Source organism: Rattus norvegicus, chromosome Y (genome assembly GCF_036323735.1).
Source record: "Rattus norvegicus strain BN/NHsdMcwi chromosome Y, GRCr8, whole genome shotgun sequence".
Classification (NCBI taxonomy): Eukaryota; Metazoa; Chordata; class Mammalia; order Rodentia; family Muridae; genus Rattus; species Rattus norvegicus.
The window spans coordinates 34,730,284-34,874,462 of NC_086040.1; the positions used below are offsets into that span (position 1 = coordinate 34,730,284).

The window sequence follows — 144,179 nt, forward strand, 5'->3', positions numbered from 1 at the left end:
AAAAATAGTAATGAATTATCACAGAATAGAATAACGTACAGTATGTAATAATTGAATGTCAATGGATTTCTGGATTGGATATGGGCATAGAATATAGAAAGTGTACAGTAGTACAAACATTGCTTTTATGATTTGGTCAACCTACTGTGGTACTTGTAATATGTTTTTTTTCAATTATCTAATTTTTGAGAATTAGTTATTAGATGGATTATGTAATATAAAATTCAGGAGTGGGGTACTATACAAAAGAGTATTGTTTCCTATCAATTAAATCTGATATTTTTCTGTATATTTTGACTTCTGCTTATTTTTTGTATTTATTCATTTTATTAATTTCTTTATGTCTCAAATGCTGCCCTCCTTCCTATTTTCCCCCTCAGAGTCCCTTACCTCAACCCCCATCCCTTTCACATTTCTTCTTTTAAAAATACAAAACAACAGTAACTAAGGCATGTTTACTCCCTGAATAGCCATTCATTTGAACATGTATTAGAAAGTCTACAACATTGATAGTGCAGATATCAGAAATAGTTCCTAAAATGATCTTCAAAAATTATATATTCTCCAGTTATCAGCTATCAGCTATCAGGTATCAGCTTGACAAAACTGGAAGAAATCCAGAACATGAATATCCTTGTTCATATATACATAGAGAAAAATGATCAGACAACAAGAAAAACAGATAGCAGCATTCCTGGATTCAACAGAAGAGGACCTCAGTTCCTGTAATATATTCTGCATGAGTTTAGAGACTCTATGAGCTAATACTTGAAAATAAACACCTACAATATCCAACAAAAACTAACCACAAACTGCAACCTTTATAAAAGTTAAACAAATATGTGGAAAGTATAATTTTTCAGCTATGTATGAGTATACTAAGGTATATTATATGTATATTAATAAAATTTAAATTTTATTACTGCAAATTTTTATTACAATTTTTTAAATAAATACATTTAAAGTGACTCAGGTGATTGCTAACTTTTTCTGGCTTTGATTATTATGGATCAATACAATTTTTATTTGACTGTGATTATCACTTTGAATATTCAGGTAAATCAAATGATTTCAACAAGGAACAGCTTAGTACTTTTTGTTGTACTTATGTAAGTGTATTACCTGCTTGTCTACATGTGAGACATATGCATGCCTTCTGCCCAGGAGGTTGAAGAGCATGTGAGATTCCGTGATGCTGAAATTACAGCCACCTGTAAGCTGTAACATGGGAGCTGGGGATTGGCCCTGGGTCCTCTGCAAGTACAGATAGTGCTATTAATCACCGAATCATTTCTTCATATTCAGCAAACGCCATTTTTTTTGTAAATATAGTGCCTAAGCTGCCTGTCTTCTGCATAGACCACTGTTGTCTCAAATGTGATAATTTAATATTAAATTCACAGAATTGCTTCTTACCTTCATATATATATATATATATATATATATATATATATATATATATATATATATTCTCACACAGACAACACATTCACACACACACACACAACTGCATCCTTCCTTCAAGTAGACCTAGTTATTTATATAGTTATTTGTTTATTTATGCACTTTACATACTGCACTCTGGCCCCCTCTAGTTCACACTTCTCACAATCTATCTCCCAGCCCTTTCTCCTCTAAGGAGTTTCAGACACCACAGGGTTATTCTTTCATGATGCATGTCCAGTCTCTGTGATGCTAGTCACATCCTCTGCCACTGAGTCCAGACACATCAGTCTAGATGGATAGGGGTGGGGAGGTTGAGGTCATATACAGAAAGAGGCCTAGACCTGGGGTAAGAATGTTGCCCATGAATCAATGGGTTTTTCCTTACTTGAGACTCACAGCCTCAGTGATATCCACCTGAAGAGCCCTCCTCCTGTAGCCAGAGAGCAACCAAAATGGAGTGATAGAGACACTAACTTTTGACCCAAAATGTATTCTGACCACAGGAAATGCAGGGTCCGTGCATAGAGCAGAGAGTGAGGAATGGTCATCCAATGGTTAGTACAGATTGAGAAGTCCCCCATGTATCAGCACCGATCCTTGACACTATTAATGACACTCTGCTATGCTTGCAGACAGGAGTCTAGTCTCAGAGACTCCACAAATCTGCTCACTCAGTCAGATGCAAAAACCCATTAGTCAAACCACAGTTGGAGCTTGGGGATTCTGATGGAAGAATAGAATGAAAAGGATTATGGCCTCTAAGGACATAGGCACTCCACAGTCTTTGTCTTCATGTGGATACCTAACAACTAGAATTGGAATTTCCCAAAACATATTGTCTGTTGATGGGATATCTGTTTCTTTAAAATTCATTTATTTACTTACTCACTTTACATCCAAAAATCGGTGCTCGGTCTTCATGGGATGGCAACACTCATTTTCGATGGCACCTGTAAAAAGACAAAGCTACACATTTGCTACCTATGTCCTGGGGGCTCAGGTTCTGTCCACTTTCACTCTCTGATTGGTAGTTCAGTCTTTGGCAGATCACAAGAATCACTGTGAGTTGACTCTATTGTTCTTCCTGTGGAGTCCCTCATATCATCTGGGCCTCAATTCTTCACCTGTTTTTCTTTGTTTTTTTTTTTTTAAGATTTCCCAAGCTCCAGCTAGTGTTTGGTCATGAATCTTTACACTTGTTTCTCTCAGCTGTTGGGTGGAGTCACTCAAAGGACAGTTATGCTAGGAATCTGTCTACAATCACGATAGAGTATCTTTAATAGTGTCAGGGATCGGTGCTTGACCACGAGGTAGTTCTCAATCTATGCTAACCATTGGTTGGACGTTCCTTCCATGTCTGTTGTATCTATATTTGTCTCAGAAGATCTTGTAGGCTGTGTTAATTTTGGTTTGAACGTTTTGTGGGTGTGTTTTCTTCCGTGTCACATCATTGGGAGTCATGCCTGGCTACAGAAATGGCAAATTAAGGTTCTGTATCTCTATTGCTAGAGTCACCCCAATAGACACCCTGGGGATTCGCCTTTTACCATTCTCTGGCAATTTCTAGAGATGTGCACCCCACACTTGTGATTTCCATTCCCTTTTCCCTGCAATCACTATACCTAATTCTTCCAAACTCACTATACTTAATTCCTCCAACATACTCCCTTCTCTACCTCCCCTTCTATTCAGTTTCCTCCCTCCCTCCATCCGCCTCAATATCTATTCTGCTGAATGCATTTTAAAGTCAATATTTAGGAAAAAACACTAAGCAAGTATAGGAAGTATTCCATAAGTACTTGTGGTGGAAGTTTAGGCAAGACATGAACATATTTAATTTTATAGAGGCCAAAATTACAACATATATTGTTAGAAGAGACACTGTCTACATTATATTCAACATGAAGGAAAACCATTTATATATTCTTTTAAGTTATGCAAGAGAATCTATTAAAAGTGTTACACACATCACACAACTGTATTACTTTGAAAACTCTCTTTATTGCAAATATTTACACAATGAAAAGTACAAAGGTTTAAACTCATGTGAGTGTACTTTGTTGTAAAGTTAAAGTTTATATATACGGGTTGATGACAACAGCCATCTCAGATTCACAGGGGATAAATACATCAGGGAGTTCTCTATTACCTTACCTGTCTTCTTTCCTTTATTCCTGATGAAGACTCAACTCATCGGCAGCCCCTGCTGTGAGAGATAGATCATAAAATGCCTAACGGTCTACAACCCAGAGTACATCGATAGAAAAGATAAAAGACAACATCTCCAAATAGTATATGCAATCGAAACTTTCTTGTAGTTTTAAAAAAAAATTCAAAGAACAAACCACATCCGAGGTTATAACCACATATTGGAAACGGTAGCTGTAGGATGCATTCAGGGGATTTTAAACATCTGCACCTAAGATCGAAACTGCCTCCGTGAACATGAAGATTTATTCCTTTGGTAAGAAAGTCAGTCTGTCTCTTGACAGTCGTGCAGTCTGTCCTTCACTAGAGTGACGGCCATGCTCTATGAATGTGTACAGATAAACACATACCGGTTTTCACATCTTCAAATAATTTCAAGCAGAACCTGAAAGAGAATATATAATGTTCCAGAGAAAAAAATACAGGAATTTAAATTAGCCAGCATTAATATGTTGTTAAAATTTTCTGCCTACAATATTTTAATAATTTTGACTCTTCCTGCTATGAATGAAAAGATGGTTATGTAATGTCTACCAACCCCCAAAACCTGTAATATTGTGAAAACTGTCTTATTTCTCCATAACTTGGGTCTTTGGTCACCAACCTTCTCATTGCCTATCTAAATTCTGTTCTTCAAATAGATCAGAAGACTATGTGAGGGTGTCACTCTCATGTAGAAGACCAAGGAACTTTCTGTACTTGCATGTATTTGCTCTTGGGAACATGTAAATGAAACTTTCAGTTTCAAGAACTAAAACATGGCCGTCGAATGGGACACACATGGAAAATAATCTTCCTGCCATCAGTGAACATTAGCACACTGGTAACAGCACAGACAATAAAATAATGTAATAATCCTGGAATAGTAATAATAATAATAATAATAATAATAGTAATGATAATAATAATAATATAATGATGATTATTTTAATAATAATAATAATAATAATAATAATAATAATAATAGAATAATCCCCTCAAGGGATCACAGACTAAGTAAAGTAAATATTGAGACATGTTTTTCAAGGGTTATTTTACCCATGAAAGCTATTTTCACTAGGACAGAGTCCTCATACTTGAAAATCACTCAACCTGTCATGACTTCACAGAGAGATTTGAGAATCAGGGTGGTCTTTTCTTAGGACAGGAGAAAGATTTGCCAACTTTCCAAAAAGAAAAGCAAACCAGACAGTCTGTGTGAGGATGGTTAGCTTGTGCATGACTAACACACACACACACACACACACACACACACACACACACATACACACACACACACACATAAACACACATATCCACACACACAAAGACACACAGACACACACACATACACACAGACACACCAAGAGAGACACAGACAGACAAACAGACAGATACACACACACAGATACACACATATACACACACATAAACACACATACACACACATACACACACAGAGACATACACACATACAAACACTCACACGCATAAAAATACACACACAGAGACACAACACAGGAACACACATACACACACATAAACACACATACACACACATACACAGAGATAGACACACACAGATGCAAACACACAAACACTCACACACATAAAAATACACACACACAGACACACAGACAGACACATAGATACACAGACAGACACACAGATACACAGACACACACACAGACAAATAGACACACACACACACACACACACACACACACACACACACACACACACACACACATCTCTGATGTATGCTTCTTAGAGTGTCCAGGTGCAAAAGGATGAAGTGGCCTCTGGAACTATTCGGTCAACAGAATCTTGGTCTGCCTGCAAGTGAGTTGGGGGTTGCTCCAAGGTATTCAGTGTCACAACTCTGTTAGAAGGTATTCAGGGACGCGCTGTGTGCATATATTTTACTCAGGTTGAACAAGGGTACACAAACCTTGAAGAGCGGGAAGGGGTTTTCGGGTGGATTTACATCGATGGAGGCTTAAGGTACCAGAAGGGCTCATTTGCTTGAGCTTTTATAATCTCTGTCCCAGCATCGGTCTTTTATTCAGGGATCTCCATTTGACCTCCTCAGAAACCGACTCCACTGAATGTGCCCCATCCCAAAACCTGAGGTTCCACTTGCTTGATTTCAAAAGATTGAAGGTTCGGACTCTGCGTTCTCTATCAGATTAAATACTCGGGAGGTTGTTCTCTAGACGCCATGAACTAACAAGTGCATCCATTGAGTTTCTGCATTAACCCATATGTCCCCTAATTCTGGCCGGTTCTCTCTGCACAGCGCTATTCCTCCATCTTCCCCACCAACCTTCAGCTCCTGTCTCAGTCGTCCGAACTTCAATCACAGAATCTGTTACAGTTTTCCTTTCAGAGAGGTTGATGCTTTCCCTCTCACCGGCCTTCTCCTTTCCTTTGTCCTCTCTCCATTTGTGGATTGTAGATAGAATATGATTTGCCTCACACCTGATACCATCCATAGGTAAACACGCGCCATGTTTGTGTCTCTAGGTCTCAGCTCGCTCTCGGGCTGTTTTTTTTTTTTTTTGTTTGTTTGTTTTTTTGTTTTTTTGTTTTTGTTTTTGTTTTTGTTTTTTTTTTCTAGTTTCAACTATTTTCCATGAAGCTTCATGATATCATGACCCCATCCCCATGAGGATATGCCCCACTCCCATGATGTCATGCCCCACCTACACGATGTCATGAGCCACACCCATGATGTCACGCCACCATCCCCGTGATGTCAAGCCTGTGCCCCTTGCAAGAATGGTTGTATATATTCACCAGGTAACAGTCTGAATGCTGCACTGTCACCACACTCCTCCAGGCTCCCACCATTTACAGTCCCTCTTTCTATCCTCTCCCCATCTTCTCTGAGAGAGTGGAGTGCCCTTCTGGGTGCACCCTCTCCCCTGGCACATCAAGTCTTTGCAGGGTTAGATTCATCATCTCCCACCAGGTCCTGAAAACGAAGCTCGAGTAGGAGAACAGGATCCAAAGACAGGCGACAGGTTTAGTGAACCCTCGTGAAGACCACTGTGCTCCTCTGCCTCTTTCAGTCCTTTCCTCAGCTCTTTGGTTAGACTCTCTGAGCTCTATCCGATCTTTGGCCGTGCACCTCTGCTTCTGTGTCAGTCGGCTGCTCGGTGGAGCCTTGCAGAGAACAATAATGCTATCCTCCCGTCTGCAAACATGTCAGTGTTTGAGGTTTGCCCGTAGGATAAGTCTCACATCCGGCTACTTATCCTTTGTCCATTCCCTCATTTCTCTTCCATCTCTGTACCTGTGTCTCTTATAGAGAGGGCAATTTCTGTGTCAAAATTTTGGGGGTGGCTTTGTGTCCTTATCCTTCCACTTTTAGTCCTCTGTGGCTATGGAAAGTGACCATTTCGGTATTTGTATCCCCACTGCTCCGAGTCTCAACTAAAGTCACCCTCATACACGCTAGGGTAGCCTCACCAATCCCAGATTGCAGGCAAATCTTAGAGATAGCACCCACCCTGGACAGTCACTGATTTCTCTTTATTCTCTTGGCCCTCTGTCCCTCTTGCTCGTCTCTCTCAAGAAATGATTCTCAAACCCCATTTCCCGTCCCATCCCCTCAGCCACCCATTCCTTTCCTTCCATCTGCCTCCTCTCATTATTTTATTCCTCCTTCTGAGTGAAATTCAATAATTTTTCTTGGGTCTTTCTTCTTGTTTAGCCTCTTTGGTTCCTTAGATCTTAGTGTTTGAATTCTGTACTTTATGGCTAATACCCTCTTTTAAGTGAGTATGTACATGTTATTTTGGGACTCAGTTACCTCATTCAGAACAATACTTTCTCATTCCATCTACTCCACCGCATCTTCACAATGTCCTTATTTTTCATAACTGTGTAGTATTCCATAGTGTAAATGAACCACATTTTCTGTAGCCATTCTTTGGTTGAGGGGCTTCTGGGTTATTTCTATTTTCTGCTCATTATGAAGAAAGCAGTTAGAACGTTATGGAGCACATGTCCTTGCGGTATGGCAGAGGTTTTTTCAGATATAAGGCCAGGAGTAGTATAGCTGGGTCTTTAGGAAAAATATTCCCCATTTTCTCAGAATACACTGGATAGATATGCAAAGTCATTATTTGAATTTGATCTTCCCCCAGCAAATGTTATTTGTATCCTGATATTTATCTGCTTCCTCAAAGGAGGTTGCCCCTGACTAGTCCTCTTTCATGGAATAAGGAGATCGCATATGAACCTTCGGTCCCTTTTAACTGTACTTTAAATGTTAAAGCCTATGACAGTGAGCCAGAGGGGAAAGTTGATACTGGAGTACTGAGGGTGTGGTTACGTAGAGAGTCAGAAGAGGGTAAGAGAGGTATAGTTCATTACTATATAATAATATAATATACTAACATAATATATTAGTATCAATTATATTTTATTATGATATAAATATATAATAATATAATGTATTAATTAAATATGACTATATTATTTATTTTAATAATAATATTCTTTAATATGTTAATATAGTATATTATTAATTATATTATTATAATGATTGTACATATCACTTTAATACATTAATTTATTATAATAATATTTTATATATGTGTATAAATATGTATATATATATATATGTATTTATATACAATATAAATATATATATATATATATATATATATATATATATATATATATATATATATACTGCATGGTATGTAACATCCACAAAGTTAACTCCAGGTGGAGCTCGCACGTTAATGTGAAATGCTGAGGGCAGAATATTTTTATTTTTCAGTTCAGTTTGCTTATATAGTGGATCACTTTGATGGGTTTTCATAGATTGATCCACTCCTGCAGCCTCAGGAGGTAGCCTACATGATGGCACTGAATGGCGGTTTTGATATGCCCTTGGATTTTATTTTTGAGCATTTTACCTAGTATTTTTTCCACCAATGTTGGTAAGGGAAATTCTTCTGAAATTCTTTCTTTCTTGTGTCGTTTGTGATTTATGTGTCAGGGCGAAACTGGTGTCATGGAATCATTTTGGCGTTTTCCTCCTGTTTCTGTTTTTTTGGTGTAGGTTGAGAATTCTTTGAAAACCTGGTAGGAGTCTGCACTCAAACAATCTGGCCCTTGGGCTCTTTCAGTAGGGAAACTTAATTACTGTTTGTGTCTCATTAGGTGTTGTAGAGCTATTTACAGAGTTTATCTTACCTAAATTTACCTGTGGTCAGTGCAATCAGTCTACACAATCATCCACTTTAAAGTGAGAACTAATGATTATGTGACTTTCATCATTGTACATTGATACGGCTCCCTGTTCATTTCTGAATTTGTTATTTGGATGCATGCTCTCTCCTCCTATTACATTATCTGTCTGAGGATTTGTCTGTCGGATTGATGTTCCCAAGGAACCAGCTCTTGTTTTTTTTTTTTTTTTTTTGTTTTGTTTTTGTTTTTGTTTTGTTTTTTTGTTTTTTTTTGATCTTTGTATTCTCTTTGTTTCTGATGGATCACTCTCACCCTGAGTCTGATCATTTCTTGCTGTCTCCTCCTTTAATATGTATTTGCTTCTTTTTATTTTAGAGATCTAGGGTGTGCTGGGAAGTTGCTAGTGTGGGTCTCTCCGGTTTCTTTATAAAAGCACCCTGTGCTGCATATGCAGGTAAGTTTGGAGAAGTTGTGCCTTCATTTTCATTAAATTCTAGGAGCACTTTTTGTTTTTCATCTCTTCCCTGAACTGGTGGATCTTAAGTTGCCAGCTATTGAATTTCAATGAGTTTATAAACTTTTTCTTATTGTTGAAGTCCAGTTTTAATCCATGGTGATCTGAGAAGATCCAATGGTTAGTGCTGTATTTCTGTATCCATTGTGGCTTCTTTAGAGTGGGAGAACATGTTCATTTTAGGATAAGGTTCCATGAGGTACTGAAAAGAGAGTGTGTACTTTTGTGTTTGTGTGAACTATTCTGTAGATATCAGTGAGGTCAATTTTATTGAACCCCGTGTTTGTTAAATCATTTATTTATTTATTTTTTTAATTTCTGTCTCAATGGCCTGCCTTTGGTGAGATGGGACATTGATGTCACCCACTATTAATGTGTGAGGTTCGATGTGATATTTACGCTTTAGCAATATTTCTCTCACCAATATTTCTGCTTTTTGTCTTTGGCCTATATACATCCAGAATTGAGATGTCATTTTGGTGGATTTTTCCTCTGATGCATATGAAGTATCCTTCCCCGTCTCTTTTGATTACTTTTGGTAGAAAGTCTGATTTGATGGATGTTAGAATGGCTACACCATCTTGTTTCTTGTGTCCATTAGGTTGGAAATCTTTTCCAACCCCTTGGTCTGAGGTTGTGTCTATCTTGGTTGCTGGATTGTGTTTCTTGAGTGCAACAGAAGGATAGATCCTGATTTTACATCCATTGTGTTAGCCTGTGTCCTTTTACTGTTGAGTAGAGGACATTAATGCTTAAAGGTATTAATGAGATGTTGCGGGAGCAGGGTTTTTTTTTTTTTTTTTTTTTTTTGCTTGCATGTTTTTTTGGTTTTTGTGTTTTCGATTAGGATGTTTGAGTATGTATGTGAGTATTACATCTGTTCAGTAGGGTGCATGATTTTTTTTGTTTGTATTTTTTTGTTTTTTTTTGGGGGGGAGCTATTGGAGTATGCATGTGAATGTGAGATCCTTTCTGTAGGTTATGCTGTGTAATTATTAATTTCTAGGGGGAGGCAGAGATGTTTCAATTTCTGAAAATCCATCAATATAATTCACTATATAATGAAACTGAAAGAGAAAAATCACATGATAATCTCATTAGATATTTAAAAAGCTTGCAAAAATATTCCAACCCACCTTCATGTTAAAAGGGTGAGAGCAATCAGGGATACGAGTCCTATGCAGAAACATAATAGAGGCAATGGACAGCAGGCCGGTACCCAGCATCAACCTAAATGGAAAGAAATGTAAAGCAATTCCTTTAAAGTCAAGGACAATGTAAGGCTGCACACTCTCCCTAATTAGTATAGTATTTGAAATTATATCTAGGGTAAAAGCATAGTTCAAATTTGAATCTGAAATGGAGTATTGCCAAGGCCTGTGAAGGAGAAATGGCACAGAGCTTTAGAAATCCTGGGGTATGGCCCACTCTTCAGCACAGTCTCGTTGGACCTTGGTGAGTCATGAACCCCACGAGGATTTCAGGCAGAGTGGTGCTCAGTTATTGCACTCATTCTCTCTTAATCTAAGAAGTGCATGAAAATCCTCATGGAGCTTTCTACCACTCAGAGGGCAGTGCCATTGGCATTTGCAATAAGAGTGATACAGGTCTTTTAGCAATTGCCTCTGGGGTAGATCATTGCTTCTATCATTGCCCGAGGAAATGTAGAATGATTAGCGAGGACCACAACCCATTAAAAGCATTTGGAAAAATAAAATTGTTTGTGAAGCTGGCTAAGATCTTTTCCCTACTGACTCTGATATAAAAAACAATGTATGGAACAATTTGTAGTTCGGAAAGGCTGGGATCTTTTAAGGTCAGGGATCAAGAACAATGGCGGCACAGGCTAATGGTGTGACTGTCACAAATGCTGGACTGTTGATGACTGCTTTCTGAACAAGTTTTACCCTCAGCTTCCTGTTAGGATTTAATAAGGTTTGCCAATCACAGATGTGCATTCTGATCATTTAAAGCAGGTATAACATTTTTATACAGATGTTTAGATTTCTGTTTCTAAAAGATTCTTACAAGTATCCTTTTAAGGATAAATAATACAATACTTTAACATTTCTCTGTGAATTCAAATTGCTTACTTATGAAGTTACGTTGACCTTGGGAGCAATTTGTTTTCTTTAGGTGTACTATATAATGTTTGTTCTAATACAGTACTGGGTATCACTTTTTTCATCACTAAGCAAGAGAAGAAAACTAGAATATGATCACATTTGTAATACAATATTCAATAAATTAAAGGTCTATAGGGAAAATACTGCCCGTTGCGAAACAGAGAAAACCTAGAAAATTGAACTGTATGTCACAGGAATAATCCTGGGAGTATAAATATTATCTAGAAGAATCACCTCCACTCCATCTTCCTAAATCTTTTCTACCCGTGACGTGCCCCAGACTAACTTTCACCATTCAGAGCATTTAACCACTAATGAAGAAAAGAGAAGTATCTAACTTTATAGAGAGATGGAGTACGTAAATGTTTCCACTGTGACACAAGAGACTCTCCTGGAAAAGGCACTCTTGAAACTGGTCAATGTAAGGAAAGCTGTTCAGCATGTAGGCCATGGGCGTTCTAAGAGACATTATCATTAGGTCCTCTCTGAAAAATCTCTTGTAACCTAGAGAGCCCTAGCTCCTTTTGTGAGGTCACAAGTGTTGTCCTGATAGCATCTGCCTCTCAGATATTTCTTCAGTACCCCTAGAGCTTACTAATTGGCCTTTAATTCAGAATAAACAGACATTTTTGAAGGGAGAACAAAGAGGATGAAGAAATCAGAGATGTGCAAAGAAAGCTTCCCTTCTGTTTTGGTATCAAAAAGGAAGAATTACCTGGTCCATTTGAGAGCTCAGTGAGTCCGGGGTAGGTGTTTAGTGGGTTTCCTGAAGAGACAGCCTTCATCTCAGCTTTCCACATATGGGAATGAGGACATGGGAGCCTCTCAAAATCATCTGGACTTACCTGTTCTTATGGTTCCTGGAAGTCAGAGAGTTTATATCATTCATTTCTTTATTCCAAAAGCCAAGGGATGGAAAGGGCACAGTTGTTTTCCTGAGAGTGCATGGCCTTTATTCTTTTTGACAAGAAGAAAAGGGACTTAAAGAACACGGGAAGGACAAGTTTTGTAACCCTAGCTCTGTGTAAACTCCTCCATGCTTTAGATTCCTATAGTGCAGTTTGTGCATGACCCTGATATCTGGGATAGAGAAGAGCTTCTATTTGAAACATCATCATCTCAGTCCTTCAACTATTATTTCTATGACTGTCATTACCTGATAGTGACTCATTAGATTTCTGAGTCAATAGCTGTAATTAGCTGGTAGTTTTCTCTTCTTTTATTTCTTATATCTTTTATTTTTTACAAATTTTATTTCTTTTTTTAAAATGTATATTTATATATTTATATTTAAAATATTGTTTCCTTTTAGAATTTCCTCCCGTAAGATCCCTAACAGGTCCCTCTCCACTTCTTCTATAAACCATCCCATTACTGTCCCTTCACATTCCCTTTAAATGCAAGTCAAACCAAGGGAGGACCAAGGGCTTAACCTTCCTTTGGTGCCCAACAAAGCCATCCTCTACTACAAATGCAGTTGGAGCCTTAGGTCTTTCCATTTTCCACCTTTGAATATTGGTCTCGTACCAGAAAGATCTGGTTCATTGGCATTTTTGTTCTTATGGGTTGAAACCCTTTTCAGCTCTTATTATCCTTTCTCAGAATCTACCAACTGGAACTCCATTTCCAGTTTACTGGTTTGCCATTGACATTCACTTTTGTATTTGACATGCTCTAGCTTTGTCTCTCAGGAAATATCTATATCTGTTTCCTGGCAGAATGCATTTCTTAGCTTCATCAATGTTATCCAGTTTTGGTGGTTGAATATATTTATATTCATATATATATATATATATATATATATATATACACATATACATATATATGTATATATGTATATATATGTATAAAGTGTATATATATATATATATATATATATATATATATATATATATATATATACACTTTAGGTGCTTCCTACACCTATTAGGTTAGGTGGAATGATTACATGGATTCTGCACAAATAGGTCAAGAATGTAGAGTTTGCAAATGAGTATATCAAAGAGACTCCCTCCTGTACTTATGAAGGTATTGAGTTGAGGTTTCACTGTTCCTCAAGTCTTTCTTCCCCCTGCCCATGCTCCTGTTTCTTATATATGACATTAAGGAAGAATCATGGCAACACATCTAAAACCTTCAAGTCTGGCCATGGGAACACAGGAAGTAGATAGTGTAGTACAGATATCAAATGTGAATAGAGAAACGAATTGTATACTCCATGTGGTCCTTTGCTTTATTGATGTTGGTAATTTTTGAATAACATAAGGATTTGGGAATTTATAATTGAAGTAGGTACACCATAATTACACTGTTATTCTCAGTCTATAGATGGGACCACTTTGTTTCCAAAATCATAGCAGAGAATGGAATTTGAAAACAGAATTTTTGAGTACATATTCAGGAATATTTATAATGTCCCCTATGAAGGAATGTACAATAGGAAAGTGAAATACAATATTCATTCAACGAAAGTTGTGTAGGTAAAGTACTGGCCTTTATAAAATTAAGAAAACCTAGAAAATTGAACTGTATGTCACAGGAATTGACCTGGGAATAAAAATATTATCCAGAAGAATCTCCTCCACTCCAAGTTCCTAAATAATTTCTATCCATGCCAAGCCCCTGACTCATTTTCTCCATTCAGAAGTCACTAGCTTTAGAGAGATGGAGAACGAAAGTTTCCACTGTGTCACAGGAGACATACCTAAATTGTCACCCTCAAAACTGGTTAATGTAAGGAAAGCTGTTTAGAGTCAGGCTATGGCAGTTCTCAGTGACAATATCATTAGGCTTTCCCTGAAAAATCTCTTGTATCCTTGAGAGCACTAGCTTCTTCTGTGATGTAATAAGTGTTGTCCTGACTGCAAATGCCTCTCAGATATTACTTCAGTACCTATAGGTTTTACTAATTGGCCTCAAATTCAGGGGAAACAGTCATTAGGGTGGGAGAACAAAGACGATGAAGAAATCAGAGATGGGGAGAACGAAGCTGGTCTTCTGTCTTGGTATAAAAGAAGGAAGAAATACATCATCCCTGAGAAATCTCACTGAAGCCTTGGTAGGAGTGGAATATGTAAGTTGAAGAGATAGAATTGATCTGATCCTTCCACACATGGGATCAGGAGCTGGGAGCCTCTCAGAAGAATCTGGACTTCCCTGCTTCTAATGGTTCCTGGAAGTCAGAGAGTTTATATCATTAATTTCTTTCCCCCAAAAGCCAGGTGTTTGGAAGGACACTGTTCTTTTCCTTAGAGCTCATGGATTTTTGTTCTTATTGCCCAGAAGAAAATGGTCCTAAGGAAGAAGTGAAAAATAAGTATACTTTCCTCAGCTCAGAGTAAACTCCTCAAGTATTTGGATACTTATAGAGCAGTAAGTGTCTGATACTGGTATTTGGGAGAGAGAAGTGCTCCAAATTTGATCTTCATCATCTCAATCTTTCCACTAGTATTATTCTGACTATAAATCCCTGACAGGAACCCTTTGGATTACTGACTCAATAGGTCTGATTAGCTGCTAATTATCTTTTGGTTTTTTTTCCTTTTTTTTAGCAAATTTTATACCTTTTTTTTTTTTGGTTCTTTTTTTCGGAGCTGGGGACCGAACCCAGGGCCTTGCGCTTCCTAGGTAAGCGCTCTACCACTGAGCTAAATCCCCAGCCCCTTATATACCTTTTTTAATTGGATATTTCTATATTTACATTTCAAATGTTATTTCCTTTCCCAGTTTCCTGTCCTTAATATTCCTAACTGATCCCCTTATCCTTATCTATAACCTTTACTGTGCTTTGACATTCCCTTGAACTAGGGAGAACCAAGGGCTTCTCCTTCCATTGATGATCAACATCGCCATACTCTGCCACATATGCAGTTGGAGTCACAGGTCTGTACATAAACAGTCATGGAATATTGGTTTAATACCAGAAAGCTCTGGTTAATTGAACTTGTTGTACTTTTGGGGGTTGAAAGCCCATTCAGCTCTTGTAATCCTTTCTCAACATCTACAAACAAGGGGTCTGTATTCAGTTCTCTGGTTTGCCACGAGCAATCACTTCTGTATTTGACATGCTCTAGCTGTGTCTCTCATGAAAGATCTAAAACCATTTATTGGCAGAATGCAATTTTATCTTCATCAATCTTATCTAGTTTTTGTGCCTGATATATATATATATATATATATATATATATATATATATATATATACACATATATATATATACATACATACATATATATATGAATACATACATACATATATATATGTGAATACATACACACACATATATACATATATACATATATACATACATATATATATATATATATATATATATATATATATATATATATATATACTTTTGGTGGATCCTACAACTAGGAATTTTGGTTTAATATTTGGATGGATTCTGCATAACAAGGTGAAGACTATAGGATCCTCAAGTGACAATTGCAAATAGACTCCCTCCTGTTTTTTATAACCTATTGAATTTGAGGTTTCATTGGCCACAAGCCATTCCTATCACTGCCCATCACTCAGAAACTGATGTGTGGCCTGAAGAAAGAATCATGGTAAAACATCCAAAACCCTCAAGCCTATCCCTGGGAACACAAAAAGGTAGATATTAGAGGACTGATATCTAATAGAACTTCAGAACCACATTCTTTACTCCATGTTGTCCTTTGCTTTACTGATGTCTTGTAATTAATGGATAAAATATGGATTTGGTAGTTGATCATTAGAAGTAGGTACACAATATTTCCACTCTTATATTCACTCTATAGCTGAGCCACGTTTGATACCAAATTCATTGCAAAAAATGGAATTTGAAAAATGAAATTTTGAGTACACATGCAGGAACATATATAATGTCCCCTGTCAATGAATTTACAATCAGAAAATATAAAACAATATTCACTCAATTAAAGTTCTGTAGGGAAAATACTGGCACCAGCGAAACAGGGAAAACCCAGGGAATTGAACTTTATGTCACAGGATTTGACCGGAGAATAAAATTAATCTCCAGAAGAATATCTTTCCTTCTGTGTTCCTAGATCTTTTCTACCCATGACGAGCCCCTGACTAACTTTCTTCATTCAGAGCATGTAATCACTAATAAAGCAGAGAGAAGGCTCTAGCTTTAGAGAGATGTAGCATGTAAATGTTTCTACTGTATCACAGGAGACACTACTGGAAAGTGCACAACCAAATCTGGTCAATGCAAGGAAGCTGTTGAGCAGGTAGGCTATGGCAGTTCCATCATCATTAGGCCCTCCTTGAAAATTCTATTGTGTCCTGGAGAGCCGTAGCTTCTTCTGTGATATCACAAGTTTTGTTTTGACAGCAACTACCTCCTTCCATATGTCTATGGTTTAGTAATTGGCATCTAATTCAGAGTAAAGAGCGATTTGGGAGAGAAAACAAATAGGAAGAAGGGATCAGAGATGGGGATGAGGAAGCTGGCCTCTTGTCTTGGTATAAAAGTAAAGAAGAAATAAGTGGTTTTTGGAAAACACCCTGAGCAGATGGCTTTAGTTCTTTTGTTCTTCTATGGGTTAACCGAGCTCTTGGAGAAGTTGGTGAACATCCTAAAGACCTTTTGGCAGATGGTAAAGTTTCTAGACACCCCTTTTTGTATTTCAATGATCCTAGGGATTGTATGACTAAAGGTAATTGTTTCCTAGGATGAGTGCTAGAGCAAGATAGATTTTTAGGTGCTTTAAAAGACATGGAATTTTTCTGATATACTTGGACTAATGGCACAAGGTCTAAATGATTTTTTTTCGATGTGGACTTTCCCTCAGACCTTTGATAATATAAAAAAAAGCGTTTTATATGTTTGAAGTCTAATTTGCACAATGACAAACCACTTTGAGCATGGAGAACACTTTCTGGAGCCCTAGAGAGGAGTGAAGAAATTCTCTGAAACCCTAGGGTAGACGGTGAACATGCCTTTTTTGTAGAAGGAGGAGTTACTTGAGCATCTTGGGACAATATGGAATGTCCAGCAAGTCCTTTCAAAAAATGGCATCTTTGCACAATTCCTTCATATTTTTTGGAAATTCCATGGCCCTTTGGACAGATGGAGAAGGTTAGGACTCACCTGAGGAGAAAATGTAGCTTTTGCTGTCTCTTTGGCTGCAGAAGATGGCACAAGATCCCTTTTGGCAGAAGGGGGATGTTTGAAACTATCTTCTTTAGAGGAAATTTCTCAAAACTACATCAGAAGGATCAAATCTTAACCTTTTTTTTTATAGAAACTGGATGCCTGTGGTTCACTTTGGTAGAGGGAGAATGTCGCCTCTTTATCCCCAGAGTGGACATGTTAAATAAATCTACTTAGGTATATGGGGATAGTTCTAAAACATGCTGTTCAGATGCAGTAGATCCTAAGACATCCTTCTCAGATGAGGAAGGTCTTAATGTACCGTGTATACGTGCAGAATCCTTACTGTGATATCAGAATGGAGAGTATGTATTAGAGCTACCTCTGAAAATGTGACCTCTCCCTGAGCATCATAGACATATTCTAGATATTGTTTTGTAACTGTGTAAGTTCCAAGAGAAATTTCTTCTGCTGGAGAAGTGGAAACCGACTTTCCTATAGAAGTGTCAGGTTCCCTAGCCTGCTTGAGAGGCAAAACAGGCTCCAAAGCCCCTTCAGAAGATGAGGTAAAATCCAGAGCTTTTGAGGTATTTGGCAGATGTTCTGGGTCTGCTTGTGGGTATAAAGAAGGAATGGCAATCCTTTCTGAATATTTGGAAGAGTGTGCAGCATCTTCTGTAGTTGGGGAAGATGGCTGATTTTGAGGAGATAAGGAAGTTCCTATAGCCTACTGTGGAATTTGTGGAGGTCGTATTCATTCTTTTACACTAATGGAATACAAGGAATCCCTTTCATCAGTTGTCGAGGATGCTACAGACTCTGGTGTTCACATTTCATGGTTCACATATGTTTGGGTCCATAAACTTCTCTACAGATGGAATCTGTCCTAGAATATCTTTTGTATATGTGTCACATCCACAAGACATTTCTAAAGATGTGGCTATGGGTAGACCTCCTTTTGTAGAAGTTTCTTGTCCCACAGTCTCTTTATGAGATAGAGTAATACTCAGAGAATACTGCTCAGTTTTGGGAAGTTCTAGCATCTCTGATGTATATGTGGAAAATTTTGGAGCCTCTGCTTTCAGGACAGAACGACTGAGAGTCCCCTGAGGAGGTAGGGGATATTTTATCTTCTCTGCACATTGTATAAATATGGAGTCTGCATGGCTCATTGACAGTGTGTTTTGATAAACTTGGCTTTTTGGGGCCTAATGGGATGTCAGGAGGGTCCCTTCAGTGGTAGAGGATATTTGAATAATTCTCTATTATATAGGGACATTTGAAGTACTGGGGGATATGGTGAGGCTGCTAGAACATATTTTTTATGTGCAGAAGGCACAGGAGTTCCATCGGTGGATTCAGAAATTTCTACCACATCTTGCGTGGGTGTGGAACTCTCAAGAGCCCCTTCTGAAACTGCCAATGGTCCTTGATCTAATGGTGTACATGCAGAAAATTTTGTCTCTTCTTGGGCTGGTATGTGTTTTATGAGGTTCACTTGGGTATTTGTAACTGTATTTTGTATGCCTTGGATCATAAGTGATGATTTAAGCGCATTTTTAATAGTGGAGGACTTTGAATGTCCTCTTGGCTTAATAGGGTAGTTCTGCAATCCGCTTTGTCAGCAGAATCAGGTTTCAAACTCATTTTACCCGAAGCAGATTTCATAAGCACGTTGGTGGAGATAGGGCACATCTTTGACTGTCTTTGTGAATGGACAGAGCTCTCTGCCCTGCTTTGGCAGCTGGCAAAGGTATTAAAGTCTCTTCTGGAGAAGGGGCAGGACTTATTCCACTTGTGGAATATGAGAAATCACTGAGATTACCTTTAAGAGAAGAAGATTTCCAGCCCTTTTTTTTCTGATTGGGCCTGTTGTACCTCCCCTTAACCAGAGGCGTCTTCTCAAACAAAATTTGGAGGAGAACTGGAAAGACTGAGGACCTGTAAGATAGGGAGTGAACATTTGAAATCCTTTGGAAAGTCTGTGGGACAAGAGCTGAACACCCAGAAGAGTGTGCAATACTGAGACCTCAGCGAGGAGATCCTGCTACTTCTTCCCACATGTGCTCAGATCCCTAGCCCAAGAGGAAACTGCATAGTGCCACTGGATACATGAATATAGGAGCAGTCAATCTGCAGGAGCCCTGCAGTCCAAACTGCAGCTGAATCTGAACTTGTCCAAACAGTATTCTACACCCAAATGTCATGAGGGGTGGGGAAGTATTACACTGTCAGAGGGGCAGAAACCCGTGAGAACTCTGCTCAAATTCCTGACTCAAGAAAAAAACACCTAGCTCCATCTGGGCCTCCTGTGCATAGGAACCTAGGAGCAGTAGGGTCAAGACACTTCTGGTTGCAGCCCTTATGGAAAGCTGAAAATCAGCCCAACAAGTGAGTTCAGGCCTGAGAGAAGAGGTGATTCCAACTTTTCTGCTTGAAGCGAGCTCACTGGTTGACTCAGGACATGCAAAGGCAGAACTCCTCTGGGATCAGGCATTTCCAGTTTCTAGCTGGCTCCTGAACCTTGCTGATTCCAGCACAAAGCTCCCTTCTCCTAGAAACTGTGGGAGAGAGAGCTGATCACCCAGGAGTGTGGGCAATACTGAGCATACAATGCACACAGACTACCACTTCTGCCCACAATTACCCACATCTCTGGCCCAAGACAAAATTGCATAGTTTCTCTGGAATAGAGGAGGAGTAAATCTACTGGAGCACCATGTTCCAGACTGTGCCTGGATCGGAACTGATCTTGTCAAACAGCTCCCTGTACCCAAATCATGATGGTGGGGTAACTAGAGCCTCAAAGAAGCAGACACTCCTGGGAAATCAGAGGAGACTACTCTCTGCCCAGATTCCTGACTCAAGAGGAAAACACCTTGTACCATCTGTGCCCCCTCCCCCCACAGAGGGACCTAGGAGAAGTATGGGAAGTTCCTTCTGGTTCCCGCCCACAGGGACAGCTGAAAGTAAGTAGACAGGAGCAACTACATGCCTGAGAGCAGAATACTCTGTTCCCTTAACTGGGTAAAAGAAAACAGGAAAACAGGTCTACAGCAGCCCTGACACACGAGCCTACAGGACGGTCAAGCCACTGTCAGAAAGAGCAAGACAAGCTAATTCCAGAGACCACCTGATGGCCACAGGAAAGCACAGGAACACAAACAACAGAAACCAATACTACTTGGGCTCAACAGAACCCAATTCTCCCATCAAAACAAACACTGGATATCTAAACACACCAGAAAAGGAAGATCTAAATTTAATTTCACATTTATCATGATGATGGAGGATGTTAAGAATAGTAACTCCCTTAAGAAAATGCAGGACAATAGAAAAAACTGAAGTAAACAAATATAATGCAAGAAAGAGGGAACACAAAACTACCTTAAAGAACTACTTGAAAAACAGCATAACAGGAGAAGGAAATAAACAAAACCACCCAGGAGTTAAAAATGGAAATAGAAACAATAAAGTAAGCACAAGGAAGATAACCCTGGAAATGGAAAACCTAGGACAGAGACCAGGAGTCATAGAAGTGAGAATCACCAACAGGATAAAAGACATAGTAGACATAATCTAAGGAGCAGAAGAATCACACAACTGTCAAACATAATGTAAAACTGAAAAGACCTAGCTCAAAACATAAAGGATATCCAGGACAGAATGAGAAGATCAAACCTAGTCTTAACAGGTATAGAAGAAAGTGAAGACTGTCAACATCAAGGGACAGTAATATCTTCCCTAATCTAAAGAAAGAGTTGCCCATAAACATACACAAAGCCTACAGAACTCCAAATAGATTGGACCAGAAAAGGATATTCTCCCATCACATAATAGTCAAAACACCAAATGCACAAAACAAATAAAAATGTTAAAAACTGTAAGGAAAAAGGTCAAGTAATATATAAAGGCAAAGTTATCAGAATTAAATCAGAATTCTTTCCAGATACTATGAAAGTCAGAAGATCATAGACAGATGTCATACAGACACTAAGAGAATAAAAACACCATCCCAGGGTACTGTATCCATCAAAACTCTCAATTAACAAAGACGGAGAATCCAAGATATCCCATGACAAAACGAAATTTACACAATACCTTTCTACATATCTAGTCTTATAAAGGACACTAACTGGCAAGACCGAACACAAGGATTCAAGTAAAACCATAGATAAAGCAAGAAATTAGTCTTTTCACAACAACACATAGAGAAGAGAAGCACACAAACATAAACTAACCTCCAATTATGTAAATAACAGAAAGTGACCATCACTATTCCTTAATATCTCCAACATCAATAGACTCAATTCCTCACTAAAAATACACAGATTGACACACAATATGTAATGAGGACCCAGCATTTTGCACTACAGGAAACACACTTCAGAGACAAAGACAGACACTACATCAGAGTAAAAGGCTGGAAAACAATTTTTCAAGCAAATGATCTGAAGAATATATAAAATCGACTTTCAACCAAAAGTCATCAAAAAGCATAAGGAAGGACACTTCATATTCGTCAAGGGAAAAATCCACCAAGATGAACTCAAAATCATAAATGTCTATGCTCCAAATACAAGGGCTCCTACATACACATAAGAAACCTTACTAAAGATCAAAGCACATATTGCACCGCAAAAAATAATAGTATAAGATTACAACACCCCATTCTCATCACTGGACAGATCACAGAAGCAGAAATTAAACAGAGATATAGACAGACTAGCAGAAGGTATAAACCAAATGGACTTAACAGATATTTACAGAACATTCTATCCTAAAACAGAAAGATAAACCTTCTTCTCACAGCCTCCTGGCACTTTCTCCAACATTAATCATATAATCAGTCAAAAAGCAGGCCTCAAAGCATACAGAAAGATAGAAATAATCCAACGCATCCTATCAGACCACCATGGGCTAAGGCTGTTCTTCAATAAAAATTAGGAAAGAACGCCCACATATACATGGAAGTTGAACAATTTTTTTACTCAATGATAACTTGGTCAAGGAAGAAATAAAGGAAGAAATTAAAGACTTCTTAGAATTCAATTAAAATGAAGGTACAACACACCCAAACTCTTGGAACACAATGAAAGCTGTGCTAAGAGGAAAACTCATAGCTCTGAGTGCCTGCAGAAAGAAACAGGAGAGAGCATACATCAGCAGCTTGACAGCACACCTAAAAGCTCTAGAACAAAAAGAAGCAAATACATGCAGGAGTAGTAGAAGGCAGAAAATAATCAAACTCAGGGCTGTAATCAACCCAGTAGAAAAAAAGGGACCATACAAAGAATCAACAGAACCAATACCCTATTCTCTGAAAAAATCAACAGGATATATTAACCCATAGCTAGACTAAGCAGAGGATACAGAGAGTGTGTCCAAATTAACAAAATCAAATATTAAAAAGGGAGACAGAACAGCAGAATCAGAGGAAATTAAAAAAAATACTGTACTACAAAAGCCTAGGTTCAAAAAACTTGAAAATCTGGAAAAAAAAAGACAATTTTCCAGACAAATACAAGATACCAAACCTAAATCAGGAAAAGATAAACCATTTAAACAACCCATAACTCCCAAAGGAATACAAGCAATCATCAAAACTCTCCCACCCAAAAAGAGTCCAGGATCAGATGGGTTTAGTGCAGAAATCCATCCAAAATTCATTGAAAAATTCATAACAATACTGTCCAAACTATTCCATAAAATTGAAACAGATGGAGTACTACCAAACTGCTTTCATGAAGTCACAATTTCTCTTATAACTAAAACAAAGAAAGACTCAACAAAGAAAGATAACTCAGACCAATTTATCTTATCAATATCAACACAAAAATACTCAATAAAATTCTGGCAAACATATTCATACAACACATTAAACAATCATCTACTATGTTTAAGTAGGATTCATCCCAGGCTTGCAGGGATACTTTAATATACAGAAAATAAACAACATAATTCACTATATAAACTCCAAGATAAAAACCACATGATCCTTTCATTAGATGCTGAGAAAGATTTTGACAAAATTCAACATCACTTCATGAAAAAAGTCCTGGAAAGCACAGGAATTTAAGGCCCACACCTAAACATATACAGCAAATCCGTAACTAACATTAAACTAAGTGGAGAGAAACTTAAAGCAATCACACTGAAATCAGGGACTGAACAAGGGTGCCCACTCTCTCACAACTTATTCAATATAGTTCTAGACATCTTAGTCAGAGCAAGCAGACACTGAAGGAGGTCAAAGGGATATAGATTGGAAAAGAAGAAGTTAAAATAGCACTGTTTGTAGTTGATATGATTGTATACTTAGTGACCTCAAACATTCCACAAGAGAATTACTAAGCCTGATGAACAATTTCAGCAAAGTGGCTGAGTATAAAAATAACTCTGCACAAAGCTAAACAAGCAGAGAAAGAAAGTAGGGATATGACACCCTTCACAATAGCCCCAAATAATATAAAATGTCTTGGGGTGACATTATCCAAGTAAGTAAAAAATATGAGCATATGAGCAGAACCTCAAGTCTCTGAAGAAAGTGAAGGAGATTTCAGAAGATGGAAAGATCTCCCATGTTCATGGACTGGCAGTATTAATACAGTAAAAATGGCCATTATATCAAACGCAACCTACATATTCATTCCAATCCCCATCAAAATTCCAATCCAATTCGTCAAAGATTTAGACAGAACATTCATTAATTCATCTGGAATAAAAAAAAAAACACAGAATAGCTAAAACTGTCCTCAACAATAAAAGGACTTCCATGGGAATCACTATCCCTAAACTCAAGCAGTATTACAGGGCAACAGTGATAAAAAAAAAAAAAAAAAAAAAAAAAAAAAAACTGTATGGCGTTGTGACAGAGGCAGGCAAATAAACCAGTCGAATAGAATTGAAGACCCAGAAATGAACCCCTACAACCATGGTCACTTAATTTTTGAGAAAGAAGTCAAAACCATCCAATGGAAAAAAAGACAGCATTTTCAGCATGTGGTGCTGGTTCAACTGTGGGTCAGTATGTAAAAGAATGCAGATCGATCCATTCTTACTGCCCTGTAGAAAATATAAGTACAACTGGATCAAGGACCTCCACTTCAAACCAGATACACTCCAACAAATAGAAGACAAAGTGTGGAAACATCTCAAACACATGGGCACTGGAGAAAATTTTCTGAACAAAACACCAAAGGCTCATGTTCTAAGATGAAGAATCAACAAATGTGATCTTAAAAAAACTGAAAAACTTCTGTAAGGTACAGGACACTGTTGTTAGAACAAAATGGAAACCAATAGATTGGAAAAAGATCTTTACCAATCCTACAACTGATAGACAGCTTATATCCAAAATATACAAAGAACACATGAAGTGAGACTACAGGGAGACAAATAACCATTTGAAAATGGGGTTCAAAGCAAAACAGAGAATTCACAGCTGAAGAATATCAATTGGCAGAGAAATACCTAAAGAAATATTCAACAACTATAGTCATAAGGGAAATGCAAATCAAAACAACCCTGATATTCCACGTCACACCAGTGAGAATGTCTAAGATCAAAAACTCAGGTGAGAGCAAATGCTGGAGAGGATGTGGAGAAAGAGGAACACTCCTCCATTGTTGGTGGGATTGCAGACTGATATAACCATTCTGGAAATCAGTGTAGAGGTTCCTCAGAAAATTGGACATTGAGTTATCTGAAGACACAGCTACACCTATCTTGGGCATATTCCCAAAAGATGCCCCAATATATAACAAAGACATGAACACCACTATGTTCATAGTAGCCTTATTTATAATAGCCAGAAGCTGAAAGAACCCAGATGACCTTCCACAGAGGAATGAATACAGGAAATATGGCACATCTAACCAATGGAGTGTCATTAAGAGATACATTGAAATGCTAGCACTCTATACAACAGGGTTTTAGAGTCCCTTAGTGAGAGAATGGTCTTTTACAGCAAGGTCTTCATTATCAGACTTTGATTTAACCCATCTACCAATGAAGTGAAATTATCCCAGACATAAAATAGTGCCTCTCCAGAAACAGCTTTTATCCACTAATACGCATCTACTTCTATTTCATAATTGTCATGTTTATATGGGTTTAGGATACAATATGTTCTGATTTATTAATGATATTTAAGTATTATTTGGGGTAATTTTGAAATTTTCAAAGGAACAAACCTATTTTATGATTGTATTCCATACTACTTTTAATTTGATCTTGAAGAATTTCATGAAAACTGAAGTATCAAAAATGTATATCTTCCCATTGAAAATTTGTAACATCAATCATGTGAAACTCCCGCTGAACCTCAGTGGATTGATTTCTCTGAAAGCATTTATAGACTCTCCTACTGCATTATTGCAACTCTACAGAAGCTTCACTCCCATAGTGGCAGTTCCAGATCAGATGTAAACAAACAATTTTCTTTGCCTTGGAAAAGATTTAAAATATTTTCACTAACTTTTTATATGAAACTAGTAAGGATTTTGAGAAAAGGGGGCAGACAGGCCCCAGAAAGTATGTTTTTAAAATTCTTTTCTTAAAATTAGACTTTTTCATGCAATATATTTGAATTATGATTACTCTACCCTCTATTCCCCCCTTCTATTCCTCTCCTGTCATCTGTATCTACATCCTTCTGACTCTCAAAACAAACCATCATCTAAGGGATAAAAATAAAATGAAAGTTAATGAATTGGAGTAGAACAAAACAAGCATATAGAAAAGAGCCAAAACAAGGTTCAAGAATCAGATACAGACACGGAGACCCAGACTTTCATTCACACACTCTGGAATTCCATGGAAACATAAAACCAGGAAAAATATATACACAAAACATACAGAGCAAAAATTAATAGATAAATAAACATAAAACAAAATGAAAAACATTCTGAAGAAAAAGTCCTGACCCATTATGAGACAAGGATCCTCCAAAGATGATGTTCAGTTCCCTTAGTGCTTTATACGCAGTGTACCCTTAAAATTAGTTTGTGTACCCAGTGATATTCCTTGGAGAAAACTAAGTCTTCATTTTCACATGATTATCCAATGGAGATAACTTCCAAATTAGAGATAAGGTGATATGCAGGCCTTGGGTTCTTTCAAGGGCTTATTAATAGGTAAGGAGATCTGTGAGGTGCTGTCCACTGAGCATGATACAATTGTGGCCCTCCAGAACTCAAAATACTTACATCTATCTGAACAGACCCTATATAATATTGACACTGCCTATTCAAAGGAACTAAGTGAAGTGCTGGAGAATAGAGAATGATGTAGCCATGGGTGTCTTACTTCGTGCAAGAAGATTTTAAGAGACTAAAATTTACTATGAGTTGGTGTCTCAAAGTAACACCAGAAATTACACTGTTAACGTCTCACTAACACAACTGCCTAAACAACAGCTGAGGAAGAGAGGGAATGGGGAAGAATGGAAGTTTAGTTCTCTTTCTGTTTAAATTCCTTCTTCCTCTTCTTCTTCTTCTTCTTCTTCTTCTTCTTCTTCTTCTTCTTCTTCTTCTTCTTCTTCTTCTTCTTCTTCTTCTTCTCCTCCTCCTTCTTCTTCATCTTCGTCTCCTCCTCCTCCGTCTCCTCCTCCTTGTCTTCCTCCTGTTCCTCCTCCTTCTTCTTCCTCTTCTGCTTCTTCCTGTTCTCCTTCCTCCTCCTCCTCCTCCTCCTCCTCCTCCTCCTCCCCCTCCTCCTCCTCCTCCTCCTCCTCCTCCTCCTCCTCCTCCTCCTCCTCCTCCTCCTCCTCCTCTTCTTCTTCTTCTTCTTCTTCTTCTTCTTCTTCTTCTTCTTCTTCTTCTTCTTCTTCTTCTTCTTCTTCTTCTTCTTCTCCTTCTCCTCTCCCTCTGGTTTGATGTGTAGGTCCTTGATTCACTTTGACTTAGGCTTTGTACATGGTTATAAAAATGAGATAATTTGCATTCTTCTTCATGCTGATTTCCAGTTGAACCAGAATTATTTTTGGAAAATGCTATGTTTCTGCCTTTGAATGGTTTTTATCTACTTTTCCAAATATCAAATGATAGGTGTGTGGGTTCATTTCTGTGTCTTCACTTCTATTCCACTGGTCTATCCATCTGTGTCTTTACCAATACCATGCAGTATTTATCACTATTGCTCTGTAATACTGCTTGAGTTCAGGGGTGATGATTCCCCCAGAAGTTCTTTTCTTGTGGAGGATAGTTTAATCTCTTCTAGTTTTTTCTTATTCTAAATAAATTTGGAAATTTCTCTTTTTATCTCTATTAAAGAAGTGAGTAGGAATTTTGATGGAGATTGCATTGAATGTGTAAAATTAAATTGAATGGCAAAATGGTCATCTTTACTATATTAATCCTGTCAATCCATGAGCATGTAAGCTCTTTCTATCTTCTGAGATAGTACTCAATTTCTTTCTTCAGATACTTGATCTTTTGTCATACAGATCATTCACTTGCTTGAATAAACTTAAACCAAGATATTTTATATTATTTGGGACTATTGTGAAGTGTGTGATTTCAATATTTTCTTTCTCAGCCTGTTTATCCATTGAGGAGAGGAAGGCTACTGGTATGTTTGAGTTAATTTTATACCCTGACACTTTGATGAAGTTATTTATCAGGTTAAGAAGTTCTCTGGTGGTACTTTTGGGTCACTTAAGTATATACTATCATATCATCTGCAAATGGTGATATTTTGATATCTTCCCTTCCTATTTGTGTCAGTTTGACCCCCTTGTGGTCTGGTTTCTCTGACTATAACATGGAGTCCTGTTTTGAATGAGTAGGGAGAGAGTGGGCAGCCTTGTCTAGTCCCTGATTTTAGTGGGATTGCTTCAAGTTTCTTTCCATTTAGTTTGATGTTAGCTACAGGTTTCCTGTATATTTCTTACACTCTATTTTGATATGAGCCTTCAGCTCGTGATTTTGCCAGGACTTTTATTCGCATGGGTTGTTGAATTTTGTCAAATGCTTTCTCACCATCTAATGAAATGACCTTGTGCTCCTTATCTTTGAGTTTGTTTACATGATGGATTACATTTATGAATTTTCCTATATTAAACCATCCTTCCATCCCTTGGTTCAAGTCTACTTGATCATGATGGATGATTTTTTTGATGTGTTGTAATATTCGGATTGCAAGAATTTTATTGAGAATTTTTTCATCAATATCCCTAAGGGAAATTGGTCTGAAGTCCTCTTTCTGTGCTGAGTCTTTGTGTGGGCTAGGTATAAGAGTAATTGTGGATTCATATAAGGAATGTGGTTGTGCTCCATCTGTTTCAATTTTGTGGAAGAGTTTGGACAGTATTAGTATGAGGTTATCTTCCATTCTCATTTTCCTGCTTTCCCTATACCTAATTCCTGCAAAGGCCACTCCCTTCCCAACCTCCCCTCTCATTCAGTTTCCTCTCTCCCTCCATCCTCCTCAATATCAATTCTGCTAACTGCATTTTAAAGTCAATATTTAGGAAAAAACACTGAGAAAGTATAGGAAGTATCCCATAAGCAATTGTGGTTGATGTTTTGTCAAGATATGAACATATTTAATTTAATAGTTGTCAAAATTCCTACATATACTTTTAGAAGAGACACTGTCTTCATTACCTTCAACATGAAGGAAAAGCATTTATATATTCTTTTAAGTTATACAAGGGCATCTGTTAAATGAGTAACACACATCACACAACTTTATTACTTTGAAAGCTCTCTTTATTGCATATATTTACACAATGAAAAGTACAAAGGCTTAAACTCATGTGAGTGTACTTTGTTTCAAAGTTAAAGTTTAGATATACAGGTTGATGACAACAGCCATCTCAGACTCAGAGGGGTTAAATACATAAGGGCATCATCTATTACCTTACCTTTCTTCTTTCCTTTATTCCTGATGAAGACTCATCTCATTTGCAGCCCCTGCTGTGAGAGATGGATCAGAAAATGCCTGAAAGTCCACAAACCAGAATCCATCTATAGGAAAGAAAAAAGACTACATCTACAAATAGTACATGCAATCAAAACTTGTTTGTAGATCTTAACACTTGAAATAAAATGCAAAAAGAAACCCATTTTCTAGGATATTACAATATACAGGAAATGGTACCTGTAGGAAGCATTCTCAGGGGATTTTAAACTTCTGCACCTAAGAAGGAAACTGCCTCCATGAAGGTGAAGATTTTTTTCTTTGGCAAGAAAGTCAGTCTGTCTCTTGACAGTTGTGCAGTCTGTTCATCACTAGAGCAACGGTGATGCTTTATGAATGTGAACAGATAAACACATACCAGTTTTCACTTCTTCAAATAATTTCAAGAAGAACCTGAAAGAGAATATATAATGTTCCACAGATGAAATATGGGAATTTAAATTAGCCAGCATAAATATGTTGTTAAAATTTCTGCCTTTATTAATTTTGACTATTTCTGCTATGAATAATAAGATGGTTGTGTAATGTCTACCAATCCCCAAAGCCTGAAACATTGTGGAAAACTGTCTTATTTCTCCCCAACTTGGTTTTTGATCACCATACTTTTCATTGCCCATCTAAATTCTCTGTTTCTCATGTAGATCTGAGGACTATGTGAGGGTGTCACTCTCATGTAGAAGACCAAGGAACTTTCTGTACTTGCATGTATTTACTCATGGGAGCATGCAAATAAATCTTTCAGTTCCAAGAACAAAATCGTGGCTGTCCATGACCCACATGAAACAAAATCTTTCTTTCTGCCATCAATGAACTTTAGTACACTGGTAACAACACAGATAACAATATAATGGAATAGTCCTGTAATAATAATATTAGTGATGATGATGATGATGATGAGGATGATGAGGATGATGATGATGATGATGATGATGATGATGATGATAATGATGATGGAAAAATCCCCTCGAGGGATCACGTTATAAGGAAAATAAATATTGAGATGTGGTTTTTTTTTAAGTGATATTGTATCCAGGAAAGCAATTTTCAATAGGACAGACTCCTCTCACATGAAAATCACTCAAACTGTCATGGCTTCACAGAGAGAGTTGAGAACCAGAGTGGTCTTTTAGGACAAGAGAAAGATTCGCCAACATTCTATAAAGAAAAGCAATCCAGACATTCTGTGTGAGGATGGTTAGCTTATGCATGGCTAACACACACAACATATACACAAACACACAAACACACACACAGACACATATGCATGTACACACACACAGATACACAGAGACACACAGAAAGAGACATAGACAGTTAGACAAACAGACATTCACACAGAGAGACTGACAGTCACAGACAAACACACAGACACAGACACACATACACAGACACAAACACACAGACACACACACGTATACACACAAATATACAGAAGCACAGACATAGAGACGATAACCAATATACAGATACACACACAGACACAGACAGACACACACACACACACACACAAACACACTTATGTACACACACACACATACACACACACACACACACTCACACACACACACACTCATCTCTTGTCTCCTACCTAGAGTGTCCAGGTGCATAAAACGTGTGAAAGGATGAAGTGGACCCAGGAAACAGTTAGTCAGCAGAATATTGGTCTGCGTGCAAGTGAATTTTGGTGTCTTCCAAGGATTTCAGTGTCACAGCTCTGTTAGAAGGTATTCAGGGACACGCTATGGTTGTGTGCATATAATTTACTCAGGGTCAAAAGGGCTAAACGAACCTTGGAGAGCAGGAAGGGGTTTTTGTGTGCACTTACATCAGTTGCAGGCTTAAGGTACCAGGAAGTCCTCTATTGCTATATCTTTATAATCTCTGACCCAGCATCGGTCTGTTGTTCAGTGATCTCCATTTTACCTACTCAGAAATCGACTCCACTGAATGTGCCCCATACCCAACCCTGAGGTCCTACTTGCTCGATTTCAAAGGATTGCAGGTTCATGTTCTGCATTCTCTGTCAGAATAAATCCTCAGGAACGTGGCCCTCTAGACATCATGAATTAACCAGTGCTTCCATGGAGTTTCTGCATTAACCCGTATGTCCTCTATTTCTGGCCAGTTCTCTCTACACCCCGCTATCCCTCCATCTTCCCCTCTGAACTTCTGCTCCTGTCCTCAGTCGCACTCACTCACTCACAGAACCTGTTCCAGTTTTTCCTTTCAGATAGGTCGATGCTTTTCTTCTCAAGGTGCCTTCTCCTTTCCTTTGTCCTCTCTGCATTTGTGGATTGTAGATGGAATATGATTTATCTCACAGCCGATACCATGCATAGGTAAACGCCTGCCATGTTTGTGTCTCTAGGTCTCATTTCCCTCTTGGGCTGATTTTTTTTTCTAGTTTCATCTATTTTCTCTTTGGCTTCAGGATATCATGCCTCGACCACTATGATTCCCCCACCCCTATGATGTCATGCCCCACCCCCATGATGTCATGCCTTGGCCCCTTGTTAGAATGGTTGTATATATTCACCAGGTAACATTCTGAATTCTGCCCTGTCACCAGACTCCTCCAGGCACCCACCATTTACAGTTCTTCCTCCTATCCTCTCCCCTTCTACTCTTATTGAGTAGAGGACCCCTCTGGGTACACCCCGTCTATTGGCACATAAAGTCTCTGCAGGACTAGACTCATCGTCTCCCACTAGGTCCTGAAAACGAAGCCCGGGTAGAAGAACAGGATCCACAGACAGGCGACGGGTTTACTGAACTCATGTGAGAACCATTGTGCTCCTCTACCTCTCTCAGTCCTTCCCTCAGCTCTTTAGTGAGACTCACTGAGCACTGTCTGATATCAAGCCCTGTGCCTGTGCATCTGTATCAGTCGGCTGCTCGTTGGAGCCTTGCAGAGGACAATAATGCTACACTGCCGTCTGCAAACATAAGAAAGGACCATTAATAATGCCAGTGTTTGCCGTCTGCCCATAGGATAAGTCTCACATCCGGCCACTTTTCCTTTGGCCATTTCCTCATCTCTCTCCGTGTGTCTCTTATAGAGGGGGCAATTTCTGGGTCAAAATTTTGGGGATGTGTTTGGTTCCTTATCCTTCCACCTTGGGTCCTCTGTGGCTACAGATATTGACCATTTCAGTGTCCGTATCCCCACTGTTACGAGTCTCAGCTAAAGTCACCCTCATGGACGCCAGGGTATCCTCACCCATCCCAGATTGCTGGCAAATCATAGAGATAGTACCAACCCTGGACAGTCACTGATTTCAGTTTATTCTCTTGGCGCTCTGTCCCTCTTGCTCGTCTCTCCCAAGAAATGATTCTCAAACCCTATTTACCTTCCCATCCCCTCAGTCACCCAATCCTTTCCTTCCAACTGCCTCTTCTCATTACTTTGTTCCTCCTTCTGAGTAAAATTCAAACATTTTTCTTGGCCCTTTCTTATTGTTTATCCTCTTTGGTTCCATAGAACTTAGTGTGTGAATTCTGTACTTAATGGCTAATACCCTCTTTTAAGTGAATATATACGTGTTATTTTGGGTCTCAATTACTTCATTCAGGACAATACTTTCTCACTCCATCTTCTTGACCGCAGCTTCTCATTGTCCTTATTTTTCTTTCTTTTTTTTCCTTTTTTTCAGAGCTGGGGTCCTTATTTTTCATATGTGTATAGTATTTCATAGTGTAAATGAACTAAATTATCTGTAGCCACTGTTTGGTTGAGGGGCATCTGGCTTATTTCTATTTTCGGTTCATTATGAAGAAATCCACTAGGAACATGATGGAGCACATGTACTCTCTGCATGGCAGAGGTCTTTTCAGATATAAGACCAGGTGTAGTATAGCTGGGTCTTTAGGAAGAATATTCCCCATTTTCTCACAATCCACTGGACAGATATTGATAGCATTATACAGATTTGCTCTTCCCAAGCAAATGCAATTTGTATCCTGATATTAATTTGCTTCCTCAAAGGAGGTCTCCCCCCACCAACTAGCCCTCTATCATGGACACTGGTGATCACATATGAAACTTCTTCCCATTTTAACCTGTCAGTAAATGCTAGAGCCTATTACAGATAGCAGGAGGGGAAAGTTGGTACCGGAGGTATGACAGTGGGGTTAGGTAGAGAGGCAGAAGAGGGTAAGAGGGGAAGGGAGAGGACTGAAGAAAAAGAGGAGGAAGTAATGATGGAAACAATCCATGTGGCCTGAAGAATGCACATGTAGCAGGGGTTTTATGGTTGGAGTATAAGTTATGATAACGTTGGATCTACCCAATACACGTTTATAGATTATAATTATAATAACCAAATTGTGTGTTTTCTTTATGGGTCATTGGGTTTGGAAATTCCAACAAGCTTTCCTCAACAGTATTTCTGAATCAAATTTTCTGTTAATAGAGATCACCCCTTGTAGGGGCTCTAACTATTGCTCCATAGTCCAGTAGATACAGCTGTTTCTTCCTCAGTCATGTCTCTTGTATTTTCTGTGGATATCTGTTTCTTCAGTGATCCATGCCCAGTGTTCCTTTTTCTCAAGGTTTTCAATGATCTCACCCAGAGGAGTTTCAGGTTTCTCAACTTGTTCCACTTAGTTAACTGCAGCTTCACAATGTCCTTATTGCTCATACCTGCATATTATTCCACTTTAAAAATTTTCTGATAACAGTGAACCGTCGTGAGTAGGCTAAAATTTCCCAAGAAAACATTAAACATTCAGTCTCTAAATCTAGATCTCCTCATCCCATTATGCTTGCTTTGCCTGAATGGCCATGGCATGAGCAGTTTTTTCTTAGGGACATCAAAGCCATTTCCTTCTCCAGTAATGGCTGCCATCCCTCTGTCACAGGTTTTTACCCTGGTTATTTTTGGTGATTGATGTGATTTAGAAATTGTAACACCATCTGCATGGTAGAAAGCCAGAGATGTTTCAGGTTGACCCTGCTTCCACAGCCAATGATGTCACATGTGCACAATGAGCAACCATGTGACACCCAAACAGCAAGATGATGTCATCTTTGACTCCACATGTGACTGCAAGATTGCCTCTTCTCCTGCATGCACCTTGGCAACCATGTCATCCTGACTGCAAGATAGGAACTTTGAATCTACACCCAAAACTAAGATGGCCTCTTTAACTCTCTTAACCCTACCCGTCTGTGAGCATGGGAGGTCTTTCTGTCTTCTGCTACCTTCCTCAGTGTCTCTTTTCAGAGACTTGGAGTTCACACCAGATATGCTTCTGATGTGCTAGGTTAGAGTTAATTTATATTTCATAATATATATATATATATATATATATATATATATATCCATTGTGATTGGCATGTCTTCCATAATTTCTTCTCAGCCTCTCTGTCATTTGCATGGCATATTATTTTCATTTAATTTTTCATCCATCCACTTGGCTGAAGGTGTTTTTCATATGTAGGTCATTTCTGGTAAAACTTTTGGATCACATATGTTCAGTATTATATGATGTGTGAATGGTGATACACTGAGTTCTCCTTTTGCGATATCATCCCCTTGACCTCCTTTGGTTGTCTTATTGCTCTAGCTGGGAATTTAAGGACTTTACTGAAAGGATGCTGCGAGGTGTGCAGTCTGTTCTCATTCTCCAATTTAGTAGAATTGCCTTTTGCTTCCCGACCCCTTATTTAGATATTAACTGTTGGCTTGCTATATTGCATTTTATGTAATATTTTTTGTATTTATTTTAGTATTTTATTACATTAGGTATGTGCCTGACATCCCTGGTCTCCCTGAGACCTTAAATATGGAACGACCATGGATTTTGTCAAAAGCATTTTCAGCATTTAAGAGATAGTCTTGCATTTTTTCCTTCTTTCTTTAATTCTGCTCCTTCACACCATTGAGTAATAGTGAATATTAATAAATCATATTAAATATGTTAATAATTAATATATTATTTTTGATATATTAATGTAATATATCAGTTACATTATTATATCAATATATATTAATTTAATATAGTAACAAAATATATTAATATTAATTATATTTACCTTATTAATATAATAATTTAATGTATAAATACATGTTAATATTAACATAGTATATTAATATTAGTTATATATTATGATGTTAGGATATAACAATTTAATGTTACTTTATTAAAATATATATGTATTTTATTAAAAAAATATATATTATGATATGCAACTACCAAAAAGTTAAATCCAAGGGGAGCTCCCACGTTAATTTGAAGTGCAGAGGGCACAATTTTTTTTCAGTTAAGTTTGTTAATATGGTGGATCACTTTAATGGGTTTTCATAGATTGATCCACTCCTGCATCCTCAGGAGAAAGCTTACATGATTGCACTGAATGGCAGTTTGAAATGCTTTTCATTTTGTTTTTGAGCATTTTACCTAGTATTTTTTCCACCATTGTCTGTAAAGAAAATTCGTCTGAAATTCTTTCTTTGTTGAGTCATTTTGTGATTTCGGTGTCAAGGCGACAGTGGTGTCGTGGAATCTGTTTGGTGATTTTCCTTCTGTTTCTGTGTTTTGGAGTAGGTTGAGAATTCTTTGAAAATCTGGTAGAAGTCTGCGCTCAATGAAACTGGCCCTGAGAATTTTTCAGTGGTTAAACTTTCAATTACTGTTTGTGTCTTTTTAGGGGTTGTACAGCTATTTACATAGTTTATCTTACCTTAGTTTACCTGTGGTCAGTGTTATCCATCTACACAAACATCCATTTAATTCAGAGATTCTAATTTTGTAGAAAGCAGGTTTTTGAAGTGAGACCTAAGGATTCTGTGACTTTCATCTTTGTCTATCGATGTGTCTCCCTGTTCATTTCTGATTTTGTTATTTGGATGCTGTCTTACCTCGTATTACATTATCTATTTAAGGGTTTGTCTGTCTGGTTGATTTTCCCAAGGAACTAGCTCTTGTTTTTGTTAATATTAGTATTCTTTTTGTTTCTGGTGGATCACTCTCACCCTGAGTCTGATCATTTCTTTCTATCCCCTCCTTTAATATGTGTTTGCTTCTTTTTATTCTAGAGATTTCATGTGTGCTGGGAAGCTGCTAGTATGGGGTCTCTCCAGTTTCTTTATAAAATTGCTCTGTGCTGCATGTGCACGTTCCTCTTACACTGCTTTCCTTATGTACCTTAAGTTTGGAGACAATATGCCATCATTATCATTGAATTCTAGGAACTTTTTTTTTTCAAGTCTTCTCTGAACTTGTGGTTCTTCAGTTGCAAGCTATTGAATATCCATGAGTTTATAGACTTTTTGTTATTGTTGAAGTCCAGTTTAAATCCATGGTGATCTGAGAAGATCCAATGGTTAGCACAGTCTTTCTGTGTCTGTTGTGACTTGTTTATTGAGGGTGAACATGATCAGTTCAGGATAATGTTCCATGAGGTACAGAAAAGAAAGTGTGTACTTTTGTGTTCATGTGAAATATTCTGTAGATATGAATGAGGTCAGATTAATTGAAACCCCTGGCAGTTATATATTCTATTTTTATTGTTTTATTTTTAGTTTCTGTCTCAATGGCCTGCCCTTGGTGAGATGGGACATTGATATCCCCCACTATTAATGTGTGAGGTTCGATGTGATATTTGAGCTTCAGCAATATTTCTCTCACCAATGTTGCTACTTTTGTCTTTGGGATATAGACATCCAGAATTGAGATGCCATTTTGGTGGGTTTTTCCTCTAATAAATATGAAGTGTCCTTCCCCTTCTCTTTTGATTACTTTTGTTTGGAAATCTGATTGCTGGATGTTAGAGTGGCTTCACCATCTTCTTTCTTGTTTTATTTCTTGGAAAATATGTTCCAACACCTTAGTCTAAGGTTATGTCTATCTCAATTGCTGGAGTGTGCATCTTGAATGCAACAGAATGACAGATCCTGTTTTTACATCCATTATTTTAACCTCTGTCCTTTTGTTGTTGAATAGAGGCCACTAATGCTTAACGGTATTAATGACCAGTGATATTAACTTCATGCTATTTTGATGTTGTGGGTGCAGGGTTTTCTTGCTTGCATGTATTTTGGTTTTTTGTTTTTTTTGGGTGGGATGTTTGAGTGTGTATGTTAGTATAAAATCTGTTCTGTAGGGTGAATGATTTTTTTTTTTGTTAGCATGTTGTTTTTGTTTTTTTCGGGGGGGGGTTGTTAGAGCATGCAGGCGAGTACTTTCGTAGGTTATGCTGTGTAATTTTTAATTTCTAGTCGGAGGTTGGGATGGTTCAAATTCTGAAAATCCATCAGTATAATCCACTATAAGTGAAACTGAAGGAAAAATTACATGATAATCTCATTAGATGCAGAAAAAGCAATCCCAGCCCCACTTCATGATAAAAGAGTGTGAGTGATAAGGGAGACAAGTCCTATGGAGAAACATAGTAAAAGCAAGGGAGAGGAAACCTGTAATGACCGTCAAGCTAAATATAAAGAAACTTAAAACAATTCATTAAAGTGAAGGACAAGGTAAGGCTGCCCACTCTCCCTATTCAGTATAGTATTTGAAATTCTATCCAGGGTAAAAGCATGGTTCAAATTTGGTTCTGACATGGAGTATTGCCAAGTGCTGTGAAGGAGGAATGGCACAACATTTTAAAAATCCTGGGGTATGGCCCACTCTTTAGAACAGCCTCATTGCTCTTTGGTGAGTCATAGCCCCAAGGACCAACTGTACTGAGAACTTCATGCAGCGTTTCGCTCGGTTGTTCCCCTCATATCTCTCTAATTCTAAGAAGTACATAAAAATCCTCCTGGAGCTTACCACCACTCAGGGAGCAACATCATTGGCATTTGCAATAATAGTGGTCGAGGTCTTTTAGGAATTTCCTCTGTGGAAGACCAATGCTTCCACCATCACCAAAGGAAATGTAGAATAATTAGTGACGACCAGCACCCTTAAAAAGCATTTGGAAAAATAAAATTGTTTGTTAAGCTGGCTAACATGTTTTAACTACTGCCTCTGATGTAAAAAAAAAAAAATTAGGGAACAATTTGAAGTTCGAAAAGACAGGGACTTTTTAAGGCCAGGGACCAAGAACAATGGTGGCACAGGCTAATGGTGTGACTGTCACACATGCTGGACTGTTGAGGACTGATTTCTGTCCCAGTTGTACCCTCAGCTCTCTGATAGGATTTAATAAGGATTGACAATCACAGGTGTGCATTCTGATCTTTTAAAGTAGATATGACATTTTTATACACATATTTAGATTTGTGCTTTTTAAAAGATTCTTATTAGAGTATGTTTAAAGATAAATGATACAATATCAACCATTTCTCTGTAAATTCAAAATGCTGCCTACAGTGAAGGGAAACCGAATGAGAAAACTACTTTGCTTACTCTTTGTTACTCTATAACAAATTGCTTACTTATGAGCCTTGTTGGCCTTGGGAGTAATTTGTTTATTTTACGTGTACTATGTAATATTTCTTCTCATACACTATCACTCTTTTCAGCATCAAGCATGAGAAGAAACTAGAACATTATCACATTTGCAGTTTTACTTGGCTTGAAAGATTTCACTAGGATATCAAAGCTATTTGCTGTGGTTTGCCCTGAAGTAATCTGTATTTTGATGCTAATTCCACTGCCCCAAGGACAGCTGCCTACTCATGTACTCAGAACTCAGGTGACTTCACCAAAACCACCTCCCCATTGAATTTGTAAAGTACAGGTGTGGGGCAGGTACATGATAGAAGGATGCTTTGGGAGTAATTTGTTTTCTTTACTTGTACTATGTAAAGAACTTTTCTTTACCATGTAAAGAAGGAGGTCATTGGAGGAGAAGGAAGAATGGGTGAGAGAGATGTTTGAAGAAAGAGGAGGAGACTGGAGGAAAAAGGGGAGATAGGAAGAGGAGAGGGTGAGAAGTCATGGCAGGTGAGGTTACAATTATGGTCTGTGTATTTACAGGTTATTAATGTTCCTAAGGGATGGATGGTAAAGGGCTTTGTATATTTAAGTGCGCAATTATATCATAGCAATTGGGTCAAAATTTTTGTGATGTGTGTTTTCTATGTGAGGGATTGAGTATAGGAAAGTGTGTGGCGGCAAGGGACACTGGGCTGACAGGGAGTAGGGATGTGTTTTCACCAAGATATCTACCTATTATATTAGGACACTACGGTGCTAGTGATAGCATGGTAAAAGACAAGTTTTCTTTTTTTTTTACAACAACAGATGGCAAAACAAGGTGATGGGCAAGAATCCACTAGTAATCAAAACGTTGAGAGAACCTTTTTATTTTCTAAGTAAGAGGACACCTGTGCCATATTAATTCTTGATAACTTAAGAGCAGAATATAAAACAAAAATGGGGAAGCAGCAAGGGCTGACAGGCTGTTGGTCCCCTGCTGTGTGATAAGTAATGGCAGTTCAGAGAGTTAAGAGATTAAAGCTGCTTTTTAATGAGAGTTGTTTAGTAAGTCTTTCAGGATACACATTTTCTTTTTAACATAGGCTCCACAGGGGAATTTTGTGTGGAAATCCTAGTTACACAAGATACTTCTTCTATTAAGGTATTATTAACAAGTGATTAAGTTTTATTTAAGAAAGAAGAGAGTAGAGAGATTACCTGAATCAGGTGGGGATTTTAATCTACTGCTCAGAATTTAGGGAAAAATTAGGCACTACCAAGTAGAGAGTTTTGATGAAATGTCTGTAACAACAGGGAAAGTGAATGCAGACATATATTGTAGAAGTTATTAACGATAAAGAAAAATCTGTGGCTTCAGGTAGAGAGCTTAACAGACTCAGATATTTTGGGCAAAAGTCCTGGTTTGAAGTTTTCTTATTGATATTAGAATTGATAGAAGGTATTCGATTAGTTTTATGAATTATCCCACTATATGGCTCGTTGATGACGCTTAGCGATGATTTGTGGTTACTTTTGATATTTACAACAATAGCAAGTTCAAATTCTCTTAACATGGGCTCCATGGGAACTTTGGGTTTATTTCCTGATATCACCAAGTACTGAGTTATATCAGGCTCATTTTATACTTAAATTCCTTTTTTAAAAATTGTTTAATCTTAAGGATGGGTGTGACTTTGAGTTTTATGCTTATATTATTACTCTGGGAGAGAGTGCAAGATACAAGCTTCTCTGGTTTCAGATTAAGAAACAGAGTATTTTGGAAGAAAGATTTTGTTCTTGTGTTTTTAAAAATTGTGATTAGGATTCTGGAAACCTCACAGAGTCATACTGATCAGGTTTGATATCAGTAGACGGCTATCAAACATATATTCAGGAGAATCAAACAAAAGATATATCGATTCTTAACCTTTTTCCTGAGAGTTGTATTTTGTAGAGTGTACCTACTTGGAATCCTGGTTTCAGTGAATTTCAGCTGGGTCCAGTCAGGACATATCGGCTATCGCAATTGTTTCATTTTTCCTACCCCCTACACCTAAGGATATCTCAACGCCCATGTACAACTTGAAGAAGTTATGGTGGATCCATTGTCTCAATTACCTGGAATTTGTGGGGTGGGGCTGGAAGTGGTTATTCTAAAGATGTTTTTATAAAGAATTGAAAATTGGTTGAAATTTAGCAGGGAGGAATAAGCTAGATTTAGTTATACAGTCATAATCGTATTTGGTAACTAAGCTTAATCTTATCTTTGTTTGGGTATAGAAATAATTGGAAAAAAAATTAAAATTACAAGAGCCAGTTCTATTATTTTTGTCATTACACACTTCTGAGTTGATTAAACCTGTGAGTTAAGATTGAAATATTAAAGTCATGCATCTGACTTTGTAAGAGTACTATCAAGAAAAAATTAAGATATAAAGACAACAGTCCAGATTGTCTTAGATAGATAGATGCTTTTCAAAAATGTAAGAAATCCACAAAATTTGAGATTTAAAGTTATTACTTATCTTTTGTTGAGTCATATCTTCTCCTAACTGTTCCCCTTTGGCAAATTTAATGAAGAATTTGAACATCTCTACCTCCAAATGAGGCAATACTTTGTGGCTAGGCAGTCACTGGAAAAAAATGCCTGTTTCATATGCAGATTAATACTATCCAGAAAAGGAAAAATTATGCAGAGGATTTGAGGGATAAACCCTGCCAATACAGGGTAATCAGCCCTTCCAAGTCTGCCTTTCAATAGGCTGTCAGTTGATCTTGTGTCAGAAGGCTGAAGACTTAAGCTCACATGTTGCTAACAGGGGATTGTGCTATTGGAGATTTGTCTCTACAACCTCTCAGTTCTAGAAGCCCTCTAAGACATCCTATGTGTATAGATATTTGGTCACTCTCAGATTTCTGACGGGGTAGGAGACTGATTATAGCCTCATTGCTTATCAGGCTGTATAACTCTGAATATACATATTTTACTGGATAGTTATCAGATAGTATACAAGCTAGCCAAGACATAATATAGATTTTAAGCCTTTCTGAAGCTGGAATGAAGAACTAAATGCTCTTTCTAACTGATATAGTGACAGACTGGGTTTTGAGTATATCAAATGCTTTATAAATTGTAGAATAGTAATAATCTTACTCAATTGATATATATAAATGAAAAGTCTGTTTAACTGGACAAAAAGTGGGAAACGTTGTTTACACTAAAGTTATCTGTATTTTGATGCTAATCCACTGCTCCAAGGACAGCTGCCTTGTCCTGTACTCAGAACTCAGGTGAATTCTACAGAACAGCTTTCACATTAAATTTGTGAAGTACAGGTGAGGGGCAGGTACAGGATAGAAGCAGGCCTATCATTGGAAGAGAAGGAAGTATGGGCAGGAATGAAGTTTGAAGGAAGTAGAAGAGACTAGAGGAAAAAGGAGAGACAGGAAGAGGAGAGGGTGAGAAGCCATGGCAGGTGAATTTAAGATACTGCTCTGTGTATTTACTGGTTGTTATTATTGTCCCTAAGGTATGGATCGTACCAGGCTTTGTATGCTTATGTGGGCTACTATATCTTATCAATTGGGTCAAAGATTATTGTGTTGTGTGTTCTTTCATGTGAGGTTTTGAGTGTAAAAACATGTGTGGCAATAAGAGACACTGGGCAGCTGAGGAGTGGTGATGTATTCAACCAAGATATCTAGCAGAGACTTGGGAAACTACAATGCCAGAGATAGCGGGATATAAGACAACTTTTTTATTTTTATATTTTTGCAACAACACATTCACTTCTGTATTTGACATGCTCTTTTTGTGTCACTTAGGGAAGATCTATATCTGGTTCCTGACAGAATGTGCTTCTTAGGTTCATCAATCTTATCTAGTTATCTAGTTTTGGTGGCTGATATATATATATATATATATATATATATATATATATATATATATATATATATATATCTCGGTGGTTCCTACAACTATGAGATTACGTGCAATTTTAACATGGATTCTGAGCAGGTATGTCAAGAAGGTAGAATCCACAAACGGCAATGCCAAATAGACTCGCTCCTATTCTTATGACCCTAATGAAGTTGAGGTTTCATTGGACCTCTAGTTCTTCCCTCCCTGCCAATCCTCCTGTATCTTATCTTTGGCGTGAAGAAAGAATCATTTTAAAACATCCAAAACCCTGAAATCTCACCCTTGGAACACGACAAGGTTGATATTACAGAGATCATATCTAATGGGACTACATAGTCCACGCTGTCCTTTGATTTACTCAGGCAGTTATTTCTTTGCATAAAATAAAAATTTGGTAGTTTATCATTTTAAGTAGGTACACAATATTTACACTGTTAAATTCACTTCATAGCTTAGCCACGTTTGTTGCCGAAATCATTGCCAAAAAACTGGAATTTGAAAACAGAATACTTGAGTACACATTCAGGAATATCTATAAAGACCCCTTTCAAGGAATGAACAATTAGAAAATGAAATACAATATTCACTCAATTAAACATCTGTAAAGAAAAAATGGCCTGTGGGAAACAGGGAAAAAATAGGAAATTGATCTGTTTGTCAGAGGAATGGAACTGGGAATAGAATTATTATCCAAAAGAATCTCCTACATCCCATGTTCCTAGATCTTTTCTACTCAATACAAGCCCCTAACTGAGTTTCTCCATGTAGAGCCTGTAACCACTGATGAAGCAAAGAGAAGTTTCCAGCTGTAGAGAGATGTAGTACATAAATGTTACCAATGTGTCAGAGTAGACATTCCTGGAAAAGGCAAACTCGAATCTGGTCAATGTAAGGAAAGCTATTTAGGAGGTAGGCCATGGCAGTTCTCACTGACATCATCATTTGACCCTCCCTGAAAAATTTCTTGTACCCTGGAGAGCCCTAATTTTGTGATGTCACAAAAAACTGCATCACATATATTCCTGCAGTACCTCTAGGGATTACTAAGTGGCCTCTTTTTCAGTGCAAACAGCCATTTGGGAAAGAGAACAAAGAGGATGTATATAACAAAAATGAGTAGAAGAAAGTTGGCTCTCTGTTTTAGTTTGAAAAAAATGAAAAAAATATGTGGTACATGGGAAAGTGCAGTGAGTGCCGTGTAGGGTTTGTGAGGGTTCACTGAACACATGAGCCTTCCACATATGGGATTCAGGAAGTGGGAGCCTCTTAGTTGCAACTGGATTTCCTTGCTTGTTATGGTTCCTGAAAGTCAGAGGTTTTTTTTTATCATTAATTTCATTATTCCAAAAGTCAGGTGTTGGGATGGGTACAGCTTTTTTTTTTTTTTTTTTTTTTGAGAGCACATGGCTTCTATTTTTTCTTCCAGAAGGAAAAAGTCCTGAGGAGGAAGGGAAAGACAAGTATTGTATCCTCAGCTCAGAGTAAACTCCTTCGTGTACATGATTTCTACACTGTAGTTTGTGTCTGACACTGATATCTGGGAGGGAGAAATGCTTCTAGTTCAGACTTAATCATATCAGTCTTTCCACTAGTGTTATGCTGACTACCATTCCCTAACAGTGTCCCTCTAGATTTCTGAATCAATATGTCTGATTACCTTGCAGTTTTATTTACTTTTATCTCTTTCATAATTTTTTTTAATTTAAGCTAATTTTAATATTTTTTGGATATTTCTATATCTACATTTAAATGTTATTTCCTTTCCCAGTTTCCTCTCCATAAGAGACCTAAATGTTTCCATTCCTTGACATTTAAACCACCATTACTCTCCCTTGACATATCCTTGAACTGGGAGTCAAACCTAGGGAGGACCAAGGTCCTCTCCTTCCTTTGGTGTCCACCAATGCCATCCTCTGCTACATATGTAGTTGGAGCAATAGGTCTGTCCATGTACAGTCTTTGATTATCTGTATAGTACCAGAAAGTTCTTGTTCATTGTTCTGATGGGGTTGATAGCCTCTTCAGCTCTTGTAATCCTTTCTGAAAATTTATCAACAAGAGGTCTGTTTACAATTCTCTCGTTTGCCACTAGCATTCAATTCGGTAACTGACATGCTCTAGTTGTGTCTCTCAGGGAAGATCTATAACCTGTTACTGGCAGCATGCACTTCTTAGCTTTATTAATCTGAATCGTATCTAGTTTTGGTGTCTGACCTATTTATCTATCTATCTATCTATCTATCTATCTATCTATCTATCTATCTATCTATCTATCTTTGCCTCTGTCTCTAGCTCTATCTCTTCTCTATCTCTATATATCTATATCTATTTATCTATATCTATTTTTATATATATGTACATATATTTGATGGCTTATACATCTATGAAATTAGTTGAAATTTTAACATGGATTCTGAGGTCCTAGGTCAAGAATGGAGAATCCACAAATGCCAATACTAAATATACTCCCTCCTGTTCTTATGCGCCTATCGAAGTTGAGCTTTTACTGGGCCTCAAGGCATTCCTCTCCCTTCCCATCATCCTGTATCTTTTGTATGGCCTGAATAAAGAATCATGGTAAAATATCCAAAAGCCTGAAGTCTCACCCTTGGAACACAGGAAGGTAGATATTCCAGAAATGATACCTAATGGGACTACAGAACCGCATGCTAGAGTCCATGCTGTCCTTTGATTTACTGATGTCAGGTAATTTTTGCATAAAATAAAAATTTGGGAGTTTATCACTTGAAGTAGGAACACAATATTTACACTATTACATTCACTCTTTAGCTTGAACAGCTTTGTTGCGAAAATCATTGCAAAAAACTAGAATTGCAAAACAGAATTTTTGAGTACATATTCAGGAATATCTATAATGTGCCCTATCAAGGAATGAACAATTAGAAAATGAAATACAAAATCCACTCAATTAAATATCTGTAGGGAAACAATGGCCTTTGGGAAACAGATAGAACTTAGGAAATTGAACTGTTTGTCACAGGAATGGAACTGGGAATAAAATTATAATCCAGAAGATTGTCCTACATCCCATGTTCCTAGATCTTTTCTACACATGCGAAACCCGTAATAACTTTCTCCATTTAGAGCATGTAACCACTAATAAAGCAAAGAGAACTGTCTAGCTTTAGAGTGATGTTCTACATAAATGTGTCCACTGTGTCAAAGGAGACACACCTGGAAAGGTCACCTTAGAATCTGGTCAATATAAAGAAAGCTCTTTAGCAGGTAGGCCATGGCAGTTCTCAGTGACATCATCATTAGGCTGGCCCTGAAAAATCTCTTGTATACTGGAGATCCCTAGCTTCTCCTGTGATGTCACAGTGTTTTCCAGACTGCAACTGCCTCTCAGACATTCATTCAGTACCTCTAGGGTTTATTAATTGGCCTTTATTTCAGTGTAAACAGCTATTTGTGAGGAAGATCAAAGAAGATGTAGATATCAGAGATGGGGAGAAGGAAGTTGGCCTAGGAAGTTTTAGTTTAAAAAACGAAGAAATATGTGGTACATGGGAAAGCACAAGGAGTGCTGTGTAGGGGTTGTGAGGGTTCACTGAACACATAGCCTTGATCTGAGCCTTCCCCATATGGGATTCAGGAGGTGGGAGCCTCTCGGTAGCATCTGGATTTCATTGCTTGTTATGGTTCCTGGAAGTCAGAGGTTGTTTATCATTAATTTCTTTATTCCAAAAGTCAGGTATTCGGAAGTTTACAGTTGTTTTTCTGAGAGCTAATGGCTTTCATTCTTTTTCCCCAGGAAAAATAGTCCTGAGGAAGGAGGGACAACAAGTATTGTATCGTCATGTCATCTCAAGGTAAACTCCTCCTTTATTTGGATTCCTATAGTGCACTTTGTTTCTGACAAAGATATCTGGGACAGAGATGTGCATCTAGTTCAGACATCATCATCTCAGTCTTTCCACTAGTATTTCTCTGATTACCATTCCCTGACAGTTACCTTTAGATTTCTGTGTCAATATGTGTGATTCATTGACAGTTTTCTTTTCTTTTAACTCTATCATTTCTTTAGGAATTTTTATTGCGTTTCTAATTGGATACTTCTATATTTACATTTCAAATGTAATTTCCTTTCTCAGTTTCCTGTCCATAAGAGCCCTAACCTGTCCCCCTCCCCTTTTTCAATAACCCCCCTTACTGCCTCTTGACAGTCCATTGAACTGGGAATCAAATCTAGGGAGGACCAAGGGCCTCATTTTTCATTGGTGTCACGAAGGCCATCTTCTGCTACATTTGCAGTTGGAGACATTGGTCTGCCCATGAGCACTCTTTGAATATTGATTTAGTACCAGAATGGTTTCGTGTATTGGCATTGTCCTTGTGGGGATTAAAGCCCCATTCAGATCTTGTAATCCTTTCTCAACATTTACCAACAAGAAGTCCATTTTCAGTTCATGGGTTTGCCACTATCATTTACCTCTGTATTTCACATACTCTAGCAGTGTCTCTCAGGAAATGTCTATATATGATTCCTGGCCGATTGCAGTTCTTAGGTTCATCAATTTTATATCATTTTGGTGCCAGATGTGTGTGTTTGTGTGTATTTATATATACACACTTTTGGTGGCTCCTACAGCTAGGTGGTTCAGTGGAATATTAACATAGAATCTGCCAAACTAGGTCAAGAATGTAGAATTCAGAAATGACAATGTCAAATAGACTCCCTCCTGTATTATGAACATATTGAGTTTGAGGTTTGACTGATAAACATGTCATTCTTCTCCCTGCCTATCCTCCTGTATCTAAGGTTGCTACTTAAGGACGAATAATGATAAAACATCCAAAACCCTTAATTCTGGCCATGGGAACACAGGAAGATAGGTAGTGCAGGTTTGATATCAAATGGGACTAGAGAACTGAATTCTGTAGTCCATGTTGCCCTTTGCTTTTCTGATGCCTGGTAATTTTTACATAAAAGAAGCTTTTAGGAGTTTATTAATTGAAGTGAGTACACAGTACTCACACTGTTATTCTCACTCTATAGCTGGGCACACTTTGTTGCCAAAATCACTTTGTTGCAGATAATGGAATAGGAAAAAAGAATTTTTCAGTACACATTCAGGAATATTTATGAAGTCCCCTGTCAAGGAAAGTACAATAAGAAAGTGATATACAATATTCATTTAATTAAAGGTCTGTAGGGAAAATACTGGCCTTTGTGATACATAGATAACCAAGAAAATTGAACTCTATATCTCAGGAATGAACCTGAGAATAAAAATATTATCTAGAAGAATCTTCTACACTAGATGTTCCAAAATCTTTTCTACCCATGCCAAGCCACTGACTACCTTTCTCCATCCCAAGTTTGTAACTGCTAATAAAGCAAGGAGAAGTCTCTAGCTTTAGAGAGATGGAGTACATAAAGGTTTCTACTGTGTCACATGAGACATACGTGGAATGGGCACCCTTGAATCTGGTCAATGTAAGGAAAGATGTTTAACAGGTAAGCCATGGCACATCACAATGACATAATCAGTAGGCCCTCCCTGAAACATCTATTGAAACCTGGAGAGGACTAGCTTCTTCTGTGATGTCACAAGTGTTGTTGTGACTGCAACTCCCTTCAGATATCCCTTCAGTACCTCTAGTGTTTACTAATTTAACTCTAATCGATAGTAAACAGTCATTGTGGAGTGAGAAGGAAGAGGATGATGAGATCAGAGATGGGAAGAAGGAAGGTGGTCTTCTGTCTTGTTATAAAAAAAGGATGAAATACATGGTACTTCGGAAAGCTCAGTGAGTCCTTGTAGGAGTTGAGTAGGATCACTGAAGAGATAGACTTGTTCTGAGCCTTCTGCATATGGGAATCTAGAGCTGCGAGCCTCTCAGAAACATCTGGACTTCGCAGTTCTTATGGCTCCTGGAAGTCAGAGTTTTTATATCATTCATTTCTTTATTCCAAATGCCAAGAATTTTGAAGGTAACAGATGTTTTACTGAGAGCTCATTGCATTTATTCTTTTTGTCTATTATAAAAAGGTCCTAAGTAAGAAATAAAAGGCAAGTATTGTGTCCTCTGCTCAGAGTAAACTTCTCCATGCTTTGGATACCAATAGTGCAGTTTCTCTCTTACACTAATATCTTGGAGAGAGAAGTGCTTCTAGTTGAGACTTCATGATCTCAGACTTTCCACTAGTATTTCCACTGACTAACACTTTAGATTTCTGAGTCAATTGGTGAGATATACTTGCCAGATTCCTTTCTTTCATTTCTTCCTTTTTTTCTTTATTTTTTTAGAAAAACTCTCAAAACTCATCCTGGCTGACAATGTAGATTAGACGCATCAGATGAAATGAATTGAAAAACTCTCCTGGGAATGAAAGTGGTAAGGAAATCACATTGATGTATCCTAAATGCAGTGCTAAGAGCAATATTCAGACTAGTCTGTAAAGATGCTGCTGTCATCAGAGACCACAGACAATTAGTGGAGAATGATTCAGCATTAAACTGGGAATGGAAGATGATGGTTGATATTGTTCTAGTAGATCTCACTACATTAAAAAGTGTTTCTTCCAGATAACTGAATGATTATTGTAAAGCAAATCCCGGAATGAACTTATGAGACCCACCATCAGCCTGTCAAATAATGGGCGAAAGAAGAAATCTGTGTCTCTCCAGGGACAAATTGTTGCTTTCAAACCAACAGTAAAGTGTCCATTCTATGAATGATACATTGATATATACACATTATAGAAGGATGGATACAGAGTTTCTTCAGGTCCATGAATGAGGTATTCAGCAGTTGACCTGGATCAGAAATGAAGGTAATTTTTGCCAACTCTTCAGACTTGAGCTCCTTCACTAGGATCCCCATGATTGAAGAAAAGAACAAACTCAGACAACTTGTCTCAGATTTTTATATAGTTAAGATTTCCTGGTCTTGGTCCTAGGAAGGAAGGATATCTTGCTTTCCAATTCTTGTTTATCCTATAATCCTCTCTGCTGCATTCATGCAAATAGATTACTGTGCATTTCTTTAATAGGTTACAATTGCTATTTTAATTATGTTGCCAAGAACTATAGAAAAAAAGAAGGACTGTATCAAAGCATCATATGAAAATCCGACTAAGGTAATGTGGCCATTGGAAATTTGTAACTGACCTGAAACTCTTACTAGAGACAAAATGCCATAAAAGGTCTTCTCTAGATATCTGGTGTAGTAGTTGGTGTTCCCCAACAGACAGTAAAGGATGAATCTCTCTGTACAGAGAAATCGGACTAGTCACAATGATCACAGACTATGGAACACATAATTTAACAATGATTGACTATTTTTAAAGTCCTAGAATCCATTAGTTTATTAGTCCAAAAGGCAAGATGTCTTATCTGGTCATTGACATATGGATAAATATTCAGTATGCAGGTTTTAATGTCTATGAGGATTTGGTATCACTGTGAGTGCAAAAATGAAAAAGTAAAGGCTTCTTTCTTCCATGTTTTCTACGGGGATTCAAATAGAATGCATGGTTTAGAATACATTGGGTTTGCCATTCTCAAACAGACCAATATCTTCAACTGAACATTCTTTTCTTGGAAGCTGCACCCTGTCAGCATGGCTCACGTGTATGTGAACTGCAAGATCTAGTCTGGGAAGGCGGTCCTGTTCATCGATCCAACCTGCCCCTAATACTGAAATACCCAAGACTTCCTCAATCAACTCCTTTGCAAACATGGTCTTCTGGGATTTGAAGACATTACATCTACTAACAACACCAATGCAATTCAAGATTACTTTCAACAGCTCCCTGGAGTGAGCATTGTTCCTTGGGTCCTTATATGTAGAGAAAGACTGCATAGGCAGACACAGTGATCTAATCTACCTGCAACAGAATGAAGAGATGATAATGTGGCTGAAGCAGATTGGAGCTCTGCATTTATTAAAGGGATGGCCGTAAAAGCCCATGCTGACAGCAGACATTCAGACATGCTGAAGCCATGCTGAGACTTGATGTTTGTCACAGATGATGTCAGTATTTTCTTATGACTGGGATTTTCAACAAATTGGCTTTCATTCTATTCCTCATTCCAAAAAATCTTTTGCTGTAGGCCTCAAACCATGGGGCAGGGAAACTTAAGAGACAACAGAGGATTGATAATCTAGTCTTCATTCACTGACTTGTCTCTACCTCTAAGTCCATGTTTCACAATCCAGTGCATTTAAATCTCCAGGGAATCAGTTACTGTTTCTCTACCATGCTGGTCTGCTGAAGTCATTTTACAGAAGTCCACTTCCAAGTAATTATTAAAGCAATGAATATTTTGAAGTTGTTTATGATCTACACACAGGCTTTTCACACCCCAAGCATGTACCATCCCACTTCTGCGTTTGTAGCTCTCAGCCAGTGTTCTCGACCTATCCATCCAGCAACCCTTAGATTCCACACTTTGTATGAGGATAATATTTGAAAAAACAGAAGAATAGCTGTAGCATAGTTGTTCTTCACTGAAGCCATATTAACACAGACGGCAGAGCATATGATGCATTCATCTCTGTTTGTAGTGTTTAATTCCCCGTAAAGTCCCAAACAATTGAGAGTTGATTCTGTCAGAGTACCAGCAAAGTCAAATAGGAAATGCAAAATTTCAGAATTCTCCTGCCAAAGATGTTTGTGAAAGAAGTTGTTTGCAAAACACTGTCCTAATAAATTTATTCCATTCTCACTTTGATATTTTGCTTTGATGTCTTGAAGTGACGTTTAATTATCACTGAAATGCAGGTCCCCTCTATAGTCTCCAGTAAGAAGAATTCATTCCTCAAAAGGATGTATCTGCAGATGCCTGAAAAAATAATAGAAAGAATATTTCTTGATAAAGATCTAGGTTAAAGTTGAAACATCTTACCACAAAGATATATATAAGAAGTTCATTTGACATTGACCTTATATTATGCAGAAATTCTTCACATATTCCCTCTATCGTTGGGGTTTAATTAATCTCCAATGAATAGTTGACAATGAAGAGTAGCCTTTAGAATCATTTTACCCTTTTCAGTAATAGTTTTAAGCAAATGGAACACTAAAAGATCACAAAGAAGAAATGGTTATAATCAAAAGATACATGTGGGACAGTCTAACTCTCATGGTCAAGATGACTTTGCACATGCTCCTTATGGTCATGGATTGCTCTCATAATACTCTGCAGAAGGTTGTTCCTACTGCCTCACTTTAAGCTCCAGGAATTCCAAGCTACCAGAGCTGTTCAAGTTCCCTTACAATGCACTTGAAAGCCACATATGCTTAGGAAATTTTGATGTGCTTTAGCTCTATTGTCAGGTTTTTTTAAGCCTCTACCAAATAGCAAGCTGTCCTTTTTACCCTCTTCTCAACACCTCTAAATCTGCCATAACTCAATTTCTCAATTGACATTAGTCATAGCTCAGCACCCCAAATATGCACTTATCTTACTGTGTTTTTAACATCCTGCCTGCTACACCAATGGCCACTCCATACTAGATCTCACATGACTGGTAACTCTTGCTCCACCCTAAATCTTTTCTCCACCCTTGTGTCTACTAGCCTGTTGGTAGAAATCCACACAACTGATTGGCCAAGAGCATCTTTATTGAACTATACAGAATCAATTTGGGAACAGGACCTTCAGTGTTCGCAGGATGATTCCCGATCTAAGAATCAAAACGATAGCAAACAAGACTCAATCCATGTCTCTGGTTTTGGGAGGGAGATAGAGCACTTAGATTCAGAGTTGAAATTTAAATAATTATAATATATATGTAGTATTAATTATGCCAGGATAAAAGGATCCAAAAAGTGGAAATGGGCAACATTAAAGGCAAGAGAAAAATCCCTAGTACAGCAAACAATGTGGACCTGTTAGAAAGACTGGTCTCTTTCCAGCCATCTGAATTTGTACTTGAAATTCTTCTAACCACTCTTGATCTCTGCATGTAGAAAAGAACAAAAAGAAAAAGAAAACAAAATAAAACAAAAAATCACCAAAATGAAACCAAAAGCAAAAGCAATAGCTAATCAACCCAATCCTAAAAGAAGAGGACTGAGTGAAGATTGCTTGAGGTCCTCATTTTTAACTACAACTACAAGTCACCAATAGCTTTCAATGCAGAAGTTTGTCATTATTTTATTTGAAACTTCTCTGTGGGTCAAAGAAACAAGGTTTATAAGCTGCAACAACAGGAAAGAGAAAAAAATCATACTGTAGAGCTCAACACTGATATTACTATGGTGACTGTGGGCAATGCAGAGAATATTGGTGTTTGACAATGGGTTTTGTGGTTTTTTATATGCTGGCAATATCTATGACTCTGAAATGAATTAGAGTCATCACCAAATCATCACTAAATGAACTGCTCCTTTCTTTGGAGCACAAGATCTGGCAAACTGTTGACTGACTATGATTTTTAACTTGGATCTAGCCTCTGTGGTAAAGCTAAGGCTTCTGATGGAAAATACTCCACCAAAATACTGGACTATCAATTGTGCTGCCAGCCAAAAACCAAGTCCTGACTCTACCCTGCAATCCAGAAGAGGTTTCAATGTGTCAAACATAACAATATTTTAATTGTGGCTTTGTCTTTTTTTCAATTTTATTTTAAATAAAGTGTGATTTCTGGCATAATTCCTTCTAATTTCTTCCTCACATAGAACTTCACTTTTGACCTCAAATTCCATTCATGAAGGGGTACTCTTATCTTTCGTTGGCTAAGTTTTCTATTTTGCTTTTATGGCTTGCTGTGATTGCTTATTGTGACTGTCTAAATGATGCATAATTGAGCAACTGACTCCATAAGAATGGCTTGCGGGCATCAGTATTTTGCATTTTCTTGATGGTTAGTTTATGTAAGGTGACTTAGCCCACTGTGGATGGTAACAGCACTAGTAAGCTGAGGAGGTTACAGAGAAAAGGTAGCTGAGCAGATTAGTAAGCAGAGTTCCTCTTTATTTTCATGCTGCTGCCTTGTGTTCTTTTCTTGGATTCCATTGATTATGAACTGGAACTTGTGAGGTGAATTAAACCTTCAATTTCCCACACTGGCATTTTTATGTTTACTATAACATAGTCATATAACTGGAACATTTGGCACTTTCTTGAGATCTGATCCGATAGTCCATCCTCCTGCTGGCATGTAACCTACCCTTTTAAATTAATAAATAAATCCAAGTCACTCCAAACTTTTGACATATTCACTCTGCCAACAAAATCACACTGTGTATGTAACTTACTTTTTTAATCTCATATTTTTCCTCCCACATTTTTTCTCTTTAAAATTATCTCCCTAAACATGTTAGCACTTTGTTGTTTTAAGTTATCTTATGTCCCATAGAAATAGTATAGTCAAATTTTTGATTTTCATAAAAGTGGGTGATTTGTTGTAGTAAAATATTCTAATCAATATTTATTGCATTAACTTTATTAATTAATCAAAAATTGACATTATTATACTATCTAGTTATCCTTAAAACTATAAAAGATTTGATTCATTCAAGGCTTTAAGGTCCTTCAGAACATCAGGTGGAACGTTCTTATGTATAATCTGGATGTATCATGGTTACTTCATATGTCTTCTAACTCACAGTGTTCTTTCTAACAATGCGAATTTAGGGTATTTGATATATATTTTAAGAGTGTTTAAGTGGAATATTTCCCTGATGACTCGCCCATAGTTTGAAATTGGAAAACAAAAAGATAACGTGTTTTGAGTGTTCACTTTGAATTCTACTATTTCATGAATGCATTTTCAGCTTTAAGAAACTTAATCTTTTAAAGAAAAATTGTCTCTATTCAGGATCACGTCTAGCTAATTCATAGTGGTCTTACATTTTAAATACTTTCGTCCACAATATTTCGTTTTATATTTTCAGAGTATTGTGAGGGGAATTTCACCCATATTTCCTCACAGTATGGTTTGGATTGGCATAAAGGAGGCTAAGGAATGTTGTGTGTTCGTATGATATTCTGCTATTATGACTGTATTTTTCAGTCTTAAGAGACTGACATATTTTTAGAGTTTTTAAAATGGTATCATGACATCTGCAAATGAGAACACTTTCATTTCTTCATTTTTCATTTGTATTCCCTGGATCTTCTTCGGTTGTCATATTGCTCTAGCTAAAATTACACATACTGTAATACATAGTTGTGAAACCAGTGTATATTCTTGTCTTCTTCCTGCTTGTAGTGGAACTGCTTTGAATTTTTCTCTCTTTAGCACGATGCTTGTGCTGGGCTTCTTGTACCTTGCCTTTATTATGTTGAACTATATCCTCCATATCTACAGCTTCCCCAGGACGAATCAAACTTTTATGTTGGGATTTGAAGAAAGCTTATCTGGTAGAAGATTATTTTTAATGTTGACTTGAATCTGTTCACAAGTATTTTATTGAGAATATGTGTGTATATGTGTAAATTAGTGTGTAATTCTCTCTCTTCCTCTCTTTGTGTCAGTCGTTTGTAACTCTTTCTCCCTCTCTCATTACCTTCCCTTTTGCCTCATTGTCCCCCTGTCTCACTCTCTCTCCTTATTTTGTCTGTCATTGTTAGATAATACCAGATTCAAAATACAATTTTAATGTATTCAATCCTTTTGTCTACTTTATTGAATAGTCTTAGACACTTTAAATGCTATTTAAATGTATATTCATTTCTTTTCAACTGAATACATGTGGTCCTATGATATTTCAGGTGGGAGAAATTAAAAACCTGATTCTTTGTAATTGTTTAGTATATAGCTTTTTAAATTATGCAAAATGAGCTGATTTAATATTGGTATATAAATACATCTAGTATTTACTGTCACTTCCAACCCCGACCAGCAGGAAAGGAGAGACACCACACATTCTTCTCAAAGCAGTTTTTTCAGGAACCCTTTTGTCTGCAAGCAGGAACAATGCCTCCATCCAGCCCCCGAGCCCACTCCCTTATATCCTCCCTCAACCACCTCAACCATCCAGTCTGCGTGACCTCCATTCCTAGGTCCACGTCACATGGTCTGATATATCGTCATGGTGTGCCTGCGCAGCTCTCACGATGGGGAATGGCTTAATTTCAGGTGCTATTAATGAGACGCGGCAGCAGTCCCGGGCTCCATTTTGGGATTGCCGCTATACCCGCTCCCCACAGTAAATCCGAATGCTTTAAAAAAATTCTAGATTTTGGACTGTAAATATAAATAATCTGTGTTTTCTCCATGTTTCCGATTTTCTCTTTCATTTTATTAATTCAAACCTTTCATTACCTAACATGGCCAGAGGTTATGACGATCCTGTTAATACTTTCCAAGAGTGACCCCTTCCTTTCATTCATTATATTGTCTACATTTGTCTACATTTTATTGATTTCAGCCATGATGAGTTGGATATACATGCTATACCCCTTCCCCAAGGCTAAAAAGCTATCCTGAAACAAGATGCAAAGAGACTATAGGTCCCCAAAATTGTGGATGGGATCAGACATAAAGCGTCTTCTTGATACAAGAGGTGCTGCCCTCATGTCACATAGCAGCTGTGGTTTCCTGCAAAGCTTCAAGCCAGTCAACAGTCAAGAATGCAGTGAAAAGGCCTAAAAACTGCTGTACATAAAAAAATTATTTGTAAGGGTTTATAATAGAGTTATTAAACAGTACTTTAATGTAGAAGATATACAAATTTAGGATTCAAAGAAATAGAGTGAGTGGGTAAAATAAATGGAAAGATTATCATCAAAATTCATTGGCGGAAATTCTCAAAGAATAAAATATATGAACTCTATTCCTCAATGTTATGTACATAGAAAATATTTTATTATATAGGGATACTTCATGAAGCGACCTTATGATTTCGCTTGGTTAAAACAGATCTGCCAATTCTGTGAGTTGAATATGTGCATTATGTAATTTGATCTTAATAAGTTTAAAGTGGCTATTTTCAAAAATAGTAAGCATTATTTCCATGTACATGTTAAAAAACGGGCTTCTATAAATAATAATAGAAAAAACTAAAACACTATATATCAAGAAAACATAATTAAATTTGGCTACATGTCTAAGCAAAATATTCAAAAGTGAAGAAACTCAAGTGACTAAGAATCGAAAGTGAAATATTGATCATCCTTATACAATACAGAAATGCAAATCAAAATTATTCTGATATTTTTTTTTCCTCCCTTTCAGAAAATTTAGTTTTATAACACATGAGTCAACTTATGTTTGCTGTGTTATGGGGAGAGGGGAACAATGATATTCTTCTGGTGGGAATGCAAACTTCAACAGCAACTTTGGAAATCAGTATGATGTTTCTTCAGGAACATGGAAATGTATGCACCTAAAGATATAACGCGAGGAAAATATATCCAAATGTTGATTCATGCTAGTATAGCGACTCTTGAATATTTAGAAATATTCACGTTGTTTTTTAACAAATGAATGCATAAAGAAAATGTGGTGCTTTTACAGATTGGAAAAGGAAAGCATGTAATTTTCAGGATAATGAATGGATCATGTGAAAGTCATCATAGATGAGATAATCCGGACCTAAGAGAAAAATGGGATATATTTTCACTTTAATCTGAATATTAATTCTCCACACTGTATCAGTTTGATTAGTTTAGTGTAAAAGTCAAGGGATGTGGTCCAGACTATCCTCACTTTGTGATGTACAAATGTACTTATGGATTGCAGAGGAACACTGTCAGGAACAGGAATGTCAAATGTGAAGAGAGTGGGAAGAGTATGACAATGGAGGGAATGCAGAGATGTACAGTTAAATTGGGAGACGTTTGGGGCATTGAATGAAAACCATATGCAACAGAAATAAAAACTATTTTTTTATTTAATTATGTTTTTTGTCAAACTAAAGATTTAAAGCTATAAGGACAGAAGATAAAACATTGATTGGGTGTTTCTATGTGAAATTTCAATAATAAGAAACTCACTTTCAATAAAGCTATAGTACAGATAATGAAATATACAGTCCTTAAGGAGACAGATGGGAATATCTCTGCTGTTTAAAAATATTAATTATATACATTATATATGTAAAATAATCTATTTATTTGCTTACATTTCAAATGTCATTTCCCAAACTGGTCTTTCTTTCTTGAATCCCCTAAGCTATTCTGTTCCTCATTTTTCTAATATGGTGCTCCCCCATCTACATGCGCACTTCCGCTTTAGTCCTCTAACATCCCCCTTCTCTGGGATATGAAGTCTCCACAGGACCAATTGCCTCCCTTCACACATATGGCAGATGAGGCAGTTGTCTTCACCATCTACTCTGCTATTTGTGTAGCACAAGTCTTCGACTGAGCAAAGCATACTCTAGGATGTGGAAAATTTCCTGAGGCTCTGAAGGTTATATTTAGTTGATACTGTTATTCTTCAAATTGGGTTGCAATCCCCTCCAGATACTTAAGGCATTCCCCTAACTCTTCTTTTGTGGCTGTCAGGTGCTCTCAAATGCTTAGGTGTTTCTGCATCTGTCACAGTCAGGTGATGGCAGAGCCCCTCAGAGGGCAAACATATTAGGGTCTTATCTGTAAGCACATTTGAAATCAGGAATAGGGCCAGGATTTAGAGTCTGTGGAAGAAATGTTTCTTATGGTGGTGTGTCTCTGAAGGGCCTTTCCTTCAGTTTTTGCTCTGTTTTTGTATTTGTCTTTTTTTAGACCTTGGATGTATATAGGATAAAGATTTTGAATTGTGTGGGAAGCACCATTCCTTCACTGGTGGGCATGTCTAGCTACAGGAGGCAGTCTCTAATGGTTCTATCTCTTTGCTGCTTGGTATTTCAACTACCATCATCCCATTAGGTTTATCAGAACCTCTTGCATCCCTGGCACCTGGGACTTTCCTGGGGAAACCCAAGTTCACCACCAACCACTGATGTTTGTTGTCATTTATTACACTTTTCCTCTGGAATTCTCTCCTGTCTCTTTTCATTGTTGCAACTCCCCCCACTTTGTCCATCATTCTCTACCTCTAAATAAGTCCCTCCGTCCCTCTGCCTTCCATGATTATTTTGTTCTCCATTCTAAGTTGTTTGCAAGGATTCGCAATCTGGCCTCGTAACATGTTACCTTTCATGTGATAAATGCTCTCAATAATGGGAGTTCTGAGCTTTAAGGCTAACATCCATTTGTCACTAAGTTCATCCCATGTTATGTCCTTTTTGATCTCTGTTACTTCACTAATTTCCAGCACCATCCCTTTGCCTACAAAGTTCTTGGTGTCCTCATTTTTAATACCTGAGTAGTGTTCCTTTGTTTAAATATAGCACACTTTCTCTATTTATTCCTCAGTGGAGTTGAGGTAAATCACGCTTGCGCCCAGCATTCGACTATTGTAAGTAAGGCTGTTGTGAACCTGTTCAACCTCATGTCCTTTTTGTATGTGGATCAAGGTTGAGTATATGTGTTGAAGTGAGTGGTAAAGCTGGGTCTTCAGGTAAAGCTATTTGCAATTTTCTCTGAACGTCCATATTGATATCCAAAGTGGCTCTACAGGTACTAATAACACCAGCAGTGAGGGAGTGTTCCATTTGTCTACATCCTAGCTTACTCTGCTACTGCATCAGTTTTTTATCTTAGTCATTGAGATTGGTGTAATGTAGAATCTCTGGTTCATTTTGATTTGCCTTTTTCAGATAAGTATGGATGTTGAACATTTCTTGATGTTTTTCTCAGCTATTGAGGTACCTCAGTTGAGAATTCTTGGTTTAGCACTCTAACCAATTTTAAAAGTTTGGATATTTATTTGTCTGGGACATTAAGTAAGGGGATATCAATGTGGAGGGGACAATCACTATAAAAGGTGAGGGGTAGAGGTTAGCGGAGATGGACAGGAAAGTAGACAATATCATCTGTGATCTTTAATCAGTGTAAATATGCATGTATGTATGTATGTATGAATGTATGTATGTATGTATGTATCTATCTATCTATCACTCTGATCTATCACATATTGCAGTACTTTGATATATTTTCTCCCTCACATAGGTCTAGTATTATCCTCTAATTATATCACATGCTGGAAAAGCTAATTAGTTATGTTTCATGCTAAAACGTATACAGTCACATAACTAAAGTAAATATTTGTGTTTTTATGAAATAGTTGAGAAATTTGATAGCATAAAAATTAATTATCTTTATTGAATCTGTTTTCTGAACTGAAATTTAACCTGAATCAAAATTTATAAAGCAGCTTTTAAAATTCTTGAGTACTAATGTATACATCAGAATTGTTTCATAAAATTAGAAAATAGAGTGCATTTGTATGTTACATATATACACGTACAGACACATATATATATGTACACACATATATAAACATATATATATATATACATACACACACACACACACACACACATATATACATGTGGCCACATACACATATATACAAATATATACATATATACATATACAAATATAAATATATGTACAAGATATAAACATATGTCCTTATGTACTCATACACATATAGACATACACATACATACATACATACATACATACATGCATACATACATACATACATGCTTTTAAAAAGCAAAATCCTTGCTTTAAAAGAATTTCCCTAGGCATGATGTATATGGTTTAGCCAAATAAGAGAAAAATGATGTTATTGCTAAATGGCTCTGTCTTAGTACTCATTTCTGCTTGTTTAACATGATGATGATTCTACCAATCCGACTTCTATGTACTTGGGGATTGAAATGATGTCCTTTACTTCTCTAACTCACTCATACACTTTCTCCAAAAATAAGTGATTCCTTATCCCTACAACTAGATGCCATGTGCCTTTAGCCAAACATAATAGGAATAATAAAATAGGCGCTTCACATCTTGCAAACATTAGTTTATAAACTTGCTTGAAATCATAGTTTTGATAATTATCATTTTGGTCAAAGGCACCATCAGGCTTACACATTCAAAAACACCTTGTTTTCACCTTTTTTTAACTAACTTTATTTTATTACATACAAGAGTAAGAATAAGTAACTGCTATTGAGGTGGTTTTAAGAGTTTGCAGTACCATTAAAGCTCACAGGTTTTTAAACTTCTTATTTTGGAAACATGGTCAAAGCATCTCCTCTGATCACATATTGGATTACCCATTTCACCATTAGCGGCAATAGCTATAAAGGATTGGAATAGTCTCTATCCCTCTGAGGAGAAAATGATGTACAGGATTACTCAGCAACAGTAATATATTTGTAGCAGCAAACGTTTCAAACACCTTATATATTTCCAAGGGAAATCTGGCAATACAGACTATGACAAACAAATAAAGCAGCAGGAACAATGTTTTTGCATCTTGAGTCTCTGTTGATCTTCAATTCCCTGAGAGAACCACAACATAGAATGTCTCTCTGTCCAGGTTACTGACAGAAGCCTGGCTGTTATACTAGATTGTGCCACTGCTGCTCTTTCCTGTTTGTTATGACAAGTCTATAGACCAGAACTACTAGTGTATTCATGAAATGTTTGCTAATGGAACAAGCTGCCTATTCCAACTTGAGAACTGAAATTCTGGTTTCCAGAGAACACAGATGGGAGTTGCTCCAATGAACCTTTCTAAAGAGGGACACCACCCCCACTCCCCAATGCCCCCATCCTTTCTTTTACCGCTGGTTCCTGGAGGGCTACAGGGAGGTTAAAGATTTTAAGAGTCATCAACAAATAGTGATATTTGGAAAAAAATAAAGTTTTAGTTTGTAGAGTTATCAGCTTTAGGCTCTCCTTGGGGTGTAATATCACTCAGGCATTTGACATATGCTGCATGGAAGGAGCCTGAGGATGCCAAGTTAATAGCAAAAAAGACAGGTATTTTCTGGTCCTGCATATATCAGTGTATATAAAGTATTTATCAACAGTGGTAAGAAGCAGGAGATTTGGGGTCTGGGAGGAGAGAGAAGGAAGATGGTTACTATGTGTAAAATGCATGGCATCTCAGCTCCATAAATTCAAAAAGATCTGGGTCAGAGAGGGTGTGACAGGCACACACCAGAGATGCTGAGTACTGTACAAAAATGATAGAGTGCTAAGTTTTGTGCTATATATATATTGATACAAAACCAAACCAAAGAAAACAAAAAACAAATAAAGAACCATGTGTGTGTGTAAAGATCTGCTGGAAGAAATTTGTCTGAGGCTCTCAATATTCAACACTAAATAAATAATCTCAAATAAATGATGACCCACTCACTCATGGAGATGGCCACCAAGTAATACTGGCAATAGTATTTTGAAACAGCATTGAACCCCACGGCAAGTGTTCATTACACAACATTTGGAAAATATTTGCATGTTTTTTTTTAGTGGGAACCAAGCTCTGGTTACATGTGTTCATGCATTTGTCTGAACATTCAGCTTACTGAGGTCCAGGATCACTGACCATTGTTTTCCCTACTGCAAGGACAGCACTGACAGCAGTGAATCATAATAAGCTTTTGTCCAGTGAATGAAGAAGGAAGTGAGGGATTAAATACCAATCAAAGAGTACACATGGAGGTATCCATGGCTTCAGCCTCATATATAGAAGAGCATGGCATTTTCTGGAATGAATAGGATGAAAGGACTTGGTCCTATGAAGTCTGGTTTCTCTAGTGTAGGGAATGCCAGAGTGTTGAGGTGTGAGTAGGCAGGCAGTAATCGTACAAAACTCACAGAAACATGGAAAGGGTCGATGGGAGAGAGGGGAAACAGGAAAGGGTATAACATTTGAAATGTAAATACAAACAATTTCCAATAAGAAAAGAAGGAAATGAGTGAGAATGGAGCAGGAGGCTTACCTCAAAGAAATGAGAGAGCTTCTAGATGCTGGTTTAACTTAAAAGATTCAAGAATCTTTGTTATATATGAAAGGCAAGGGTCAGCAGACTGTAGTATTTCATGTTTTTAAAGAAATGCAATTGAAATAATAGTTCCATTTTCTTATATGAACACACAGAATCATTGGAAAGAAAAATAGACAGCTGTTTTATTACATTTATTGGTTGAAGAATCATTGGCATATTTTTCAACATAGCTTGATATACTCTCAAAAAGGTTTTTATGGGATAAGACAGCAATAGAGAGTATTGGGTCAGTGTTGGGATACAGTTATCTTCCATGTATTTTCAGACACATACAAACATCCTTTTAAACTGTGAAAATATAAAGTTATTAATTGATTGAATGCAATACTATGAATATAATTCTTTATATGAAGCAGTACTATCTGTGTGTATGACTTTCACACTTAGTATAAAATTAGGAAATGAATTCATTTAAAAATTGTTAAACGTGCTGTGGTATAGTGGAGGGATGGAATCCAGGCTCTTCACTCTCTAATCATAAAGCAAACAAGAATGTAAAGAGACAAGTGCCTCTAAGAAAAGACTCACTATAAAACTTAAAATAACCTTATACATTCAAAAGAATAATATAAATATTTTAGATATTCTAATAGGATATAAGGATTATCATTTTAGAATGGGTTCATATTTCCATACAATATATTTTACTTAAAATTTAAAGCTCATACGTGTGCAGTTTTGTTGGTCCGTACTGTTTGCCAGCTAGCATGCATTGATCTTCTTCATTATTTACCCCTTTAATTCTAATTGACTGGTTTTTATTGCAACCTTCTTAGTTGCCAACATTTTTGTCTGTTCTGTGATAACGACAACCATTTTTGTGCGGATGAATCTGTCAAACATGTAGAGCCAGAATAAATCTGATGTATCATGGTGAATGGAATTGCGAAAATAGCTAAAATTTACAGGATATATTTTGATATTAAGTACAGGCATAAAGGAAACTCTGTAGTACATTTATTTTTCCTAATTTGTTTCTAAATATTTTGAGATAAAAATGTAAAAATATGTTATTTGAGAAATGAGAATATCCTATTGCTAAAGTGCCAGAAAATATAAGATACTTATTTTGAATTGCAATGGAATGCAAAATCAAATATAACAAGAATAATTTGATGGGATGGCTATTGTGTATGCAAATTTTCTATGTCACAGAATTATATCCTTACATTATTACTCCTTGGTACATTAATAAGCAAAATGACCAAACTACAGTTTATTTCTTATAGGACAGTTAAAAAAATAAAACAAAACTTTTCTTTTAAGTTCTTTTAAAACTAATTTTGCATTTAATAAATACATCCTTCAGTAAGAGTAGAATGACTCATAGTGCTAAGTGCCTGCAGAACGAAAGAGGAAAGAGCATATGTCACCTGCTTGACAACACCCTAAAACTCTAGAACAAAAAGAACCAAATACAACCAGGAGGAGTAGAAGGCAGGAAATAATAAAAGTCAGAGCTGAAATCAACCAAATAGAAACAAAAAGGACCATAGAAAGAATCAAAAGAACCAAAAGTTGATTCTTTGAGAAAATCAACAACATAGATAAACCCTTAGCCAGACGAATGAGAGGACACAGAGTGTGTGTCCAAATTAATAAAATCAGAAATGAAAAGGGAGACATAACTACAGATTCAGAGGAAATTCAAAAAATCATAAGATCTTTCTATAAAAGTCTATATTCAACAAAACTTGAAAATCTGCAGGAAATGGACAATTTACTAGACAGATATAGGTAACGAAGGTAAATCAGGAACAGATAAACTAGTTAAACAACCCCATAACTACTATGGAAATAGAAGCAGTCATTAAAGGTCTTCCAACCAAAAAGAACCCAGGTCCAGACGGGTTTAGTGCAGAATTCTATTAGACCTTCATAGAAGACTCATATCACTATTATCCAAACTATTCCACAAAATTGAAAAAGATCGAGCACTACCGAATTCTTTCTATGAAGCCACAATTACTCTCATACCTAAACCACACAAGGACCCAACAAAGAAAGAGAACTTCAGACCAAATTCCCTTATGAATATCGACACAAAAATACTCAATAAAATTCTGGCAAACGGAATCCAAGAGCACATAAAAACAATCATCCACCATGATCAAGTAGGCTTCATCCCAGGCATGCAGGGATGGTTTAATATACGGAAAACCATCGACGTGATCATTATATAAAGAAACTGAAAGAACAAAACCACATGATCATTTCATTAGGTGCTGAGAACGCATTTGACACAATTCAACACCCCTTCATGATAAAAGTCCTGGAAAGAATAGGAATTCAAGGCCCATACCTAAACATGGTAAAAGTCATATACAGCAAACCAGTTGCTAAAAATTAAACTAAATGGATAGAAACTTGAAGCAATCCCACTAAAATCAGGGACTAGACAAGACTGCCCACTCTCTCCCTACTTATTCAATATAGGTCTCAAAGTTCTAGCCAGAGCAATCAGACAACAAAAGGAGGTCAAGGGGCTACAGTTTGGAAAAAAGAAGTCAAAATATAACTATTTGCAGAAGATATGATAGTATATTTAAGTGATCCCAAAATTTCCACCAGAGAACTACTAAAGCTGATAGACAACTTCAGCAAAGTGGCTGGGTATGAAATTTACTCAAATAAATCAGTAGCCTTCCTCTACACAAAAGAGAAAAAAGCTGAGAAAGAAATTAGGGAAATGACACCCTTCATAATAGACCCAAATAATATAAGGTACCTCGGTGTGACTTTAACCAAGCAAGTAAAAGATCTGTACAATAAGAACTTCAAGACTCTGAAGAAAGAAATTGAAGAAGACCTCAGAAGATGGAAAGATCTTCCATGCTCATGGATTGGCAGGATTAATATAGTAAAAATGGCCATTCTACCAAAAGCAATCTACAGATTCAATGCAATCCCCATCAAAATTCTAATCCAATTCTTCAAAGAGTTAGACAGAACAATTTGCAAATTCATCTGGAATAACAAAAAACCCAGGATAGCTAAAACTATTCTCAACAATAAAAGGACTTCAGGGGGAATCACGATCCCTGAACTCAAGCAGTATTACAGAGTAATAGTGATAAAAACTGCATGGTATTGGTACAGAGACAGAAAAATAGACCAATGGAACAGAATTGATGACCCAGAAATGAACCTACACACCTCTGGGCACTTGATTTTTGAAAAATGAGACAAAACCATCAAATGCAAAAAAGATAGCATTTTCAGCAAATGGTGCTGGTTCACCTGGAGGTCAACATGTAGAAGAATGCATATCTATCCATGTTTATCACCCTGTACAAAGGATAACTCCAAGTGGATCAAGGACCTCCACTTCAAACCAGATACACTCAAACTAAAAGAAAAAAAAAATAGGGAAGCATCTCGAACACATGGGCACTGGAAAAATATTCCTGGACAAAACACCAGTGGCTTATGCTCTAAGATCAAGAATCGACAAATGGGATCTCATAAAACTGCAAAGCTTCTGTAAGGCAAAGGACACTGTGGTTAGGACAAATCGGCAACCAACAGATTGGGAAAAGATCTTTACCAATCCTACAACAGATAGAGGCCTTATATCCAAAATATACAAAGAACTCAAGAAGTTAGACGGCAGGGAGACAAATAACCCTATTAAAACATGGGGTTCAGAGCAAAACAAAGAATTCACAGCTGAGGAATGCCGAATGGCTGAGAAACACCTAAAGAAATGTTCAACATCTTTAGTTATAAGGGTAATCCAAATCAAAACAACCCTGAGATTTCACCTCACACCAGTGAGAATGGCTAAGATCAAAAACTCAGGTGACAGCAGATGCTGGCGAGGATGTGGAGAAAGAGGAACACTCCTCCATTGTTGGTGGGATTGCAAACTGCTACAACCATTCTGGAAATCAGTCTGGAGGATCCTCAGAAAATTGGATATTGAACTGCCTGAGGATCCAGCTATACCTCTCTTGGGCATATACCCAAAAGATGCCCCAACATATAAAAAAGACACGTGCTCCACTATGTTCATTGCAGTCTTATTTATAATAGCCAGAAGCTGGAAAGAACCCAGATGCCCTTCAACAGAGGAATGGATACAGAAAATGTGGTACATCTACACAATGGAATATTACTCAGCTATCAAAAACAACGACTTTATGAAATTCGTAGGCAAATGGCTGGAACTGGAAAATATCATCCTGAGTGAGCTAACCCAAACACAGAAAGACATACATGATATGCACTCACTGATAAGTGGCTATTAGCCCAAATGCTTGAATTACCCTAAATGCCTAGAACAAATGAAACTCAAGACAGATGAACAAAATGTGAATGCTTCACTCCTTCTTTAAAAGGGGAAATAGAATACCCTTGGCAGGGAAGAGAGAGGCAAAGATTAAAAGAGAGACTGAAGGAACACCCATTCAGAGTCTGCCCCCATGTGGCCCATGCATATATAGCCATCCAATTAGACAAGATGGGTGAAGCAAAGAAGTGCAGACCGACAGGAGCCGGATGTAGATCGCTCCTGAGAGACACAGCCAGAATACAGCAAATACAGAGGCGAATCCCAGCAGCAAACCACTGAACTGAGAATAGGACCCCCGTTTAAGGAATCAGAGAAAGAACTGGAAGAGCTTGAAGGGGCTCGAGACCCCATATGTACAACAATGCCAAGCAACCAGAGCTTCCAGGGACTAAGCCACTACCTAAAGACTATACATGGACTGACCCTGGACTCTGACCTCATAGGTAGCAATGAATATCCTAGTAAGAGCACCAGTGGAAGTTTAAGCCCTGGGTCCCGCTACGACTGAACCCCCAGTGAACTAGACTGTTGGGGGGAGGGGGACAATGGGGGGAGTGTGGGGAGGGGAACACCGATAAGAAATGGAGGGGGGAAGGGGATGTTTGCCCGGAAACTGGGAAAGGGAATAACACTCGAAATCTATATAAGAAATACTCAAGTTAATAATAAAAAACAACAAAAAAAAAAAACACACACACACAAACCCTGTGGGAGAGAGACCTCACCGCCTGGTCAGGTGGGCACTCCTGCGGCTGCAGAGCGGAGGAGACCACCATCACTGCCCACCCCTGCCCACATCCCTGGCCCAAGAGGAAACTGTATAAGGCCTCTGGGTTCCTGTAGGGGAGGGCCCAGGAGAGGCAGGACCCCTGCGCCTGAGACACCTTCGGAACCTGAAGGAAACAGACCGGATAAACAGTTCTCTGCACCCAAATCCCGTGGGAGGAAGAGCTAAAACTACAGAGAGGCAGACACGCGTGGGAAACCAGAAGAAACTGCACTCTGTGCACATCCAGACGCCAGAGGAAAACACCAAACACCATCTGGAACCCTGGTGCACGAAGGCTCACAGAAAGAGCAGCGCAGATATTCTCATTTGTTGCCGCCTAGGAGAGGTCTTAGGCAGTGCCCCACAAGCAAACTTGAGCCTCGGGACCACAGGTAAGACCAACTTTAATGCTGCAAGTGAGCTGCCTGGTGAACTCCAGACACAGGCCCACAGGAACAGTTGAAGACATGTAGATAGGAAAAACTACACGCCCGAAAACAGAACACTCTGTCCCCATAACTGGCTGAAAGAAAACAGGAAAACAGGTCTACAGCACTCCTGACACACAGGCTTATAAGACAGTCTAACCACTGTCAGAAATAGCAGAACAAAGTAACACTAGAGATAATCTGATGGCGAGAGGCAAGCGCAGGAACCCAAGCAACAGAAACCAAGACTACATGGCATCATCGGAGCCCAATCCTCCCACCAAAACAAACATGGAATATCCAAACACACCAGAAAAGCAAGATCTAGTTTCAAAATCATATTTGATCATGATGCTAGAGGACTTCAAGAAAGACGTGAAGAACTCCCTTAGATAACAAGTAGAAGCCTACAGAGAGGAATCGCAAAAATCCCTGAAAGAATTCCAGGAAACCACAATCAAACAGTTAAAGGAATTAAAAATGGAAATAGAAGCAATCAAGAAAGAACACATGGAAACAACCCTGGATATAGAAAATCAAAAGAAGAGACAAGGAGCTGTAGATACAAGCTTCACCAACAGAATACAAGAGATGGAAGAGAGAATCTCAGGAGCAGAAGATTCCATAGAAATCAATGACTCAACTGTCAAAGATAATGTAAAGCGGAAAAAGCTACTGGTCCAAAACATACAGGAAATCCAGGACTCAATGAGAAGATCAAACCTAAGGATAATAGGTATAGAAGAGAGTGAAGACTCCCAGCTCAAAGGACCAGTAAATATCTTCAACAAAATCATAGAATAAAACTTCCCTAACCTAAAACACGAGATACCCATAGGCATACAAGAAGCCTACAGAACTCCAAATAGATTGGACCAGAAAAGAAACGCCTCCCGTCACATTATATTCAAAACACCAAACGCACAAAATAAAGAAAGAATATTAAAAGCAGTAAGGGAAAAAGGTCAAGTAACATATGAAGGCAGACCTATCAGAATCACACCAGACTTTTCGCCAGAAACTATGAAGGCCAGAAGATCCTGGACTGATGTCATACAGACCCTAAGAGAACACAGGTGCAAGCCCAGATTACTGTATCCTGCAAAACTCTCAATTAACATATATGGAGAAACCAACATATTCCATGACAAAACAAAATTTACACAATATCTTTCTCCAAATCCAGCACTAGAAAGAATAATAAAGGGTAAAGCCCAACATAAGGAGGCAGGCTATACCCTAGAAGAAGCAAGAAACTAATCGTCTTGGCAACAAAACAAAGAGAAGAAAAGCACACAAACATAACCTCACATCCAAATATGAATATAACAGGAAGCAATAATCACTATTCCTTAATATCTCTCAACATCAATGGCCTCAACTCCCCAATAAAAAAACATAGATTAACAAACTGGATACCCAACGAAGACCCTGCATTCTGCTGCCTACTGGAAACACACCTCAGAGACAAAGACAGACACTACCTCAGAGTGAAAGGCTGGAAAACAACTTTCCAAGCAAATGGTCAGAAGAAGCAAGCTGGAGTAGCCATTCTAATATCAAATAAAATCAATTTTTAATTAAAAGTCATCAAAAAAGATAAGGAAGGACACTTCATATTTATCAATGGAAAAATCCACCAAGATGAACTCTCAATCCTAAATATCTATGCCCCAAATACAAGGGCACCTACATACGTAAAAGAAACCTTACTAAAGCTCAAAACACACATTGCACCTCACACAATAATAGTGGGAGATTTCAACACACCACTCTCATCAACAGACAGATCATGGAAACAGAAATTAAACAGTGATGTCGACAGACTAAGAGAAGTCATGAGCCAAATGGACTTAACAGATAATTATAGAACATTCTATCCTAAAGAAAAAGGGTATAACTTCTTCTCAGCTCCTCAGGGTACTTTCTCCAAAATTGACCATATAGTTGGTCAAAAAACGGGCCTCAACAGGTAAAGAAAGATTGAAATAAGCCCATGCGTGCTATCAGACCACCACGGCCTAAAACTGGCCTTCAATAACAATAAGGGAAGAATGCCCACATATACGTGGAAATTGAACAATGCTATACTCAATGATAACCTAGTCAAGGAAGAAATAAAGAAAGAAATTAAAAACTTTTTAGAATTTAATGAAAATGAAGGTACAACATACCCAAACTTATGGGACACAATGAAAGCTGTGCTAAGAGGAAAACTCATAGTGCTGTGTGCCTGCAGAAAGAAACAGGAAAGAGCATATGTCAGCAGCTTGACAGCAAACCTAAAAGCTCTAGAGCAAAAAGAAGCAAATACACCCACAAGGAGTATAAGGCAGGAAATCATCAAACTCAGAGCTGAAATCAACCAAGTAGAAACAAAAAGGACCATAGAAAGAATCAACAGAACCAAAAGTTGGTTCTTTGAGAAAATCAACAAGATAGATAAACCCTTATCCAGACTAATGAGAGGACCCAGAGAGTGTGCCCAAATTAACAAAATCAGAAATGAAAAGGGAGACATAACTACAGATTCACACGAAATTCAAAAAATCATCAAATCTTACTATAAAAGCCTATATTCAACAAAACTTGAAAATCTTCAGGAAATGGACAATTTCCTAGACAAATATCAGGTACCGAAGTTAAATCAGGAACATATAAACCAGTTAAACAACCCCTAACTCCTAAGGAAATAGATGAAGTCATTAAAGGTCTCCCAACCAAAAAGAGCCCAGGTCCAGATGGGTTTAGTGCAGAATTCTATCAAACCTTCATAGAAGACCTCATACCAATATTATCCAATTTATTCCACAAAATTGAAACAGATGGATCACTCCCGAATTCCTTCTATGAAGCCACAATCACTCTTATACCTAAACCACACAAAGACCCAACAAAGAAAGAGAACTTCAGACCAATTTCCCTTATGAATATCGACACAAAAATACTCAATAAAATTCTGGCAAACCGAATTCAAGAGCACATCAAAACAATCATCCACCATGATCAAGTAGGCTTCATCCCAGGCATGCAGGGATGGTTTAATATACGGAAAACCATCAACGTGATCCATTATATAAACAAACTGAAAGAACAGAACCACATGATCATTTCATTAGATGCTGAGAAAGCATTTGACAAAATTCAACACCCCTTCATGATAAAAGTCCTGGAAGGAATAGGAATTCAAGGCCCATACCTAAACATAGTAAAAGCCATATACAGCAAACCAGTTGCTAACATTAAACTAAATGGAGAGAAACTTGAAGCAATCCCACTAAAATCAGGGACTATACAAGGCTGCCCACTCTCTCCCTACTTATTCAATATAGTTCTTGAAGTTCTAGCCAGAGCAATCAGACAACAAAAGGAGATCAAGGGGATACAGATCGGAAAAGAAGAGGTCAAAATATCACTATTTGCAGATGATATGATAGTTTATTTACGTGATCCCAAAAGTTCCACCAGAGAACTACTAAAGCTCATAAACAACTTCAGCAAAGTGGCTGGGTATAAAATTAACTCAAATAAATCAGTAGCCTTCCTCTACACAAAAGAGAGACAAGCCGAGAAAGAAATTAGGGAAATGACACCCTTCATAATAGACCCAAATAATATAAAGTACCTCGGAGTGACTTTAACAAAGCAAGTAAAAGATCTGTACAATAAGAACTAAAAGAAACTGAGGAAAGAAATTGAAGAAGACCTCAGAAGATGGAAAGATCTCCCATGCTCATGGATTGGCAGGATTAATATAGTAAAAATGGCCATTTTAACAAAAGCAATCTACAGATTCAATGGAATCCCCATCAAAATACCAATCCAATTCTTCAAAGAGTTAGACAGAACAATTTGCAAATTCATCTGGAATAACAAAAAACCCAGGATAGCTAAAACTATCCTCAACAATAAAAGGACTTCAGGGGGAATCACTATCCCTGAACTCAAGGCAGTATTACAGAGCAATAGTGATAAAAACTGCATGGTATTGGTACAGAGACAGACAGATAGACCAATGGAATAGAATTGAAGACCCAGAAATGAACCCACACACCTATGGTCACTTGATTTTTGACAAAGGAGCCAAAACCATCCAATGGAAAAAAGATAGCATTTTCAGCAAATGGTGCTGGTTCAACTGGAGGGCAACACGTAGAAGAATGCAGATCGATCCATGCTTATCACCCTGTACAAAGCTTAAGTCCAAGTGGATCAAGGACCTCCACATCAAACCAGACACACTCAAACTAATAGAAGAAAAACTAGGGAAGCATCTGGAACACATGGGCACTGGAAAAAATTTCCTGAACAAAACACCAATGACTTATGCTCTAAGATCAAGAATCGACAAATGGGATATCATAAAACTGCAAAGCTTCTGTAAGGCAAAGGACACTGCGGTTAGGACAAATCGGCATCCAACAGATTGGGAAAAGATCTTTACCAATCATACAACAGATAGAGGCCTTATGTCCAAAATATACAAAGAACTCAAGAAGTTAGACGGCAGGGAGACAAATAACCCTATTAAAACATGGGGTTCAGAGCAAAACAAAGAATTCACAGCTGAGGAATGCCAAATGCTGAGAAACACCTAAAGAAATGTTCAACATCTTTAGTTATAAGGGTAATCCAAATCAAAACAACCCTGAGATTTCACCTCACACCAGTGAGAATGGCTAAGATCAAAAACTCAGGTGACAGCAGATGCTGGCGAGGATGTGGAGAAAGAGGAACACTCCTCCACTGTTGGTGGGATTGCAGACTGGTACAACCATTCTGGAAATCAGTCTGGAGGTTCCTCAGAAAATTGGACATTGAACTGCCTGAGGATCCAGCTATACCTCTCTTGGGCATATACCAAAAAGATGACCCAACATATAAAAAAGACACGTGCTCCACTATGTTCATCACAGCCTTATTTATAATAGCCAGAAGCTGCAAAGAACCCAGATGCCCTTCAACAGAGGAATGGATACAGAAAATGAGGTACATCTACACAATGGAATATTACTCAGCTATCAAAAACATCGGCTTTATGAAATTCATAGGCAAATGGTTGGAACTGGAAAATATCATCCTGAGTGAGCTAACCCAAACACAGAAAGACATACATGGTATGCACTCACTGATAAGTGGCTATTAACTCAAATGCTTGAATTACCCTAGATCCCTAGAACAAATGAAACTCAAGACGGATGATCAAAATGTGAACGCTTCATTCCTTCTCTAAAAGGGGAACAAGAATACCCTTGGCAGGGAAGAGAGAGGCAAAGATTAAAACAGAGACTGAAGGAACACCCATTAAGAGCCTGCCCTACATGTGGCTAATACATATACAGCCACCCAATTAGACAAGATGGATGAAGCAAAGAAGTGCAGACCGACAGGAGCCGGATGTAGATCGCTCCTGAGAGACACAGCCAGAATACAGCAAACACAGAGGCGAATGCCAGCAGCAAACCACTGAACTGAGAATAGGATCCCCGTTTAAGGAATCAGAGAAAGAAATGGAAGAGCTTGAAGGGGCTCGAGACCCCATATGTACAACAATGCCAAGCAACCAGAGCTTCCAGGGACTAAGCCACTACCTAAAGACTATGCATGGATTGACCCTGGACTCTGACCTCATATGTAGCAATAAATATCCTAGTAAGAGCACCAGTGGAAGGGGAAGCCATTGGTCCGGCTAAGACTGAACCCCCAGTGCACTAGATTGTTTGGGGGGAGGGCGGCAAGGGGGGAGGATGGGGAGGGGAACGCCCATAAAGCAGGGGAGGGTGAGGGGGATGTTTGCCCGGAAAAACCGGTAAAGGGAATTACACTTGAAATGTATATCAGAAATACTCAAGTTAATAAAAATAAATAAATAAATAAAAATAAAAAAAACACAGAGATAAATTACAAAATTCAAACTCAAATTACCTCCGCCAAATCCAGCTCACTGAAAATAAAGACCATTAACCCATTATATATGTAAGTTCCTGTGAGCACATGCTTGACAACACTCTAAGTTCTTTCTCTCCCTTTACATTAAGGGAGCAGAGGTAATGAGTTCCACGATGTTCTCTTAATTATCCATGGTTCTGTTTAAGATGCAACAAAAAATCTAAAATGCCTTTTATGGAAGATTCGTTTTTTTTTTTTCTTATTTGCGTCCTTAAAGTATCATAATCGATGAAGTTCTAGCTGCCTAGTTAAGGTGTGTTATATAAATAAATGATGAAGAAGATTCAATTTAAAATAATATTATGTTTATTAGAAGAATTTTTCCACTCATTTTAATAATCCATTTTATGTAATACAGACTCTGTCATTCTTCTCAACAGATTCTATTCAGGATGTATCTTAATACACCTTGCTTATTCAAGTGTATTTTGTACTTATTTGTATCCACCTCCTCATGACAACGCCCTCAATATATATTTCACATACCGTAAATGCCTATCCTGATATTTCCATTTATTAGGATGATACTATCAAGAAGATACAAGCTTCCAGTTTCTGGCTGTACCCAGTGATGACATAGTACATTAGCTATCTGTACCCAAATTCGGTGGGGGAGAAAGTTGGACTCCCAGAATCATGGACAATTCTGAGAACTTAGGGGAAACCATTACCTCTGCTCACATTCCTGCACTGAGAGGAAGCTGCTTAGAGCCCAATGGATAAAGGAACCTTGCGAGAGTAATGGAGGGGATCCTTCCAGTATCTACCTGAATCCAGAGATGAAAGCCAGTGGCCAGGAAAAATAACACAACTGAGAACACAGGCGAGACCAGCCCTTCTGCTCCAAGCAACCAGGCTGGAGGCCTCAGGACACAGAAAACTAGAGTAGTTTCCGACAGGACACTTCCTGTTTCTGCCTGCACCCATTGCTGATCTGGTCCTACATATCTCTATACCCATATCTTGGTGGGAGAAAAGAAGTCTAAAGGAACAGTGACAAAGAGTTTTACAGGATGGTCATGACACTGTCAGAGACAGCAAGACCACGAAACACCAGAGAAAACCTGATGACCTGAGGTAAGCACAGAAACCTAAGCAACAGAAACCAAAACTACTTGGCATCATCAGAGCTCCCTTATCCCAAGAAAGCAAAAATTGGATATCCCAACAAACTGAAAAAGCAAGATGTAGATTCAAAATCATTTTTCATGATGGTGATAGAGACATTGAGTAGGGAATATATAAAACTCTTCAAGAAATACAGGACAACACCGGTAAAAAGTAGAAGCCCTTAAAGGGGAAACACAAAATTCCTTCAAGAATCACAGGAAAACACATTCAAACAGATGAAGGAATTTAAAAAATCTAGGATCAATAAGTGGAAATAGAAGCAATAAAGAAAGCACAAAGAGAGACAACCCTGGAGGTGGAAAACCTAGGGAAGAAATCAGAAGTCATAGACAGAAGCATCAGAAAGAGAATACAAGAGATAAAAGATAAAAATCTCAGGGGCAGAAGATACTGTAGAAAACATTTGCACGACCATCAAAGAAAGTGTAAAGCTCAAAGAGCTCCTAAAGGATAACAATCAGGAAATCCAAGACACAATGAGAATATCAAACCAAAGGATGATGGGTATAAAAAAGAATGAAGATTCCCATATAAAAGGGCCAGTAAATATCATCAAAATTATAGGAGAAAACTTCCCTAACTAAAGGGAGAAATGAATATAATAATAAAAGAATCATATATTTCTCCAAATATCTTGGACCAAAAAGAAATTTCACCCTTCACATAATAGTCTAAACACCAAATCCACAAAACAAAGAAGAATATTAAAGACTGTAAGCGAAAAAGTCAGGTAATATATATATATATATATATATATATATATATATATATATATATATATATATAGGCATACCTATAAGTATTACACAAGACTTCTCACCAGAGACTATGAAAGTCAGATCCACATTGGATTTTATATTGCTCTAAGAGAAAATAAATGCCAGCCCAGGATACTATCCCCTGCAAAACTTTCAATTAGCGCAAGATATTTTGTGATAAGCTAAATTTACACAGTATATTTTCACAAATCCAGCCCTATGAAAGTTAATAGATGGGAAATTCTAACACAAGGAGGGAAATTACACCCTATAAAAAGCAAGAAAGTAATCCTCTTTCAACAAACCCTAAAGAAGAGAGTCACACAAACATAATTCCACCTCTACGTAAAAATTAGTGAAAACCACAATAACTATTCCTTAATATCTCTTATCATCAATGCAAATTTCTCCAATAAAAAAGGTATAGACTAACAGACCGCATACATAAAGAAGAACTAGAATTTTGTTGCATTAAGGAAACACATTAAGTGACAAAGACAGAAAGTATCTCAGAATAAAAGGCTGGAAAACAATTTTCCAAGAAAATGGTCTGTAGAAACATCCTAGAGCATACATTCCAGTAACTAATTCAACCAAAATTTATCAAAAAAAAAAAAAAAGATAAGGGTGGACCCTTCATTTTCATAAGAGAAAAAAATTCACCAGCGTCAATTCTCTATCCTGAATATCTATAAACTACATCCAACGACACCTAAATTTGTAAGGAACCGTACTAAAGCTCAGGCTAACGAAATAGCCGTGGGAGACTTTAACAACCCACACTCAGCAATGGCCAGATCATGGAAAGGGAAACTGGAGACACAGAGAAATTAACAGATTATGAGCCAAATGGATTTAAGAAATATCTATAGAAAATTTCATCCTTGAACAAAAGAATATACCTTATTCTCAGGAATTTATGGCACATTCTCCAAAAATGATCATACATTTGGTCATAAAAGAGGCATCAACAGATACAAAAGAGTGAAATAATCCCATGCATTTTCTCACACTACCATGACCTAACGCTTGACTTCAATAACATAAAAATGTCAGAAAGCCCAAATACACATGGACTTTGAACAATATTTTACTCAGTGATAACTTGGTAGAGGAAGAACTATAGAAAAAATTAAAAAAAATATTTTAGAATTTAATGAAAAGTAAGGCACAACAAACTCAAACTTATGGGACACAATGATAGTATAGCTAAGAGGAAAACTCAAAGCTCTGAGAGTATGCAAAGTGAAACTGGAGAGAGCATACATTAGCAGCTTGACAACAAATATAAAAGCTCAAAAACAAAAAGAAGCAGATACACCAAAGAGGACCAGAAGGCAGGAAATAATCAAACTCAAGGCTGAAATCAACAAAGGAGAAACAAAAAGAACTCTACAAAGACTCAATAAAACCAGGAGCTGGATCCAAGGGTAAATCAACGTGATAGATAAATCTGAGCTATAATAACAAAAGGGCACAGAGAAAGTATCCAAATAAGAAAATCAGAAATAAGAGGGAAAAAAAAACAAAAGAATCTGCAGAAATATAAAACATCATCATACCGTATATCTGAAATTTATATTCAAGAAAAGTAGAAAATCTGGATCAAATGATTAATTTTCTCTACAGGGAGCAGTTACCAAAGCTAAGTAAGGATAAAGTAAAATATCTAAACTGTACCATGAATCCTAAAAAAAATTAGAAACAATTATTAAAAGGCTCCCTATTGGGAAAAGATCCCAGGACCAGATGATTTTAGTGGAAAATTCTATTCACACTTCCTAGAACCAAATACCACATTATACAAAATATTCCACAAAATACAGAGGAACACTACCCAATTCCAACGATGAAGCCACAGTTATGCTTATACCTAAAGCACACAAAGACCCAATAAAGAAAGTGAACTTCAGACCAATTACCCTTGTGAATATTGACAAAAAATAGTCAATCAAATCATTGGAAACCAAATCCATGAACACATCAAAATGATCATCCATCACTATCAAGGAAACTTCTTAACAGGAATGCAAGGATAGTTCAATATGTAATTCCATCAACATATTCCACTTGATTATCAAACTGAAAGAAAAAAAATACATTTCATCTCACTGGAATCTGCGAAAGCATTTGACAAAATAAAACATCACTTCATAGCCAAAGTCTTACAATGATAGGAATTCAGGACCCTTACTCATCAACAGTAACGTAATGTACAGCAAAGCAGTAGTCAAAAATCAAACTAAATGAAGAGAAATTGAAGCTCTCCCTCTAAAATCAGGGACTAGACAAGGCTATTCATTCTCTCCCTACTTATTCAATATAGTACTCAATGTGCTAGCCTGACCAATTAGACAACAAAAGGAGGACAAAGGAATATAAATATTAAGGGAAGAGGTCAATATATCTCTATTTGCAGGAGATATGACAGCATACTTAAGTGACTCCATAATTTCCATAAGAGAACTGGTGCAGTGATAAACAACTTCAGCAAAGTCCTTGATATAGAATTAACTCAAGCATATCAGTAACCTTCCATGAATAAACAGACCAAGAAAGAAATTAGGGAAATGACACACTTCACAATAATCACAAATAACAAAAAATACCTCCATGTAACTCAAACCGGACAAGGGAAAGTGCCGTATGTAGAGAACTTAATTTCTTTAAAAGAAGAAAATCTTAGAAGATGGAAAGACTTTTCATGTTCATGGATTGGCAGTATATTGATATAGCAAAAATGGCCCTTTGCCAAAAGCAATCTACAGATTCAATGCAATCCCCAAGAAATTTTCGACAAAATTCGTCATACAGTTAGAAATAGAAATATGCAAGTTAGTTTAGAATACGAAAAAAAACAAGGAAGTTGAAACTATTCTCAATATAAAGAAATTCTGTGGAAATCAAAATCCCTAACCTTAAGTTGAATACCCAGCAATAGTGGTAAACATTATATGGTTTTGGTACAGAGACAGGCAAGTAGGACACCTGTGTTGGATCATCTAGATGTTACCATGTAAATTAATGTAAATCCATCCATTCTTATCACGCTGTACAAAGCTGAAGTCCAAGTGGATTAAGGGCATCTAGAAAAAAAGAGATATACACAAACCAATAGAAGAAATAGTGGGGAAAAACTTGAACACATTATAACAATGGAAAATTTTTAACAGAACACCAAACCAGTGGCTTATGCTTTACGATGAAGAGTTGCCAGATTGGACCTTGTAAAAATGCAAAGTGTCTGTAAGGCAAGGAACACTGTCTTTTTGACAATATGGCAACTAATATCTTGAAAAAAAAATCCTTGCCATCCATTATCTGAAAGAATATTAATATTCAATATGTACAAAGACCTCAAGAAGTTATACTCCAGAAAGTCAAATCACCCTATTTTAAATGGGGTACAGATCTAAACAAATAATTTTGAGCAGAAGAATTTTGAATGGCTGATAAATACATAAAGAAATGTTCAACGTCATTGTTCATCATGGTAATGCAAATCAAAAGATAAACCAGGCAGAATGGCTAAGATCAAAAATCAGTTAACAGCAGATGCTTGTCACAATGTGGAGAAAGAGGATGACTCCTCCATTATTGGTGGGATTGAAATGAGGTACAATATTCCAGAAATTACTCTGGGCTTCCCTCAGAAAATTGGCCATAGTATATGCTGTGAACTTATCTATCCCTGTCCTGGGCATAATCCCATATGATGCCCCAACATATAACTAGTACACATGTTGTACTATGTTTATAGCAGCTGTAGTCATGATACCCATAAGCTAGGAAGAACCCAGATGATTTGACCACATAAATGGATACAGAAAATGTGGCTCATCTACATAATTGAGTTCAACTCAGTAATCAAATACAAAGACATCATGAAATTCATAAGCAAATGAGTGAAACTATAAAATACCATCCTGAATGAGGCAACAAAATCACACTCACACACAAAAAAGAAAAATAAAACACACACACACACATGCACAAACACACACGCACAAACACACACATACACACACACACACACACACACACACACACACACACACACATACTACTCCAAAACCTTGTATTACACAACATACAATTCACATACTGCTTTAAGTTCAAGAAGAAGGATGAAACAAGTGAGGATGGTTGGTCTTAAAAGGGGAAACAAAAGTATTCATAGGGCATGATATGGAGATTAAGTTTAGAGCAGAGATTCAACGAATAGACATTCTGAGCCAGACCACCTGCGGATCCAGCCCACATATATACAACCCCCAAACCTAAACAATATTGCTGATGCCAACAAGTGCATGCTTACAGGAGCCTGATATAGCTGTCTCCTGAGAGGCTCTTCCAGATCATGACAAATACCGAGGCTGATGCTTCCAGCCAACCATTGAACTGAGAACAGGGTACCCTTTGGAGAAGAAAGAGAAAGTATTAAAGGAGCTGAATTGCCTTGCAACCCGGTAAGGACAACAGTGGTCACAAACCAGATCTCCGTGGTACTAAAGCACTTCCATAAGTCTTCACATGGACAGACTGGTGTCTCTGGCTGCATATGTAGCTAAGGATGACCATGTTCTATACCAATGGGAGAAGCCCTTGGTCATGCCAAGGCTGGACCTTTCAGGAAATAGAATGCCATGCTGGGGAGGCAGCAAGGAGATGTTTTGCGGAGGGGAAACACCTTTGAAGAAGACAGGGCAGCGGAAGCAGATAGGGATAGGAGTCTTATGGATGGAGGCCACACAAACAGCCTTTATATTTTTCTATGCCTTTAACAGCTCAATGGCAAGGCCACTTCCTAACCTCCAAGTGGCTAAACTATCCCCCACTGATATTTCCACGTTATTATTTGCTAAAATCTATATCCCATCTTTCTTGCCCTGGACAAAATTGGGCAGCTCTCCTGGGTCTGCTTATTCTCATGCTCTTCTATGTCAGTTGCTTCTCTGTCCTGAAAGTCTGTCCTAGAGAATCTTCATGTCTTCTTCCTCTCTGGACCTTTGTCAAAGCATCCTGAAACTCCTACTCTGTCGGGACTGCCTAAACACTGCCTATCAATATCTCTATTTTCCAATCAGAACCAACTGAGGCAGGGTCCCTGATTCATAAGTTCAGGACACTATGAGAAGCATGAGAATAAATTCAGCTGCAATAACTATTTGTATGTGATTTTATGGGAACAATATTCCCCAAACAAGAAAGAGATACCTGTTAAAATACTAGAATCATAGAAAATAACAAATAGACACATAATAATAAAATAGTAATATAATATATTATAATAAAAGTGATAATAACAATAATAATAAATGTAGTAATTGTAGTAATTATAAAAATAAATAATAATAAAAATAAAGTAATCATCATCATTCTCACAATCATCATCATCATCAAAGCATAACTAAACAGAGAAATAAAAATACAAAAAATTGAAGGAAAACGACAATGTCACACGTAAAGCTGATCACATGAGACTAACACCTGAATCTTCAATGGACATTCTAAAATATAAATCGGCTTGGATCACGTTTCAACACGTTTTCAAAGAATACAGATACTAGCCTAGAATTTATTACTGAGCAAATGTATCATTCACATCAACACAAGAGGAGAAACTTTACATAGCCTAATCACCAGGAAGCCATGTCTCTTCAGCAATCTTAGTCTAAAAATGAGAAACCGCATTCTGAAAATAACGGATAGTATCAAGAGGACAGAAATGGTAAATAAACCTGTAGTAATTCATCGGAATAGGAAAAAAGAATGTGGTAAAAATAAAATAAAAAAGACCCATAAATACTCCTCATTAATAACGCTAAGCATAGGGGTTGGGGATTTAGCTCAGTGATAGGGCGCTTGCCTAGCAAGTGCAAGGCCCTGGGTTGGACCCCCAGATTCAAAAAAAAAAAAAAAAAAAAAAAAAAAAAAAAAAAAAAGAAAGAAAGAAAAACGCTAACCATTAACTGTCCCACATCAATAATATACAGTCTATCAGTTTGTATAAGAAAACAGGTTTATTTCTCCTGCATCCAAAAAGTACATTTCTTTTAGATACAATTGCCTACGCATGTTTAGAATGCAATTGCCCGTATTTCTTTTTTTTCTTTTTTCTTTTTCTTTTCTTTCTTTTAAGTATATTTATTATTCTTTAGTTTTTTATAAAAATCTAGAAGACTTTCAGTTTCATTTTAAGTACAGAATTTTCATTTAAATGTATTTCTTTTTTTTCGAGGGGTTTTCCCCTCCTCATTCCCCCCCTCTTCACTGCCCTCCCCCCAACAATCACGTTCACTGGGGGTTCAGTCATAGCAGGACAAAGGCCTTCCCCTCCCACTGGTACTCTTTCTAGGATATTCATTGCTACCTCTTGAAGTTTGAGCTCAGGGTCAGTCCATGCATAGTCTTTGGGTAGTGGCTTAGTCCCTGGAAGCTCTGGTTGGTTGGAATTGTTGTTCATATGGGGTCTCGAGCCCATTTAAGCTCTTCCACTCCTTTCTCTGGTTCCCTCAACGGGCGTCCTGTTCTCAGTACAGTGGTTTGCTGCTGACATTTGCCTATGTATTTCATGTATTCTGGCTGTGTCTCTCAGGAGAGATCTACATCCGGTTCCTGGCCTCCATTTCTTTGCTTCATCCATCTTGTCGAATTGGGTCGCTGTACACGTATGGGCCACATGTGGGGCAGGCTCTGAATGGATGTTCCTTCTGCCTCTGTTTAAATCTTTGCCTCCCAATTCCATGCCAAGGGTTATTCCTGTACCCCTTTTAAAGAACGAGTGAAGCATTCACATTTTGATCATTGGTCTTAAGTTCATGTGTTCTATGCATCTAGGGTAATTCAATCATTTGGGCTAATAGCCACTTATCAATGAGAGCATACCATGTGTGTTTTTCTGTGGTTGTGTTACCTCACAGGATGATATTTTTCATTTCCCTCCTTTTGCCAATTAATTACATAAAATCATTGTTTTTGATAGCTGAGTAGTATTCCTTTGTGTAGTATTACCACATATCCTAAGGCAATATTTATTTGACAGAAAGTATACTTTTGGGAGAACATTATTTTGAAATTTAATTCATCCATTTTCATTAGTTTTATTTGGATGAATATTATTTGCTAGTATGTTTAAATTTTTAGGTAACTGTGTGTGGGTGTGTGTTTGATAATTCAACTCTAATATGACCAGGAAATTGCTTGAGTGATAATGATAATTTATGGACACTGATAATTTTTGTATATACTTTATATATAAACTTTATTTATATATATATATATATATATATATATATATATATATATATGTATATGTATATATCTATATGTATATATATGAAAATATGTTCTGTATATTTTTTCAAAGCATTGTTTAGATATGTATACTAGATTAAGCATTCTAATTGCAGTTTTAGCTTTTTCCAAAACTAATTTTATCTTATTTGGTGTCTAGAAAGATATACATGGAAGCATGAATCATCTCAACTTCAAATGTCGGTACACTCAATGTTATATCTTCCTTTTAAACATGATTGTTCATCTTTGGTCCATAAAATATATATATTTATTTGCTCTATTTATATTAGAAATGTGTGCTATATTTTATATATATATTCGTTGACAACTTCCTCCTGTGAAAAAATTTTAAGAATAAATGACTTATGTACATTATTATAAAATCTAAGATCATTGAGTTTTTTCCCAAATCAAATACTATAATGAGTAAATATAGGAAGCACTTCCTGACTGTGGCTATTAACAAAAAATATTTGATATACAATTCCTATAAACTTATTTTGACATTATCTATTATAGTTTCTTCAAGGAGTTGTCCAACTTTTAATTAAGGGAAGTCACCAATTATGTCAATAAATTTTTCATTCTATATTCCTTTAATTTGTAAAATAAATTTTTATTTAAATAAGTTATAACAAAAAGGGAAATATTAAATAGACAAGAAAAGAGACCAAAGGATATTTGTGTCAATATCAGAAATGGCAAATGATAATTACTGTATTATTAATTAAATGAGACAAGATATCATTTTCATTTAATAATTTTTCCTGAATATTTTATGTATTTACATTTCAAATGTTATTTCCTTTCCTTTTTCTCCCATAACATCCCTGCCCATCTTCTGTGAGGATGTTCCAATTCCCACCAATCTACTTCAACCTCAATGCTCTGGCATTACCCTACATCGGGGATACAAGCCTTCACAAGATTAAGGTCTTCTTCCAATGATTTTAGACCAGTAATCCTCTGCCACATATGTGCCTGGAGTCATGGGTCCCTCCATGTGTTCTCACTAGTGGATGGTTTAATCCCTCGAATTTCTGGTGGGTCTGGTTGGTTGATATTGTTGTTCTTCCTGTGGTTTTGAAAAGCCCTTCATCTCATTAAGTATACTCTCTAACAACTTCATTGAACCCCCTTGTTCAATCCAATGTTTAGCTACAATCATCTTCACCAGTGTCAGTAGGGTTCTGTCAGTGTCTCTCAGGAGACATCCTTATCTGACTCCTGTCAACAAGGACTTAGTGGCATCAGCAATAGTGACTGGTTTGTGTGACTGCATATGTGACAGATCCCCACATGGGGCAGTCTCTGGTTAACCCTTTCTTCAGTCCCTGCTTAACTCTTTATCCTTGAATTTCCTCCCATGAATATTTTTTTCTCCCTTCTAAGAAGTAATGTAACATCTGCATTTTGGTCTTCTTCCAGCTTGGGCTTCATATGACCTGTGAATTCTTTCTTATGTATTCCAAACTTTTGGGCTGATACACAGTTCCAATAAATGTATACCATTTGTGTTCTTTTGTGACTGGGTTACCTCATACAGAATGATAATTTCTAGTCTATCCTAAGAATTTTATGCAAACATTGTTTTTGATAGGTTAGAAGAAGTGGATGTACTATATTTCATTTATCCATTACTATGTTGAGGGACATCTGGTTTCTTTTCAGCTTCTGGCTATTATAAAAAATAAAGGTTACTCTCAACCTGTAGCATCATTTGTCCTTCTTATTTATTGGAGCATCTTTTGGGTATATATCAAAAAATGGGAATGTGGTTTCCTCAGGTAGTACTATATCCAACTTCGTGAGAAAATTCCAGAATGATTTCCAGAATGGTTATACCAGCTTGCAATGTGACCAACAATGGAGGAGAGTTCCTCTTTCTCAACCTCCTTGCCAGAATCTGTTGTGAATTTCTTTTCTTAGCCATTATGAGAGGTGTGCTGTGTAACCTCAGAATTTGTTGATTTGCATTTACCTGATGGCTAATGATGTTAATATTCCTCAGTAGAGAATTATTTGTTTAGTGCTATTCGCCGTTTTTGAAAGGACTATTTGATTTTCTGGAGTCTAACTCATTGAGTCTTTGTATAGATTGATTTTAGCTCTCTATCAGATGGAAGATTGGAAAAGAACTTTTCTTAACCTATTTATTTTACCTTTTTCCAAATTCCAGGGACGTATGCCTTACAAAACTTTATGAAGTCCCATTTGTCTATTTTCGATCTTGGATCAAAGCCATTGGTGTTCTCTTCAGTAAATTTCCCCACTTTTTCATCTATGAGTTTAAGATTATATGTTTCTTGTGGAGAGACTTGATCCACCTCAACTTGAGCTTTGTACAGGATGATAAGAATTGATTGATTTCCATTCTTCTACATGCTATCCTCCAGTCGAATGAGAACCATTTTTGGAAAATGTTATCCTTCCATTGGATAGTTTCGGTTCATTATCAAATATCAAGTGGCCAGAGGTGTGTGCCCATATTTCTGGGGCTTCAATTATATTCCATTGATATACCTGTCTGTCTCTGTAGCATTCCCACTAAGTTTTTAATATTCTTGTTCTGTAATACAGTTTGAAGTCATTGATAGTGATTTCCCCAAAAGTTCTTATACTGTTGATGAACGTTTTCCCTATCATGGGGTTCTTGTTATTCCAACTGAATTTTCAAACTGCTCTTTCTATCTCTGTGAATAATTGAGTTGGAATTTTGATGGTGATTGCCTTGAATCTGTTGATTGCTTTTGGCAAGATGGCCGTTTTTACAATATTAACCCTACACATGCATGAACATGGGAAATTATTCCATTTTCTGAGATCTTCAATTTTTTCTTCAGAGACTTTAAATTCCTCTCATACAGAACTTTCACTTGCTTGTTTAGAGTCAACCTGAGGTATTTATTAATTTTTGTGACTATTTAGAAGGCTGTCATTTCCTTGATTTCTCCTCAAACTGTTTATCCTTGAAGTAGAATGCTACTGATTTGTTTGATTTAAGTTTACATCCAGCCACTTTGCTGAAGTTGTTTATCAGCTGAAGGAGTTCTCTGGTGGAATTTTTGGGGTCACTAAAATATAAAATCACATCATCTAAAATCGTGATATTTTAACTTCTTGCTTTCTACATTTTTCCGTTTTGCCTCGTGTTTTTGTCTAATTTTTGTGGATATGACTTCCAGTACTATATTGATGGAGTAAGAAGAGATTAGGCAACCTTTTCTAGTACGTGATTTTTTTGGTATTGATTCAAGTTTCTCTCCAGTAAGTTTGATGTTGGCAACTGTTTTTTTTTTTTTTTTTTTTTTTTGTAATAATCTTTTCTTATGTTTAAGTATGGGCCTTGAATTCCTAATATTTTCCAAGACTTCAAACATGAAGAAATATTGATTTTTTTTAATTTTTTAACAGCATCTAAAAAGATGATCATTTGCCTCCCCCGCGATATTATTTACATATTTGATTCTTCTGTATACTGACATCCAGTTGAACTATAATTTCTTGAAAATTCTGTCTTTTTCCATTTCATGGTTTTAGCACCTTTGTCAAAGAAAAAGTGACCATATGTGTGTGCATTCATTTCTGGATCTTCAGGTTAGCATATCTTGTGAAATTTTCAATTACCCTGGATCGAGAAACCAATACATTCCATGACAAAGCCAAATGTACACAATATCTTTCCACAATCCAACCCTACAAATGATAGTACATGGAAACTTCCCACACAAGGAGGGAATCTACACCTTAGCAAAAAGTAGGAATTTCATCTTTCAACAACCCAAAAGATGATAGCCACACAATTGTAATTACATTTCTAACAACAAAAATAACAGGAAGCAACAGTCCATTTCATTTAATATCTCTTATCATCAATGGAAACAATTCCCCAAATTAAAGACGTAAACTAAGAGACTGAATACATTAAGAGGATGCAAGATTTTGCTGCATACAGGAAATACACCTTAGAGACAAAGACAGAGAATCTCAGGAGAAAAATGCTAAGCAAATATCCCGAAGTAATAAGCTGGAGTAGCCTTTCTAATATTGAACAACATTGACTTTCAACAAAAAGTTATCAAAAATGATAAGGAAGGGAACCATACCTGTCAAAGGAAAAATAGTACTAAGATGAACTTTCAATTCTGAACAACTATGTTTCAAATGCAAAAACACCTAAATTCATTAAAGAAACATAACTATAGCTCAAAGCAAATATTGCACCAAACACAATAAATTGTTGGAAACTTCAATACTGCACTCTCATCAACGGACAATTTATGGAAACTGTAACTAAACAGATATGGTTAAAATAACAGAAGTTACTTTAATAACTTGAAAAATGCAAATGAACTTAACAGATATTTAGGTAACAGAAGAAAATACCATTTCCTATGCACCTAATTGTTACTTCTCCCATTTTGTCCATATACTCATTCACATAACAGGACTCAAATGATACCAGAATATTGAAGTAATCCTCCGCATCCTATAGATCATCATGACCAAGGGCTGCTCTTCTATACTTTATTTTTTGCATTATTTAAATTATTGATGACTTATTTATGTGGTATTTTTGAAACATCATCTTTCTTGATAGTTTGTCACTATGCAATAAAGACTGGGTTAAACCTTTTGGTAGTTCTTCCATTTTTGCCTCTACAATAGCAAGAGTGATTTTCCATTGCCATCGTGGTTTATATACTACATTTTGAGTTAACTCTTTGTGCATACATTGCATTTAATGTTTTCCTCTTTGTTTGAATATATATTTGTATTATCTAATCTAACAAATTTGTAATCTTATAATGAAATTTCTAATTTCATAACATCAAACTATAACTTTTGATCTCATTTTGATTATATTTTTCTCCATTTTATATGCAATTTTTCTTTGTGAATACTTTTCCCTCTTTATGTATGTTCGTGCCTTAATGGGATTTTGTTATTGTTTATCAATGGAAAAATGCAATTTATTCACAGCAGCAGCCATATATGAAGGAGAATACAAGAGTTAATTAGCTATTGCAATAGGATGGATTACTTATTAAAAATAACAATCTCTGAAAAAAAGAACAGTGATGTATTTCACACTACCCTTCCGCAATGATCCCAGCATACAATAATGCCAGGTAGTATGCTGTGCTCATGTGGTGGTGAGAAATAATTTATGGAAGAATAAAAGCACATAACACAGAAAATTGAAAGAATCACTTTCTGCCTACACACAGATACATGATGGTTTTATAGGGTGGTCAATACAATTAATTGAAGCAGAAGTAAACAATTATGTTGCTACAAGAAATTGAAGTCAAGGAAGAGTTTTTAACCATGGTCAACTATATAATTGTGAACATTTGTTCCGAAAATTGTGAGCTGTTCCCCAGGACATAAGAGCTGGACTGAACCCACCTTTTATCTATACAAAGTGGGGAACCATGGCCCTAATGGGAATGATGAAGACAAAAAACTAAAACAATAACAAAAAGGTATATTAATAGAAGCAAACCATTACCGCAAACTACCACAAACAACTTTATGTTCTAACCAGAGAAGGCACCAAAACTAAAGTCACATTTGAGCACCCTACGTAAAGACAAAAGTGAGTGGGCCATGGACTTTCCCCCTTTCATGTTTTTCAAGTACTTTACAGAAACAGGAAACTCAGACTGCTTTTCCATTATTTATTTAGGGTTTTTAAAACCCTCTTATATTAAAATACCATTTGAAAGTATTGATAGTTGCTGACTAGGTTTTTTAACCAAGTTCACAAACTTCTTGGAGTAAAGTTTCAAAATGTAACTAGGCCCAACACTGAGCTGTAAAACTATAGGCAATAATAATAGATATTATCAAGGCCCAAGCACTATAGTGCTACACTACTGAGTACAGTGATCCAAATTAATTCAAATAGCTCAAAAGAGTAGGAAGATACATCTAAAAAATCGTTAGAAAAGTGTAGAAGAATCAACCCCTTCCTCGTGTATGCCAGCATTTATGGTTCTGCAGTAAATCCTAAGAGGCAGTATTCAAGTAACAATGGGAAGAACAAATCAGGACAAGACAGGGAGATAAATTAGCCTGTTGGGTTTATATAAGGGAAATACTTAGAAATGAAAATGTCTTGAAAATTAAAAAGTGTTTTTTTTTTCATTATTTTCTCCTTCCAATCAAAACAAACAGCCATGAATAATTCTCCTCTAAGGCTTCCCTAAAACAGGTTAAACAAAAATTAAAATAAACATTTAAAAGTTTGAAAATGAAAGAAAAGACAAAAATATTGAGTCTGTTCCAGAGTAGGATCACAGTGAAATGAGATGAATCTGGTCAAGATGAAACCTAGAGTGGCAATTAGTATCTAGAATTAAGAACTGCATGAGAAAGGCAGTAGAGTAGTGACATGAACATGGCCAGGCTTGACAGATAAGGCTGGGCCCTTTACAGGGGCACAGAATGTGGTAAGAAAATATTTCAAATAAAGCAGCACCTTTCCTTTCTTCTCACCTCAAGTATCCCATCCCCAAAAAAACCCATTTTGATAATAATACAGAAGAGTTATGGTATGTCACTCACTTCCCATTTGCATTGGGAAGTGAGTGACATACCGAAATCAGGTATGTCTCTCCGAAATCAGGAAATATGAACATTTCGAATTTCAAAGAAGAAAAATTCATCGCCAGGTGCACGGATGTCCGGAGGACCAAGTGACAAACTGAAATATGTTAGGGCAGAGGAGGTAGAGACTGTCTCATTCCTCAGAGCAGAAATGTGACTGCGCAAGTTAAGAAGAGATAAGGCAGCCATAACAGGTAAACTAGTTCTCATACCATTAATCTTATTTACATTATTCTTCACTGTACTTAGTACAAATCACTTTCCAACTCAATCTTCATTTTGAATGATGCTGATCTATCCTGCAATGTGTCTGTACCATCTACTCTTCCTAGTATTGGCTTTCATCATGGGGATAATAGATGATTGTGGCTGCATTGGTGATTTTTTATTTCTATATATCACTCCCTTTACGTACTATATGTGTAGTAACATTTAATGAGTTTCATTTGGAGAAGTTATGAGTGGTTGATCTTATAAATATGGTTCAAACCTCTATTGAGATTATTTAGAAAATATCAGGTATCCATTCTCTGTAAATAATTGCTTATCTCATATGATAAAGAAACAATAAAATTTTATTCTACTCAAAATAATTCTCTATAATTTTAATATCTAAAGATACAGAAGAACATTGAGATAATATGGAATATTAAATCAGCTGAACTGCATGTTCATTTTTTTAAGAATAACCAGAATCATTAAGATGATTCTGGAACATAATAAAGGAACAAAAAACAAACCATTGAATAAATAGTGGCAGAACAACATGGTCATTTTGTTAAATGTAGCTTACCTTCAGATCCACTGTTTTCTTTTGTTTATAAAAAATTCAATTTAAATACTCTTCTTCAGTGTTTTTCATCCTGTCATTGACTCTATTTTCAAAGCTGTATCCCATAACTAGCATGATAATTAAATTTAAAACCAAGAATTTTGTATGTGTCACTCTCTTTCTGCATTTCCTTATTTGTGGTTTATTCTGTTTCCAATGGCCATGTTGTCTTGAAGTCAGGAAGAATTTCTGGCTCATTTGACGAAAATTTTCTGAAACCATATATTATTCATAGTTTTAAAGTGCTACGCATATGTTTCATAGTACTGGATATTATAGTTTAAAATCATCTGGATAAGGAATTTCTGCATGAATATCATAACACGCTAAAAAACTAAAGAGAAAACATAGAAGTAGATATTTATTAATTATTGTTACTCTTCTAGAGTTTGTTACTTTAAAAATATGAGCAAATCACTTCTTTCTGTGAAATTCACATTCATGAGTTATTACATTCTAATCAAACTCCTTTGTCAGCTCTCATAAAGTTCAATTAAATGCTAATTGCAATCCAAAATATTTGCTGAAAGTAAATGGGCAAATTATTTGTCCGCATGTAGTAAACAAGCATCTAATATAAGAATAGGTTTGCTCTTAATGAAATTAAAACTATCAGATATAATGGGAAAAAATACATCTATTAAAGTAAATTTTTTGTTATATAACAGCTATTAATTCATGTTCTGAGTAATGGCTTAAGTCACCAAACCTTGAACAATAAGTAGGAATTTTTAGTGAGTTAGAGGATCTCTCAAGCATCTCCAAGTAAATTGATCTAAAATATTTCCTTGAAAATTCTCCTTAATACACTTATCATGAAATATTCCACATCACAGTAAATAACTCCAACATATTTTCATTTGCTCAAAACAAGACATTGTCTTTATTTCTTCCGGCCCTCGCCATAATCAGTCTAATACCAAACAACATAAATTTCCAACATAGCTGTCTGATATGAATCTTTTTCTTTATCACTGACACTACTTCCAGATTGACTTCAAAAACATCCTTCTAATCACTCTGTGTATCATTTCATAATACATAAGTAACCAGAGTCCCTTAGTATGTACATAGAGAGTTAAAAAAACTTATTTCAAACTATTCCATGATTTCTTAGACAATTTTCCATAAATAAAAATTTATATCTCTCATATTGTTTCTGTAAGCCCATATGTGATATCTAAGCTTCAGCTTTATTTGGTCCTCTCTTCCATCACTTAATCTATACAAACTCCTTTCACATTTACTTTTTGTATATGTCAAGCTCTTTTCCTTTTATTGACCTCATACTTATAGTAATATTGGCTGGAATATAGTTCAATAATTTTTCATCTAATTTAACTTAGCTCTCACTTCGTTAGGACAATCTCCATAACCTTATTTCTAAGATAGATTCTTCTGTTATTTGCATACAATCAACTCCAACACACTGATTTATGCATTCATTTCTTTCTTTTTTTATATCATAATGCAATTTTTATAAGAGAAAGGTCATAATACTTTTTATCCATTCCTAACCTACAAACCTATTATGGAGCCTGGTACATTAATGGAGACTGTTATTTATTACATGTTTCATTAAGTTGTAAAAATAAACTTTATACTATTCTTCATTTTATTGAATATGGATTCCATGCATTGGTTAAATCATCATGAAGTATTTATGTGAGTTCTTCAATATATTACACTTCAGTGACCTAGATGACATTGCCTAAACATTTTTTTTTGTCAACGATAGTCTATTTCATATTCAACAGCAATGCTTTGTTGACTGAGCAATTATCTCAGCTAGGAATACTTTTGACATGAAAGAAAAAGATACCTAATTTTAATTGATAGCACCCGTATAAAAATGCCAGGTGCCAATCATTTGTGGTCCCATCTTGAAAATACGAAGAGATGATCATTACTAAGGGCTTACCGGTCACAGAGTCAAAGTTCATTTGTGAGCTGTTTCAGTGAAAGATTAAAAACAAAGAGGACCCAATGCTGTGTTTACAGAGCTGAACCTGTACCTCATTTTTCTCTCCCCAAATCCCACTAGGAAATGACTGGACTTCCAGGAGTGTTGACACACTCAGGATCACAGGAGAGACTACCACTTTTTAGGGGGAACTGCCTGGAGCCCTCAGAACCCAGGAACAGACGGGCAGTCTGTTACAGGATACTTCTGGTTTCTATCTATTCTATGTCACTGAACCTGATCCACAGCTCTCGGTATACAAGATCCTTCAGGAGAGAGATAGTGTCCCAGGAGTCATGACACATAGGCTTACAGGAGGATCAATCCATTGTTAGAGACAGTAAAACTAGCTAACCCCAGACATAACAAGATGGCAAGAGGGAAATATAATAGCCTAAGCAATATAAACCAAGGTTACATGACATCATCAGAACCCATTTCTCACACAAAGCTAGAATTTCTCACAAAGCTAGAATACCCTCAACACAACAGAAAAGAAAAAGAAATGTTTGTACTTCAAATCACTTAACATGATGATGTTAAAGGATTTTAAGAAGGAAATAAATAATTCCATCAAAGAAATACAGGACAACAGATGTAAAGAGAAAGAAGCCCTTACAGAGGAAACACAAATATCCCTTAAACAATTACAGGAGACTTTAAGGAGACTATAGGAAAATGGATAAAACTACATAATATCATCCTGATGGAAGTAACACAAACACAAATAAACACACATAGAATACATTCACTTGTAAGCAGAAATTAGCGTAAGAGCTCAGAATATCCACATAAAAACTCATATACACTCTGCAGCTCAAAAAGAAAGGACAAAGAGGGACTGCTCCAAACCCAATTAGAAGGGGGAAGAAAATTATCATGGGAGGCACATGGAGGAAGAACCCTGTGTGTGAGAGGGGAGTTAAATTGAAGAACAGGAGAGCAGGATATGATGTGGGAAGAGAGGAGAGAAGGACAGAGGACCAGGAGAATGAGTATATAAAGAAGGAACATTAGAGGATGCTGTAACCTCTAAAATGTCCCAGATACTAAGGATGCAACAGATTCTCTGGACTCAACAGTAATGACATTAGCCAACATCAACAACAGTGAAATTGAACCTGAATACACCACCTGCAGTAGATAGACATGGCCCCCAGTGTAAGGATGGAACCACTCACCTATCTCTTATTAAATCAGAGCTATCCGTGTCTATTGAAATGCAGGAGTAAATATGGAGTAGAGGGTGTAAGAAAGGCTATCCAGAGATCTGCAGACACCAATCATCTCCTCTCCTCAGGAGATATAACCCTTTCTCAAAACCCATGAATATATCTGTATACTTAGAATGTTTCAAACCCTACTTTATTTCAACCACCCTTCTAGCCCACCAACCAGAGGTAGCAGAGGGAGAAATTTGATAGGAAAAGATGGAGAGTTGTGGACCTATTTAGAAGTAATTCTTTGGGGTAACTCCAATCTTCATTGTGCAGTACTGTCCTTTAGCAAATGCAAAAAATGAATCAGTAGCAGTGCCTTGAAATGGCAGAGACCACAAGGCTCTAACAAACCAACACGAAGCAGCAGAATAGCACAGGTTCTTTTGTGCATTTCTCATGGCGGAACGAAGACCACAAAGACCATCGAAGCCTTGCAAGGTGTAGCAATGTAAAAATATCCTCTCCCTCTCTGTGGGATTACATTTATGTTCTCCATAAACATCCTGTCCCCCTTCAAGTGTGTGCTCCAGCTAAATATCATATGCCTTCTCATGTGTCTGCTTTAGCAAAACATGTTCTCCTAACATAGCTTCCAGAAAAACATCCTGTGACACAAATTAGTTTCCAAAGAAACCAAAATTTTTCCACTTCATCTAGCCTTATCTCACACTCGGCCATGACATCACAAAACATATAATCGCAGTCTTGCATGGTTCCTAGGCCTCAGCTCCATCAGTCACTGGAGCTTCTGCAACTGCATTCTGTGAAACTCAGACCCTTTCATGAGCACAACCTTCAGTTATCCCCATAAACATTGTGCTCTCTCCAACTTTGCTCTCAGCAAATAGCTGTCAAACTTCCAGCCAACTCTGCTGTGACCTGAAAAACCCTCATCAAGAAAGCAAATGAATTTGACTTGATTTTTTTTCCCTGATGGAATGGAGATTTCTCCCTATATGGTTAACCTGGTGTCTGAGTCATCTGTAATAAAACCCACTACTATTAAGATCAAAGTCACAGGAACTATGAAATATAGGAAATCATACGACAAGCATTATAGTTGTCCACGCCTTTTCTGCAGCCTTATTGAAGTATAATTTACATTCTTAAAAATCCATTTATTTTAATTGTGTAATTTAATGATTTTACAGTAAAATTTATAGCTTCCTTCCCTTTTTTAATACTCATTTCCCACTAGTTCATATGTTATCGAAGTCTATTAAAAACACATAAGTGAAGTCAGAAGGACCAGAGCGGGAAGCAGCAAGGTTCTTGATTTGCTAAGACAACAGATACTTTGGCAGAATCGTCTGGATAAAACCACTTGGGATACATTGGGTCTTCTCTTAGCGTGCAGCCTCCAGAAAAAGAGTTTAAAGGATTAAGTCTTGGGTCCTCCTACATCAAATCCAGACCTGACCTGGTATGGTCAGCATCACTTTTGGCCACTATCGTGTTAATCCCATTGATCACTCTTACAAGTTGCCTAGCAACTCACATAGTAAACAAACTTATTTTGGTTCATGGTTTCATAGGTTTCAGTCCATGGTCACATGATCATGAAAGGGGCAAGATAGAGCTCAACTGCTAACCTCACTGGCATCCAAGAAGCATCAACACAGGAAGAGACCAAGGACAAAAATACACCCTCCAAGACATGTTCCAAATGACCAAATCCCTTAAGTTCCTAACTCCTAGTTTCCCGTCACCTTCATACATATCCATCAACAGATGAACTCATTGATTACAGCACACGGGGTCCAATTTCTTTTCATAGTCCCGCCTTTGAACATTGTACTGGGAAAATGTGTACCTTAAACCCATAGGGTAGGGCCAGAAGGTTGTGTTAGAGGTCTAAACTTCACCTCACACTAGAAACAGTTGGGTTGGTTTCTCAACATGTCCTATTTCTTTCTGTTACTGAGGTACACCATATCTGCATTGCAGCATTTTGACTGGGGTGAGATACCATCAGCAGTCAATTGTGAAGACGCCCCCCACCATGTGTTGGTTTAATGTAAAATGGGACATCTATAATGTAGACACACAAGCATATACACAGACTCACAGAGAGAGGCAAAAAGGGAAGGAGTTGAGTCTTATAAACCCTCAAGAAAGTGGGAGTGGAAATATAAGATACAGATGTTAGCGAGAACCAGAACAAAGCAGTGTCTTCTATACAGGACAGGACCACTATTCCTCAGCCGTAGCTGACAGGAAAGGGAGAGTCAGTTTTCTACAAAGATATAGCTGGTGATAAACTGTCCAGGCTCCAGTAGCTTGCCCAATGCCCATGAATTTATGGGCAGAATAAATGACTTGAGTGGGTTATTACAGAGGGGAAAAAGAGAGCTTGAATTTGGGAAAAGGGATTAGGTGTGGATAGATTCCTGGAGGAGTTAGGAAGAGAAGTGAGAAGTAAATTCTATCATTATATAATGTACAAAGTTCTCAAGGAACTAATAAAAGTGGTTTTTAAAATACCATATCTGTACTGAACACATACAAACCATTTTTCTTGTCATCTCCTAAATAACAGCCTCTCATGATTTCATTTCATTAAGTACAAAAACAATTCAGAGATTATTTAAAGTGTAGGAGGATGTTTGGAGACGGCAGAGGGGTAAAGCCAAGTGTGTGGTCACACTTGCAAAGACCAGTGCTTGGTATGGGAACAGGAGGATAACGGGGGCTTCCTGACAGTGAGCCTCACCTCAGATTCAGCAAGGGAATAAGTAGGTAGTGAAGGAGCAGAATATGCTCACCACACCCCCAGGCTCTGAACTTACATGTCTCTATGAACACACGCCCACACACACATATATAAATATGACTAGAGTATACAAGTGGCTTGCATAGATTATATGCAAATGCACTGTCATTTTATCCAATGAACCTGAGGACTTTTAGATCATTGGGAGTCCTGGGGCCAACTCACAGAGGACAGGATATATCTCCTTATTGTGCAAACGAATCCTTTGTTGAATGTGTGTCAGTGACTCCACACAGTTCTCCTCCTCTAGGTTCCTGTGTATCACAGAGAATGATCTGGATATACTGAAACAAATATAAACTAAAGTCTTTGTTGGGGTTTCTAGACTAGCGTTAAAATCATATTTATCAACTTTTATTAAATGGAAGGGAAATCTTCAGCTCCCAGCAACAATAGACTCAATCATTTTGGCTTCTGATTATCCCATTATGAAAAGCACTTAATTGCACATCAATAGCGTCCCATGCTTTGAACTAATCATATGAAGTGATATGTTTCAGTAACTCGTATGTGGATAATCAAGTAGAAAGGGGGAGGTATGATGCCTTGGCTTATGGGAGAGTTATGGCATGATTGGATACTTGTTATGCAAATAACCCTAACATCTTAAAAATGAAATGTAATGATAAAATATATTACCAAATGGGATGGACACTCATTACTTGATTCTTTTTAAAAGAAAAAAAAAACATACTTTAGGATTTTGAATAAGTGTGACCCTCAGAGGTTCAAATACTTGAATGTGTTTGGTTTCCAATCTGTGGACTGTTTAGAAAGGATTGGGAGTTGTGTTTTTGTTAAAAGGGATGTGTCAATGGGAGTTGGGGGCCTTGAAATTTCAAAATCCCACCAGGCTTCTCTCTCTCTCTCTCTCTCTCTCTCTCTCTCTCTCTGTCTCTCTCTCTGTCTCTCTCCCTCCCTCCCTCCCCTCTCCCTCTTCTTCTCTATCTCTCTCATCTGGGGAGCAGGATAAGAGCTCTCAGGAACTACTCCAGCCATGCCTACCTGCCTGCCAGCCTGCTGCCATGGTGTCTACCACGATGGTACAAGAACTCACCCTCTGAAACTGTAAGATCACAATTATATGTTTCCTGTCATAAATTGAGTTTGTCACGGTGTCTCTTCACAGCAATAGAACAGTAACTAAGGCACACATTTTCCTGTGTATTTTTCTAATACTTCTGTATTTATTTCATTAAAGTTACCTGTTGTCCATTGAACAGTTTTATGAATAAGTTTCAAGTTTAAAGACAAATAGTACCAAATAGGAGTGGCACTACTAGGAGGTTTGGCCTTGTTGGAGTGGCTGTGGCCTTGTTGGAGTAGGTGTGTCACTGCGGGCATGGGATGTACGACCCTAACCCTAGCTGCCTGGAAGCCAGTCTTCTAGCACCCTTCAGAAGATGTAGAACTATCAATTGCTTCTGCACCATGCCTGCCTAGATGCCCCCATGCTCTTGCCTTGATGATAATAGACTGAACCTATGAACCTATAAGCCAGCCCCAACTAAATGTCCTTGTAATACTTGCATTGGTCATGGTTTCTTTTCATAGCAGTAAAACCCTAAGACATACATACATATATACATATACACCTAGGTTTACACACACACACACACACACACACACACACACACACACACACACACATCCTTTACAGGAATTTTAGAGCTAGCCAGGGCCCCTGCAGTTTCATGTATCATGTCTCTCTCTGTTTCTTGTTCTAGGAAGTACGTGTACAAAATTTGCAGACTCACTTAATTTTACTTTATTCTCCTCTTCAGCCTTAGAAATCTCAACTTCCAGAGAGGGGATGATGGGAACTTGGTTAGATAGCATTTCTTTTCTGTGGGTAGCATAAATCTCAAGTCACAAAGGGAAAATAAATATAACAAGAAATAATAATACACATCCAAACCGTGATGGGATATCCGTTCATATCCGTTCCCCTTAATGAATGTCATCTTTGGAAATTGGAATCCACAATGAGATTAGACTTTTGAAAAATCCTAATTCTAAGGCAGTCTTTGGTATTTCTCTTTCCCTGAAAAGGAACACCACTAGAAAAAGACAGAGGGTAGGTTGCTTTTGTTCACAAATCGAATCAGAGGGATATGATAATGAGCATAGAGGGGGCTCACCCCATGTTTACCAAAGAATAAAGAATATGGGGGAGGGTGAAACATCTAGAGAACAGATGGTGCCTTATTGTTATTTAAAAAAAAGAAGTCAAGAAATAATATTTGACAAAAGAAAAAACTAGGTTTGCATTAGGCAGAACTGTTTTTAAATAGCCTTCCTTTTATTCATGGCAAGAGGGGGGTGGAGCAAGTCAGTCTGTAGATAACTAAAATCATTCCCATTAAAAAATTAAGAATAATGTGGATTTTTAAATGGACTTGAATAAAATTAGAAGTTTTACCTTTCAAAGGGGAAAAATTGTGTTCCAGAGACAGAGACAAAGGATTGTCCAAACTCATACTTGATTCTTGCAATATATCTACTGGTAACTCAAGTGTTTGTTGATATTAGGAATAAAATGCAAGTTGGATTTCACGACTTAAGAGTTTAATGTGTGTGAATAGCTGCCAATGGAAAGACTAGTCCTCGGATTTTCAAAAGGCCTTAAAAAGTTATCTGAACTAGCACAGAGGTGCAGGGATGAGGGACGAGGATCATGAACATCCTTCCTCCCCTGGGTCCCCTAGATCCTGTGCCCAATACCCAGCATTATCTTTGCTCCCTTAGCTATGTTATGTTAACATAGGGTGACTTCTGATACTTTTTAACCTACATGAATGTCTAGCAGCTTATGTTACGTGACCTATCCTGGGTAGACCTGAACAATATGTGTTCACCTCATGTAGTCCTCCAACTACAAACAATTCAGGTCTACCATATCATGGCTCTTCAGGAGCAGACGAGTGGCTCAGACAACTCTATCAGTTTGAAAACCCACACAAGCATGGGTGACACTCAAAATAATTAAATCCTGTTGCGTTCATCCCAAATAGCAGGCAGCTCCACCCAAGAAGCCCCCTTCATCTTAGCTGCCCCCGACCCCTGGGGCAATTGTTCTCATCTCATTGCTCTTTGGAACAGGACCTGAGCGTCATAACCTTCGAGACTCCTAATGTAGTGTGAAACAGCCAGGATCCCTGCACAACTCCCCAGCCTCAAAGAAGAAGATACAAGAAACCCAGAGAGGAAAATAGCTAAACTTGCAACAACCTTGCCTGCTGCTTACAGAGTTGTGATTTACTTGAACAGAAGAAACCACATCTCCCAGCTCCACCCCTTTACTTTAGCATTAGCTCATAAATTCAAACCACAAGTAAAGGGGCCCAGAGTGATGCTACCGAAAACTGAGTTGAGCAAACAAAAATGGGTAAGGAAGATGGACAGGAAACACAATGGAGCCCACAGCAAGCTAGGCTCAGTTTTACCCCTCAGGCTGTTGCCCCCTCCCTTCTCCACAGAGTGGATCTGCCTTTGCAGGCAGAATTCCACAAGTTCTGCCCCTCTAAGCAGCTCTGAAAAGCTCCCAGGGTAGTTAAGAAGGACTTCCTACACCATCAGCCGTGTCTCTTCTATGCTGACATGAGTGAGACATGAAGCTTGTGGATGTGGGTAGAAGAGAGGCTCACCTTGCAGAGTACAGTACTCACAGCCCTGCACATAAAGACCCATCCTAAATTCTCAGATGGTGATAAACAGAAGGGAAGGAAGGAGACCCACACTGAGCAGTCATGGGGCTGAGCAGATATAGCTTGTGTCTAGCAGTAAGAGAGGAATAGTCTCACACATTCACTGCCACTGTCCCAGGAGAAGCTCCAGCAGTGGCTCCAGCAGCGGACATCCCACTAAGAGTTGACTGCTCATCCTATCAAGAATAGCACTTGCTTAAGAACAGTGTCCTGACTACAAATGTGCCCTGGGATATACAACAACTCAAACCAGAGAACTGAGAACTATGACAGGATCTACAGGGGTTATCTCAGGGCAAGCATCTCCTCTTCTGTGTGCCCATTTCATCCCCACTGAGCTTGGGCCAAGTTGGAGCAACAAGGGATTCAGTGTGTGTGCCAAAAAGTAGCTACAACACATACACATACATGGGGGATATCACAACAGATGCTCATTCTCTCAGTATTCTGAAAGGTGAGTATCTAGAGACTAAGAGTTAGCAGGGTGCACGCACACATACACACACACACTCTCACACACACACACACACACACAGAGAGAGAGAGAGAGAGAGAGAGAGAGAGAGAGAGAGAGCTCCCCTTGTTTCTGCAGTATGCCACCACCCTTTGCTTGTGGACAAATCGTACATCCCTACCTCTTTTGTCACATAGTGACCTCCTCTGCTTCCAATCTTCTCATGGTCTCAAAAGTCAACATAAATGTAGCAGGGGCCAACTCCAGTCCATATGGGATCAGCTTCACTTGGCTACAATAAGTAAGGCCCTGCCTTCCAATCAATGACATACACAGACATTTGCATGTAAAGATGTCAACTCATCATTCTGGAAGGAGACAACAGGATCTTCACCAACTCTTCACCTAGCGCAAAGCCAGAATAATACCCTTGTCTCTCAAAACTGCTTCTAGTTAGTTAAACTGCTATTAATTGCGCTAATCAGTTCCCTTACTATTGGAACAAAGTACCTGACAGAAGAAAAAAGAGGCTGCCACTGTACACCGAGCTCCCACGATATAGAGAAGCAGGCTGGAGTCTTGGAGAGGCAGGCCATGAACTTCGCAGTCTGCCTCTCTGGCTCTATGGCTGCCAGCTTGTCCCCGTGTCAAAGATGTTCAACAATCCCTTCGCAAAATGTTGCCCACAACTGAGGTCTAACTGTTTTAACATGTGTGCCCTTTAAATGAGAATTTCTAGGAAGAAGCTGTCTGCAAAACTGACTGGCTGGTTAGAACTGCAGTGGTGAGGAGATGTTGGAATGTTGCTGATCCAGAGACTAGTTACCTGATAGTTTTAGCCCCCAGAATTCTTTCCCTACCTCTTTGTCAAAACTAATCTATGTCATAGATTTAAAAAAACATTTTGGGATCTATTAACTTAATAAACCCCTAGAAACCACCAATCCAAAAGCTAAGAATGTCATCAGATAGCATCGTATGGACATAGAAAAGATCCTCCCAATTTGCTTTAACTGCCTTGCTTGTGTGCCCACCAACATATTTTGCATTTGCCTTGCATTATAACTTTCTTTTTTCTGTAAAACTATGAAATCTCATGATACTGCATCCACACTGGGATAAGGGGTGACCTAAATTTGTGATCCTGGACCATGATCACTCTACATGGCTCTGGAATAAATCATCCTTAGTCCCTTAAGGTGAGAGCTGTGTTTCTGTGTTTACAGTCTCTGAGGAGCATTTCACATGCAAACTATCCGAGAAAGGGAGGGGTGCACCAGAGGGAAGTAGGGACCAACCTCTTCCACCTGGAATGTTGAATATCTTTGTCTCCTCTGTGAAGTAATGTGACTACAGGGTCAAATATCTTTGCCTCTCTTTTGTCTAATAATAAGATGTTATGAAGCAATGATCTTCACAATGGATAAGAAGTGGGGAAGGATGGAGGGCAGGAAGGGAAGGCAAAGAAAGGAAGTAGCAGGGATTGGGGGGTTGGGCAAAAATTTCAGGGACAGAAAATCCAGACATCAAACATCAGACAAAGCTGCAGTTGTCCCAAATTCACACTCTCCCTCAACTCAGAAGCACAGCATCTTTTCTGCTAAGACCTGCTGTATGCTCCCTCCCTGAAGTAAAGACAAAGAGTCTGAAGGGCAAACCTTGGAGGCCAGACTCCAGTGAGAGTGTAATGAGCCAGAGTAGTCATCAGCCCCTAATGGGAATGCCAATAGCAATACTGACACTCTGTCAAACAAGTCTGCAAAAGGACTGGAGTACTCTCATGGAAATCCAGAGAAGCCAGGAGCCTGTGCTGTCTGAGTCACACCAACACCCAGAGTCCTTGAGCAAATTCAGAAGTCCCTGAGCACACCAGGACAATCCTCACCAAACACAAGAGCCCTCTAGGTTTGGCACTGGGCTGAGGAAAGGTGTCAAGGGTACTGAAGGCTCTTCTGAAGTGATAAGCATCTGCCTCCCACCGGGACTAGTTAGACATTTAAAATGGAAATAGTGGGGCATTTCCCACCCACTAAGTGGCTAATGGTCCTGCTAATCACGAGGTCTCCCTGAAGGGCCAATGTGAGCAGCTCAGACCTGACCCATGGCTTCCAAAAATCCATACTTCTCTAGACATTTCCTGTAACACAGACTTTGCAACAAGGGAATTGGAAGGGAGGGAATGAATGCCTGGATTTGAACAAATAGGCCTTACATGCATCTATATAAATTCTCAGGCAATAATTATAGAGATTAAAAAGAAAACACCTGGATTTGGTGATTTGGCTCAGTGGTTGAGCCCTTGCCTAGCAAGTACAAGGTCCTGGGTTCCATCCACATCTCTGAAAAAAAAAAAAAAAAAGAAAGAAAAGAAAAAGAAAACACTTCATTCAAGTTCCACTGCCTCCTTTGGTCAGCATTTTGCTCCTGGCTGGTGAGATGCTCAGCAGGTCAAGGCCTTTGCTGCCAGGACTGAGGACCTGAGGTCCACATACGTCCAGTGGCAAGCTCACACACACACACTATATAATTAATTAACTAATTAATGAACTAACTAATTAATTAAAGTAAATTACCGTTTCTTAATAAATAAAACATTATAAAGCTGACGCTTCCATGAAAGGTTCTGCATGATTAGCTGACCCCTGACCCATTCTCTCTCAGGCTCACCCAAGAGAGGACCATATGGGATTATCACCAACCTGTACTTAGCACCTAACAGAATCCTGAGTGTATCTGTCTGTTTAATGAAGGGCACCCTGGGTATGGAAAACACAACACAGGTCTAAGACAGAAGGGTGCCTCAGTGCACGTATGCAAAACCATAGTTCAGATGAGTTCACGAGAAACCATGATATAACATACAGCCCGCATTGTCAAACCTGAGCTTTATCAGAATTAAAATTTGCCTGATTCTACCCAGTGTTTCCCCTGAGGTCCAGCAACCACTTCTTGTCTTGTTCTCATCCTTACTACTCTATTTCTATTTTGTCTAATAACAATTTTAAAAAATCCTAACTATTGGAGAAGCACCATTTATCAAACAGGAATAAACAGGTGTCTCTTGTTAAACAAGATGGTTTTAATCTTTCTTGGTACTTTTAGCCTTATTTGGGGGAGTTTTGTTGTTTTGTTTTGTATTTGTTTTCAACTTAATGCACACTGTGGCATCATGGAACAAAGACTTTGGGGAAAGGCTGCAGGTTTGGAGTTTGCCCTTGAGAAGCCCCTACATTGTTAGGCAGAGGACACTCTGGCTGTATTCTCCTTTGTTCTGAGAGGAAAGAAGGGAGCTCTCTGTGGTGATTACAAATAACTGTTTCTCTTTTATCTACTTGTCCCCAGATCCACTCTCCCTGCCTTGTATGCCAATATCATGCTCTGAAATTAAATAAATGAATACATACGTGTGTGGTTGCATAAGCATGGGAGGTCAGAGTCAACCTTAGCTGTCTTCCTCAGTCACTGGCTCAACTCCCTACAGTGATCAAGCAGACACAGCTGGGAAGAGGAGATTGTAGCTCCTTGTTTTCTAATACTAATTGGGTTCCCTAAATTAGTTTGCGGAGAAAGTCTGCACCTACCTTCTGGGAACCTGCTCACAGTTAATTCTGATTGGTGAATAAAGATGCTAGCCGCCGATAGATGGGAAGGAGAGAGAGAGAGAGAGAGAGAGAGAGAGAGAGAGAGAGAGACGGGATTTAGGGTTCCCGGGCTTGAGTTCTGGAGCAAGCAGGACAGAGAGGTCCCCATGCCTTAGGGGAGTGTGGAGGAGGGGAGACAGAGGTTGTCATGGAAGGGAAGTACCATGCAGAAGGGCAGAGCTGCCGTATAAAAGGGCTAATAGATCATGGCCCAGAGGGCTGCACCTTGGATTCAAGAACAGCCAAGATGAAGCATAGAAATTAATAAATAGTAACTTGGACTTATTGCTGGGAGGTGGATTCTAACAGCATGGAGGGTAGGCAGCTGCCCAGCTATGGGCTGCCTTAGATATAGAAGCTGGGCTTGTTTCTTTCATTCGGGAACAGAAACAATTGATGTGAGTAACGCGGCGTCGGGAATTATTAAACATTTTTTTTCTTTTTTAGTACCTCAGCTGAGGATTTGCCTCCATTGCATTTGCTTGTGGACAGATCTCTGGGGCATCTTTTGGAATAATGATTGGTGTGTGTGTGAAGAGTTAAATTTCAAAAAGTTAGTCTCAAACAAAGTCCAGACCTGCCTGAGAGAATTTGAGATAGGGCTCACCATCCCTACTATCAGCTCCCAAGGACACTGGACATCTGGAGCCACCCCCTCCCCTTCCTTCACTCCCTGAGGATGGGTCATCCCCCTGCTGCAGTGAGATGAGTTGCCCTGCCCACATTGCTGAGATGCTACATTACAGGTATGCTTTGTTGATGTAACTCCATGCCAAAAGTAACTGTGCAACCTCTGTATTAGCCAATTATGTGTATCCACACGAAACCCCTGGTTTTCCCTATATAAGCTCCTGCCTAGAGAGGCTCGGGGTTTGACTCAATCTCCTGTATGGGATAAGTGTCAGCCCGAGATCTCGTAAATAAAACTGCCTCTTGCTGATTACATCAAGACCGGCTACTCTTGTCTCCTGGGTGTACCCCAACCCGTGACTGGAGCAAGAGTCTCCCCAAGTTTGGGGGTCTTTCATTCGGACCTCGTCCGGGATAGGAGCGAGACCCCCAGAGACTCGAATGCCTCTTGGAGGTACGTTGGAGTGAGTGTTGAAAGCGGCTGTGTGTGTGTGTGTGTGTGTGTGTGTGTGTGTTGTGTATTATGTACTGTACATTGTGCCATAGTCTAGGTTTAATTTGAGTGTACTCGGGTGGATGGGCTTACCACCCCGAATTTGAGTGCACTCGAGTGGATATGCTTTCCACCCTGTATTTGAGAGTACTTGGGCCGATGGGTTTCCCGCCCCGGACAGATGCCTGTGAGTAGGTACTGGGTTCCTACTCCGAATAGTCATTTTCTTTTTGTTTTCTTTTTTTAGATAGCGGAAGTGGGGATGCCCCAGCTCTGGGAGATGTTCCAAGAGCCAAATATTGTTGGGAGAACCCGGCGACTGACAGTCAAAAAGATCTGACTGTGACTTTACTTCGGAGGTTGCGTTCGGCTGCATCATTAAGTATAGGCATGGACAAGTGTGCTTAGATGTGTTAGTGTCTGTTGTCTGTATTCTGTTTCTGTGTTTAGTATTCCAGAAGCATCTAAGGTTAAGCTGCAGTTTGGACCAGGTACTGAAGGTACCAGGCATCTGTGCAAATTGGTTATAGGATGCTTTGTCTTGGTCTTGTTTGTCTGGTTTGTTTTCTGTGGTATTGTCGAGTGTCTTTTTGGCTTTTGTTTTCTTTTTGGACTAGGACTGACAACTGTGTTTGAAATCTTGGACTGACGACTGTGTTTGAAATAATGAAACTGTTTGCTTTGTTTGTCAAGGAGTTTTACTTGGTCCTCTTGGTTCTTAATTAAAAGTTAAAAATAATTTGCTTGAGAGAAATTGTTTTCTGCCGGGGAGTTTTATCTTTCTCTCTTGAGCCTCATCCCCAAGGAGAGCTGCCCCTCTCTTTACTCCCATTGTCCAGTCCAGCTGCTGTTAACCGTTGTGTATGAAGGTCTCCAGGTTAGCGAGTGATCCCTCTGAAGCAGGCATTAACAAGTACCTGAAAGCTTTACCTTAGATCCTGAAGAAAAATTCTCCCTGTTGCTTAAACATTCACAGCTTTTAAGGAAGGGACAGCACAGAGTAGGAAAATGTAGGGGCTGAGGGTGGCAGGCATGCAGGCCTGCTAGCAAGCTACAGGCTGTGCGTGGGCAGCAGTGCAGGTCTGGCCAAGTCAGCGTAAGAGGAGTTTCAAGGTAAGGAGGCCGGCTGGGGTTGAGGCTTTGACAACAAAGATAGCATAGAGTTAGTGGTTTTATTATGAGACTTTTGTCCCTGGAAAAAATAAATAAATAATTCCAGTTGCTGCCTTCAGTGGACAGACCTTCAACACTTGCTAACAAAAGGAGAGTGTTTATTAAGAGAAGTTCTTTAAGGGAGCCTGCCTTATCTGCTGGCCCTATTCCTGAGAGGAGTTGATCTCCAACATTAAGTAACCTTCCCTGTTAGTCATCATTGACATGGAGAGTGCCTTTTATCCTATCCCCACAGCAGCCAGTTCCTGCCCCTGTGGTCAAAATGCCCCAGGTTGGGGGGGTATAGAAGCCCATAAAATAGTTTCAAAGAATCTACAACAAACTGTGAAGAACTTTGTTTTGCCAGTCAAAATTTAGAATTCAGGCTTTGGCTGTGGCTAAGGTCATGATTAATGTTTTCTTTTCTATGGGCCTTTAAACCAGTGAGAGAGCTTGGTAAAGGACTACTACTACAGTCCTGATAGACCCAGGTGAACTGTTTACAATTCTTTTGTCAGCCACTTAGTATCTAACACCCAGGTTCTAACCCTCTCTTCATCGTTTTGTTATTAGTTCTTACTAGAAGCCTAGTGTCCTTCAGAGGCTTAGTTTATTGAGAGACAGAGACACTGAGCTGACACTGAAGGGAAGTACTTCTTAAGTAAAATCTAAGTACAGAGAGATAGTCGATAGCAGATCAGCTGCCTCTCTGCTTGCCTTTCTGTTTCACAGGAACAATGTTTGTGCTTATTTCTACAATGGCCTTTTTGTCCCAAGAAGGCCCCCTGGTTTAGCTGTGTGACTAAAAGCTGTTTGCCCCCTTCAGTAGACCTCTATTCTCAAGACATCCTTGTTTTCTCACCATCCCATCTGAGATGCTTGTTAGTAACTGTCACAGGTCTTCTTTACCACTGAGGAAATACGGATTCCTACTAGAAGCCAGAAAGAATGTTCCAGACACCGATGGAAGACTGTCACTCCTGACTGTTGACCTGAATACCCCTGAAGGTAGAGAGTGCTGCGGGTCTGCTGCTAGGCTCCAAGGGTGGGTCTCCGAGGGGCTAGAAAATGCCCCACCAATTTGGCTAAAGTAAGAAAAAGATATAAAGAAAAAGTTACAGAAACTTGAAGGGTTAAGCTAAGTCACTGAGAGAGTTGTTGTAAGTTGCAGAGAAAATAAGGTTGATATATGGTTCAGGGTCAGTGCACAAAAGTATACAGCAACTAATAGCTGTAGAAGAAGATACAGACAATGAGACTGATGCAGAGAAAGAGGGAAGAAGGTAAAAGGAACAGGAAGCTATGGAAGAAAAGAGACAAGAGTGGAACATATACTGCCACAGTAGTTAGGGAACCTAGGAAGATAGTACCTGGCAACAGAAGATAATTCCTGTCTAAAGATCAGTGTGCCTAATATGAAGAAAAAGGACACAGTGTTAGGTACTGCCCAAGAAAGAACAAGAGGGGCCACTGGTCCCTCTAGGACCAAGAGCTTCTTGGTCCAAGAGTGCTGGCTATGTACAGAGATAGAAGGGAAGTGTGGATACAGGGACCCAATGCTCTGTGGTCCTATGCCCCCCAGTGGGCCAATATCCAAAGACCTTGAGTGCAAGGGGCTACAGGCAATGAACAATACTTATGGACTGCCTGAAAAACAGTGGACCTTGGCGTGGGCCAGGTAACGCACACACTACTTCATGGTCATCCCTGACTGACCCTATACCTTGCTCATGAGAAAATTGCTCTCCAAAATGGCTTGCGTGGGCTAAAATGACTGGGTGAGGCCGTGTGTATGCATATCTACAGACTGTGTATGCGGAGCTTAAGTCTTGTCTCAGTGTACCAGTACCTGATGCTGGGAGATGTGTGTGTGGCTCAGTGCCGTTCTGCCTGGAACACATCATTCCTTCCAGCCAGGCTCTGACAATTATCACCCAATCCAAGACTTAAAATGTGGTAGAGTGGCTGATGTTTTGCCTTTAAATGAAATGTCCCAGAGGATGGGATCACTGATCAGCTGACATGGACTAGATTCTCCACCTGTTGGGGGCAATCTGGTCAACTTGCTGCCCAATCCTGACCTGGAAGCCACCATAGCACAAGTGTCAAGAACTGGCAGAAGCCCATGGGTGGAGGAAAGACATCTGCGACTGGCTGATTGACCCCTGCTGAAAGCCGAGGACCTTGTCCACAGATGGGAACCTTCTTCATGAAGGTCAGAGATAAGTGGGTGCTGCCATGGTGGGCAACAATCACAATGTCATCTGGGATGGCTGAACTTATACCCCCCAGCATATCAGCACTGCAGATGCCTTTACCATCCCTTGGATGCACTGATGAAGCCAACAACTGTGAGTACTATTCATTGCTCAGCATATCAGAAGGAAGAGATTCAGTGGCATGGGACAGTAACAAAGCAGATAAAGTGACTCGGAAAATGGCTATGCAGTAGCCTATCCTAGTTACAGGCCTACAAGAGACAGCCACTGGGAACTGGGATTGGACTAAGGGATGGCCTCACTTAAAATGTACAACAGAAGAAAAGGTCCCAATTGATTAAAAGAAGAGAAAAAAAAAAGACAATGACACACTTGAGAAAAAAAAATTATATTCCTCAGAGAAAGATATGTCAGTAAGTAAATGCTTAACAAGAAAACAGGATAAAGAGACCTAGAGAGTTTAGTAAAAAGTCGAAATGAACTTCACTGAGATAAAACCAGGAAAATATGATCACAAGTATCTCCTAGTGCTTGTAGATACCTTTCCAGGAATAGACAAAAACTTTCCTCACCAAACAAGAGACGGCCTCTACAATCATTTAGAAAATACTGGAAGAAATCTTTCCCCCGATTTAGAATACCCAAGGTAATCTGGTCAAACAATGGCCCTACTGTCGTTGCCAAGGTAAGCCAGCGTGTGGCCAAGTATTTAGAGGTTGATTGAAAATTACATTATATTTACAGACCTCAAAGTTCAGACAGGTAGAATAAATAAATAAGACACTAACAGAGACCCTGTTCAAATTGACCATGAAGACTGGCGCCGACTGGGTGACACTCCTTCCCTCTTGCTCTCTTCAGAGCAAGAAATACCCCTTCCACATTCAGCTTTACCCCCTTTGAGATGTTATATGGAGCCTCAGATCCTCTTACTGTATTAGAAGATGTTACTGAACTAACATGTCATAGTAATAATGATTTATATGCCAGGCTAAAAGAACTAAAGGTGATACAGAAAGAAATCTGCTCACAGCTGGCCACAGCCTATGCCCCAGGAACCTCCAAGACAGCTCATTTGTTCCAGGTCGGAGACTGTAGCTACATACAATGACATGGAGCCTAGACACTCGAGCCTCGCTGGAAAGGGCCATACCTGGTGCTGCTGACCACCCAGACAGCCGTGAATTCTCAGCCCTCACCAGCCGCATACTAGCTGTTGGGGCTGAGAGCTGGGACCTAGAGGGACACTCAGATCTTCAGAAAGCTCCCTAGACTTACACATCAGATAAGTGACTAGGAGGTTGTTATAATGCTCACTTGAGGAGTGTGCTTTAGAAACAAGAATTTAATGTTGGCCCTGGGTTCCATCGAGAAAAATATAGAGATAGGCTTGATTTCTCTTACAAATGATGTAACATTACATATGTTAATACTTCTAACACTTCTTGGGATTGTGCCTCAGGGACCATCAGTTTAGAAGTTCTAAGATAGTCATGACCTTGGTGTATAGGTTAAGATAATGTTCAGATTGGAATCCTAAAGACTTTTTAGCTGACCTCCAAGAATACCTAACCTCTCTCTCAGAGGTAGTCCTTCAAAATAGGAGAAGATTAGACCTGATATTCCTTAAAGAAAGAGGGTTATGTGCTGCTTTGAGAGAAGAATGAGGTTTTTACCTCGATCACTCTGGGACCATTAAAGATTCTATGGCTAAACTTAGAGAGAGGTTGGAAAAGAGACGATGAGAACGAGAAACCACTGATAACTGGTTTCAAAGCTGGCTCCATAGGTCCCCATGGCTTACCACCCTGCTTTCAGCCTTAGCTGGTCCCTTGATTATCCTCCTCCTTTTGCTCACCTTTGGGCCCTACATCATTAATCACCTTTTAGCTTTTGTCAGGAAGAGGATTAGCGCTGTACACGTCCTCATGTTAAGACAACAGTACCATGATGTTATGCCAGATGAAGAATGAGTTCTACATGTAGTTCTAAGATTAGAACTACTCACAACACGTAGAAGGGAATGAAGAGTTAAATTTCAAAAAGTTAGTCTCGAAACAAAGTCCAGACATGCCTGAGAGAATTTGAGATACGGCTCACCAGCCCGACTATCAGCTCCCAAGGACACTGGCCATCTGAAGCCACCCCCCCCCTTCACTCCCTGAGGATGGGTCATCCCCCTGCTGCAGTGAGATGAGTTGCCCTGCCCACATTGCTGAGATGCTACATTACAGGTATGCTTTGTTGATGTAACTCCATGCCAAAAGTAACTGAGCACCCTTTGTATTAGCCAATATGTATATCCACACGAAACCCCTGGTTTTCCCTATATAAGCTCCTGCCTAGAGAGGCTTGGGCTTGAGTCAATCTCCTATATGGGGTAAGTGTCAGCCCGAGATCTCGTAAATAAAACTGCCTCTTGCTGATTACATCAAGACCGGCTATTCGTGTTTCCTGTTTGTACCCCAACCCGTGACTGGAGCAAGAGTCTCCCCAAGTTTGGGGGACTTTCATGTGGAGGCCCATTGTGGATGGTGCCACCTCTGGGTGGGTGGTCCTGGTTACAGAAGAAAGCACATTGACCAAGCAATAAGCAACAACCCAGTAAGCGGTTGTTCCTTCATCGCCTCTGCTTCAGCTGCTGCCTTCAAGTCTCTGCCTTGAGTTCCTGCCCTGACTTTCTTCCTGATGGGCACTGATCAAGCTGAAGTCAATCCTTTCCTCCCTGAGATAGTTCACACAGTATTTCATCAGAGCAAAGAGAAGGAACTGAGACAGTTCCACCCTGCCTTGCTTTGTTTTCTTGCAATAAAGTCTCACACTTACACCCCAAACATACCAGTTGAGCTGGTGGACTAGAGAACATCGGGGATTCATCTGTCCACCTCTCTGGTACCAGGATTCCAGGCCACTATGTCTGACTTTTATTTTTTTATGTGGGTTCTAGGAACCGAACTCAGACCCTCATACTTTCATGGCAAACACTTTACTGGCTAAGCCAGCTCCTTTACCCAAGAACCCCACCTCAGAAACTTGGAAATCCACTCCTCTGTCAGACCACAATCTCTCTTTAAGGCACACGTTCCTTCCATGACAATGCCATGTGGGTTAAATTTCTAATCAGAAGAGAGGAAGCCACATGAGCCATGAAGGATTTTGCATTGTTTCTCAATAGGGGGGCATTTTGCATTTGTAAAATGTGAAGTTTCTGGAAAAATCCTTATCTGCCTTATTCCCCACAAAAAAAGGAAATACGTTTAGTCCATGAAGTATAACTTAACACCCACAAGAAAGAAGGCAGGGGTGGATATCATCTGTGTTCTGTGATCCTGAGAAAGGTCAGATATTTAGAAGACAGTTATCAAACATTTAATGGGGAGAGGGAGAGATAAAAGAATGTACCTTTAAAAGTAAATTGACTTCACTCTTCTTGGGCAGAAACATTTTAAATAATATTGTCCATTGTCCTTCCTGGTGAGTGTGTTTTAATTGTTGTTTCAGATCCACCTCCTGGGACATTGGTCCTTATTTGAGTGTGTGGTTGCTAATTGCTAAGGAGGGCCTGGGAAGGGGCTGCCAAAGTGAGGTTCCAATAGGACAGAAGATGAGTTCAAATGAGGCTGGCAATAATTCTGGCCTTAGAAGGGCAAACACAATAAATATATATGATGGGAATGTGTCTGGTCACAGAAATATAAAACCAATCAGTATCCCTTAATCCCAAGGGTGTGATTTACTTGGGAAGAAACACCAATGCACACACAGCATAAGTTTAACAGCCCAGCCATCCCACAGGACTCTTGGCTCATCCATCTTTCTCCTCTTACTGCCCTCAGTGATTGGCTATAATGTAGTCACAAGATGGCTGCTGCATCCCCAGAGAACACATCAGAGTCCTCCACAGCAGAACTCCAACACTGGATGGGAGGAAGTAGAAGAGAGATGAAACTGTCTTGGATAACTCCCTATTTTTGACAGGCAGAAAAAAAATATTTCCTCAGAAGATTTTTGGTCTGTCTCAGTGAGTCTTCTGATGCACCACAACACCAGTGATATGCACAGAACAAAGCTAGCATGACTGATTCAAACTAATCAGGATTCCCTCCGTGGATTAAAGGATAGAAAGTCAGATATACTAATATCCAAATGAAACTGGCTATTAGCAATGAGAATTTTGGTGTATTTAAAAAGATAGAAATATTATAAGACAATGTTTTTGTTTTAATCCAGGCTGTGGGGCATGCGGTTGCTTCCGATTATCAACAGTGGCTGATTATGATTTGCCTTGTGTTCTCGCAGGGGCGTGATTTTGCGACCAGCAGATAGATTTTGCAAGTGTGTAACATTTGGAATGCTGGAGACTTTTCAGAGAACATATAAATGCTAGAGCCCCATAGTTGGGCTGCTGTTGGTTGCAGTTTGTTAAATAGTCACGCCCAAAGAAGAAACTAAATATCCTGACAATGAAGATCAAACTTGCCCCCTAGGGAACTCCATGCCCCTAATCAATAGGAGGTCATCTAATGGTAATAGAAACCCTTTCCCTCTATCCTCTTTTGTCTCCTATCTAGTGTTAGGGGTTGAATGTGAGAGAAAGGAGAACCTACAAAGTAGCAAAAGGATGACTAGAGCTATTGAATGAAGGTCCATCATTAGACACAAATTATATAGCGTGTGTATCAGGTAAAAACAGAGACAATTTTAGGAAACCAGCCAGTTGGAAGCCACTGTTATTTAAATGGAATTTAGCAGCTCGGTATAGAGGTTTCTTCCCTTCCCATTCATTTGGGGACATGATACAATTCAAAGGGATATCCTTGTTTGTTCCATATGTCTCAGTCTCTCTCTCTCATTCCTCACACTCTGGTGTCTGAAGTGGAAATTTCTGGATGTCCTGTGATGCAGACTCAGGAGGTGTTTCGTTTAGGCGAGTCACGTGATATTGGGAGAGATTATGAATATGACTCAGTAGACACTGATGAGGTGCTTGCATTGTTTACCTGCAATCCATCCTTGGTCTTGATTCTCACTGAACTTCACTTTATTGAGGTGTGGCAAAGTACTCCTGGTATTCCAGCTGGTTCTGGTCACTCCTGCTGACTAGTGACAGTTTGATGGAGGCCTGATCGTTTCTGCAAGATTGTGCTACCAGTGCTGTTTTGTGTTAGGTGACATTTTTTTTTTCAACTGGACTATTGGTATCCTGACACTACTGGACTGGACTGCAGGTGTCCTGACAGGTCAGATTGGATTTGCCCCAAAGAACTACTTCTAAACAGGTCCAAATCCACTTGCCCTATATATCATCTTTTCTCCCCTACCTTTGGACAGTGGGCTAGAAGGGGGCTCTAAGCATTTGAGAACAATTATCAATGTAGGTTTGAAAAAAAATCTGTCCACATGAATCCCCATATAATGAAGTGTTGTCAGACTCGTTTCCATTACAACTTCTTTTCCCTTGCATCTGATTTTGCAACTATCTCCTCTTTAAAGAAAGTGCTCAGGGAGTTTTCTGAGGAAATATCGTTACATGCATGGATGTTTAATAACATATTTTCCCATGTGTGTGTATGCATATATGCATATGTGCTATGCCTGTATGTATTCATGTGTGTGACATGCAGGCCAGTGGACCAATTTACCTTGTTTATGATCCAGTGTCTCTCTGTGTCCTGAATCAAACCAGTATAGGTCAGAAGGACTGGCAGTAAATACCAGGAATTCTCCAATTCTTGGTACAAGAACTTTTACCCATGCTAAGTTTTTTACCTTGTGTCCAGTTCCTCAGGCTCCACCCCAAGCTGTCTCCCTCATCCCAAGCAGTGTGCTTGAAAAGGAAACCTTAAGTAATTATTAGGACTAATGGCCTGACCAGAGTGATACAAGCACCATAAGGGAATTACACACAAAGAGTGGGAATTCGGAGCATTGAGATGAAAATGATAAATGAAATATGTGACAGCTTTTAAAATCTTAAGGACAACCCAGAGCCTATTAGGGAAAGCTGAAAACTGTGTCTTCACTCACTCAAGACAAGAATCAACAGAAACCCAAACTTGTGTCAGCTTACATCCTATGAAACTCCATAAGCTTGTTTCTTATTTAAGAGGCATAAGCCACTTTCCCTCTGATGCTGTTCCTACTATGTAACTAAAGCAGGGAACGGCTCCCTACAGCTGTGGGGTTGTGCGTAGACCAGTACCAGATTGTCTCTCATCCCTGTCCCACCCCCACTGTCATATTGACACATCCAATTGACCAGGTGACAGCAATGTCTGGCTATCACTTCTGAAGATAAGCAGGAACGTGCAAGTCACAGAGCAGAATGCATTGAATTTCATCCTGAAATTGGGAAACATAACATTCCCGTTTCCTATTCCATTAGATGGGAAACCTTGTGCATACCTGGCCCTATTAGAGATATCTCTCTCTTTGGACAATAGAACAAGAACTGGACTAAGACCAGTATTATCTTGAAAAACATCTACATGAGACTGGTCTCCAAGACAAGTGGTGTGTGTGTGTGTGTGTGTGTGTGTGTGTGTGTGTGTGTACACCCGTGATTTGTGTATGTGCATGTAGGTAGAGGTCAGAGGACAATTTTGGGTGTCACTCCTCTTTGAAACAGTTTTTCTTATTTGGGGGAGACACATACATGCTACAACACATATGTAGAGACCAAGGGACATGTTGTAAGATTCAGTACCATTTTCCACCTGATGGGTCTTGGTGATTGAACTCAGATCCTCAGGCTTGGTGGCAAGTGCCCTTGCATTCTGAGCTATCTTGCCAGGGCCAGTCTTGGTTTTTGAGGTAGGCTTTTCTCACTGGGATCTGGGAACTGGTGCCTGTGATGGTTTGGTTGCATGCGTGCCTGTGTCCCTGTGTGTGTGTGTGTGTGTGTGTGTGTGTGTGTGTGTGTGTGTGCGCACGCGTGTATGTTCAGCCTAGGAAGAGGCAGCATTAGAGGTATGGCCCTGTTGGAGTGTATGAGTCCTTGTTGGAGTGAGTGTGTTACTGTGGGTGTGGGCTTTAAGACCCTCATCCTAGCTACCTGAAAGCCAGTATTCTCCTAGCAGCCTTCAGATGAAGATGTAGAACTCTCAGCTCCTCCTGCACTATGCCTGCCTGGATGCTGCCATGTTCCCACCTTGATGGTAATGGACTGAACCTCTGAACCTGTAAGCCAACCCCAATTAAATATTGTCCTAATAAGAGTTTCCTTGGTTAGGGTGTCCGTTCATATCAGTATAACCCTAAGGAAAACATTGATTCTGGGGTGGCCAGTGAACTTCAGAGGTCCCCAAGAAATGTCTCCCTTATTCTGGTGTCAGAGTGGATGCTACCACGTTAGACTTGTAAGTTGGCTCTGGGGATCCAAACTCAAGTCTCCATGCATGTACAGCAAGTAGTTTACCTACTGACCCATATCCTTTAGCTCAAATATGGGTTTAAAAGGAGATAGAGGTAGATCCCAGGTGCCTGACATCAGGGAAGCTGAGCTCTGGTACACACAATGGCAGCTGTTACAGGATGAAGGTCATGATACAGGGGACTTTAGGGCCAAGGAGACATAACAGGGACATTCTTGGGACTTAGGTTGCCAGTGTTGCCTCCACACAGAAGCCTGATGATGCTGATGCAAGCTGGAGGAGAGTCATCTCCATTGGTAGAGGTTGTGGTCATCTGAATGTCTCCCCTACTCCACCCCCAGTAAGACATCACAAAAGATGACATCATTGGGGAGCAGCACTTTGGAGGGTGTGACTTCAGTCATAAAAATGGACTCCACCTCTGTGTTAATGGTGCAATTATGTTTAAAAAGTACTGCCAGAGAGCTTGCTGGACCTTCTCAGCCCAGGAAAATATAGGCAGAATGCACCATCTACAAGCCAGGTAGCAGGCTTCAGTAAATTTGCCATTTCTCTGATCTTGGACTTGAAGCCTCATTATCAGTCATCCAGTCTCTGAGACTGGAGTGACAGCAAGCTGGCTAGTTCCTGGGTGAGGCAGGGATCAGCCAGGAGAGGGGTGAACATACAATGTGCTTCTTGACTTCTAGTGAGAACAGAATGCAGATGAATGCTTCAAGGCTAAGCAATATGAGTGGCACAGCTCGGTCAATCTCGGGCCCAAAATATAAAGCAAACAAGAAAAATAAATTGTATGAGAGAGTTGGCAGACATGATCACTAATCTTGGTTGCTGACTTGAGTGGCTCTGAATTCAATTAAATTGCACACATCTGGGCACTCTTATGAGGGATTTTCTTGATCAGGATATTTGAATCAGAAAGATTTGCCCTAAGTGTAGGTGGTGCCTTCTGGTGGCAACCCAGATTTAAGAATGTTAAAGAAGGAGGCTTTGATTTTTGTCTGCCTGCTTTCACTCTCACTGGCAAGTTCATCTCTCCTGTGGCTGCTGCATTCCTTTGCTAATATTCTAACCACCTTCTCTGATATCACAGGTTAGACTGAAGACTAACGCCTCCAGTAAACTCACGTGCCTTCAGCACCAGGTTAAGATGGCTGAGGAATCAATCATCATAGACTGAGCAGCCAATGGTTTTCTCAATTCCCTTGTATGAGACAGCCATTGTTAGATTATCCAGTGTCCTGTAAACAAATTACCTTTTGATGTGTTTGGTAGTTTGAATAGGAGTGGGCACCGTAGACTCATGTGTTTGAATGCTTGACCCATGAGGAGTGATACTATTAGGAGGTGTGACCTTGTTGGAGTAGGTTTGGCATCAACCATGCCCATAAACCAAAGTTCATACCTTTTAAAAATCAGATGTGTTTATATTATCAAATGTGTGAATGTTCGGGCTACATGGAACTGTGTGCACCATGTGCCTGCCTGTGTCTGAAGAGGCCAAGAGAGGGCATTAGATCTTCTGAAACTGGCTAACAGTTCAACTGTGAGCCATCATATGGATGCTGGTTATAGAACCTGGGTCCTCTGCAAGAGTAACAAGTGTTCTTCGTGGCTGAGCTGACTCTCTAAGCCCCAGAATCTGTCCCCTGTCCCCGGATATCCTTTGCTACTCTACAAAACCACATGGGAGACTTGGTGACCATCCTAGAGAATAGACTTCACCCTTTCAATGAAGAGGATGCCATGGCTGGTTGTATTGTAGAGACTAGGAGACTCTTAAGGAAAGTGCCTAGTATAGGTGAGTCATGTGAAACCAAGACTGGAGGAGCACCCTGGACTGGATAGAGATTGTATTAGGCCATTGCAGAAGATAAAAGTGTGATGGTGCCAAGGACATTTGAGCAATCCCATGAACTATCCAGTCTGGGATCTTAGTTAGGTTTACACTGTTGAGAAGAGACACCATGACCAAGGACATCATGTAATCGGGGCTGGTTTACAGGTTTAGAGGCTTAGTCCATTATCATCAAGGCAGAGGGCATGGCAGTGTGCAGACAGACATGGTGCTGGAGAAGTAGCTGAGAGTTCTACATCTTTATCTAAAAGAAGCCAGGAACAGACTATCTCCCACATGGCTGGGAGAAGGATATCAAGAACTCACTCCCACAGGGAGACCCCTCATCCATGAAGGCCAACCTCCTAATACTGCCATTTCTTGGGCAGTGCACATTCAAACCACCACAGGGTCTATTCGCATATATGATAATTGCACTCTTGTTTTAAAGACTTGCTTAAAGACTCATGATGTTTGCGTGAAGAACATTCATTGGGTCTTGGTGGCTCTAAAACCCCAAGAACATGAAATCCTTTATTACCCCGAAGTATGAAATTGGCATGTGAGCACAGCCCCTCACTTCCTCTGCAATATCATAATGTTAAGTGTGTGGAGCTCCAGTATGCAGCCTCATAAGTGCCGGCATGTGTGAATTCTTGAGCCACACACTCAACAGAATCAGGCATGAGCCTTCTGTACTTTTGTTTATGGCTCTGAACACTGGCCTAGACTGATGGGCAAGTAGTTCCGGGAGGAAGATTGCTGGGTGTAGCCAGAGGCATGAAGGTATGTGATTTAATTACAGAGCTGAAGGAATCTGCCTGGTTTCTTCCTGTACCACATGAGAGAGGAAGTCACTCTGCTCAGCCAATTGCAAAAAAATAAAATAAAATAAAATAAAAATCAAAGAGAATAAGCACATAGGATGCTTGTTTTACATAGACTAGATCATGAGCCCTGTTAATATTTAAATATCCATATATACAGAGGAACCATTGCTTTTTGGTGCAGAGATGGGGTCATTTTTAAGCACCCAGGTCTAGATCAGGCAGATCTGGGTCTTTGGTGTGAGAACACCTCTCTTCCTGTGGAGTTCCCCTCATGACCACTAAGGTGGCCACATGATCCCAAGTTCACCACCATTCTGCTGAGCCCCATAACAAATGAAGTAGAACACATGATTTGGGGAGATGAGATGGGCAGATTTTAGACCATCTCCTATGCACAGCAGAGAGCAGTGTTGAAAGGACTGGAGAAGACTTTGGCTGACCCCAGGCCTTTTCGCAAAGAAACAGCTGACAAAGCGCCCCACAATGTTCCAGTTGTGGGTGTTTCCTTCAATAACAGAGAGTTTAAAACAGCACCCTGGCCTCTCCCCACCTCCTCCAAGTGATGGGCGGCAGGCCCAATGGGCCACCAGGCTTCCTGTAGGAGAAGGCTCTCTGCTTCCCTCAGAGCAGCTCTCTAAGAAAATAAATAGCATGTGGTCATTATTCAAATGAGGTTTAATTAATGTAAAACTTGCCCCCTAAACTTTCCAAGACACCCATGATAATGAGCTCCCAGCTCTCTTCCCCTCCAGTTTGTGATGTCAAGCGGAAGAGGTGCATGTGACAGAACCTGGGAAACTTAGGACCCGAAAGCAGTTTGACTCCACAGTCTCACAACTTGTAGAAGTATCTCGGCCCCAAAGCCTGTGTTCAGCCATCCTTTCAGGGGTAAAGGAGGTGTGGTTGTTGACATGCTCCCCAGAGAGCCTCTAAGGTTAAAAAAGAGGCTCAACTCAAGAGACTTTGAGGCTGTCTCTAATTTGCACACCTGAACCAGCCCCGGCACTAATTCCTGCCAAAACATTTCATAAATAGGACAGTGAAAGGCACTGTGTCCCGCTGACCTTTATTCATAGCCTCACGTCCTTGCTCAACCGACAAGAATACACCTCCAGAGTCCTGGAGGAAGCACTATTGTGCCTGTGGTTTGAACAAGGCAGGTTAGAGGAACTGGAAAGTTAAGGGTGACTCTAAAATGGAGAGAAGCTAACTTCAGGTGTCTAGCCTTTGTCTCCTGATGGCTGAGCATCAGAAACATCAACGCAACTGACCCAGCCAAGGCTGCCTGCAGAGATAGTGCATGTTTTCCTAAAGATATCTCAGTCGAGGCTGAGAAACACATGGGCATGAAGAGATAGCCCATCAGTTAAGAGCATGTTCCAAACTCGCATGGAACCCAAATTCTGTTCTTAGGATCCACTTAAGCAGCTCACAGCTGCCTGTAAATCAGCTCCCGGGAACCTGAGGTCCTCTCCTGGCCTCCAAGGCAATCTGCAAAAAATATGCATGCACGTGCATGCGTGTGTGTGCACACACACACACAATTGAAACTGTCCTTACTGAGGGTCAGGAAGTGTATTGCCTGTGGTTTCACGCGGTTACTAATCCACTCTCATTCCTAGATCCAAACGATGTAACTCATAAAACCATGTTGGAAATTTATTTCCAAAAAGAAAATCACCGAAGAGAAACAAGGGATGGGCTAGAGAGATGGGTCAGTCCTAAAGAGCAATGGCTGCTCTTGCAGAGGACCCGAGTTCCATTCCCAGCACCCATGTGGCAGCTGACTACCATCCATAAGTCCAGTTCGAATGGATCAGACATCCTCTTCTGATCTCTAAGGGTACCATATGCATATAGCACACGCACATAGGTGCAAGTACTTATAAAATAACAAAATATATTTAAAAAAATTTAAATAAAAACAAGTATATTCAATTACTATATTTTACCTAATTTTTAAACATCACTTTGTCCTTCAACCTTGCTGTAAATTATATCTTTTGAAAAATGGTGCCTGAAAAGCCAAAGAAGTTTGTATAAAGCTCTCTTAAATGTCCATGTTCAAATCAGAAACAGTGACAGTCACCTTCTCTGTGTAATAAACTCACTAATTTCCCCCTGTGGTTTAGAAGAGGATACAGGTTTACCTGAATTGAGGTCTCTGAATGGGACAGGAACTGCTCAGTCTGTGACTGCAGAATCCAGTGTCCCCACCACTGCCGACAAAGGAAAGAGCCCTCCCCACGGGTCCCACAGACTCCAAATGCTGGTGCAATAATCGAGTCTCTTGATTTTCCTCTCTGTGAGAAAAAGGTATCCATTCACCTGGAATTCATCCAGAACCTTCAAGAGTCAGAAACATCCTGCAGAACAAAGCAGCTTCTCTGGCCCTCTCCAAGGTCCTGAGAACATCACTAAGTCAAGTCCACTGAGAAGATGAGGGCACCCTGCCATTGCCACAACCTCCTTGCTAACAGAGAGGGTGGGCAGAGGAGGCAAACAATCTCTTTTTCCCATTCCTCATTGTTCCCATTCCTTACATATTAAATATGCAACTTGCAGACTCATCAGACAAAACACCAGGGCCTGGGAGATGGCTCATTATGTTAGGGATTCAATGATCATAATTTAAATTCTCAGCCCTGAGCACTCTGTCAGGAGACACAGTCATATCGATGTGGGTTCTGAGAACAGGAAGATATCTGGCTGCCATGTACAGGGCAGTACTGTAGCCCCACACCCTTTCAGTCTTACATTCACTCTCTAATCAGTAATCATGTGGTTCAGTGCAGAGGCCACTGGCTTGAAGAAGAGCCTGAGAACATCGAGTGTGTGCTAATTCAGCCTGATATCACGATGTTTCCATGATGTCAGAGGCACAGTCTCCAAGATACCACCTGGACCCATTCTCTCTCTGATTTAACACCTTAATTGGAAAGCACATAACGGGAGGATACTGGAGAAATTCCAGTTTTGTTCAAGTCCTGCCAAATTCCCAGTAGCGAAGTGGTCTCACAGCCACAAACACTTTCACTGCTCCATCCACTTAAGCTTGTGATTCACGAATGATATTAATAGAAACCAAATAGGCATGGCCATGACTACGGTGCTATTTCCAGCAACAGATGTTTCTTATTGTGGTTATAGTACAATAACCATAACTCAAGATTGCAGCCCACTCATCATTGCCAGATCACCTTCACTAACAAGGGTGGTGGTGCGCTGGAAAAGGCAGCTGGAACTTAAGCTTTTCGTAAGCTGGTCCTGACTGAAATTGATCTGTTTCTTTGAGAGGGAAAATGAGGAATGTGATTACTTTCACATGTGTTTCTCTCAGCTCTGATATTGATGCCTTTGTTAGTCAGTGTCTGAGATGGCCCAGAGAATGTGGCTTGGGACAGGAGAGATGCTTTTCATCCTAATTCACCATGGTTCCCCCAAGTCATGATAACATGGTTTGCCTGATCATTTGATGCTGTCCTGGCCAGTCTGCTGGCTAAGAGAGGAGCAGCACCTCTTCCTCTGCATCCAGCAAGGTCTACGCTCAACCCCCTTCCAGCCCCAGACCTGCTTCTCCTATTTCCTATGAGCACAATGAATTTTTAAAGAATTTTAGGGCCCCCAAAATGAGGGAAACCATGTGGTAATTGTCCATTTTGTTTGGGATGGGCCCTCCCAATGTAAGCCCTTCTCTATTTAAAAGATCATATACCAAACATACCCACAGAGCCATATCTCTACCCAGAAGCTCAGGAAAATACTCAAATTTCAGAGAAGCCTGAAATCCAGCTATATACCCTTTTTCCTGCTATGTCCCAACACATGAACACACACACACTCACACACACACACACACACACACACACACACACACACAATCTCTGAGTGCCCTTTCTTCTCCTATAGTAGAAATTGTAGGTAATAATGCTTGCTTTACATGTTCCCAAGGATCCCTGTGCCATGGTCTATCTGAACACTGAAATAAATTGATGCCTTAGAAAACGTGACTTGCCAGTGCTCTGATTCTAGGTGCAGGGGACAGGGAGTGGGCACATGGCCAACCTCATTGTCCCCAATTCTATCTGCCTTGGTCCTAGTTTCCTTGTACAAAGACAGACAGTCTGGTGTCTACTCCACTCCTGGCAACCCATGCCCACAACTGCACCTCTGAAATTATTTCTCTTCCTCCAAGGAAAGAACTTCTTGATATTTAGAAGGTTGAGGCAGGGGAACCATTGCAAGCATGAGGCCAGCCTAGGCTATATAATGAGACACTGTCCTGAAAGGGGGAGTGGAGTAAGAAGGGGAAGGGAAAAGGAGCAGAAGGAAGCAGAGGGGTAAGGAGGGATAGAGGGATGGGGTGCTGTAAACATCTATCTCCAATGCTCACCAATATAGTTATAGGTTTCATTAACTCGATGAAGAGTCCCAATGTAAGGGTGCACAGTCATTCACCGAACACACACACACACACACACACACACACACACACACACGCACAAAAACAGAGTCATCTCATGGAAAGCCTCCATCTAAAGAGAGAGCACACAGCTTAGGCTCAGACCCTCTCGGTAAATGGCAGTCAGCCTGAGCATTTGGCCATCATACCCATAGGATTCAGAGGCAACCTATCAGAGGACACTTGCACACCATGCTTACTGTGGCACTATTCTCAGTAGCCAAGATGTGGCATCTGCCTTTGCGTCCATAAATAGACCATTGAATAACTCATGGTACACATACACAATGGAATTTTATCCAGCCACAAAAGGGATTGAATTAAGTCTTTGGTAGGAAAACTAGAGACCACCACATTAAGCAAAATCAACCAGACACTGAGTAGAAATACTGTAAATTTTGTCTCGTTTGTGAGTCCTGTAATTCTTTACAGAATCTTTATGGGTTCTTAACAGATCTCAAAAAAAATATGTCCATATGTCACGAATGCAGACAAAGTCCTGGAGAAGGAAAGAGACAAGGCCGGGGGTTGGGGGATGGGGGTGAACAGGAAGGTCTAATACGGTAAAGCACGTGACATGGTTAATGGAAGTTGTCTTGAAACAACCCAGCACTGTAGGTAATGAATAGACACTGATATAAAAAAAAATGAAGAAGGAAAAAGAAAAAGTAAAGGTTACAATTTCAGCATCAGAAACACTGATAAAGCTGAGGACCGCCACCTAGATTCCAAATGCACCAAGAGCCATGGCCCCCTGGCCTGAAATGGCTTAGGTGTCTTTCCTTTGCAATTTCAAAACACTCGCAGAGACAAATATGAGCATTCGACATACACTACAGAAGCTGGGGAAATGGACCCACAATAAAGCACTTTCCATGGAAACAGAGATGTACAACTCCTCTCCCCTGGAAACCCACACAAATGGGGGGAGGGGACAAAGGGGGTGGGTGTTGAAGTGGCCTATAATTAAAAACTGGGAAGGCAGAGTTAGAGAATCCAGAGAGGAAAGTGGCAAGCATAACTCATCGTATCAATTAGTCTGATTTAGACTGAAAGACCTTGCTGCGGAGAATCTGAGAGGAAAGCAATGAAAATCTATGACATCATATCACACATACACACATTTGTGCACAATACACATTCAAACACATGAGTACACAAACATATCTCTCACACACTCACAAAGAAAGAAAGAAAGAAAGAAAGAAACAAAGAAAGGAAGAAAGGAGAAAATGGATAGATTAAATACATAAGTAGAAACTGCAATTAGGCTCCATTTATCTGTTTTTGATATAAAAAGAAAGGTGTTGGTCGAAATGCCCTGTTTTCTTCTTTAAGTAGTGCTGAAGACCAAATCCAAGACCTTGTGCAGCTAAACTCTCTTCCTGTAGCCCTATTAGGCGCTCACGGACCTACAAAGGGCAGATGGCCCCATCAAATTGGAGGGATACTTCTGTGCCCAGGTCAGAGGTGGGTGCAGGTCTCCCAGGTGAGATCTCATGGAGATATCGTCCCTCTGACTGGCGCTAGAGGGCGCATGTGGCCTGGAGCCCCTCTCTGTGTTCTTCAATCTCGGATAATCCAGGCAGGGCTCTCCAAACCCCCACCCTCAACCCACCCTAAACCCGGAAAGTGGGGACAGAACCTGAAACAGCTTTGCAACTGTCAAGATGGGGGGACACTGCCTGTTCCTTCTCCTGCCACCCCATAGCTGGTCGGAGGGACTGGAGGAAGGTTTTCCTTGTGCACCCTAGAAGAGACCTCAACTTGTACAGAAGTTTTTCTCCATGCACAGTGGAAGTCAAGTCTTAGATATCTTGATGATCACTTTTGCTTTGGGATCAGTGGGTGGGGGTGGATATTTACAGCAGTGTCTCTGAGGATGTCTTAAAGTGTCAGACATACCGAGAGTGAATCTCTCTCTGCCCTGCCCTTTGCTGTGTGGACCTGAACAAAGACATCTCTGAATTTCAGTTCTTTCTAGCCCGGAGACAGGATGAGTACCTCTTACCTGTAGGCTTGGGACAAAGACTGTATACCATCCTATACCTGCAGGTGGCTCAGAGAGCACCTGTAGAGACACGAGCCTCCTGCCACCCACAAGCAGCTCCAGTGCTGATTTTTCTGCCCAGGAAAAGAAATGCTTATTTTCATTGATCCATCTAATGTCTTTGTGTGGCTAATCAGCCTGAACTCCATCCTATTGTGTGTCTGCAGTTAGATCTAACTGTTGATCTAATTACCCAGGTCTAGAATTAGACTCTCACCCAGAGCTGGGAGAACTGCTTCAACAATCTACTCCTTCTAATGAAAACCTTTCTGAGACTGACAGCATCCTCCCTGAAGCCTCAAAGTTGCCTTGAGCTAAAATGGCAGGTAGCAAAGGAAATCTTATTTCCCCCCAAGCCCTAACTAATTACAAGATGTCATCACAGCCCGATTAGTATTTACCCAACAATGTGCTGATTCCTTATCCAGCCAAAAGCTTAACTACCATTAAAATGGAGGACAATATTTAAATCTTAATTTCATTATCTGCTGGTAATAATCTTAGAATTATAAATCCAAAGTATCACTCAGAATACATTTTGCTACGTAAAAGAATCTGTCCTCATTGTTGTTCCATGGCACACATGGCTGTTGGTTTGACTTTCAAACCAGAGCTGAATATCCTTTTATGGAGAAAGAGATAATGGGATTTTCCTTGCACCGAAACCTGCTTGGAGAGGGAGAGAAACACATCCACACCATAAAAGGGCATCTGGGCAAGCACAAGTGCTACGACTGTAACCTGTGAGATATGAGCTACCTCTGTGTGGTTTACTGATTCTCTCACATTTCTGCTAACATCTCAGTCAATACAACAAAAGCTACTTCAGAATTCCAGGACATGCAACACTAATTGTCACAGAAGGGGCAGTGGAGACTGTCAGCCTCTGCAGAACTCTCAGGCTGCCATGGCCTCGATGCCTATATTCTGGCTGTTATATTTCTAGGGCAACATTCTCCCAGAAGAATAGAGTGTTTGCAGGGTTATCAGCACACGTGTGTGCACATGCGCAGAAAAGAACCATCTCGGCAGCTGGGAGTCCTGCACCAGTGGAAGGAGAAGTCTCTGGTCGTGCCAAGACTGAACTCCCCAGTGAATGGGATTGATGGGAAAGGGCAGAATGTGGGGGTGCATCAGGAGAGGAACACCCCTATAGAAGCAGAGTGGGAGGTCCTAGGGAGATGTTAGCCTGGAAACCAGGAAGGGAAAAACATTTGAAATGTAAATAAGAAATACCCAATTTAATAAAGATGGAATAAAAAAAGACACTCCTTCTGGAAGAGGAGAATGTATGATTTCTTTTCACCATCTGTGGGAAGACTTTGGACATCTGGGCAAATGTGGAATGATCTATAGGTCCTTGGAAACATTTGGATACTTCCAGAAACTCCTGGAAAAGTGGAAAATCCAAGATATCTATGGCAAGAGAGGAAGGTTTATGTGAACCTACAATGTGTGGGGAAGTTACTTGTCCAAGTTTGTTAGTAGAAGAATCAGCAGAAGGTGGACCAGGCACAGTGTGATAATCTTTGAATCTTTCACTGTTTTCTCCATTACTGTGTTTGTAGATGTTGCAGGCACTCTGGCTAATAACTCATCAAAGGCCACATGTTCTTCAAACTCAGTAGACATAATTCGGCTTTTTTTTTTCACCTTCCAAGAATGGGCACTAAAGATGAGGCCACTCTTTTTCTAGTAGCAGGATGTAAGCAGATATTCTTGTATCCCTGGTCCTCAGCACCGAGACGTATTAAAAAATTAACAATTAAAATACTTGTTTTATATGTTCCCACCACACCTGTTATTTACAATATGTGTCAAGGAATCCAGACTCACCCCTAGTTAAATACTTCTTTAGTTGTATTAATACACAGCCCGTGGAATCTTATATTTCCAAATACTCCTTCCCTTTGGCTCTAGGTTGTTGTCTATTTTATATTAACTTCATATGTGAACATATATTGCTATTATTTCATGTTACAGAGCAATCATGACTGAAAATGTTAATTTTAACCCAGTTTTAATTACTCTGTTCCTCATGCACTGACTTCTGTGTATGATAATCAATTTCTGACTCATTATTTTGTCTCCTTAAATGATTCTTCTGTAACATTCTTTTTCAAAGTCTACTTATTAATTTTTAATTATCTCTGTGAGTTTACGTGTGTGAGTGTGTGTGTGTGTGTGTGTGTGTGTGTGTGTGTGTGTATACACATATGAGCATGATGTCCAAGAAAGCCAGCAGGGGGCAGTAGATTCCCTGGAGCTGAAAAGGCACGTCATTGTGGGTCACAAAACACAGGAGCCTGAATCCAAACTCAGATCTTCTGTAAAAGCAGTTTGGATTCTAAATTACTATGTCGTCTCTGTGGTACCCTTCTAACATTTCTTCAATTAGTCCAGTTGGTTAGCAATTCCACTAGATGTTGTGTGGGAAAAAAACAAAACTTTTTAAAAGTTTTATCTTTAATAGGTACTTTTTTTCTTCTGAGCACAGAATTGGAACTTTAGAATTACTTATTTCGGAAGTGAACTTGTGCCACACTGCCTGTTTTGCAGTGGGCGTGATTTCCAGTCTAACCACACCTGTAGCCTCTGTTTTCATTCTCTGTTCTTTTCCTTGTTTTATTTCTTTTAATCTTTTCCACTACCAAGTTCTTCATTATATAAATACATGATGTTATTAATTATGTATCTCTCCCAGCTCAGCATTTAACTCTCATGAGCACTGAATGCTGTTTCTGGCTGTACTATGTGTTCAGCACCTAGGATAGCTCCCGGGTTTCGGAAACATTAACTGTTTGTTAAACAAAGTAGCTTTTTATTCTTATTTTACAAATGAGATGCCTCAGGCAGAGAAAGGTTATGGTAACTGAACACACTGGGATTCCTAACGTGGTTTCAGAGACTTAATGAGTTGAAGACAGAACAGGAGAGCCTAGGTTTCTTAGGGTTGTTCTTAGCCACAGAAGATGAAAGGTAACACGTTCAGAATGGCGAGAACAGCTCAGATTTAGGTTACTGAAACTCAGTGTGGATCCGCTCACATCAGCCCCTCCCTGGATGTGTGGCTTGCCTGGAAGAGTGTTAAGACAATTGTACATTGAATCCTGTTCTGACATGCAAGCGTACATGTTGAGGACAAATAATCTATCTATGATTATAGGTATAAAATTTTATTTTTTTGTGTTTATTATATTTTATTGTATTTATTGTATTTTGTTGCATTATGACATACACTAGGTACACTGATAATTGAAGGACATATTCTGATCTGTGACATAGACTAGGTACACTGATATTTGGAGGACATTTTCTCATCTGTGACATAGACTAGGGAAACTGATAATTGGAGGAATTTTTTTTTTTTTGATCTGTGACATACTGTAATTCTGCCTCTTGCCAGAGTATGTCCTGTGCATTGGGTACCTCTCTCACTTATTTTTCTTCATTTCAGGAAGTCAGTTACGCTATGATGTTTAGACATAGACATAGCACATCCTCTGATGTGTGATGTGCAGTGAGCCATTTCCAAAGAGTGTCACTGAGATTGGGTTGTAAAGCAATCACCTTCTGCTACAGTAAACCATTCCTCATCTAGCAAGTCGCTTCGGCTCTTCCAATGCACTTTCGAGTTTGGAATTTATTTGTATACAAATGGCTAGCTCTGTAACTACATTTCAGGACTTTCTTTATTCTGTCATTAGACTCAGAACAAGATTTTAGATTTATAAGGTATGTTTCAGACTAGGTCTCAGAAAGTCTTTTATGTCAACTACAACATCAGAAACTTCCAAATCTACCCTTAAAACATGCATTGGGTTAAGGAATCCAATTAGCCTTTTATTACTTTGATCATTCGAACAAAGAATTTCTGTTACATCTAACTGATACAGATATAAATTGCACTGTTATTGTGTTGGCTCGGTGTCCCTGAGTGCATTGCACCTGGACAGAGGATTCACAATAGTCCAGTTCTGTAACAATGTTGCATTTCCAAATACAAAAGAATCCGCATCCACTCTCCATGAGTTTCTCACTATCAAACATTCTGTTCAATTCTTCAAATCAAAATTTACCATAGGCCACATATTTACTGAAGTCATCTTGAACATTTCAGCATTTTAAAATATAACCTTTATAGCAAAGAAACAGAAGGGCACAGGATGTTACCATTTGGTAACTAAAAAACAACAACTTAAAAATATACATAATGAAAAACGGGACATAACTATTTCTAACCCTGCAACTTAGCTCTGATATATACTGAAATGATCACCACTATTTTTATATCAAATATTCATTTTTATTTATTTCTCAATATTTTATGCCATGTTTTAATTTCTTATTATGTGGAATCAGAAAAAGAATGTATTATTCTTTAACTCCAAGGAAATAATATAACTTACCTTCTGATACATAACCCTGAATATTCTACATTCTCATAAGGAATAAAATAGCGTATAGGTAAAATTATTGTGTCTGTATGTAGACTAGAAATTAAGTCTGTTATAAATATAAAGTTGAGACAAGAAGTTACCTTACTGTGAAAGACAAACTAAGCGTGAGTATCTCCTCTGAACAAAGATGCATCATCATCCTTTCTCATGTGTAGGTCAGATTTATAGACACCATTGCTAGATTTTTTTCATGTAGGGACATGAAAAAAAGTGAAATTAGTGTCTCAAATTATTATCTTATTTCAATATAAACTATGTAGACATCCTGGAAAAATATACTGATACCTTTAAACTTCACATCATTCCTTTAGTGGTAAATAAGTTTGTTTTTAAAAGAAAAGTTTTAAGGGAGTTCAAAATGGATTAAAGATAAGAGTAACTGCTGTGCAAGTTTCATGATATCATTGAGTTCCATGACTCGATGCTGGAAAGTTGAATTCTAGTTACACACCTGTGAAGTGTGACATATACATGTGCAGACATATATGCACATAAATATAGAGATGCACACACATTCATCCATGAAGGCACACACACTATATCAAACATATATTTTCAAAGGTGGTTTTGTTTTGTTTTGTTTTCTTTGCTTTGATTTCATTTACTAGTAATGACTCATGACTTTAATTATACCATAAAATCTGAGAAGGGGCTGACAAGAAGGAGGCCAGAGCTTCACATGTGAGAACTTCAGAGCAGTTAGTACAAGGCTAACATGAAAAACATGAGAAGTTTTCTCAAAATCCTAAGAGCTTGAAATATAGATCAGGGCCTGCCTGGCACACACTAGGTTATGGCTTTGCTCTTCAGAACTGAATTTTTTCAAACAAATTTCAGGTACTTCTCTATTGAATGATTTTCAAATAACCCAATTGTGATTAATTTTTAGAATTCGTTTTGTGTTCAAATGTAAATATCCTAAACTCTAACTTTTTCTCTGACTTTCTAAACCAGAAAAAGCATAGGAACATTCAATCTATCAGGCTTTTTTGTTGTATATTTTCGTTTTAAATGGCTTCTTTTATAGCATTATACTATTCCTGGGATTTACAGATTACCTCCTTGGAATATTAGGGGATACAGACTTAGAACCTTTGGGTCAGAACTTCACTGGTTCTTTCACACAATTTATCATTCCTCTTTCAGGTGCTGTTGCTGAGCTGTGGCTAAGACTGAGTGTGGATTAAAATAGTGTCGACATCCTTCTCCAATGTGAAGCCATACATGTTCCCTAAACACATTCTTGAAAGATAGTTTCCATAATTCATGGAGTTCATTAGATAGCTACATTCTTTCATTTTTGGAGGATGTTTTTGAAGGCTATTCTGGCATTTATGTCAATTGCCATCCCTCTTTCATGGGAAATTGCTGTTTCTTTTCTGGATGCTTCTAGGAACTGTGTTTCTTCTGTTTGCCGGGTTCAGTTTGATCACCTGGGTTCAGATTTCTTTATATTTATCATGCCTGACATTTGTTTGTTTGAGTATTATATTGTTCTCATTCTATGATTCCTTCATTGTTATACCTGCATAATTTTCTCTTCTTATTTTGACTTTTCCTCCTTTTACTCTTCTGTAGACCCATTGCTCTTCCACCTGATTGAAGCCTGGGTATTGCCCATCACTATTTCGCAAGTATGAGCTGTTCCATAGAGTTATAAGTTTTCAGTCTCTAAGAGAATAGATTCTAGTTCTTGGTATTTATGAAATTTGCAGAGATCATAACTTCTAGAATAACATGATATCCTTACCTTTTCCTTTTTTAGTTTTTCTGGAATGATTAAAATTAACAATTTATAGAGAATAACATACATAAGAAAATGTATATTGTGAACATATTTCTGCAAGAGGTGTCATGTATTGATGCAGCTGAAATAACGAGATATGCCATGCTCTCTGTGACTGCCCCTACATCTCCCTTCCCCTTTCCCCACAGTGATAGTATTTACTCATTTACTTTTCTTCTGCCCTTACATTTGTTTATTCATTATTTGTGTGCTCAAGTGACACAGTATTCTAGTTAGTTGAGAGGGCAATTTTCAGAAGTTACCTATTAGCTTCTGTCATGTGGGTCACAGGGATTGATCTCACCAGGTCAAGCTCAGCTTGGCAAACAACCACCCTTAGCCAGGGAACCTTTATGCAATCTCCAAATTTATTATTTCCTAATACTATATGAGAGCATTTCTGTGATTTCATAATTAGTACCTGGATTATTTTACTGGAAAGTGATTATTTGGGAGTGAATTTTGTACATTATAGCCACAATGCTACAATGCTACCCATTCTTCTATTTTATGCACTACTCATTACTTTTGTATATGTGTTTTAAAAAACCCTGCTTAGCCAACAAGCACAACCTCTGCTGATAATATTATGTAGCTTCCTTATGTTGATGGCTATGTTTCTACATCATTTTATGCTCACTGTTTTGGCATACTGATTTCTCTTTAATTTATACTTATGATACACATCATGGAGACCCTTTTGTTTTGGCTCTTTGGATGATAGTATTTTCCCTGATATTATTTCAATGAGGACACAAACACTTACCGAACATTCACATATTTACATTTATACTGTATATTTTTGTCTGGTGATTTGGCTATACTATTTATGGTGAAGCAGAAAGCAATCTCTAGTGAAGTAACAGTGTTTAAAAAATTGACTACCTGTATTCTTTTTAGCTATCACTTATTTTCATAGTACGATACAAAGAAGCCTCTCTCATCCTAGTATTTACTGATACTTGTTTAAAAAATAATTAGCAAATTAATTAAATTATTTTAGTATAGTAGTTTCTCTATGCTTATAGTACCTAGATGTAATACTTTAGCCATGAGCTTTCGGAACTCTCCTGCATACTATAGATTAAATACATTTAGTGTGTATGAGAACTACACATAAGAGGCTACAAAAATATCTCAGCTGTTAAAGGCTTGTGACCCAACAAAAATGTCAATGAAACTGAAATTAGTCACTGTATATTAGGTATTTGTATGAAATAGTCACATATTAGCTCTTTGTAATCTCTACATCATATCAGGTCTAATTATAATGATAGTGAATCCATCCAATTACAAAATTTACCATTATAGATAATACCTTATTTGAGTTATTTAACATATGTTTTGGTTTCATCTTCCTATCCTATACCAAAGGAAGCATAGTTAGTGCTCTCCTATAATCAAATACCACTTCGTCTGCGGTAATCTGGTACGTTAAAAAAATATCAAAATTGGTTTCTTTAGTTCATTTACTTTGTAGAGATCTGATCATAGCAAAAATGCTGAAATGAAATATAAGTAAAATAAACAAACTGAACAAAATATAAATCTTTATGAAAGGCCGAATGGCTGAGAAACACCTAAAGAAATTTTCAACATCTTTAGTCATGAGGGAAATGCAAATCAAAACAACCCTGAGATTTCACCTCATACCAGTTACAATGGCTTAGATCAAAAACTCAGGTGACAGCAAATGCTGGCGAGAATGTGGAGAAAGAGGAACACTCCTCCATTGTTTGTGGGGTGGCAGACTGGTACATCCATTCTGGAAATCAGTCTGGAGGTTCCTCAGATTATTGGACATTGAACTGCTTGAGGATCCAGCTATACCTCTCTTAGGCATATACCAAAAAGATGTCCCAACATATAAAAAATACACATTCTCCACTATGTTCATCGCATCCTTATTTATAATAGTTAGGAGTTGGAAAGAACCCAGATGCCCTTCAACAGAGGAATGGATACAGAAAATGTGGTACATCTACACAATGTAATATTACTCAGCTATCAAAAAAATGACTTTATGAAATTCGTAGGCAAATGGTTGGAACTGGAAAAGATCATCCTGAGTGAGCTAACCCAATCACAGAAAGAAATACATGGTACGCACTCATTGATAATTGGCTATTAGCCCAAATGCTTGAATTACCCTAGATGCCTAGAACAAATGAAACTCGAGACGGATGATCAAAATGTGAATGCTTCACTCCTTCTTTAAAAGGGGAACAAGAATACCCTTGGCTGGGAAGAGAGAGGCATAGATTAAAACAGAGACTGAAGGAACACCCATTTAGAGCCTGCCCCACATGTGGCCCATACATATACAGCCACCCAATTAGACAAGATGGATGAAGCAAAGAAGTGCAGACCGACAGGAGCCGGATGTAGATCGCTCCTGAGAGACACAGCCAGAATACAGCAAATACAGAGGCGAATGCCAGCAGCAAACCAAGGAACTGAGTATTGTACGTCTGTTGAAGGAATCAGAGAAAGAACTGGAAGAGCTTGAAGTGGCTCGAGACCCCATATGTACATCAATGCCAAGCAACCAAAGCTTCCAGAGACTAAACCACTATGTAAAGACTATACATGGACTGACCTTGGACTCCGACCTCAAGGGTAGCAATGAATATCCTAGTAAGAGCACCAGTGGAAGGGGAAGCCCTGGTTCCTGCTAAGACTGAACCCCCAGTGACCTAGACTGTTGGGGGGAGGGTGGCAATGGGGGTAGGGTAGGGAGGGGAACACCCATAATGAAGGGGAGTTGGGAGGGGATGTTTGCCCGGAACCCGGGAAAGGGAATAACACTTGAAATGTATATAAGAAATACTCAAGTTAAAATAAAAAAAAAAAAAAAAAACTAAAAACAGAAAACAAAAAAGATAAATGATATAGTAAAATAAGTTATAAAACAGAGAAATAAATCAAAAATTGAAACTCAGATTACCCCCACCAAAACCAAGCTCACTGAAAATAAAGACCATGGCCCCCTTATATAAGTAAGTACCTGTGAGCACATGCTTGACAACACTCTAAGTTCTTTCTCTCCATTTACATTAAGGGAGCAGAGGTAATGAGTTCCCCTATGTTCTCTGAATTATTCATGGATCTGCTCAGGATGCAACAAAAAATCTAAAATGCCTGTTTATGGAAGATTCAGGTTTTTTTTTTCTTATTTGCATCCGTAATGTTTCATAATCGTTGAAATTCTAGATGCCTAGTGAAGATGTGTTATATAAATAAGTGATGAAGAAGATTCAATTTTAAATTATATTATGTTTATTAGAAGAATTTTTCCACTCAATTTCATAATCCATTTTATATAATACAGACTCTGTCATTGTTCTCCACAGATTCCACTCAGGATGTATCTTAATACACCTCGCTTATTCAAGTGTATTTTGTATCTATTTGTATCCACCTCCCCATGACAATGCCCTCAACACATATTTCATATACTGGCAATGCCTACCCTGATACTTCCATTTATTAGGATGATACTATCAAGAAGATACAAGCTTCCTGTTTCTGGCTGAGTCCAGAGATGACATACTACAATAGCTCACTGTACCCAAAATCTGAGGGGGAGATAGATGGACTCGCAGAATCATGGAAAATTCTGAGAACTTAGGAGAAACCATTACCTCTTTTCACATTCCTCGGCTGAGAGGAAGCCGCTTAAAGCCCTATGGATACAGGAACCTTGGGAAAGTAAGGGAGGTGATCCTTCCAGTATCTACCTGTGTTCAGAGATGAAAGCCAGTGGCCAGGAAAAGTAACACAACTGAGAACACAGGCAAGACCAACACTTCTGCTACAAGTAACCAGGCTGGAGGCCTCAGGACACAGAATACAAGAGTAGTTTCCGACAGGACACTTCCTGTTTCTGCTTGCACCCATTGCTGATCTGGTCCTACATATCTCTCTACCCACATCTTGGTGGGAGAAAAGAAGACTATAGGAACAGTGACAAAGAGTTTTACAGGATGGTCATGACACTGTCAGAGACCGCAAGACCACGAAACACCAGAGGAAACCTGATGACAAGAGTCAAGTACAGAAACCTAAGCAATAGAAACCAAAACTACTTGGCATCATCAGAGCTCCCTTATCCCAAGAAAGCAAAAATTGGATACCCCAAAAAACTGAAAAAGCAAGATGTGGATTCAAAATCATTTTTCATGATGATGATAGAGGACATTGAGTAGGGAACAAATAAAACTCTTCAAGATATACTGGACAACACAGGTATAAAGTAGCAGCCCTTAAAGGGGAAACACAAAATTCCTACAAGAATCACAGGAAAACACAGTCAAACAGATGAAGGAATTTAAAAAAATCTAGGATCATTAAGTGGAAATAGAAGCAATAAAGAAAGCACAAAGAGAGACAACCCTGGAATTGGAAAACCTAGGGAAGGAAATCAGAAATCATAGACAGAAGCATCAGAAAGAGAATACAAGAGATAAAATGTAAAAATCTCATGGGCAGAAAGTACTGTAGAAATCATTTACACAACCATCAAAGAAAATGTAAAGCTCAAAGAGCTCCGAATGGACAACAACCAGGAAATCCAGGACAGAGTGAGAAGATCAAACAAAGGATAATGGGTATAAAAGAGAGCGAAGATTCCCATAAAAAAGGGCCAGTAAATATCATCAAAAATTTTAGGAGAAAACTTCCCTAACCTAAAGATTGAAATGCCTATAATAATAAAAGTATCATACTTTTTTCCATATATATTGGACCAAGAAGAAATTTCTCCCTTCACATAATAGTCTCAACTCCAAATGCATAAAACAAACAAAAAAAAAAGAATATTAAAGTAAGTAACGAAAAAGTCAGGTATCATATATAGGCATACCTATAAATATTACACCAGACTTCTCACCAGAGACTATGAAAGTCAGATCCAGAGTGGATTTTATAATACTCTAAGAGAAAATAAATGCCAGCCCAGGTTACTCTCCCCTGCAAAACTTTCAATCAGTGCAGCTGGAGAAACCAATATATTTTATGATAAGCTAAATTTGCACAGTATATTTCACAAATCATGCCCTATGAAAGATAATAGATGGGAAACTCCAACAAAAGGAGGGAAATTACACCCTATAAAAAGAAAAAAGTAATCCTCTTTCAACAAACCCAAAAGAAGAGAGTCACACAAACATAATTCCACCTCTTCCAAAATAACAGAATACCACAATAACTATTCCTTAATATCTCTTAGCATCAATGCAAATTCTCCAATAAAAAGACATAGACTAACAGACCGCATACATAAAGAAGAACTAGAATTTTGTTGCATTAAGGAAACACAGCTCAATGACAAAAACAGATAGTATCTCAGAATAAAAGACTGGAAAACGATTTTCCAAGAAAATGGTCTGTAGAAACATTGTGGGGCATACATTCCAGTATCTAATTCAACCAAAAGTTATCAAAAAAAAAAAGATAAGGAGGGACACTCCATTTTCATCAGGGAAAAAATTTCCACCAGGGTCATTTCTCTATCCTGAATATCTATAAACTACATCCAATGGCACCTACATTTATAAAGGAAACCGTACTAAAGCTCAGGCTAACGAAATAGTCGTGGGAGACTTGAACAACCCACACTCAGCAATGAACAGATCATGGAATGGGAAACCGGAGACACAGAGAAATTAACAGATTTTGAACCAAATGTATTTAAGAAATATCTATAGAATATTTCATCCTTGAACAAAAGAACATACCTTATTCTCAGGAACTCATGGTACATTCTCCAAAACTGATCATACAGTTGGTCATAAAAGAGGCATCAACAGATACAAAAGAATGAAATAACCCCATGCATTTTCTCACACTAACATGACCTAAGGCTGGACTTTAATAACAAAAAAAATATGAGAATGCCCAAATACACATGGACGTTGAACAATATTTAATCAGTGATAACTTGGTAGAGGAAGAACTAAAGAAAAAAATTAAAAATGTTTTAGAATTTAAGGAAAAGTAAGGCACAACAAACTCAAACTTATGGGACACAATGATAATATAGCTAAGAGGAAAACTCAAAACTCTGAGTGTATCCAAAGTGAAACTAGAGAGAGCATACATTAGCAGCTTGACAACAAATAAAAAGCTCAAAAACAAAAAGAAGCAGATACACCAAAGAGGACCAGAAGGCAGGAAATAATCAAACTCAAGGCTGAAATCAACAAAGGAGAAACAAAAAGAACTCTACAAAGAATCAATACAACCAGGAGCTGGACCCAAGGGTAAATCAACATGATAGATAAATCTGAGCTAGAATAAAAAAACGGCACAGAGAAAAAATGCAAATAATAAAATCAGAAAAGAGAGGGAAACAAAACAACAGAATCTGCAGAAATTCAAAACATTATCATACCCTATTACTGAAATTTATATTCTAGAAAAGTAGAAAATCTGGATCAAATGATCAATTTTCTATGCAGGCAGCAGATACCAAAGTTATGTCAGGGTCAGATAAAATATCTAAACTGTACCTTGAACCCTAAAAAAAATAGAAATAATTATTAAAAGGCTCCCAATTGGGAAAAGATCCCATGACCAGATGATTTTAGTTGAAACTTCTATCAATCCTTCCTAGAACCAAGTACCACTATTGGTCAAAATATTCCACAAAATACAAACAGAGGAAAACTACCCAATTCCAACGATGAAGCCAAAGTTATGCTTATACCTAAAGCATACAAGGACCCAATAAAGAAAGTGAACTTCAGGCCAATTACTCTTATGAATATTGACGAAAAATAGTCAATCAAATCATTGGAAACCAAATCCATGAACACATCAAAATGATCATCCATCACTCTAAAGGAGACTTCTTAACAGGAATGCAAGGATAGTTCAATATGGAATTCCATCAATATATTCCACTACATAATCGAACAGAAAGAAAAAAAAAAAAAACATTTTCATCTCACTAGATGCTGCGAAAGCATTTGACAAAATAAAACACCCCTTCATAGCCAAAATCTTACAATGATAGGAATTCAAGGCCCATACTCAACAACAGTAACGTAATGTACAGCAAACCAGCAGCCAAAAATCAAACTAAATAAAGAGAAAATTTAAGCTCTCCCTCTAAAATCAGGGACTAGACAAGGCTATTCATTCTCTCCTTACTTATTCAATATAGTACTCAATGTGCTAGCCTGACCAATTAGACAACAAAAGGAGAACAAAGGGATACAAATATTAAAAGAAGAGATCAATACATCACTATTTGCAGGTGATATGATAGTATACTTAAGTGACTCCATAATTTCCACCAGAGAACTACTGCACGTGATAAACAGCTTCAGAAAAGTCTTGGATGTAGAATTAACTCAAACATATCAGTAACCTTCCATGAATAAACAGACCAAGAAAGAAACTAGGCAAATTACACTCTTCACAATAATCACAAATAACAAAATATACCTCTACATAACTCAAACTAGGCAAGGGAAAGCGCCGTATGAAAAGAACTTAATTTCTCTAAAACAAGAAAATTTCAGAAGATGTAAAGACTTTTCATATTCAAGGACTGGCACTAATGAAATAGCAAAAATGGCCCTTTGCCAAAAGCATTGTACATATTCAATGGAATCCCCAAGAAAATTTCAACAAAATTCTTTATACAGTTAGAAAGAGAAATATGCAAGTTCATTTAGAAAAAGAAAAAAAAAAACAAGGAAGTGGAAACTATTCTCAAAATAATATAAATTCTGTGGAAATCAACATCCCTAAACTCAAGTTGAATACCCAGCAATAGAGATAAAAATTATATGGTACAGGTACAGAGACAGGCAAGTAGAACACCTGTGTTGGTTCATCTAGATATCAGAAAGTAAATCAATGTAAATCCATCCATTCTTATTACGCTGTACAAAGCTGAAGTCCAAGTTGATTAAGGGCATCCAGAAAAAAGAGATATACACAAACCAATAGAAGAAAAAGTGGGGAAATGCTTGAACACATGATAACAATGGAAAAGTTCTTGAACAGAACATCAAACCAGTGGCTTATTCTTTTCGTTGAAGAGTTGACTGATTGGACCTTGTAAAATGCAAAGTGTCTGTAAGGCAAGGAACACTGTCATTATAACAAAATGGCAACTAATATCTTGTAAAAAGATCTTTGCCATCCTATATCTGAAAGAGAATTAATAATCAAAAAAGATCTTTGCCATCCTATATCTGAAAGAGAATTAATAATCAGTATGTACAAAGAACTCAAGAAGTTATACTCCAGAAAGTCAACCCTATTTTAAAAGTGGTACAGATCTAAACAAATAATTTTCAGGAGAAGAATTTTGAATGGCTGAGAAATACATAAAGAAAAGTTCAAAGTCATTGTTCATCAAGGTAATGCAAATCAAAAGATACACAAGGCAGAACGGCTAAGATAAAAAATTCAGTTAACAGCAGATGCTGGTCACAATGTGGAGAAAGAGGAAGACTCCTCCATTATTGTTGGGATTAAAATGAGGAACAATATTCCGGAAATTACTCCGGACTTCTCTCTGAACATAGTATATGCTGAGGACTTAAATATCCCACTCCTGGGCATATTCCCAAATGATGCCCCAACATATAACTAGGAAACGTTTTGTACTATGCTATAGCAGCTGTATTCATGGTAGCCAGAATCTAGGAAGAACCCATGTGATTCGACTACATGAATGGATATAGAAAATGTGGTTCATCTACATAATTGAGTGCAATTCAGTAATCAATACAATGACATCATGAAATTCATAAGCAAATGAAGGAAACTATAAAATACCATCCTGAATGAGTCAACCAAATCACACACACACACACACACACACACACACACACACACACACACACACACTACCCCAAAACCTTGAATTATGCAACATACAATTCACATACCGCTTTAAGTTCAAGAAGAAAGATGAACCAAGTGAGGATGGTCTTTATTAAAAGGGGAAACAAAAATATTCATAGGACATGATATAGAGATTAAGTTTAGAACCGAGATTGAAGGAATAGCCATTCTGAGCCTTTACCACCTGGGGATCCAGCCCACATACATACAGGCTCCAAACCTAAACAATATTGCTGATACCAACAAGTGCATGCTTACAGGAGCCTGATATAGCTGTCTCCTGAGAGGCTCTTCCAGATTATGGCAAATACCGAGGATGATGCTTCCAGTCAACCATTGAACTGAGAAGAGGTTCACCTTTGGAGAAGATAGAGAAAGTATTAAAGGAGTTGAAGTGCCTTTCAACCCAGTAAGGACAACAGTGGTCACAAACCAGAGCTCCATGGGAATAAAGCACTTCCTTAAGACTGCACATGGACCGAATGGTGGCTCTAGCTGCATATGTAGCAAAGCATGACCATGTTCTATACCAATGGGAGAAGCCCTTGGTCATCCAAGGCTGGACCTTCTAGTAAATAGAATGTCATACTGAGGAGGGAACTAGGGGATGTTTTTTGTGGAGGGGAAAACACCTTGGAAGAAGACAGGGCAGCTGAAGTGGATAGGGATAGAGTTCTTATGGATGGAGACCACACACATAGAGCCTTTATTTTTTTCTATGGCTTTAACAGCTCAATGGCAAGGCCACTTCTAACCTCCATGTGGCTAAACTATCCCACCCTGATATTCACACGTTATTATTTGCTAAAATCTATATCCCATCTTTCTTGCCCTGGACACCATTGGGCAGCTCTCCTGGGTTTGCTTATTCTCATGCTCTTCTATGTCAGCTGCTTCTCTGTCCTGAAAGTCTGTCCTCCTATGCATCTTCCTCTCTTGACCTTCGTTTAAGCATTCTGAAACTCCTGCTCTGTCTGCCCTGCCGAGACACTGGCTATCAATATTTCTATTTTCCAATCAGAACCAACTGAGGCAGGGTCCCTTATTCATAAGTTCAGGACACTATGAGAAGTATGAGAATAAAATCAGCTACAATAACTATTTGTATGTGATTTTCTGGGAACAATATTCCCCAAACCAGAGAGAGATACCTGTTAAAGTACTAGAATCATAGAAAATATAAAGTAGACACATAATAATAATAATAAATATTAATAATATAATATATTATAATAAAAGTGAAAAAATAATAATTATAATAATTATAATAGTAAATAATAATAAAAATAAAATAAACAATATCATCATTATCAAAATCATCATAATCATCAAACTCAAACTGAACAGAGATATAAAAATACAAAAAATGTGAAGGAAAAAGACTAAGTCACACGTAAACTGATCACATGAGACTAACACCTGATTTTTCAATGGATATTCTAAACTATAAATGTGCTTGGATCACATTTCAACACGTTTTCAAAGAATACAGATACTAGACTAAAATTTATATACTGAGCAAATTTATCATTCACTTCAACAAAAGAGGAGAAACTTTACATAGCATAATCACCAGGAAGCCATGTCTCTTCAGCAATCTTATCTAAAAATAGGAAACCGCATTCTGAAAATAATGGATATTCTCAAGAGGACAGAAATGGCCAATAAACCTGTAGTAATTCATCGGAAGAGGGAAAAAGTATGTGGAAACAACAAAATAAAAAAGACCCATAAATACTCCTCATTAATAAAGCTAAGCATAGTGTTTGGGGATTTGCCTTAGTGGTAGAGCGCTTGTCTAGCAAGTGCAAAGACCTGGGTTCGGTACCCAGATCCAAAAAAAAAAAAAAAAAAAAAGAATGAAAGAAAGAAATAACGCTAACCATTAACTGTCCCCCATCAATAATATACAGTCTATCAGTTTGTATAAGAAAACAGGTTTATTTATCCTGCATCCAAAAAGTACATTTGTTTTAGGTACAATTGCATACTCGTGTTTAGAATGCAATTGCCCATATTTCTTTTTTCTTTTTCTTTTTTCTTTTTTTTTCGTAAGTATATTTATTGTTCATTAGTTTTTTAAAAAAATCTAGAAGAGTTTCTGTTTAATTGTAAGTATAGAATTTTCATTTAAATGTATTTCTTTTTTTTGTAAGTATATTTATTGTTCATTAGTTTTTTATAAAAATCTAGAAGATTTTCTGTTTAATTGTCAGTATAGAATTTTCATTTAAATGTATTTCTTATTTTTTCTTCTTTTTGGGGGGGGTGTTCCCCTCTCCATCCTCCCCCCATTACCGCCCTTTCCACAGCAATCAAGTTCACTGGGGGTTCAGTCTTAGCAGGACCATGGGCTTCCTCTTCCACTGGTCCTGTTACTAGGTTATTCATTGCTACCTATGAGGTTGGATCTCAGGCTCAGTCCATGTATAGTCTTTGAGTAGTGGCTTAGTCCCTGGAAGCTCTAGGTGGTTGGCATTGTTGTTCATAAGGGGTCTCGAGACCCTTCAAGCTCTTCCAGTCCTTTCTCTGATTCATTCAACGGGCGTCCTGTTCTCAGTTCAGTGGTTTGCTGCTGACATTCGCCTCTGTATTTGCTGTATTCTGGCTGTGTCTCTCAGGAGAGATCTACATCCGGTTCCTGTCAGCCTGCAATTCTTTGCGTCATCCATATTGTCTAATTGGGTCGCTGTATATGTATGACCCACATGTGGGGCAGGCTATGAATGGATGTTCCTTCTTTCTCTGCTTTAGTCTTTGGCTCCCAATTCCCTGCCAAGGGTATTCTTGTTCCCCTTTTAAAGAATGTATGAAGCATTCACATTTTGATCATCGGTCTTGGGTTCCATGTGTTCTATGCATCTAGGGTAATTCAATCATTTGGGCTAATAGACACTTATCAATGAGAGCATACCATGTGTGTTTTACTGTGGTTGTGTTTATCTCACTCAGGATGATTCCAGTTCCCTACATTTGACTATGAATTACATAAAGTCATTGTTTTTGATAGCTGAGTATTATTCCTTTGGGTAGATTTACCCCATATCATAAGGCAATATTTTATATGCTAGAAAGTATACTCTTAGGAGAATATTTTTTTTTGTAAATTTAATTTATCCGTTTTCATTAGATTTATCTGAATGAATATGATATGATAATATGTTTAAATTTTTAGGTAACTTTGTGTTTGAGTGTGTATATGTATGTTTGTGTTTGATAATTCAACTCTAATATGACCAGGATATTGCTTGAGTGATAATGATAATTTATGGACACTGAGAATTTCTGTATATACTTTATATATAAACTTTATATATCTATATGTGTGTGTGTGTGTGTAATGTATATATACTTATATACATGAAAATATGTTCTGTATATTTTTTCAAAGCACTGTTTAGATATGTATACTAGATTAAGCCTTCTAATTGCAGTTTCAGCTTTTCCCAATGCTAATTTTATCTTATTAGGTGTCTAGAAAGAAATATATGGAAGCATGTATCATCTCAACTTCAAATGTAGGTACATTTAATGTTATAT

At 38.4% G+C, this 144,179-nt stretch overlaps 1 long non-coding RNA gene across 2 annotated transcripts; it reads left to right on the top strand.

Moving 5' to 3' along the window:
• Positions 1 to 12,028: 12,028 nt before the first annotated feature.
• On the top strand, positions 12,029 to 54,099 carry LOC134484426 (uncharacterized). Of its 2 annotated transcripts, none has more exons than XR_010061882.1 (3): positions 12,029 to 12,230; positions 46,576 to 46,633; positions 49,076 to 54,099. It is a non-coding gene; the product is annotated as an uncharacterized LOC134484426 (long non-coding RNA). The 2 variants fall into 2 exon arrangements; XR_010061883.1 differs by lacking the exon at positions 12,029 to 12,230 and adding an exon at positions 14,288 to 14,557.
• The last annotated feature ends 90,080 nt before the right edge of the window (positions 54,100 to 144,179 follow it).